The following is a 144,179-nucleotide window of genomic DNA, read 5'->3' on the forward strand; positions in this document are numbered from 1 at the left end:
CATTTGTCGTGCAAAGGCACAGAAAGGTGGGCCCGTCAATCGGCTTTCCTCTCTGCAAGAGCTGACACGAAGGATTAAGACAAAACAGAAGCCAGAGTTTGCCTAAATCACTCCTTTATGTACAATGTCTTCCCTCAGTGCCCAGAAATGTGTGCTTGGTTTACTCACCTGTGTGGACCTTCGAGTGCGCCTCAACAGGTGCTTCTCTGGTCCAGGGTTGTGGTTGTGTATACAGCTGTTTACTTTAATAACAGTGTGTGTTAATCGGGTGTAGCTCCTTGGCACCTCAGCTCTCAGAGATGACATCACTGGTGCGTAGCTGAGATTAGAAGAGACGATACCTTCTTCAAATTCTGACTGAGCAAATGGGAATTAACTGTGCATTAAAAATTACATGTTGTTGACTTTGTGAGTGGAAAAACTCACTGAATGAAAATTACTGACAGTTTTATTGACACAATGTCCAATCACAGCTGCCTCAAGAAGCTTTATATTGTAAGGTAGACCCTACAGTAAAACAGCAAAAACACCAACAATCAAACAGGCACCTACACGCAATCGCTTGGTGACAGTGGGAAGGAAAAACTCCTCTTAACAGGAAGAAACCTCCAGCAGAACCAGGCTCACATCTGCTAAGGAGGTGATTGGAGGAAGACAGGATAGAGACATGCTGTGGAAGAGAGCCAGAGATTATTAACAAATACGATTGAGTGCAGAGAGGTCTGTTAACACATAGTGAGTGAAGAAGAAACACCCAGTGCATCATGGGAATCCCCCGGCAGCCTACGTCTATTGCAGCATAACTAAGGGAGGATTCAGGGTCACCTGGTCCAGCCCTAACTATATGCTTTAGCAAAAAGGAAAGTTTGAAGCCTAATCATGAAAGTAGAGATAGTGTCTGTCTCCTGAATCCAAACTGGAAGCTGGTTCCACAGAAGAGGGGCCTGAAAACTGAAGGCTCTGCTTCCCATTCTACTTTTAAATACTCTAGGAACAACAAGTAGGCCTGCAGGGCGAGAGCGAAGTGCTCTAATAGGGTGATATGGTACTACAAGGTCATTAAGATAAGATGGGGCCTGATTATTTAAGACCAATGAAGGGAAGCCAAAACAGGAGAAATCTGCTCTCTCTTTCTAGTCCCTGTCAGGACTCTTGCTGCAGCATTTTGGATCAGCTGAAGGCTTTTCAGTGAGTTTTTTGGACATCCTGATAATAATGAATTACAGTCGTCCAGCCTGGAAGTAATAAATGCATGAACTAGTTTTTCAGCGTCACTCTGAGACAGGATATTTCTAACTTTAGAGATGTTGCGCAAATGGAAGAACGCAGTCTTACATATGTGTTTAATATGTGCATTGAAGGACATGTCCTGGTGTTACAGAAGGCCTCTTTTAATGCTGAACTCTTTTAAGAACATTTCATTTAAAAAGGCTTCTGTTGAGAGTTTTATTGAATTATTATTATTGTTTTTATTTATTTATATTGCCTATTATTTTTTTGTGTACACCACTTGTTTGTCTATGAAAAACTCCTATTAAATAAACTTTACTGACTTTCCTTCAGTTTCAAGGACAACAGTTTTAAATGCAACACATCACCATGTATAAGGTCACACATTCAAACCAAATTTAAGACCATTTCAGAAGTTTTAAGGCCTTTGACTTGTAAATGTTGATTAATTATCAATATATTAGGCTAATTGTTGGAGAACAGAAAGATCATCATTGTTAGTGTTAGCACAGCCCATGGCGGCCTCCAGGGTCCTAAAGAACCATGGAAAAGGGAACTAGACCAGAAACAGCTGAAAATCATTTTCTTTGGATGGAAAAGAAAGTGTGGACAGTAAAACACCACGTTTACAATAAACCACATTATCCACAAACACACATAAACATTAGGGGTGTATAGATGAATCTTCTTGTCATTCAGTGTCTCATTGGTGTACAGTTCACTGGCACTGGGAGTCTTCTTATAAGGAACCGTTCAGCTGTACAGCACAACCATTTTATTATAACCTGCCTGTTTCTAATCCAAGGCTACTCCTGACGTCAGCGCTTTTGGAGAGGAACCTGCACACATTCCTGAGATGAGTGGAGATCCACACCTCGGCCCTCACCCCCCATCCACCCACGCCCCTCCTCTGTAATCAGCTGTGACAGCGAGCTGAGTCCTCTGCAGGCAGGCTGATTGATCGATCAGTTTAACCAAACTTATATGTGAAAATTATGTAAAACCTTTGCGCTGAGTATGCCTGTAAGACAGCTGTCCTGGCAAGAAAAGTCCTTTTTTTCATGTATCATCCATCTTTACTTGCTGTTTTTAGCCTTGATGTATTTGTGGAGCGCTTTTCTTCCACCTTTCCTCCACAAATCACTGGAAGGCTTCTGCATTGACACAAAGGGAAAAAAGTCACTGTGTTGTTCGCTTAAAAACACCAATGCTCGCAATGCTAGGTGCACAGAACATGTCCTGTCCTTTATGAAGGACATAAACATTTTCTTTTGACAGTGAACACTGACACCAAAGGACGCACAGCAGGGACCCAGGTCAGACTCAGCCCCAGGCTACTGCACTCCAACCTGAGCCGAGGCCTTACCCATAAAGGACATAAACATGCACTAAACAAACAGACAAAAACATCCCAACAGCTAGCTGTCGCATTTGTAGCTCAAACACGTTGCCAACAGTGCCCTCTGGTGGTAAAACTACATAACATCAACACTGATAACATGGCTGAGCGTGGGTCTCTCGTCTTTTTAAAAAACTTTATTTGTATTCATTGGCCATTAAAAACAATGACTCTGACAGATGGTCAAATAACCACATTTTTGGGAGCATTTGCTCAGCTGCCAAGAAATATGACGACTAATGAAGCGTTTTCTTTTCTGTTTTCTTTTGTTTTCCATTTCCAGCTTTTTCTTTTTATTGATTCATGCATATATTATCAGTGAATGCGTCCTTTACAGGTATAGCGCCAAGAATAATGTGTCTCATGTCAGATTTGATTTTGTGTGGGTGTTAATTCCACCATCACCAAGGTGCATGTAAAAGTTGCATCCATGTGCTGATTCAGGTGTAGATCAAGTGAGGAGCTGGGAACCAGATTAGGGCAGCTTTCTGCTTTGGTGAACAATAAGCGTCTTCATGAACAGCATGTTGTGCCAACCTGGTTAACCAGGCTAGTGGGCTGTTTGCTGTGACACTGATACACTATCTGTACATGTGATAGTCTTCCCCTGTTACTCCAAATTTCAGCACTCTCTATAATTCCATTTACAAGTTTCCATGACGAAGTTTGATCCCAGCAAAGCTTTATGCTTGTGGATCAGCAAAGAAGGGATGGAACATAGATATGCTTACACTGCAGTGTGTGCCATGGGATAAAATGAAAGAGCACAACATGCACAGTGTGCTTTGCAAAATATTCCACAAGGTAAGGGTAGTGTGGCGGGGCGTGGTCTGGCGTGGGTGTGGTGCCGCTGCAGGGGAGATGGATGCACCTGCACGGTATCTGCAATCACGCCTCGCCACCATACCAGGCTGTCTGTGTGTGTGTGTTGTTGGTAGTGTGTGTGGCTGAGCTGGAAAGCTGCAGCCGTGAGGTGTGTGTTCAGTGCAAAATAATGACTATGCTGAAAAACATGCAAACATCGTTGGGTCTATTGTTACAGGTTTCACATTTTGATTACTGAAACATGATTCTATGTATTCAGACTCACGTGACTCTGGGAAAGGAGGTCGGGGTCACAGGCTTTGGCAGTAGAGGAGTTTGTTGCCCCTCTGCCCATCCAGTGTTGGGGACACTTATGTCCACTACATTGTTGCCTGGGGAATCTTTGTGTGCAGATCTGTCTGATATTTGCTTCTGAGATATGATACGGTAGGTTTCTGTGAGAATGCTCTTGAATGCTTCTTCTTCGTTAGTGGAGTCCGAGGCTGAAGTTTCAATAAATGAAAGACTGTTCTTTTCTGCAGATGCTCGGGCCTCGTCAGTGGGCACGGCCCTGAGATGTCGAAGGTCGCTCTTGTTTCCAACCAGCATGATGACGATGTTGTTGTCAGCGTGGTCCCTCAGGTCCTTCAACCAGCGGTCCACATCCTCGTATGTCAGGTGCTTTGCAATATCGTAAACTAGGAGAGCCCCGACTGCACCCCGATAATACGCTGAGGTGATGGCTCTGCAGCACTCCTGCCCAGCTGTGTCCCAGATTTGAACTTTTATCGTCTTGCCATCCACCTGAATGCTGTGGGTTGCGAACTCCACCCCGATGGTGCTCTTGCTCTCCGAGTTGAACTCATTTCTTGTGAAACGCGACAGCAGATCACTCTTCCCCACTCCAGAGTCTCCAATGAGTACAACTTTGAACAAGTAGTAGTATTCATCATCTGGAGCTCCCATTTTAGAAAACTTTAACACAAACAACAACAATAAGAACAACAAGCTTCTCCACCAGCAGTAACAAGCAGCAGGCACCGCCTTCCAAGTGCTGAATTACCAGAAGATGGAGCATCTTTATTTGTGGGATTTTTGTTCTTATCAATATGAATATGATGCCCTGAGAGAAGCAGCAGACATAGTTCGTGGGTGTTTTCACTGACAGTTGTGATTCCTGTGGCAGTTACCTTTTGATGATATGCTTTAGTTTTGATTTAATTAGGTGTGCTGTCAGAATAGATCATTGTAATGGTGTTCTTTTAATTTGAGGCATATTTAGCATTTTCCTTGATAAGTAAAAGAAAGATTCCTCATTGACCTGCTGGGTTGTGTTGTGTGCAACCTGATTCAGGTTTGTAGGTCTGAATTGCAAACTCTATTTACTGTGCTGGAATCTAAAAATCAGAAGAGTCTAGCTCAAGATCTTCGAGACTCCTACATCTGGTATGGCCACACTCCTGAAAGCAGCTCTGAATAATCAGGATCGTTGCTTTTCCTCAGTCGTGGTTTCTTAGCAGCTATTTGACCATAAAGTATCAGACACACAGACTGATACTGGAGCTCTGTGCGGCATCTATCTGGGCTCTGATCTGAGCTGCTGTTAACGATTTCTGAGGCTGGTGACTCGGATGAATGTATCCTCAGCAGCAGAGGGACTCTTGGTCTTCCTTTCCTGGGGCGTCCTCATGTGAGCCAGTTTCATCGTAGGGCTTGATGGTTTTTCTGACTGCCATAATATGAACCAATGATATAATTCCAGCAGTTGTCAAACAGGGCTGTCAGCTGTGAACCAACCTGACTTCTACACAACACAACTGACGGTCCCAACCTCATTTAGAAGGCAAGAAACTCCACCAATGAACCCTGGCAGGCACACCTGTGAGGTGAAACCATCTCAGGTGACTACATCACTGAAAGAAAGTCGAGGGTTTGCAGCGCTGTCAACAAAGAAAAGGTGCCATACTTTGAGGAATCTAAAATACAAAACATATTTAGAGTTATTTATCATTTTTTTCTTTGCTACATAAGTCCATTGTAAACATCACGCGGCAGACCCGACTACATGTTTATACTGTTCAGCGTCTTTATTAAGTCCTTTCCTCACGGTTGCTGTTCACACTGTCATGGCTGCACCAGTACACACCAACAACATCATCATAGTCCGGACTTAGTTCGCTCTTATAGGCAGGCGGGGCTCAGGTGTGTCAGCCTCCCTGCAGATACAAATGAAATTTGACTTTACTTCTGATTTGAGGCTCTATTTTTCACAGGAGCTTCAGTATCCAGAGTGTGTTCTTGCAAGACTTCTGACCTCGTCAGCCATCATTGAGAGTGTGCACTGTTTGTACTCAGTCCTGGAGCTGTTAGTAAGAAACAGACATGGTGACTCAGTCTGAGCATGTTGCTTCAGGTGCACCTTTCACCAGTTGTGTATCTCACCTTATGCAAGAATAACAGTTTATCCTATAAAGTTACACCATGCAACAGTTTGCAGCTAACTGAGCTTATCAGAATCAGAATCAGAATACTTTATTGATCCCTGGGGGAAATTATTTTTTGTTACAGTGCTCCATTTTAAACCAACATTAAGACAAGACAGACAATACGCTAACTAAGAATAGTACAATATATACATATATATACATACATACATACATAAGTCACTTATAAATAAATAGTTGGAAAAGAAACATGTGTAGCTGTAGCAGCAAACAGTGTGTTAAGTGGATGCGTTGTACAGGGAGATGGCCACAGGCAGGAATGATTTCCTGTGTCGTTCAGTGGTGCTTTTCGGTAATCTCAGTCTCTCACTGAACGAGCTCCTGTGACTGACCAGCATGTCATGGAGTGGGTGGGAGGTGTTATCCAACATTGTCTTTATCTTGGACAGCATCCGCCTCTCCGACACCACCTTGAGGGAGTCCAGCTCCATCCCCACAACATTGCTGGCCTTACGGATCAGTTTATTAAGTCTGTTGGCATCTGTGACCCTCAGCCTGCTCCCCCAGCATGCAACAGCATAGAGGATCGCACTGGCCACAACAGACTCATAGAAAATCCTCAGCATTTTCTGGCAGATGTTGAAGGACCTCAGTCGCCTCAAAAAATAGAGACGACTCTGGCCCTTCCTGTAAAGTGCTGTGGTGTTTTTAGCCCAGTCCAGTTTATTGTCAATGTGAACTCCAAGGTATTTATAGTCCTCCACAATGTCAACACTGACCCCCTGGATTGAAACAGGGGTCAAGTGTTTCCTGGTCTTCCTGAAGTCCACGATCAGTTCCTTGGTCTTTGCCACGTTGAGCTGCAGATGATTCTGCTCACACCATGTGACAAAGGAGTCGACATATTGGTATTGGTATTATATTGTGATGTGAGTACAAGTGTGTGTGTGTCCGTCCTCTGCTACTCATCCAGCGTATGTGTGTTATATTCTGCCCTAAAAATGTAGAAAAAAAGCTGTGTACTCCAGCGGTCCCCAAGCCCCGGGCCACAGACCGGTACCGGTCCGTGAGTAGTTTGGTACCAGGCCACGAGAGTCGAGGCTCGGGTGTGAAACCGATGATTTTCAGGGTTTTTAATCGTTAACACCTTAAAGGCCAGTCTGTGAAAATATTGTAAGACGTTAGCTGGTCCGTGGTGCAAAAAAGGTTGAGGACCTCTGCTGTAAAAGCTCTATACTTCTGCAATCAAGTTCATAACCCCAGAAAGAACAGCCCAGCTCCGGCGTGTACATATGTGCCTTACTGTGATACACAAATAATGAAAATGAATTATGTTTAACCACCTATTTCTAAAACTCTCCCACTGCCTGTTTTAAACAAGCCAAATAAACTGAATTGACATTTTATACCCAAATGTGAGCCGGCACACTGGACTTGTTTAAGAAAGCAGTTTAGCATGTAAATAACTGTAATTTGACTTCTTAATGACAGCTTTATTATTTTGTCAGCTTTTTTTTTTGTAAAAGTGTATAATTACCATAATTGCTTTTTAGCACTGAAGCAACACAAAGACCATCTTGATCCACGCTGGCAGATTAACCATTACAGGAATATAAGACATGACAGTGGTTATTACCAACACTGTTAATTTAGGGCGGCTAATCATTGGCTAATAAATTAGTTTATTATGGTTGGAATAAGATGAGATAACCTTTGTTAGTCCCACGCGTGGGAAATTAGTTTTGTTACAGCAGTGGAGAGTGCAAAGTTGCAGAGAAAAACACTGGAATAAGATATCAATAAGATACTGTACACAATAGAATAAAATAAAATACTGTATACAATCAAATAAAATGGAATACAAATGCTATATACAATATGAGTATAATACAATGGTGCCAGGAAAGAGTATTGCACTTAGTCTTATTGCACATGTGTGGATGTGTTTGATCAGTTGGAGTCTTTGTTGTGGAGTCTGACAGCAGTGGGGAGGAAAGACCTGTGAAATCTCTCCGTCCCACACCGTGGGTGCTGCAGCCACTGGAGGAGCTGCTCAGTGCTGTCACAGTCTGCTGCATGGGCTGGGAGATGTTGTCCAACAGGGATGACAGCTTAGCCACCGTTCTCCTGTCACTCACCACCTCCACTGGGTCCAGAGGGCATCCTAGAACAGAGCTGGGCCTGCAGATCAGCCTGTTCAGTCTCTTCCTGTCCCCAGCAGAGATGCTGCCGCCCCAGCAGCACCAGCATAGGACTCACATATCACCCATGCATGAAGCCTACGCTCTCAAGCGTGCAGCAGGGTTACGGTTTGAGTGTTTGAGTCTGAACTAACGATATGAGTGACTCCTTGTTCTGAGGTTACTCTATTTAAACTTATCAGAGTGATGAATGATGCTAATCTACAAAATAAAAATGCCTTCAGTATGCGTGGCCACATGTCGCACATTCTTACTAACATATTATGATTAAAACTAATTTCCTCCATGTTCATATGCAGGTTCTGCCATCCTAAACTTGGCCAGATGTGCTGGCTGACAACAGGACTGCTGGAAAATGTCAGAGGTGTCGTAGGCGCTTTACTGTCACCGCTGTCAGGTCGGCTTTTCCACGATTTCCCTGAAATGCGATGGAAAGACTCTGTCATGACCGAATGGAAAAAAGTGCTGAGACCCGTTTCTGATGGTTGGTTGGTGGGTTGGACATCGCTGCATCGCTTCAGAAATCCCTCATGTGCTCCAAAAACTGGTCCTAATTGTCTGATATAAATTTCACCCTTCATCTCAAAATGAAACAGAGTTGTCGCAGACAATGGCTAATGAGGAAAAAGTGAAAGTGTGCGTTTAAAGCCTGCAGCACGTGCCCCGTGTCGCAAATCTGTCATCTTAAGAGCCTCTTTGCAACACGTACGTGAGGAGGTGGAAACACAGCTCGGGTCGCAGAACGTGGCTGAAATGATGAGAGTGTAAAAAAATCCCAGGCCCTGGCTTTCTCATACGAGCTCGCGCTGAACACACTGTCCAGGCAGCACCTTCTAGATCTCTGGGAAGATTATTTAAGAAGATGAGAGCGCTGTTTGACGTCAGGCTTCCTGTGAAGTAGAGATAGTGTCCTTAGTAACGCCTGAAAACAATGCATCACAAATGTAACTCTGACAGCAGCCGGGAGTCTCATCCCAGCATTGTTACAGGAATAACACATACTTGGAAATGACTTTGAATAGCTCGGCTGTGAATCATCAACACACACACACACCAAGTGTAACCTCTGCTGCTGATCTTTCTAATACACTCCAGCCTACTGACATAATCTCCTCTGGATTTGGTGGAAGAATCATGTGATGCAACTTAATAAAAGTCTGATTTCATGATTAACTCATTTGATCAACAAAACAACAGAATGTCACAAATACCAAACGCAGTACATCTGTCTCATTGACCCTTTTCCCAAAACTTGAACACATTTTTCTTCAGAAACAACCGTGGCAGCATTTTCTCATACAGCGCCCTGTTTACCAGCTGTCAGTTGTATCTGGGCACATTATGTGAATACTGAGCTGCAGGTAAACGGAGTCCATTTTTAAGTGCCTACCACTTTAGTTTGCTAGCTAGCTTAAACTGCATCATAAGTGTTGCTCAGACTATCAGAGTGTGAAACTCGAGAGGGCAACATGATGCAAAATGAGCAGATGTGTGAGTGAAAGGTTTTAAATGTGAACACATTCATGGTCGATATGTTTGTGCTCCTGGTTTAGTCTGACACCCTGTGCCTATAATGTTAAAGGCAAACATGCTGTTACAAATAACAACAGCCTCAGTCATACACACTTATCGAAATCAGCCGCACAGCGGTGTGCTGATTGTAGCTGTTCCCGTACAGCAAGCAGGCCTTGGGTTTAAATCCACCCTCTGAGTCTGCATGTTTCTCTGGACACTGGGGCTTCTGTGGGCTTACGGTTATAATAGTTATGATAATGGGTGTGAACGGACTTCTATCCTATTTGTCTATCCCCAACCAATCACAGCAGATGGCCCCGCCCCTCCCTCAGCCTGGTTTTGCCGGAGGTTTCTTCCTGTTAAAAGGGAGTTTTTCCTTCCCACTGTCACCAAAGAGCTGCTCATAGGGGGTCATATGATTGTTGGCTTTTTCTCTGTATGTGTTATTGTAGGATCTACTTACAGTGAAAAGTGCCTTGAGGTGACTGTTGTTGTGATTTTGCGCTGAACTGAATTGGTCATGTGTCTCTTGAGGTAAACTTTCTTTACCTCACAGCAAAGCACGGTATGTGTCCAATAGTTCAATGAAATTCCTCCAAAAGCCACCAAAACTACAAACACAGCAGCTCAAACTCTGAGGCAGACACAGCTTCTATTTGCAGGTCTAGTAACGTGTTAATGCTTTGTTAAAGTGGCCAGAGTTGCCACTTAGTTAGAACTCGATTAACACAATACAATAAAGTCAGATATAAAATCTCCCTGTAGCCATCCAGGCGCTCGGTATGCTGAATTGAAAAAAATGATCATTTTCTGTCGTGCCAGCTCTCAGCATAACAATTCAATATATGTCGGGGAAAGCTCACCGAAGCCTCAGCTGGTCCATCGAGCCTTCGGTCCCTGCTACAAGGTTTTACGTCTCTTGCGTGGTGTATTCTCGTGACCGACTGAGCCACTAAAGGATCTGAGATAACAGCCGTGACAGACAGCTTGTCCCTCGGCCACATCTCATCTGACCTACCGCAGAATGATGCAAAGTAGAAAATAACTTTACAGCTTGTAGTGGCTGCAAACCTTCAGGATGAGGTAATAGCATTACTTATAATGACTGCAAATTTGTACTTTATATTTATCAGTGCAGCGTAATGGGGATATTTTCTCCTGAAACAGAAAGTTTTGAGAGCTGCAAATCTTAACACCTAGCCAAGCCAGCACCGAGTCCCTGGTGTCCAGATCAGAAACCCTCAGCAGAAATGCTACACAGCAGGAATGTGGGACTTATTGCCACTTAGAGACCATCCCAGCTGGTGAAACGGCAATGCAAATTGAGTGGTGCACTGTTGCACTGTTTGTGCTGAAAACAGCCTCTCTGTTCACAACAAGAGGCTGGAATTTGACATGTTCATATGTTTCCACATGAGCAGACAGCTTGAAAGGGCACCAAGCTGAACACTGAAACTTTTATACCCCTCCATTGCCTACAGCCTTTCCTCTGCAGCTTATGTAATTTTATGTTATTTGCTACCTACTCACTCCCTTTGGAAAATTGTCTCCCCTCACTGGGTCTAACAAGATCCAAAACTGGATGAACACTTTCATTTCCTTAAGATTTGATTTTTATTTTAAGCCCTTAATTTAATTTTGTATCTGGAGCCACGACTCATGACAGACCAACAAAAACAAAGGGTCAGCGCTTTCTCCCAGTTACAGAATTAGCCCTTCAAATGCTGAGCATCTCCAAATCAATTATGTTGTAGGAGAGCACGCCGAAATAATGCATTTCATTGCTTCTTCTTCTACATAGCAAGCATGTGACTGAGAACATGAGATTTATGCTCACATGTGTAGACACATGCCAGCTATCCCCCGTAGTGAAAACATCTGATTCATTTTCTCCAAAATTCACTGTTACGGTTGAGTGTTTGTAGTAGCCAAAGTCAAATAAAAGTTGCACATGTGTATGCCTGTCTCCTTTCACGTGGGTTTTCTTCATCCAGCCTATCTATTTATCAAACACATCTGATGTACGCTCAGCCTTGATAACTGCACTGCTGTTTATTGCATTCACGCATTTTTTCCATGACAAAGAGTTTTAATCTCTCCTATGGCTTAAACTTACTCGACTCCTCGGTGCATTCAGGAACATCAGTAAGCGAGAATGAGAGATCAAATTAGATTGAAAATGTGACCTCAATCTTTCCACATTTTTCCACTTGAGACAAATCTGTGGAGTAACCAGATGATTAAATGGGTAACAAACAAACTAATTCATCATTTGTCAGACACAAATATGTCCACGCCAGGGCTGACACCACCATATGACCTAAGCTGACTGCGGGTGTTTTCTGAATGCATGAACTGCAGGCTAATAGCTAGCTGTTTGGCTAGCTATTAGCCTGCAGTTGCAAATTTGAAAAGAGCTCAAAATGCATAAAGAAATTTAACAAGAACTCATGTGGCTCATGATCCACCACTATTCACAACTTAGTGAATGAAAAACAAACAAAGTTTTCTGATCAGTAGCTTTATTACACAAACTAATGGAATTAAAATTAAAGTACAGCGGTCCCTTGTTTATCGCAGGAGTTACTTTCTAAAAATGACCCGCAACAGGTGAAATCCGCCAACTTTATTTTTTACAATTATTTTAGATGTTTTAAGGCCGTAAACCCTTCACCACACACTTTATACACTTTTCTCAGACTTTTTTCTCTTGTTTAAACACTCTAAAGTTCAAACCTTCGTAGAAAAATAAGTCCAGTATTATAGAATGAAACCAAAGGCAACTGCAGGAGCCTTTGACAGTGCAAAATGTTTCATCGGCATTGTCGTGTTTGTTGGGGAGAAAACTTACAAACATACAGTCCAGCACTTCAGAGTCACGCTGACATTACGCCCACATTACACCGGTTTTAGAATCGCTGCACTGGCTCCCCGTGTGTTTCAGGATCGATTTTAAATCCATTATTATTATACCTAGACTACCCAACCATACAAAATCTATGTCTGACATACATGTAGATGCAGTTCTACATAAATATGTAAACAAAGGAGGATTTTAAAGTTCTTTTATTGGTTTTTAAATGTCTTAATGGTCTTGGGCCTTCTTATCTCTCAGATCTGCTTTTACCATACGAACCCTCGCGGACCCTGAGGTCCTCTGGTACTGGCCTTTTGATTGTCCCTAAAGTCAGGACACATACTCACGGAGAGGCAGCTTTTCAGTGGTATGGTCCTCGTCTGTGGAACAGCCTGCCGGAGGAGCTCAGGGCCGCAGAGAACGTACATGTTTTTAAGAACAGGCTCAAGACCCACCTTTTTAATTTAGCTTTTACTTAGTGTTTATGTGGCGTGGGTGTGGTCCTTGGCCAGCTGCAGAGGAGGAGTGACGCAGTGAGCTCCCGGGGCGGCGCAGGGGCGGGGTGAACAGGTGTGCTGGGATCTGACAGTGATTGTGTCTCTTTATATGTTGGCAGTGACAGACGGAGACGGTGGTGACAGCAGAGAAAGAGAGCGCGGGAGCATATGTGTCCACGTACAACCCCGAGTTTAATAAAAAGTTCTGCATTGTCAAAGTCGCTCCGGCTGGTATTTCGTGGGTCCACCGTTACACTGGTGCCGAAACCCTGGCGTGATGTCCGGTCCCCTGCCGGCTCCCCCTGCTCCCCCGGCGGCGCCGCCGCCCGCCCCGCCGCCCGCCCAGCCGCTGCAGATCTTGGGCCAGATGATGGTGGACATGGCGGCGATGGCGGCTCGTCAGGCGGCCACGCAGGACCAACAGTTGGCGTTGCTTCGCCTGCAATCGGAGCAGCAGACCGCGGCTCTGGGGCAGCTGCTGGGGAATGCGGCCGCGCCGGCTCCCGCCCCTCCGCTGTCGGTGACGTTGCACCGGATGCGGGATGGGGAGGACCCGCTGGTTTTCATCGAGGCTTTCCAGGCCACGGCGGTGGCCTGTCGGTGGCCGGAGGAGGAGTGGGCCGCCCGGCTGCTGCCGCTTCTGTCGGGTGAGGCCCAGACGGCGGCGCTGAGCCTGCCCCCCGGCTCGCGGGGGGTGTTCGAGGACGTGTGCCGGGCGGTGCTGGATCGTTTGGGGCTCTCCCCAGAGGATTACCGCCGTCAGTTCCGGGCCAGCAGGATGTCGGGGGGGGAGCGGCCGTTTGCCTGGGCTCGGCAGCTGGAGGATGCGGCAGCGAGGTGGCTGCGACCAGGCCCCTCGGCTGGGGAGACGCGGATGCTGAACATGGTCGTCCTCGAGCAGTTCGTGGGAGGCCTGCCCGAGGCGACGGCTCGTTGGGTTCGCTGCCACCGCCCGGCGGATTTGACGGCGGCGGTGACGCTGGCAGAGGACCATCTGGCGGCCGACCCGGTACCGGGCCGTGAGGAGCCGCGGCGGGGCGCCCGTGTTCCGCCGCCCAGGCCACCGGCGGCGGCGTCGCAGAGGAGAGGCGGCGGCCCTGCGGGAACGGAGCAGGCAGCAGGGTGGAGCCCCAGGAACCCGTTCCGGCCGCTGCTTCCCGCCGGAACCCCGGCGGCTGCCGAGGTTGCCCCGGAGCCACGGGGAGCCGCACAGACGCCGGGGCCGGACTGTTGGAAGTGTGGGCGGCCGGGGCACCTGCGCCGAGACTGTCCGCTCATGGAGGTGGGGCAGGTGTTCCGCGTTGCCGGCGCTCCAGCGCCCGCCCCCAGTCCAGGAGTGACGTACCGCGTGCCGGTAAGGTGTCAAGGGGGTATTCGCCATGCTTTGGTGGACACGGGCTGCACGCAGACTCTGGTCCACCAAAGTTTGGTTCGCCCCGGGGCATTGTTGGAGGCTGACTGGGTGGAGGTTAAATGTGTGCACGGGGATATTCACAAGTACCCAGTAGTGTCACTGTTGCTGAAATTCGGGGGCAAAACGCATAGAGTGAAGGCGGCGGTTAGCCCGCGCCTGTCGCATCCCCTTATTTTGGGTACGAATTGGCCGGGGTTCCACAGCTTACTGGGGCAGTACGCGGGGATGCGATCGCGGTCTGTAAATCCGTGTGACGTTTGCGCGGCGCTCGGCGGTGACGCGGGGTCGACCGACGCTGACTCTGGGGGGGAGGAGGAGGCGGGGACTTCCACGGAAGCCCCGCCGCCTCCCGTTGTGTACCCCACGGAAGATTTTCCACTAGAGCAGTCTCGGGACGACACCCTACGCTCAGCCTATGACCAAGTGATGGATATTGATGGTCGCTCGGTGCGCCCCGACGCTGCGCGAACGTACCCTCATTTCCAATTGCGGAACGATCGGCTTTATAGAGTGAGCCGTGACACTCACACTAATGAAATCCGCACACAGTTATTGGTGCCGCAAAGCCGCCGGGAAATGATTTTCCAGGCGGCTCATTCGAACCCCATGGCAGGGCACTTGGGTGGCGAGAAAACTCTGGAGTGCATAATGGCCCGATTCTATTGGCCGGGCATTTGGGCCGACGTGCGCCGCTGGTGTGCGTCGTGCCCCGAATGCCAGCTGGTTAACCAGCCGGCCGTGCCAAAGGCGCCGTTGCGCCCATTACCGCTGATGGAGATCCCGTTTGAGCGTATTGGCATGGATCTCATCGGGCCATTGCACCGGAGTGCACGCGGCTATCGCTTTGTGCTGGTCCTGGTGGACTACGCAACGCGGTACCCGGAAGCAGTGCCGCTACGCACCATTTCAGCGAAGAGCGTGGCGCAGGCACTGTTCCAGGTCATCTCCCGAGTCGGTATTCCGAAAGAAATACTGACTGACCAGGGCACGTCGTTCATGTCGCGCACATTGCGGGAACTGTACGAATTACTGGGTATTAAATCTATTCGGACCAGCGTCTACCACCCTCAGACTGATGGGTTGGTGGAGAGGCTGAATAAGACTTTAAAATCCATGATTCGTAAGTTCATTCGCGAGGATGAACGCAATTGGGATCGCTGGTTAGACCCTCTGTTGTTTGCAGTGCGGGAGGTGCCCCAGGCCTCCACGGGATTTTCTCCCTTCGAGCTGTTATACGGCAGGAAGCCGCGGGGGGTGCTCGACCTGATTAAGGAAAACTGGGAGGAAGGTCCGAGCCCTGCGAAAAGTGAAATTCAGTACGTGCTGGACCTGCGAGCAAAGCTGCACACACTGGGGAGGCTCTCACGGGAGAATTTGCTCCAGGCCCAGCAGCGGCAGCGACGCCTGTATGACAGAGGGGCTAGACTCAGGCAATTTTCACCGGGAGATAAGGTGCTTGTGTTACTTCCTTCTTCCAGCTCTAAATTACTCGCCAAGTGGCAAGGACCCTTCGTGGTCACACAGCGAGTGGGGGACGTTGATTATGAAGTGGTACGGTCGGACAGGGGCGGGGCCACGCAGATTTACCACCTCAACCTCCTCAAAGCCTGGAGGGAGGCGGAGACCGCTTCTCTAGTGAGCTTGGTAAGAGGGAGAGATGAGTTGGGGCCGGAGGCGCCAAAGTCTAGCATCCCCGCCTCCCTCCATTGCAGTGACCATCTCACACAGGCCCAGAGGGCGGATGTTGCTGCATTGCAACAGCGCTTTGCCGACGTGTTCTCCCCCTTGCCCGGCCGTACTTCTCTCATAGAGCACCATTTTGAGACGCGGCCTGGCGTGACGGTGCGTTCACGGCCCTACAGGCTGCCGGAACATAGAAGGCAAATTGTTTTCCGGGAATTGAAGGAAATGCTGAGGCTGGGAGTAATAGAAGAATCACACAGTGCTTGGTGTAGCCCCATCGTCCTTGTAGTAAAGAAGGATGGGTCTATACGGTTCTGTGTCGATTATCGCAGAGTGAATGAGGTGTCACGTTTTGATGCTTATCCCATGCCCCGGGTCGACGAGCTCCTGGACCGGTTGGGCACCGCTCGCTTTTTTACGACTCTGGATTTAACCAAGGGCTACTGGCAGATTCCCTTGTCTACAGAGTCCTGGGAAAAGACGGCCTTCTCCACTCCGTATGGGTTGTACCAATTCGTGACGCTTCCGTTCGGCTTGTTCGGCGCCCCTGCCACTTTTCAGCGCCTCATGGACCGGGTGCTGTGGCCCCACGCTGCCTATGCTGCCGCCTACCTAGACGACGTCATCATTTACAGTGACACGTGGGCGGGGCATGTGCGGTGTGTGGCCGCGGTGCTGGAGTCCCTGAGGCAGGCGGGGCTCACGGCCAACCCGAAGAAGTGTGCGGTTGGACGGAGGGAGGTACAGTATTTGGGGTACCACTTGGGGAGCGGGCAGGTGCGACCTCAAGTGGAGAAGACGGCGGCGATTGCATCCTGCCCGCGTCCCAAGACGAAAAAAGAGGTGAGACGGTTTCTGGGGCTGGCCGGCTATTACCGGCGGTTCGTCCCAGGGTTCGCGGACCTGACCAGCCCCCTGACTGATCTCACCCGCAAGGGTGCCCCAGATCTGGTCCAGTGGACGGAGCGGTGCCAGGCGGCGTTTGTGCAGGTGAAACGGGCTCTCTGTGGAGAGCCGCTGCTGTTCACACCTAACTTCTCCCTCCCTTTTTGTCTGCAGACTGACGCCTCGAGCAGAGGGCTGGGGGCCGTTTTGTCCCAGCAGGTGGGGGGAGTTGACCGGCCGGTCGCGTACATCAGCCGGAAGCTCACGGACCGCGAGTCACGGTACAGCACCGTGGAGAAGGAGTGCCTGGCGATCCGGTGGGCGGTCGACTCCCTTCGCTACTACCTCCTGGGCCGCCCGTTCACCCTCTGCTCGGACCACGCCCCGCTGCAGTGGCTCCACCGCATGAAGGATGCCAACGCCCGGATCACTCGGTGGTATCTGGCCATGCAGCCCTTTAAGTTCAAGGTGATCCATAGGCCGGGCGCGCAGATGGTCGTGGCCGATTTCCTCTCTCGCTCGCGGGGGGGGGGGGGGGGGGGGGGGGGAGTAGGTTCGGCCGGATGGGCCCCGGCCTCAGTCGGGCGGTGGGGATGTGTGGCGTGGGTGTGGTCCTTGGCCAGCTGCAGAGGAGGAGTGACGCAGTGAGCTCCCGGGGCGGCGCAGGGGCGGGGTGAACAGGTGTGCTGGGATCTGACAGTGATTGTGTCTCTTTATATGTTGGCAGTGACAGACGGAGACGGTGGTGACAGCAGAGAAAGAGAGCGCGGGAGCATATGTGTCCACGTACAACCCCGAGTTTAATAAAAAGTTCTGCATTGTCAAAGTCGCTCCGGCTGGTATTTCGTGGGTCCACCGTTACAGTTTATTTATTTTATGCTTATTTATTCTATCCTGTTATTCTATTATTAATTTAGGATTTACCTAATATTTTTTGATTTTATTCTTATTCATTTTTTAATCTTCTTACTCTATTTATATTTATATTTATATTGTATCCTGTTCTTATTTATTTTATCATTTTACCCTGTATATATCGTATTGCGTCATATCTCCAGTGTTTCCTTGGAGGGCGCTCTCTGCACCGGGGCTGTTATTGACCGTGGCTGCTGGGTCTCTGGGGTCCTCTCAGCCTGGTTGGGGGGCTCCTTGGCCTCCCTCCCGCTGTGTGCCCAGCCTGGAGGCTGCGGTCTGTGACCGGCTCCCGGTGCAGACGGCTCTCTGTTATAATGTTTCCTCACTTGGCTCATGCGAGCCCAGCCCAATTTTTACTCTTTAAGTGTGCGCGTGTGTGTATGTGTGTGTGGGTGGGGGTGGGGGGATATATGTGTATTGAGAGTGTGGGGAGTGAGTTGGAGGGTGGGGTGGGCTGCTTTTAACTATGTAAAGCACTTTGTGCTACATTTTTTCTGTATGAAAAGTGCTTTATAAATAAAGATTGATTGATTGATAGGGATCGAAGATTTATGTAAATTTGACAAGCTGAACGCATTCTGTACTGTACAGGAGACACAGCACGAGATTGGTTGACAATGGTCTACAGCCAGTCAGAACACAATACGCTGTAAAAACAAACGAACAAAAAAAGCCATGGAAAACTGCACACAAAACAATCTGCGAAACAGCGAGGCCGCGAAAGGTGAACCGCGTCATAGCGAGGGAGCGCTGTACAACAATCTTTATTTATTTATTTATTTATGTAGCCTGAAGGATGATCTGATATCGTCGTGTTGATCCTGGAACAACATAGTAAAAGTTGTTCCAGGATCAACATTGCAAGTGACCAATCACATTGTTGTCACGTTATTCTTTTGCGCACCAAGCCATTCGTGCATTTATGAAATTCCAATGTTGCAAGGACAATATCAGTTCTGCTTAGCGTTTATTAAACGGTCAGGGTCAGGGTCCGTTGATCGGCGGACAGAGGCGGTTTCTCGCAGCTTAAGTACAGTTTTTTGTTTTACGGCGGTTTTTCCCGAAGTCGCAAAAGTATGACGTCACCACATTCTGATTGGTCACTTGCAATGTTGATCCTGGAACAACATTTAGTATGTTGATCTGGGAACAACACCAACACGAGGATATCAGATCGTGCGTACTCTGAAACACATTCATGTTTCCCAACAACCAAACAAACAGGAATGTTGTGAAGGAATTCTCTAAGAATGAATGTCTGTACCTGTGTTGGTAAAGACTATGGGAATGCCACAGGTGGTGCACATAGGCCAAGTACACACAGAACAGACTGGCTCCCTTCAGCCTTACTTTCAGACACCTCTTTTATAAAGAGTTTTAGCACTAATGGAGTTCACTGCTGTGATACTGAGCAGTAGGTCATAAAATGACTCTTCATAAATGTCTAAACTCTGCACTTTAATCTAAGTGATACTGCAGAGTAGCCTGGGGGAGATTTACTGGGAAAGGCTCCTCTTACATGGTGGATATCAACACCATGCTGGGAGTATGCACACATGACAGCACACCTGTAAAACCAAACCATTTATTAGAAATGTATCTTCTCCTACACGTCACAATTATGATTGTTAAAAAAGTGCAGTTTGTATTGCACAATAAACAGTAACAACCATGTTCACAGGCCACAATCCATCATCCAACACTTACCTTCGTCCAGGTCACAAAATAAATTGGTCCAAGCAGAGAAGACCAAACTGGTTCCCAAGCAAACTGAGAGACAGTTGTCCAGAATGTCCTATGTTTGTCTCAGTTGGACATGCCTAAAGAAAATTTCCAACAGGGGTCCCAGTCTGATGCCTGAACCCATTCAGCTGTCTCCTTTTGATGCAAAGGGATTAAGCTACATACAAAGTGCTTCGAGTGCTATGTTATAGCAGAGAAGTGCTACATAAGATCCAGTGTATCTATGCTAGGACGTTCTGCATGATTGAGCTCTTCACCCAGTCTCTTCACACAAAGGTCATGTCTGTGATCTTGTTCCACTGGCCAGTATCCACAGCTTATAGCCACAGGTCAGCTTTCCTTTACCACACCTGAGCCCGTACTTTTATAACGAGCCATCGGCACAGCAGTCGCTGCCCCAACCTGCCCACGAGTCTCATTTAACAGGACGACATGCATGAACCCTTTCTATCCATATGATAAACGGCCTGGTTCTTATACAGCGTTTTTCTACTCTAGCTGAGCATTTAGAGTGCTTTACAGCAGCGGTCCCCAACCCCCGGGCCTCGGACCGGTACCGGTCCGTGAGTCGTTTGGTACCGGGCTGCGAGAGTTGAGGCTCAGGTGTGAAATGTGTAGTTTTCAAGTTCAAGTTCAAGTTCAAGTTCAACTTTATTGTCACTTCAACCATATACAGTTTAAAAATACACAGTGAGGCGAAACAACGTTCCTCCAGGAACCAAGGTGCTACAAGACAAGTTAGTGCAAAAAAAAAAAAATAAAAAAAAAAATAATAATAATAATAATAATATATAATATATCTAGTAATAATATTGTGCAAAAGAGCATTTACAGGTTGGTGTGTGCGATGGTTTGGTGGTGTAGGTCAGTGTGTTTGCGCTTGTGTTGGTTAGTCAGTCCAGTCTCAATGTTTTGAGGTATTTGAGTTAAGCTGAGTGATAATGTTAGTGTATGTGTGTGTGTGCGTGTTTATCAGTCAGTCCCTTTTTGCTGAGGAGACGGATGGCTTGTGGAAAAAAAGCTGTTGCACAGTCTGGATGCTTCGGTACCTTTTTCCAGATGGCAGGAGTGTAAAGAGTGTGTGAGAGGGGTGTGTCCGATCAGCCACAATGCTGGTGGCTTTGCGAATGCAGCGTGTGGTGTAGATGTCCTCAATAGAGGGTAGAGAGACCCCGATGATCTTCTCTGCTGTTCCCACTATCCGCTGTAGGGTCTTGCGGTCTGATATGGCACAGCTCCCAAACCAGACAGTGATGCAGCCGCTCAGGATGCTCTCAATAGTTCCTCTATAGAAGGTGGTCAGGATCGGTGGTGGAAGCCGGGCCTTTCTCAGTCTTCTCAGAAAGAAGAGACGCTGTTGGGCTTTCTTGTGCAGGGAGCTGGTGTTGAGGGACCAGGGTTTTTATTGGTTTTCAGCGTGATTTTGTTATCGTTTTTATCGTTAACTCGGTTTTCCTGGGTCTTTTCAGTGTGTTATGAATAAATCTTCTTTTTTTCGGTACCGGTACTAGTTTTATTTTGTTGTATTTATCCTCGACACCTTAAAGGCCGGTCCGTGAAAATATTGTCGGGCATAAACCGGTCCGTGGCACAAAAAAGGTTGGAGACCGCTGCCTTACAGAACCTGCCTCAGTCACAGAAGCACCTTTTTATATGCTTTTTGACATAACTGCTTTCTATATAACATCCACACACAGTCACAGTGCGATTGATGCATCCAAGAGATATTTGGCATGTGTGTGTGTTAGCAGGGTTTTAACACAATTTGACCTGTCGTTAGTCATCTGAACTTCAGTCAAACACTCTGTTTCTATGGAGGCTCTCGCTGAGATGATTAATACAATGAGGCCCTGATGTGCTCTGGATAAGCTCCCCGTGAGATTCCTAAAAGAAGCTGCACATTCTGTCTGTAATGAATTCGTCACTCCTGACTGTCCCGGTTTATTTCAAATAAAAACAAGTGTACGATTCTCTTCTGAAAACATATTCTCTGGATATTAAGTCCTTGGATAATTTTAGAACCTTTTCCAGACTTCCATTTCTCGCCAGGGTTTTAGAAAAGATTGTTGCCAGACAATCGATTGCTGTTTGAAATAGAAATGAACCACAGCACAGAGACAGAACTGTATTTCATTGCTTTCATCTTATCCCAAACCCCAACATGTCATCTGAAATCCAGAACAGGAGTCCACTTTGTTTTTATTCAGTTCAATTTTATTTATATAGCGCCAAATCACAACAAAAGTCGCCTCAAGGCGCTTCATGACACAGAGAAAAACCCAACAATCATATGAGCCCTATTATGGTGGCTTCGGCTCGGGGGCCAGAGGGGCCGTGCACCAGCACAAAGGTTAGTGACTGGATCGTCGCCGCGTTTGTCGATGTGGGAGATTCTGTGACGTGAAAAGTTCAGTGTGCTTTCTATAGCGCTGTATGTCACGGTGTGAGGATGCGGCTTTGAAGGGTAAAGCTTTCAAGCAAAGTTACTGACCACGACCTGCTATTCAGAGACTCACCCTCGGCACAGCCCCTCTTTTTGCTCACACCCTTTATAGCAGGTGCACATGTGAACACTAGTAAAGTTTGCCCAGGTTAACTCATACCCGCAGAATCATTGTTGCACATCCTCGTGAGGAGACGCTCTGACAAATGCCTGGTGACACTTTTGCAAATGAACAGCCTGAGTCATCAAAACAGAGCGTCGTCTCCAGTTCAGCGTTTCCGAGCTGACTGTGTGCAGACTTCTGGAAATAACTGATAGATAGTGCTGCAGCATGCAGTCGCTCCCAGTTTTGCTGTGATGCTGATGGTTTTGAGCACAAAGTGAATAATCAGACAGGAAGCCTTACCCCAGGATTCACACTTACACACTTTTCCGATAACGCTGCTGGCACTACTCGGATAAAAGAGGTTTGATTTCAAGCGTACTCCTGCTAACCAAATCATACAGCGTGACAGCAGACTGCTACATGGGCAAACGGAGTGCGAGGCCAAATACCTCATTGATAAATTAAGCTTATGTAAGTACGTATGAATGCCATTAGACAACCTCATAAAGCATGTCTGACTCCAAGATGCAAGAACATCACTGCAATGTTCCAAAGACGTCTGATACTTGAGAAGCTTCAGGTGCCCAGCAGCTGCAGAGCAAAGACGTGATGCAGCACCACTGACGTACAGCGCTTCAGCAGAAGATGAAATCCACTCCACCACCACCGCAGCGCTGCTGTCACTGTCATTTAGGAGTCACACAGCCTGAGAGGCCATTAACTCTGTGAAGAGAAAACAGAAGTCCGTGTTTACGTCCCTGACACATTTGTAACTAAGGTCATGGAAACTCGAGGTGCCCCTGACACATTTGCTAAACCTTCTATCAGGAACCTTGGGGCGACTTTTGCAGCTTTCACTCTGGATGCTCACATTAAATCTCTGGTTTGTCCTCTTTTAACACATCAAGAAATACTGCCAGATGATGTCACGCTCTGAACTGGAAATTGTTATTCATTTTTTTCACCACATCTGACTTTTGTAATTTATTGTTCACTTGCAAGCACTCAGTTTACATTATGATATCCAACAGGAGTCACTGTATGTTTAAACTGTATGCTACACATACAGGGGGAAAGGTCTCTTTTTCCTTTTATGTTCAATTCAGTTTTATTTACACAGCACCAAATCACAACCGCAGTCGCCTCCAGGCGCTTTATATTGTACAGTAGATGGTACAGAGAAAAACCCAACAATTATATGACCCCCTATGAGCAGCACTTTGGCGACAGAGGGAAGGAAAAACTCCCTTTTAACAGGAAGAAACCTCCAGCAGAACCAGGCTGAGGGAGGGGCGGGGCCATCTGCTGTGATTGGTGGGGGAGAGAGAAGGAAGACAGGATAAGGACATGCTGTGGAAGAGAGACAGGGGTGTGAAGCCTAATCTTGAAAGTAGAGATAGTGTCTGTCTCCTGAATCCAAACTGGAAGCTGGTTCCACAGAAGAGGGGCCTGAAAACTGAAGGCTCTGCCTCCCATTCTACTTGTAAATACTCGAGGAACAACAAGTAGGCCTGCAGAGCGAGAGCGAAGTGCTCTAATAGGGCGATCAAAGGAGCTTGTAAAGAAAAGCGTCTGGACTTCTTTAAGTTGCTTGAAGACGTTTCACCTCTCATCCGAGAAGCTTCTTCAGTTCTAAGGTCAAATGGTGGAGAGTCCCAGATATAAACCTAGTGGGAGTTTCCCCCCAACGAGGGACAAAAGGACCCCCTGATGATCCTCTAATCGCCTGAGCCAAGGTGTGAAACTGGGTGTGGGTCCCAATCAGCCAGAGTTTCGGGTGTGTTCATTGTGAAACCTGGCCCCACCTTATCATGTGATTTCCTGAGGTCAGATGGCCCAGGATGTGAGTGGGCGTTAAGGCGTCTGGGAAGGATCTCAAAACTGGATTATAGATGGCAGAGAGTTGGTGTCGTAAACCCCCGCCTCTGTTCAAAGATGGTCGCTCACAGTGGACATAGATGGCTTCTTTCACTCCTCTTTCAAACCATCTGTCCTCTCTGTCCAAAATGTGAACATTGGCATCCTCGAATGAGTGACCTTTGACCTTTAGATGCAGATGGACTGCTGAGTCTTGTCCTGTGGAGGTGGCTCCAGAGCCTCGTTTCATCTTCAAAGTTCTCACTGATGGAAGGAGGTTTTGGCTCAAAATCTCACGATACATGGCCCCATTCATTCTGTCCTTAACACGGATCAGTCGTCCTGTCCCCTTGGCAGAAAAACAGCCCCATAGCATGATGTTTCCACCCCCATGCTTCACAGTAGGTATGGTGTTCTTGGGATGCAACTCAGTATTCTTCTTCCTCCAAACACGACGAGTTGAGTTTATACCAAAAAGTTCTACTTTGGTTTCATCTGACCACATGACATTCTCCCAATCCTCTGCTGTATCATCCATGTGCTCTCTGGCAAACTTCAGACGGGCCTGGACATGCACTGGCTTCAGCAGCGGAACACGTCTGGCACTGCGGGATTTGATTCCCTGCCGTTGTAGTGTGTTACTGATGGTGACCTTTGTTACTTTGGTCCCAGCTCTCTGCAGGTCATTCACCAGGTCCCCCCGTGTGGTTCTGGGATCTTTGCTCACCGTTCTCATGATCATTTTGACCCCACGGGATGAGATCTTGCGTGGAGCCCCAGATCGAGGGAGATTATCAGTGGTCTTGTATGTCTTCCATTTTCTGATGATTGCTCCCACAGTTGATTTTTTCACACCAAGCTGCTTGCCTATTGTAGATTCACTCTTCCCAGTCTGGTGCAGGTCTACAATACTTTTCCTGGTGTCCTTCGAAAGCTCTTTGGTCTTGGCCATGGCGGAGTTTGGAGTCTGACTGTTTGAGGCTGTGGACAGGTGTCTTTTATACAGATGATGAGTTCAAACAGGTGCCATTCATACAGGTAACGAGTGGGGGACAGAAAAGCTTCTTACAGAAGACGTTACAGGTCTGTGAGAGCCAGAGATTTTCCTTGTTTGAGGTGACCAAATACTTATTTTCCACCCTGATTTACGAATAAATTCTTTACAAATCCTACCATGTGGATTCATGGATTTTTTTTTCACATTCTGTCTCTCACAGTTGAAGTGTACCTCTGGTGCAAATTACTGACCTCTGTCATCATTTTAAGTGGGGGAACTTGCACAATCGGTGGCTGACTAAATACTTTTTTGCCCCACTGTAAAGGTTGCTACAATAGGTGACACGGGGGAGCCCATGGCACAGCCATGTGTTTGTCTGTAGAAGCCTTCGTTGTATTTGAAGTATGTAGTGGTGAGGCAGAGGTCTAACAGTGTGCAGATCTGATCAGGTGTGAAGTTGGTCCTGTCCTCCAAGGAGCCGTCTTCTTGTAGTCGTTTTCTGACCGTCTCCACGGCCTCCGTGGTGGGTATGCAGGTGAAGAGAGAGACTACATCAAAGGACACCATGGTTTCATCTGGATCCAGGGGAAGTTTCTGGACCTTGTCGGTGAAGTCGGTGGAGTTCTTGATGTGGTGTGGGGTGTTCCCCACGAGAGGAGCAAGGATGGTAGCAAGGTGTTTAGCAATGTTATAAGTGGCTGAGTTTATGCTACTGACTATGGGACTATGGGTCTGAGTGGGACAGCTTCTTTGTGGATCTTAGGAAGTCCATAGATGCAGGGTATGGCATCCCCTGGGTAAAGGCGGTGATATGTAAGGCGGTCAATAATTTTGTCCTTTTCAAAGTCTTGAAGGCAAGCTATAACTTTCTTTTTGTAGCTGCTTGTGGTCTCGCTTTAAGGCTCCGTAGGTATTGTTGTCACTGAGGAGAGTAGTGATCTTTGTATGGTAATCTGTAGTGTTTAGGACCACGGTGCATCTTCCCTTATCAGCTGGTAAAACAGTGATGTTGTGGTCTTTGCTCAGGGAAGCGACGGCCTTCTTTTCCTGTATTGTGAGGTTGGACGGAGGGACTTTGGCACTGGAGAGCGTGGCTGAGACTTTCATCCTGATTTGCTCTGCTTCTGTCTGTGATAATTTATTAATCCGTATGGCGGTTTCTGTGGCTGTGATGAGGTCCACTATGGGCAGCTGTTGTGGAGAAATGGCAAAATTGAGTCCTTTGGCTAATACTCTCTTTTCAGGTTCAGTGAGATTCCTGTCTGAAAAGTTCTTCACCCATTTCTCCTGACTGTCTTCAGGTGTGTTTTCTTCTCTGGGTTGTGTAGGTTCAGGATGAGGAGTGTGTGTTTTTGAAAGCAAGGTGTGAAATTTCCTGCGTTGTCTTTCTTTTCCTTTAGAGTGTTGGGCCCGCTGAGCCTTGTCCACAAACTTGTAAACCTCTTCTAAGATTGGAGAGGGTAGAAGGATTTCCAGTTCCTGCAGGGTCTGGCTGATCTTGATCTGGAGGGCATCTATAGTGAAATGGACCTGTCTTATCCTTTCACTTAAAAGGTGATTTTGTGCTCTCTGTAGAATCAAGTCTGCTCTGTATCCCCTGACAGTGGATCCAAGGCGCAGGCTCTTAGGAACAACTCTGCTTTGTCTGCATCTTAGGTTGAAACGGAGATGGTTCCTATAATCCGCTAGTTTCCTTGATTCCCTTTCATACTCCCGCACCAGTTGAAGGGTGTTCCTCCCAAAATGTACGGCAATAGGGTGATATCATAGCTGGATTGGCCATCGGGCATACCGGGCGGCGGTGGGCCGCTGGCGATTTTTTGTTTTTATGGGCCGATGGATTTTTTTAGTTTTTTTTTTAGGAAGGGTATATACAATGAAAGGTGTTGGATTGGCCAATTGGTCATGATCAACTCTGGGCTGGACCAATTACAGCCGAGGAGGCCAAATGCACCCGCCCCCTTCTTTAGCAATCATGTGACTTTTGCGCATTGCATGCCGGGAACTCGTGGCAAAACAATCCAAGTACCGCATCAAATGCAAGCATTTGCAGCACCGCAAAACGTTCATTCTTCGGTTCCAATACCTTCTTGTTTTTTCTTTGCCGTAAAAAAAGGAATGTACAAAACAAAAGGAGAACAATGCCGGTCCGTACAAAGACAGACTCGACGAAAAGACAAAGAAAAGATACGAGGAAAAAATCAAAGACCATGGTACGAACAAAGGTAAGTTTACCAGTCTCACAAATCGTTGTCATAAATACACATTCGTTAACCGTTTATTAATATAACCTTTGAGCTCAACGGTAATTAATTAGTAGTGGAAATAATTTCTGGTACCCATCACAGAAATGTAGCAGTGACAATAATACTGTATGCTGTAATCGTACTGGACAATTAGTGATACAGAACAACTGTTTTCTCCTGTGAATAAAAGTATATGTTTTTGTCAATGTACCATAATAACAGAAGCGAAACGCAATATTGTGTCAGGACAATTCACTATTTATGCACAATAAACAAAGTAAACTTTAGTAAGTAAGTAAACTTTATTTATTAAGCGCTTTTCGCAGACAGGCAATCACAAAGCGCTGTACACAAATATTAAAATATTAAAATAAACAATAAAATCAATAGACATTATATACAATGTAAAAGATCAAATGTAAATAATGTAAAAAAAAATAAAATAAAATATGTAGATCAACAAAAGGCTTGTTTGAACAGAAGAGTTTTTAACTGTTTTTTAAAAGAATCCACAGAGTCAAGCAAACGTAATTGTAGTGGTAAACTGTTCCACAGCCTTGGTGCAACAGACTGAAAGGCTCTGTCCCCTTTTGTCTTCAGTCGTGTACGGGGAACAACTAAGAGACTCTGAGTCTGTGAGCGGAGATGACGAGCAGCAGTGTATTTTAAAAGAAGCTTGGATAAGTAATCTGGAGCCTGGCCATTTAGTGCTCTGTATGTTAAAACAAGAATTTTAAAGCGAATTCTAAACTCTATTGGGAGCCAATGTAAAGAAGATAAGATGGGAGTGATGTGAACACGCTTGGTAGAGCGAGTTAGTAATCTGGCTGCTGCGTTTTGTATTGTCTGGAGGCGAGAGAGAGATGATTTATCCAAGCTAGTAAACAGGGAATTACAGTAATCTAAGCGTGATGACACAAATGCATGAATGAGTTTTTCCAGTTCAGCTGAGGAAACCATATGTCGCAGTTTAGATATGTTTCTTAAATGATAGAAACAGGAACGAGACAAAGATTTTACATGAGAGTCAAGGCCCAGGGAAGAGTCAAATATTACTCCAAGATTTCGAATATTTGACTTGACAGATGGACAGAAAGAGGCAAGAACCTGATTTTAGAATGTAGCTCAGGAGGAGCTATGATCATGGTCTCGGTCTTGTTAGTATTTAGAACGAGGTAGTTGCTTGAAAGCCAATCAGAAACCTGGGTTAAGCACTGGACTAGGGTGGACAGCCTATCCAGCTGATGAGGCTTAAAGGACATATGGAGCTGAATGTCATCAGCATAAAAATGATAAGACAGGTTGCTAAAAGATTGAATGATACTAGCTAAAGGAAGCATATAAAAAGAAAATAGTAATGGACCTAAAACTGAGCCCTGTGGGACACCACAGGTCAGGGCAGCAGTGTTAGAGGAGAACCTATCAGTCCTAACAGAGAAGGTCCTGTCTGATAAGTAGGAAGAAAACCAGTCTAGGGCAGAGCCAGATACACCAGCCAAAACCTTCAGCCTGTTAAGTAGGATTTTGTGGTCGATGGTGTCAAAAGCTGCACTAAGATCAAGCAAAATGATCACAGAACAGTTCCCTGCGTCAGATGCCATTAACAGATCATTATAGACTCTTAAGAGAGCGGTCTCTGTAGAGTGCTGCTTTTGAAAGCCAGACTGAAAAGGGTCAAGAATCTGTAATTGACATAATAGAGACCTGAACTGATTTTCAACAATTTTTTCAAGTAATTTACTGACAAATGGCAATTTTGAAATAGGTCAGTAATTACTAGCAGAGCTAGGATCGAGATTGTTTTTTTTAACAGAGGAGTTACCTCAGCATGTTTAAAATAAGATGGAACATAGCCTTGCCTCAGTGAACTGTTGATGATGGATAGTAATGTGGGACCAATGCTGGTGATAGACCCAGACAGGACAGAGTGAGGTAATATATCGACAGAGCATGACGAGGGAGGAGCATAGCGCGACCATTTCTGTTCAGCGCCAGACTTGCTTGTAACCTATATCACCAATTATGTTAAGAAAAATGAAGCATTAACTACAACAGAAGACTGACCTTTGTGGGAATGCTTGGAGCAGACTAACCTGTGAGCTGGAGTGTTCTGGGACGTTATATTTGGTATATCCAGACCATCCGTCGCCTCTTACTTCGGAAACATGGCTTAAAAAATTTCTCTTCAACGACGTAATCCGATAAAAAAAAAAACCGATCTCTTTACCCGTCGGCTTCCCGTGGCTGTCATGCGACCGGCTATTGCAGTTAATAATACAACAGCTTCTTGACATTTTTGTGTTTCTTTTTATCGCTGTGTGACTGATTTCAATTGAAAGCCTGCGTGCGCTAGTACCTCTTGCCACAAGTTCCCAGAATCCTTTGCGGTTTTACCCCTGAATGACGTCACATTTTCAATCTTTATCCTGGTGGGCCGGTCTCTAGTCAAAATGCCCGGGCCGATTTTTTGTCCCAGTCCAGCCTTGGGTGATATGGTACTACAAGGTCATTAAGATAAGATGGACTATTTATTAAAAGACTAAAACCAGGTTATTGTTTCCTATTCCATAATTATGTGCTTTATAAACTTCTGGTAAAATAAGACTTAAACTATACATTTGGACAGCTACTGCTGTTCACAGCTCTACTAAGTGAAGCAGCCCAGATTCAGTGTCTCGCCTCCCACGTCTTCATCACCACTATGTCACCCATCACATATCCAGTGTAATTTAAAGACGACTGCTTCTGCTTTTCCGTATTTTGTCATGTATCTTCCATTCCAGTCGTGGATGTTCACACTAAACATGAACTCATTTTTAAGGAATGAAGTCGGCGTGTGTGTGCAAGTAAATGCTGTGAGCCAGTACTGTAGCTCAAGGTTCAGACTGCACTAAACATCTGGCACACGGGCCAGTGTCAGCACTTTGTCACATCACACAGATTTAATCTACCCACATGTCCTAATATCAGGGCACAGGAAGTAATGAAACCTGACTTCCAGATTCTCTACTTCAGGACACGCAGTAAGTATATTTTTACATGTACACGGCTGATAATGTGTGGTAGGTCATACACTCACCGGTCCTTTTTTAAGTTTGGACCCCTTTTGCTTTCAGAACCGTGGCGCAGCTTAAACAAGGACCTGGAAACATTTCCTCCAGATTTTGGTCCACAATGACGTGAAAGCCTCGCAGAGTCACTGCAGATTTGTTGGCTGCACATCCGCGGCGTTCTCCACCGCATCCCAAAGCTGCTCCACTGCACTGAGATCTGGTGACTGTTGAGGTCTTTTGAGTACGGTGAACTCGTTATTTTCCACACGCCACCATTATTGTGAACTACTGACACAAGGAAGGATGGCTTCATGCTTTCATGCTGTTTACACCAAATTACCGTCTACCACATCAACTACTCATCGAACCAGGCGATGCCGGCCACTCTCCTTACTGTCGTGAAACTGAGTTGTCACCTGAGTTTCCTGTTCTTTCTCGAAACGTGTTTGGTGTGGTTCTTCTTCAGTGTGTGGCCCTCCTGTTTCACGGTTTGACGTGTTGTGCGTTCAGAGATGCTTGTCTGCGTAGCTTGGTTGGTGTTGCGTTTCCGTCAGCTTGAAGCAGTCTGGTCTGTTCTGACACCAACAAAGCATTTCCCCCGGAGAACAGTTTTCCCTTCTTCAGACCGTTCTCTGGAAACCCTGGAGATGAAGGAAAATCTCAGACTAGCTTATGTGGCACCAACAACAACCACTGAACTCAGGAATCTTAAAGTTTATGTCATAAATACGTGCTTTTGAAATCCTTTAGTTTGGTGTGCATATTTTCTAATGTCGCTCACGCCATCTCCCTGCTCTTAGCATTCAGCTTTCAACATGTTGTTTCCTACTCTTGGGTCTACGGTGTTAAAGAGAGGAGCACAGCCTCGGCTGTAAAGCCCCTCCCACCAGCAGCAAAAAGCTTCTGTCTCTGAGGCACAGCCAATCAGAAGAAATTAGTCGTAAATCAAGCTGCTACCCAAGAATTTAAAAAATGGAGCTGAAATTAGCATATTTAATTTAACGCTCATTTCTTTAAACGTTTGTGTCAGCTGGTGATCAGCTGATCACGGGGCCGGGGTTAAAAGCCACCCACCTGTTCGCCGCTCAGACATCATTCTCTTCGTGTCAGGAGCTCCGAAACTCTGCCGACGTCAGTCTCCGCCTGATTCAGCAACCGTGAGTGTTTTTCCCTTCAATCCTTTTTCTCTTCCCGGCTCCGCTCGCTCTCTGTCTGTAACGACAGTTCCGAAGCCACGCTTCGTGCACTGATCGTTACTAGAATAACTGCGTGTCTGCTCCAAACCCACCGCTAGCCGTAGCCGCGCTTGGGTCTAGTCAGCACGCTACACCGGCACGCCGAGCTACTGTGCGTAGCTCGCCCCGCCGTGACAGTTTGTTTTACATTTGAGCCTCTGAGGATCTGTGTAGAAATGTTTTTATTTTTTATTGTCCAAATATACTGTTTTCATTACGTAAGTGTCTGCTGGATGTGCCAATCACTAAATCTGTTGTATGTCAGTGTTTCTTGTGCTCTCTCTAAATCAGTAAACCATTAGTAACAACAGGCAGACAGATTTAAAAGGCTCCTGTTACTCCTACAGATGGAAGTTATTTTCTGTCACCACATCCAACCGTAAGTGTCGGTGAAAGGACTCCTGTGCATCAGCTCTGCTGTTATCAGCTGGGACACACAGTTGGTGTGAATGACACTGCTCCGAGCGCAGGCAGGCATTACCCAGTGTCTTTAGCAGAGCTAAAGGTGAAGACTAACTGCTCCTGTCTACAAAGACTGATGTAAACACACCCAAACACATGGAACCATTTTCCTGAAAATCCGGAGAGCCACACAAAGACTCTCAGGCCATCGTATAACTCAATTACCCCAAAGTGTCCATGCAGAGCAGTTTCACACTGATTCTTCTAAAGCAATAAATCTATTTCACATAACCTCAAACAGAAGTATGTAGCATGGCTACAGGCAGCAGCAGCAGCTTGGACAGCTCGGCTTCTGAATGGGAGATGGTTCTTAGAAACCATACGAGTCCCAGGTGGGCAGGATGCCACCTTCCCAGAGCTTGGATAGGAAGTCAGGACTGCCACTAGGCTGACCAGCCGTACAGTAAATCTTGACTTTATTATGTAACCCACTGGATGGTTTGCTGCTGGAAAATGTGCTCCTAGCCTGAAGATAGACAGGTGGGTGGATAATGTTTGGAAACAGTCACCGTCTGGCACATGTTCATATGAATAAATGTGTTTTACTACTAACTATCGCTCAGCAGTCAGCAAAAGCTTTCAAAGTGACGGCTGCAAATCCAAGCCATCTTCTCTTACCCTGCTCCTGTGTGCTTTTGCTAGAACAAACAGAGAAGAACGTGAGCAGTTTGCATGAGCATGTGTTACAGTTCACAGCGCGAGAGCACTACCTGCAAAACACTTCATCCTGAAACGTTTACTAGCAGCACAGTAGGCAAGGGAGTGCTGCACAGAGCTGTGCTGCATTAATGGAGTATCCATGCACTATAATGCTAACTGGGCAGTGACACAGACAGGAGACAGGGAGAGGTAAGGATACTTCTTCCAGTTATATACCTCCATGAACACATGCTACGGCCTTATAAACGTATGGACTCGTGGATACAAAGAAACACAGCCCGTGTTTGAGATGCTTCCAGGCTCACAGAAACATATGATAGATAACGTGCAGCCCTGCTAGCAAGCTGATCACATCAACAATATGAACTGTGATTCATTACTGCACTGCTATTTAATTTCTTTAAGTTTGAAGCTCCCCGATCATCAACACTGCATCTACAAACCAAAGCAGCTAGTTTCATCACAAGACGTTAAATTATTTGTCAAAATATTAAAATCGTGTCATACTGGTGGAATAGACCAAGATCATTTGCAGAGGTGACTGAGGGGAGGCCAAGAGTGAAACAGGTGGATCAACAGGAAACATTTAATCACCTTTAAAGTAAGTGTTGAAGTAGCTGGCGCTACTCCATGTCCACCCCTCTTTAGAAATCCCTCGGCCACTTCAGTGCCGCTGAGGAAGGGTCACAAAATTCACCCACTCAAATACATTATCTGTCATATGACAGCAGGGTGAACACACAGTGCATTCACACACAGAGCAGCGATCAGAACACGAGTTCACATGACTTAAATACTTCCTGAAGGAGACTGGGAGATTACACACAGCTGGACCTGATGAGCCTGACGAGACGGGGGAAGCAAAACTGAACACACTGACATAAGACAAGGACCTTCAAAGTAAAACAGGAAACAAACAAGTCACAAAGACGCAGACTTGACACTGAACTAAACCTACACTAAACACGAGGGCACAAGAACAAAACCCTAAACCAGAATCAACTGAAACACAGAATTATAATAATAATCAACGAAGCATAACAAGAGAATCAGAATACCTCCCATAATACAGACAAATATATGAAACTGAAAATGCTGGGTCAAAATGACCCAGATCCACGACTTTATCAAAGAATCAAAGAGTTTGTTGCTATCCCCCCCCCCCCCCCCCTTTTGCTTTATAAAGCAAAACGCTCTCCTGCACAACACCACTGTGACCTTCTCCAGGTAAACCTAGCATGCCACAAATCTGCCACAAATCTGCCACAACTTCCCAGAGTCATAGGAGAGAGGCTTGGAGTGAAAAAGTAATCAAGTAGTTTCACGCTTCGAACGCCAAAAACTCCCAGTTGGTCCATTCACTCTCTGGGAACTCTTAATGTCTCATCTTATTGTATGGCAACCAGTGTTGGTCAAGTTACTTGAAAAAAGTAATCGGTAACTGATTACTTCTGTCACAGGCTGGGTCTCCGACCCAGCACTCTGAGTTTTCTTTGTATTTTTTGATATGTTATTAGTTTGTGTTATTTCCTATTTGCCTTTAGTTTAGGCAGTTATTGTTCCTGGGTTTTCTATGTTTTGGGGTTTTCTATTTATTTCATCACGTATTAGGTCTGTTAAGTTGTGTTGTCATTTCCTGTTTTATTCTGACAATGTCATGTGTTCTTTGTTCATTGTATTTAGCTTTCCTCTCCTGGTCCTGTCATTAGGTTTATGTCTGTCAGCTGTTTTCCCCCATGTGTCGCCACTTCCCCTGATCACCTCATGTCTGTATTTAAGCCTTTTGTTTTCTTCATGCCATTGTCAGTTCGTCTGTTTATCTCACCAGAGTTACAGTCATAGTCATAGTCATAGTCTTAGCCTGTTTATTTTCCACCTCAATCATAGTTATAGTTTTTGGTCTTAGTACCTTTAGTGTTTTGTTTCTTAGTGTTTTGCCAGCTTAGTGTTTTGTTTCTTAGTGTTTTGCCTGTTTGCTTTGGTCTCTTGGTTCATTTCCTGTCGTCATCGCAATAAAGGTTCACTTTTCTGTTAATCATTACTATTCCTCGTCATCATCTGCTTTTGGGTCCTGTTTCCGCACACATCGGCGCACCCCGCCGTGACAGAACAAACTGACCAGTCATGGACCCAGCGGATTCTGCTCTCACCGAGTGTCTGGAGGAGACTGCTCGGATCCAAGCGATCCTCGACCGCTTCTTTACAGCGCCCGATTTGAAGAGCAAGCTGGTAATGATTAACGTTGCTGAAGCTATTATGGAGAGGGATCCCCGCCTTCTCCAGCTCCCGGACTCACCTGCCATAGTTGATGCCTTTACGAGGATAAAGGAGATGCTGCAGGCCCAGGGACTGTCGAGTCAGGAAATGGCTTCCAGCACCCACCAGTCACAACAACCCCACAATCAGTCATCTCCATTGCTGCCTCCGGAACCTGAGTGTGTTCGTGTCGGTTCGCTGAGATTCGCCGCAGCGTCACCACCTCTCAGCTCACCAGTTTCCACGCCCTCATCACAGTCTCGCCATACTCCTGTCACAGTTCAGCGCGAGGAAGCGCCGCACACCATAGACTTGGACGACGACGACCGCCAGTCTATATTCTGCGCTCTCTTGGAGGAGGAGCTCCGGTGGAAGCCGTGGCTCATTCCGGAGCACGAGCACTCTTTCCGGGGAACTCGACTGGCTCTCGGGGGACCTCGGAGTTACCAGGGACTTCCACCCATCGCTCCGCCGTCTTCCACTCCTAAGAAAAAGCGGCGTGCGCGCCACCGACGCTCCGTATCACAAACGCAAGTGAGTGATTACATTTTGGCTCCTCATGTTTTCTCTCAGGAAGTTGTTGAAATTGACACTACTTTTCCGGTTAATGAGCCCGGCTATACAGAGACTGTTTGCCCTGGAAAAGCTAGCCATCAGGCTCAGCTAAGCTGCTGTGGGACTGCTATCCAGGCCGGTTTGGAGCCGGAGACGGAGGTACAGCTGGTGCAGCCAATTTCAGTGTCAGCCGGAGGGCCCGGGGAGCCCGTCCGGCCTCATGTTTCGTCTGCTGGAGGTTCAGGAGAACCCAGCCAGCTTCATGCTTCGTCTGCTGGAGGTTCAGGAGAACCCAGCCAGCTTCATGCTTCGTCTGCTGGAGGTTCAGGAGAACCCAGCCAGCTTCATGTTTCGTCTGCTGGAGGTTCAGGAGAACCCAGCCAGCCTCATGTTTCGTTTGCTGGAGGTTCAGGAGAACCCAGCCAGCTTCATGCTTCGTCTGCTGGAGGTTCAGAAGAATCCAGCCAGCTTCAGGCTTCATTTGCTGGAGGTTCAGGAGAATCCAGCCAGCTTCATGCTTCGTCTGCTGGAGGTTCAGGAGAATCCAGCCAGCTTCATGCTTCGTCTGCTGAAGGTTCAGGAGAACCACACCAGCCTCATGCCTCGTCAGCTGGAGGGCCCGGGGAGCCCATCCAGCCTCATGCCTCGTCAGCTGGAGGGCCCGAGGAGCCCATCCAGCCTCATGCCTCGTCAGCTGGAGGGCCCGAGGAGCCCATCCAGCCTCATGCCTCGTCAGCTGGAGGGCCCGAGGAGCCCATCCAGCCTCATGCCTCGTCAGCTGGAGGGCCCGGGGAGCCCATCCAGCCTCATGCCTCGTCAGCTGGAGGGCCCGAGGAGCCCACCCAGCCTCATGCCTCGTCAGCTGGAGGGCCCGAGGAGCCCATCCAGCCTCATGCCACGTCAGCTGGGGGTTCAGGAGAACCGCACCAGCCTCATGCCACGTCTGCTGGAGGGCCCGAGGAGCCCTTCCGGCCTCATGCCACGTCTGCTGGGGGGCCCGAGGAGCCCTTCCGGCCTCAAGCCACGTCAGCTGGGGGGCCCGAGGAGCCCGTCCAGCACCACGCCACGTCAGCTGGGGGGCCCGAGGAGCCCGTCCAGCCTCACGCCACGTCAGCTGGCGGGCCCGAGGAGCCCGTTCAGCCTCATGCTTCGTCAGCTGGAGGGCCTGAGGAGCCCGTCTGGCCACCTTCTGCTTCACCACCTGTGGCTGCAGCGCCACCTCCTGCGGCTCCCGTGCCGCCACCTGCAGGACCACCACCTGCTGCACTACTGCTTGCTGCTTCTACGCCTCAGCCTGAGGACGACGCCTCGCCTGGTTCTGCCACACCTCAGTCTGAGAACACATATAAACTCATTTCACCCAATATAGACTGTGTGTTGCTGCAACTTCCGCAGCCTCCTGCCATGTCGGCTGGGGGGCCTGAGGAGCCCGTCCGGCCACCACCTGTGGCTGCCTCACTGTCACCTGGTTCTGCCTCTGCTACGCCAGGACCAGCTCCGGTCTGTGCTTCGCCCGGTCCAGCTTCAGCCTCTGCTTCGTCTGCTGCAGCTCCAGCCTGTGCTTCGTCTGCTGCAGCTCCAGCCTGTGCTTCGTCTGCTGCAGCTCCATCCTGTGCTTCGTCTGCTGCAGCTCCAGCCTGTGCTTCGTCTGCTGCAGCTCCAGCCTGTGCCTCGTCAGCTGCAGCTCCAGCCTGTGCCTCGTCAGCTGCAGCTCCAGCCTGTGCTTCGTCTGCTGCAGCTCCAGCCTCCGAGTCTTCGTCTGCTGCAGCTCCAGCCTCCGAGTCTTCGTCTGCTGCAGCTCCAGCCTCAGAGTCTTCAGCCTCGTCGGGTCCGGCCTCTGCCTGTGCTTCTGCTACGCCTGGTCCGGCCTCTGCCTGTGCTTCTGCTACGCCTGGTCCGGCCTCTGCCTGTGCTTCTGCTACGCCTGGTCCGGCCTCAGCCTCTGCTTCAGCGTCGCCTGGGCCGGCCTCTGCTTCAGCGTCACCTGGTCCTGTGCCCTCCAAGCCTCGGCCGGTACGCCTGACACTTGGGCGCCGCCGCCGCCTTCCGCACGGCCGGCCCCCTGAACTGTTTCCACGCCGTCGCCTTCCGCACGGCCGGCCCCCTGAACCGTTTCCACGTCACCGCCGTCGAGGTCGGCCCCCTGAACCGTTTCCGTGTCGCCGCCGTTGCCGTCCGCACGGACGGCCCCCTGATCACATGAACTGTGGCTTTCTGGTCCGTCACCCCCCGGGCTGGCCCCCTGAGGAGTCATGAACTGTTCCCTGCGCTCCTGTGATTTTTGATGGACATTTTGGGTTTTTTTTTTTGGCCTTGTTTCTGGCCCTCCGTCCTGGACCCCCACCGCCCGCCCTTGGTGGGTTGTTTTTGGTTTTGTTTTTCGAGGTTTTAGGGCGTCTGGAATCCGCCCTTAAGGGGGGGGCTCTGTCACAGGCTGGGTCTCCGACCCAGCACTCTGAGTTTTCTTTGTATTTTTTGATATGTTATTAGTTTGTGTTATTTCCTATTTGCCTTTAGTTTAGGCAGTTATTGTTCCTGGGTTTTCTATGTTTTGGGGTTTTCTATTTATTTCATCACGTATTAGGTCTGTTAAGTTGTGTTGTCATTTCCTGTTTTATTCTGACAATGTCATGTGTTCTTTGTTCATTGTATTTAGTTTTCCTCTCCTGGTCCTGTCATTAGGTTTATGTCTGTCAGCTGTTTTCCCCCATGTGTCGCCACTTCCCCTGATCACCTCATGTCTGTATTTAAGCCTTTTGTTTTCTTCATGCCATTGTCAGTTCGTCTGTTTATCTCACCAGAATTACAGTCATAGTCATAGTCATAGTCTTAGCCTGTTTATTTTCCACCTCAATCATAGTTATAGTTTTTGGTCTTAGTACCTTTAGTGTTTTGTTTCTTAGTGTTTTGCCAGCTTAGTGTTTTGTTTCTTAGTGTTTTGCCTGTTTGCTTTGGTCTCTTGGTTCATTTCCTGTCGTCATCGCAATAAAGGTTCACTTTTCTGTTAATCATTACTATTCCTCGTCATCATCTGCTTTTGGGTCCTGTTTCCGCACACATCGGCGCACCCCGCCGTGACAACTTCCCCAAAAAAGTAATCCTGTTACTCTACTGATTACTTATTTTCAAAAGTAATTAATTACTTAGTTACTTAGTTACTTTTTAAAAACACGATTTACAACCTGAAGAGGTGATAAAGTGATAGATCTTTCAGCCCAATTCTACTTTTTCTACATAATCCATCATACAAAATGTAATCAAATGGAAAAGTCTCTTTTTAAAACTTGTTTTATCAGTTTTAATCTTTTAACTTTATACATCAAGCAAACATTTAATTATCTGCAACATTCTCTGACTGGAAGAAATTAGTTTAACATTTAAACCTATTTTCTGCACATTCCAGCACATAAAATAAAATATTTTTTGTGTTTACACTCAGTCTTTCAAATAGATGCAAGTAAAACACAGCAGAAAATAAATAAAATCAAAGACTCAGTGGTCCTGTTGCTCTATTTTCACCTGTAAAGCAGGAGTGGGGTAGGCGGAGGTTTACCCTGGTGCAGGTGTGCCGCGGTCAGTGGAAGAATCCGCGAGTTTCTCTGTGAGTTTCCCATTACGTCGTAGTTACTCGGTGCTTGCTCGGAAGTTTAGGGGTTTTTTCGCTGTAAAAAGAAGTTTTCTTCCCACGCACAACGGACACTAATGTTTTTGTCACTTTTTATGGAATCAAACTCAAAGTAAGGTCAGTACTTCCACGCTTTAAACGCTGCACGCTCATACTCTCTCCCACAATCGATATATGATCCACTGTTGATCTGCACACAGCTGTTGTCACTAACGTCGCACTCGCTTACGTCACTGTCGTGAGACATTCTCGCAGAAAAATCACGGTTTTAGTAACGCAGTAACGCAGCGTTCCTACGGGAAAGTAACGGTAATCTAATGACCGATTTTGCAATAGTAATCCCTTACTTTACTCGTTACTTGAAAAAAGTTATCAAGTAACGTGTTACTGCCCATCTCTGATGGCAACTGCATGAGCCATGGGAGAAGTCACACTAAAGACGTGCTGATGAACTTTGCTAACATCTATCAGTTAGGATCATTGGCAGAGAGGCATGTGGGGGCATCACACAAAGAGTCCGAGTCACTTTCTGTACACACAGCATGAAATTAGCTTTAATTTGGATCCTATGAGGTGTTGCTGGGACTGGAAGACAAGGCAACTTATTTTGATCAGTGTTATATTATTATATTAACACAAGTGAAGGACAAAGCGTGCACAGCCTCCTAAACCGTGATCACAGTGGCCTTTAGAGGTTATCTCTCCTATTACTACAGGATAGATCCATCGGTTCACTGCAACAGGCCCTTTAGGTGGCCATGTTTACCTCCCGTTCTTCGTCTAGCCACAGCACTGTGTGCGACATCACGTGAGCTGAAGGAATTTACACTGGAATGAGGTGCCGGGTGTTCCGTGTCTGGCTTTAATGAGGTTTTTCCAACACTAGAGAGCACAATAAATTCTGAGCTGTAGTGGAAAGAATCAGACACTGAGTGAGCCTCTGAGAAGCTCATTAGAAATGAATGGAAATTGACATAATACAGTGGGCAGATGAAGCGATTTTCTTATTGCTTCTATTAGCAGGTATTTAGTGCAGTAGAGCTACTGGTGGACAGACACGAGTGCAGCTGTGGAAAAGGGAGAAATCATTGCGGTCAATCCTTCTCAGACAGCTGTCATCATGGTCCCTGAATCTTTGAACGTAATGGAACAAACCTTTTGCATAACTGCAAGATGTCAACTGCAATGATCACCGGTAACATTACCCAGATCCTCGGGTCGCTTGAAAGACGGAGTTATTATTTTCTGTGGATACAAAGGGCTAATGAATCTGGCAAGGTCGGGATTTGTGGAATATTCCATTGAATCCAACTCCTCCATTGATTGGGAATGTATGACATGTGTATTAGTCATGCAGTGTGTTTTATTTTTCCTGGCATTGATGCGCGCCACAGCATTATCGCTCAGAAAACTGCAGTATCCCGTGTGTCTAAGAACTCGCCTTGGGACGTTCACGACCTGCAGATAAGCCCAGAATGTAAACAAGTCATAAATGCATCTGCAGTAAACCTTTACAGGTCTGAGCCCAGTATTATGCAATGGAGTTGTACTGGAAGCAATGCAGGGGTGGGAGTGAACAACTGCTCCGTCACTCATTCATTCATATTCATCCACCTGCGTAATCCAAACGAGCTGTAGTTTATTTGGCCTTTAATGGCAAAGAGAGAAGGATCATCTACTCTAACCTCCTGAGACCTGAACTCTTCCACTGCAGCATTTTTCATTTCTCTTTGATATTTGGGCTGATTGGGACACGATGAATGTGAAAACAAAGAATTTTTTTTTTATTCTAATTTTTGTTTCTAAGAAAAATCAGAGCCACATGAGGACATTCGTTTAACATTTTGATAGGACAGTAGCAGCATAACGTCCTCGTAAGTGGATATCAGGCCCATGTAGAGCAAGATTGAGTATTTTGGTCTAAATAACCGAAAATGTGACGTCCACACATGTGGACACCAGGTCCTAGGAGGTTAAATCATCCAATGTGCATCTTTAGAAAAACAAACAATTGTGTGTAAAACATTTTAAAGATTCATCCAACATGAGCCGTGCGAAGAGAAGGACTTCCTGCGATGGGTCTACGATCAGCCAGACGTTCCCAAATGACTCCAGCTTAGCCAAATTTTCATCCACTGGTCATTTCTGCTCCGCTAAATATTTCTGGGAATGACTATGAAAGGCAACTTGTTACCAGAACCAGGGGTTGATATTAATATATATTCATTTCCGTTAAAGAAAAGGTTCTTAGCTTTAAAAACAAAAAATTAATGACTCAGTTTTCCCACCCAGTACCAGTACAGCAGTCCTGATGCCATCATGAGTTCTACTATGACTGTCTACGATGCTGATGTTATGAAATATAAAACGTATGAAATAAGATTGAAACCCCGGACCTCTCCCACCTCTTCGTGGTTTGGCTGCTGTTTGTTGGTTCTTCAGTTTTAATTCGACTTCATGAAAGCAGCTTGTAAACGGAGCAGGTTTAAGTTTGCAGCCCGTCACAAATGAAACTTTCCACTGAAATTCTTTGTTCAAGGTTCAGGCAGCACGTTTGGTTAAAGGTGGACATTTTGACTGTTTCACATTCTCGTCTCCCACAGCAGTAAACATCCATTATGCTTCAGTATAGGTCCACATAAACAAGTGGTGCGTTCTTCTGCACAGGTGTGTAAACCCGGAGCACCGTGGGTTTGAAGCCAGTCGATCACTTCTACCCTAAAGGTTACTGCAGACGGCCTGCGACGCGTGCACACTGGCCAGATGGAGCTGACAAGGTGGAACAACAATCCACTGAAGTCTTTTCATTTTGCAGCATCTCGTCTGCCACACAGAGAACGCCGCCTCCCACAGTTGTTGGCTTTGACGGCAGCTGTGGCTTTTTGTTATAAATGAAACAAAAACACAGCACTTAGCTCTGGTGGCAGCCGTCCTCCAGGCAGACAGTGGAAGATCTCGCATTTCATCAACACAATCAAAAGAATGAAATAGCAGCTGAATGGCTCGCAGGCTGCTCACTGTGACAGCGCACGATGACTTCTGTGGGGTCCTCTGAAGTGGGAAGTTTGTTTGTTTATATATTTCGCAATAGCAGATTGTTTCATAGGCTGGTTTCATTTCAGTTTTGTAAGTATTCTTAGGTACTGGTTGATATTTGTATGGGCAGATTTGCAAATGCCCGACCAGAAGCACCACAAACAGGGTCTGAGCTTATCGAGGTAACTTCATACCACCGGCAGTGTTACCCTGAGCAGGAGGCAGAGCAGCACCTGCTATTTACAAGGTTAGTGGTTTGACCCCTATTAGAGCGAAGTGCTCTGCTGGGGGCTTCCCATGATGCACTGATGCACACACTGTTTCTTCTTCACTTCTCCACCTCTTTTCACTCAATAAGTGTTTATACACCACTCTGCATTTAATCATTAGTTATCATTAACCTCTGGCTCTCTTCCTCCCCTCCGCCCATCGAGTAGCAGCAGGTGTGCTCCTCCCTGAGCCTGGGTCTGCTGGAGGTTTCTTCCTTCCCGCTTCTTCATCTGACTGTTGGGATTTTCTCTGTATTATTGCAGCGGCTTATAATGTAAAGAACATTGAAGTGACTGCTGTTGTGATTTGGCGCAAAATAAAACTGAGTTGAACCGAATTGTCAAATCTGTAGTTAGACTAAGCCTCTGTCTCAGTTCAGGCTTTATCGGTTCTTCACTATGAGACTGTTAAGCACAGCCGCAGCTAAGAGAACAAATGCTAAAACTGTCACATAAAAAAGATGAAATGAATGGAAGAAACATTGTAATCAGTCAGATTGTCTTGATTTACAAGCACCGTGTTTTTGCTGGTGTGTTTTCTTTGGGAGCTTTTAAGTGGCTTCAACTTTAAAAACATGAAGTGGTTTCGTTGTCTGTAGAAGCTGTCGCTATATTTTCCTAATACTGTCTTATCTGTACTTGTCTGTATCTGTGACTGCTTGATAACACAAAAATGTCCGTCTTGACGGGGTCCAGGTTAAGTGGACAGAGCCTGACAACGGCAGGGCCAACAACCCTGGCGTGTTACTCCACACACTCCGAAATAAATCCTCAAAGTTCAGTGACAATCTTTCTGACTTTGATTTTTTTATTTACATTTTAAACTTTTACAAAACAACTATTTTTAAGAACAACAGGACTGCAAAGCCAGAACACTAGCAAAGATTGAGAACAACCATAAACTCTTAAATACAGAGTGGTCTCGTCAGTTTTTAACAGCCAACTGTGGAATATGATCCAGTTAAAACACTCAACACCACCACAAACGTCAGTTCCCCGGATACAGTGTGTGCAGGTTGCATTACTATCTGGGATGTTTTTGTACAGGTTCTCCAAACTACAGTTTAAATACAATATCAAAGACACAAAGTACAACAATCTGTCTCAAAGCAGGTTGTAATCAGGCTGCCTACAGTATAAAGAATATGCAACATAGTATGAGTGTATATACTGGATATTTATATATATACACACACATTGCAGACAGTCACAAAGTGAAGACTACCAAGGCCCCGCCCACTCCCAGGCTAAGCTGTTCTATTCACATTTAACAAGAATATCCAAAGATGCCATGAAACAGCAACCAGAATAGAAAAATCACCAAAAATATATATATATGCCATTATGAAGAGCTACCAGTTCGGGGGGTACTTTTTGTTTTTTATTATTTTCATACTTTTAAATAAATGGTATGGACTGGAAAACATATACAACATCAAGTGTACTCGTATAATCAAGATATCTTTTGAAACATTGCACATAAAAAAGGGATAACGTACAGAAAAGAAGAAGAGGGCATGCTGAACAACAGATCGGATGAAGAGTCGGCTACAAAATAAGGCCTTGACAGAACATACCACCAACTCAGCACATGCTCTCTTTCACGTCACGGAACGACACGAACATGCAGCCTTCCCAAACAAACACAGAGGAGCTGGACACAGCCAGTCGTTTCATGTCAAAGCTTACAGATGTTCACAGATCAAACGGGCTCGCTTTCATTCAGTCACATTAGATTGAAACAAAATGATACATTCTTATTTTCTTTTTCATATATTTATATTTTATATATATATATATATATATATATATATATGTATATTTTTAAAAACGAAAACCTTTAAAACGACACCGGTCCATTTATTGCACACCATTGGTTCACAAAAATATTTTGGGCACTTTGCGTTTCGACAAACAGCAGCATTTCATTATAAAAAAGGTGATCTGAATACACACACCAACACAACAGATGAAAAGCGTGACACACACGTGGAGAATAGAAAACTCTGTCTTTTTTTTTCAATTCTGAAATTGTGCAACTAGAGTTAATAGGTCCACTTACTAAGGCTAGCCTCTTCAACGCACAACATCATACAGTGTTGTAAAGGGCAGAACAGCAGGACCCCTCAGCTAAATAACATGGACCGCTTGAATGATTATCTCTTTCTTTTAATATGTGCAAGTACTGATTGCCACGGCAAATCCCCAATAAGAGAGAGAACATTTGGTCCTAGAGGAAAAAGCTCGGTTTGCACCCAGAGAAAAAGGGCAAATGGCACGACATTTAAAAAAGGGCTGAACGGATGGCACGAGGCGACACCGCTGCTTCTTAAGACGGCTCTGATTGGATTCTCAGCAGTATTCATCCTCACGTTTACAATCGAGCTCGTGCACCCTGCTGGAGTGAGCTGTTTGTACGACTTTTGGGGGCGCGTGTGAACGTAAGCACAGAACCCAGCTGCCGTCAGTAGCATTCGACTCAAAGTTCAGGCGCAACAGAATCACAAGCCCGTTGGCACAATGCGGGTAACAGAAAGTCTGACCCGAAAATCCACATTTAAAATAATCAGTAACACGAAGAACGGCCTGCGTGGGTAACATTTCCAAAGGTTCAACTCACGGTTAGCAGACGGGTTACTTCAAAACAACATTATCACATTAACACTCGACAGCCTCGTGATCACACTGGGTCACTCCTGCTTCCTGGGCTACAGTAACTGTACACTCACTGAGCAGTTTAACAGTTAATGTAAAAATACTCCTCGTTACTGTGACGTCACATATTAGTTTTAGAGTTCAGAGTCTCGACGTTAGCCAGCACAACGTTACTGATGAAAGGGTGGAGAGCTAATCATCAACAGGAGCAAAGTTTGATGTTTCTGATAAAACTCTGAAACACGAGCTTCTTTGTGGCTCTGGCACACAGCCTGTCATGTTGGTCACATACAAATGAATTGAATGCACCAAGGTCAACACCCATATATGTGAGTTGCTGCGTATTAACAAGCTTCCACAGTCGGCCCCCAGTGGCCATTAGAGGAACTGCAGTTTTTAGCATTGCCACCTGCAGGTCACCGCTCGGTGTAATTCACTGCCACGTGTATCCATAAGCTGTTGTTACAAAGCTTATACAGTGGTCGTTGTTACAGGGGATGTAGCGGATGTGTGCCACTGTTTACGTGTTCCCAGTAAACTGCTCAGTGAGTGTTAATGGTAGTCAGGGAATCGTCCCCTTTGTAACAACTAGAAAGAAAAAAACTAAATCCTGGTTGAGCTCAGAGTCCCACAGAGCTGCAAAGAAAATCACGCTGTCAGTGTAACATCGCTCCAATAGTCAGGATGCAGTGTCCAACGCACCTGCTGAGCCACGTGAACATCTATCCAATGAACTGCCTTTGGAAAGAAGGCTGGGATGCTACATTGCCATATCACATTTGGGAATATATAATACTGCAGTCGTTGACGACAAAGTAACAATGTGATTTTTTCAGTCTCGATTTGTATCCATTTCGTTGGATTACAAAATAAAAGTCGCTCTAGTGCCGATCCAATCTTGAGATATTTGACGTCACGAAGTCTAAACAGGAAAATCGTATACTGCACAGATGTGTTCGGGAATACTTTGTCAAGTAATTTCAAAAAATGAAATGTGTTCATACTGATCAAAGAAATGCACATACACACACCTGACATATCATTTCACAACAACCAACATTCACAGCATTCAAATAGTAAAACTACAGTACAAGCTATTGCAATATAGATAATATTGACATTTAACAGTTTGCCTATAGCAACGGCACTAAAGGAATAACACAGTCTCTGCCAATACAAACTAGCATCAGCACTACAAATGAATACAAACATTTTTTCCAAAGACTTGATTTGTCACTGTTGGCAAAGCAAAGAGCTTTTCTTTCTCTACACGGTACTTTGTTAAAATGGGAACTCTCAGGCACTTTCCAAAAGTACAGCAAGGCTTCGATTTAACAGACCTCGAATTGGCTAAGACAGAAATGACTTTAGCTTGTGCTGCATTCACGTCATATGGGAAAAACAACCTTCCTCCTTTAAGTGACTCATAAAAAAAACTTGGATTTCGAGCGAGATCTTCTGACCCACTGAAATCTCACATCAACAGTGAAGGTTTATGAAATATTATATTTGAAACAAAAACAACCCCACAACAACAACAACAGCTGACACTGAGTTGCTGGGTTTGGTGAGGTGTTCAGCATCTGCGTAGAGAAACGCCAGTCAGTCGAAGTATCAGAAAACTTCAATCGCAGCGTCCTGACAGTTTCACACGATGAGGCGGCAACATCCAGTCGTCCCAACCGATATTCCCATATGACATGACTGCAAAATAAGACATAATGGGCAAGTAGAAGACTCGAATCACTTTATGGTAATGGAAGCCACCTCCTTGGCCCGAGCATGTTGCTGCTGCTGCTGCTCTTCTTCAAACACCTCTGGGGAACTGCCACCAACGCTGTTGTCCATCTTGGTCTCCTCTGTCATGGGCGCCGTGTCATCGGCGTCCATCTTCGGGGAGGCTGGGGCTTCCAGGGGATCCAGGGGCTCAGGTGACAGGAAGCCAGAGGAACTCTCACAATTCTGGGTGGAGGAGGAGACCTGGGAGATGACGGGCATCTGCACTGAGGAGGAGGACGAGGCGGGGGTGGTGGTGGAAGCGGAGGTGCTGCCCGGGTAGACCGGATGATGCTGGGTCTCCTCCAGCTCGTACTGGACTCCCAGCGCCTCCTCCTCCTCCTGTACCTGGCTCAGGTAGTCGGGCACGAGGAAATCACTGCGTGGACCAAGAGAACACGTTAAGTTCCCCGTCACCCGACAATAACTGCACATGTGATTTTCACAAAAACACACTGTAAAATACTTGTATATACATATACTGTAATACACAGAACATATGTCCACGTGTCTCCCCATGGAGATGAGCTCTCTGTCACTGTGACCACCAGTAGACCAAAAATGTACCGATGACACTGCGGCTACTTTCGGGATGAGGTCTGGGTATTTATAGACTTTATCCCGATGGTAACACCGAGCCAACGGAGGAGACTATCGAGGGGCAGTGGGTCTGCAGCCAACAGAGCTGAAAAACCTGAAACTAATCTCCAACAAGTTCTATTAATATTTAAGTTAAAGATTTATCCCACTGTGCTGCCGTTAGTCCTCTATGTGGAACAAGACCACTCTCCCTCTTCTGATTGGTGGCTGCTCGGAAACAGACGATTTGAAGAGAGAGCCGTGTGCCTGAGACGACCACGTTAGGGTTAGGGATTGTCTGTGCAACAGCACAAACAGCTCGGTTTAAAACCTGTCCGTGATGGTCCGAAGCCTGAGCTTTGGAGTACTGTGCAGAAGTCTTGAGCCACCCTCAGGCTGACTTTTTTCTGTGCCGCTTCTTTTGGTTATTATTGAGCTGAATCATTCCAGCGTTAAAAGGCCCAAACTCAACAGATGAATCAGTGCTAACACCCAGGGACCAGTTTAGGCACTTATAGATAGGCTGCTAGAGCCTATCAGTGAAACATGTTTGAGTCAGTGGTGTTGAGGAGTTTGCCATAATTGATGGAACCATAAATGCAGAAAAGCACCATCAGATTTTATCCACCATGTGGAAAGCCTCTGCTCGGCAGCAGCGTCGTTCTTCAGCGTGACAAAGATCCTGCCAATGCAGTAAAAGCTTAGACAAACCACACCGAGGACCAGTGGGAGCCCAGAGCTCCGTGAAGCAGTGTGGGATCATCTTCAGAGAGCAGGGAACGAAATGCAGTCAAAATAAGAGCTTTGGGATGTCCTTCCAGAAGAATGGAGAAATGTTCCTGAAGCTCAGCAAGTCACTGTAACAATCTCCTATTTTCCTAGCAGAAAAGATATATAAAGAAATCTGCTCAAGACTTTTGCACAGTACATCAAACTCCTTTGAAACTTTGTCCACCTTCAGCATCCAGATAACCAGGAAACTCATAATCGGGCCGCTAAAAGCTAAAAGCTACTCCACATGTTCCATCATCAGGGTCACACGTGTAAGGTCTGTTGCTTGTATTTCTTTCACATGGTAGCAGATTGAAAACGTCTTCAGGGGTAACTTTCAGTATTTTACAACTGAAAGAAAAACATCGTAAACTGTTGCAGCTCCTGAGCGTTTGGAAACAGACGGCGTCATCGCCCTCTCTTTAGGTAAACGTTGGCGTGATTGGCTCTCCCTCATAAACACTGGGTTTAAACAGCGACGGCGTGCCTGAGACGACCATATTTACTGACATCATACTGAGCCAAAAGTGGAAAAACTGTCAGAAACTAAATGTTTAGAGCAACCCAAAGCCTGAGGCTTCAGCTTAATTGCACAATCACTGTACAGTAAATATAACGCAGACAGTAAAACAGGGATAACAGGCCTTCTATGACAGCACGCTCTATCGTAAATAAGGAAACATGTTTAGAGTGTTTTTCTGTAGTTACAGCATAGTTTAAATTTGTTAATAAATTCATCATCTTTGTGATGCACCTTCATCTGACTCAGTCATTGGTGTAATAACAGCACTGATTCAGTGTGTGGGATTGGTGGACTCATCCTTTACATGAACGTTTGGTACAGGCAAACATACGAGATACAGAAACTGGTGCTGCCTGAGCCAAAGTGACACCGAGCTTTCATCACATGGTTTCCATGGATGTTCTTTCAAACGTGTCAGTGCCGTCGATCTTGCAGCTGCACATGTGCAGACTGTCAAACTACGGCTGCCGCAAATTATTATTTTGATAGTCGACTAATCAGATCGTGCATCCATTGGATGTTAAAATTACAGCTGACTGCACCAGCAGCATCTGCTCTATCATTAGCTTACAGCTGGAAGTGTTTAAGGTGCTCACTAAAAATAAAAACAGATGATAGTTTATTAACTTTTAATGAAGTTTGCAGATTGTTTCGGTGAAGTTGGATAAACTCCTTGCTATCTAAAATATATCAGGACACTGGAGTAAAGTCTCGACCGTCTCACACTGTTGTCAGTTTGATGTTTATTCAGCTGTGTGAAAACTTTAATCTCAGCCAAACCGATTTACTCAGGAACAAATAAAACACTGAAAAAGCCAAACAGTAACATTTTTAAGTTATCTTAAATTTGCCGTTCTCGCCGGCTCGAGTGACCCTCGACCTCTCGGCTAGCTTTCGAGCTGGTGGGTAACAGACGTCTCCGAAAACGTTGGAGCACTTTTGCAAATATGCGATGTCTCGATAAATCGAGCAGATATTTGAGGTTTACACAGCTACATTCTGAAAATATGTTAAACGTTTATTTTGTGACCCAGAAAGAATAATAAGAGTAATATTAAAACTAACTAGCTGCCGCCATTGTTGGAAACTGAGCTGGGCCGCGCTATGAATTCTGGGACAGAGCTTCTTCTTCTGTGGTGTTTAACGGCAGCTGGCATCCTTGTACATGCAGTGCTGCCATCTTCTGTTTCAGTCCGTTATTACACTCTCAAATCCTGCTATTATTCCTGCGTCTTTTGGGATCTTACAAAGCTTCAAACGACGCGTCGACTATTAAATCAGTCGTGATGATTTTGATAGTCGACATAATCGTCATAAGTCGTGGCAGCCCTAGAAAATACTAACACCTCCAACCTTGTATTAGAAAGGAAAGGCTGTGTTTCTTGAGACATAGTGTGACTGAGCTTTTGTAGATACATTTAGGTGTCATCTGCATAATCGTGAAAGTCTTAAATAGGAGCAGGAACTTGCAGAAACCAGCTTCACCCTAACAGGTTCCTCTTTGGTTCATTGTCACATCTAATCAGACTTTACAAATGTCCGATCCAAAACGAATGCACCGTGGGGTTAGGTTCATTGGTGATGAGTGCCAATGTGGTCGTCTGTTTGTGTGTGTGAGCCGTGTGACAGATGTCGTGCGTACACTGGGATATCTGCAGACGTGTCCTTTATTTGGTCCTTTATTTGTCCTGGCTGGCAGGAGGCACCCGTCACTGGAAGAGAGCAGGGGCTTCTGGGAAAGGCCTGGACTCTCTGGAGGTGGAGATGACCTCCTACGTGCTGCTGGCTCTGCTGTCCGGTCCCTCCATGCCAGGCTTTGACTTGGAGTACTCTTCTGCCATTGTGCGCTGGCTCACTCAGCAGCAGAACCCCTTTGGCGGTTTCTCTTCCACACAGGTCAGTTAGACCACGTTTAACCTTAAAGGAGGGTGAACTCTGAACCTGTGCTAACAACATTTCTAATCCGTCTGTGGCCCCCAGGACACAGTAGTGGCCCTTCAAGCGTTGGCGAAGTATGGTGCTGCCACCTACAGTTCAGAGGTGGGCACTACAGGAAACTCAGTAAGTTCTTGTTTGTACTCTCGATACTTCACTTCATCCTCTTACTTCTGGAAATCTTTCAGTCAGAGCTGAAACAAATTTGAGGTATTTGTAATAGGGCTGAACGATATATCGCATTTGCGATAATATCGCGACATGATCAAGTGCAATTTTCTAACCGCAAAGGCTGCGATTATACTCTGGACATGTCCAAATTCATGGGCTGCATCCTCCTGAGGCCGCATTTGTAGACCGATTACGTCACAGCGACGCGCCGAAGGCTGTCCAAATTACTACCATATCCCAGAATTCATAGCGCGGCCCAGCCAAACTCCAGTTTCCAGCAATGGCGGCCGCTACTGAGTTTTAAAATTACTCATACTAATCTTTCAGGGTCACAAAATAAACTTTTAACATATTTTCAGGCGAGAAAGTAGTTGTGTAAACATCAAATATCTGCTCGGTTTATCAAGATATCGCATATTTGCAAAAGTGCTTCGACGTTTTCAGAGGCGTCTGCTACCCACCAGCTCGACAGCTAGCCGGGAGCTCGAGGGTTACTGATGCGGCCGAGAACGGCACAACTCCCGGCACATCATTTTCAGATCACCGCGGAGTTTCGCTGCTCGGGTTAAACGTAATATATAAGTCACTTAGACAACCTAAAAATGTTATTGTTGGGCTTTTTTCAGTGTTTTGTTTGTTCGTGAGTAAATCGGTTTGGCTGAGATTAAAGTTATTAGATTAGATAAAATAAAACTTTATTAATCCCCCGGGTGGGTTCCTCCTTGGTTTTCACACAGCTGACTAAACGTCAAACAGAAAACTTATTAAACAGAAGTATGAGACAGTCGAGAATTTACGCCAGTGTCTGGTTATATTTTAGATAGCAAGAAGCAGACGGCCGAGTTTATTAAACTCCACCGAGACAGCGGTGACGCTAATCAGAACTAGACCGTCCAATTTCACGCCTTTAAACTTTAAAGGCGTGTTTGTGTGTGTGTTTATACAATTGCTATTATGTTTGCACTTTATGTGTAATGTTACTGACTGCAGAGATCAGTAAGATGTGTGTATTTTTTATTTATTAGTTTTATTTATTTAATATTATTTTTTAATTGAATGACTGTCTAGTAGTTCACAGATGTCGAAAAACTGAGTGTGGTAAAGCCACTGATTTTGTTTATGTATATTTCTGCAATCTGCACATTGTACTGACTTTCATTTTAATGTTTACACCAGGGTTCCTTGTCAGCACTTTATGCTCAGATGTTTGTAAGCTAAAAATAAACTATTGTGTATGTTCAAATATACTGTTGTGATTGAAGAAGTTAAATAAAAATGTCAGTCATCAATTCATGCATCACCTCATGTCATCATAACAGAGGTCTGTCTTCCAGGAAAGAACAGTTTAAAATTAATGTAATATAGTATTGGCCATACTATATGATGTATTGCTTGTCTTTGTTTAATAATACAGAAGACAAAGACCTTAAAAAATAATCGCATATCGCATCGCAATCGCAATATTGGGGCAAAAAATCGCAATTAGATTATTTTCCATAATCGTTCAGCCCTAATTTGTAATTTCCTCTCAGTGGTGAATGTTAAAGAAACAGTTTGACATTTTGGGAAATGTCTCCACTCACTTTCTTTACTGACACTTAAATGAAAAGCTTGAGACCATTCGTGTGCAGTAAATGCAACGCTACAGCCAGGAACTGTTTGCTTAGTGTGGCATAAGCTGGGCCAGTCGAACGGTAACTAAACTACCAGCAGCGTTTTCCAAAGTGAGCTGGTGATGAACTCCAACCGGAGCCTGCAGCAGCTGGGGGACTGGTTCCTCTGCTGCTACACCCAGCTCACAAGGCTACTATTATTAGCATCCCACCTAGGGCTGCCACGATTAGTCGACTAGTCACAATTATGTCGACTATCAAAATCGTTGATTTAAGAGTGTAATAACGGACTGAAACAGAAGATGGCAGCACTGCATCTACAAGGACGCCAGCTGCCGTTAAACACCAAAGAAGAAGAAGAAGCTGTGTCTGGTATCGTAGCTGTGTCCAAATTCAGAGGACACATCCTCCTGCGGCTGCATTTGTAAGCCAATGATGCCACAGCGACGCGACAAAGGATGTCCAAATTCAAAGACTCCTCCAAATGCGGCCGACAAATGGCAGAATTCACAGCGCAGCTCAGCCAGTTCCAGTTTCCAACAATGGCGGCAGCTACTTAGTTTTAATATTACTCTTATTATGAATGTTGTTGTTTGGCTTTTTCAGTGTTTTATTTGTTCCTGGGTAAATCGGTTTGGCTGAGATTAAAGTTTTTACACAGCTGAATAAACATCAGCAGACAGCTGATCATCAGAAGTGTGAGACGGTCGAGACTTTACTCCAGTGTCCTGTTATATTTTAGATAGCAAGGAGTTTATTAAACTTCACTGAAACAATCTGCAAATTTCATTAAAAGTTAATAAACTATCATCTGTTTTCATTTTTAGTGAGCACCTTAAACACTTCCAGCTGTAAGCTAATGATAGAGCAGATGCTGCTGGTGCAGTCAGCTGGACGTTTTACGTCCAATGGATCTGATTAGTTGAGTATCAGAATAATAATTTGTGGCAGCCCCATCTACAAGCATATGCATGTAATTGAATGACTGTTGTTTATTCAAAGAGAAACTTGAAATGATATTCTCTGTTTTATTTCATGGGACCAGTTACGGGGCACGACTCCCAGTTTTCCCATGTTTTGAATCATGTGGAAAAGGGTTTCCACACCTGCCACAGCACACAGTGCTCACAGCAGTGACCGAAACAAACAGAGGCCAAAGTGCTGTGGACAAGGCCTCATTATCAGTATTCACATTTACACCACAGTTATCAGAGCGGTCATGACGTTTTCATTCAACTCATCAGATAATCCTTATTCCCAAAATATAAAACAATTGTGTCAAAGCAGTTAAAGTTCCCCAGTAAATACAGACACCCTTGATCTAAGCATTCAAATCATCTGAAAAACAGTTGTACAAAGCCAAAGTCACGACAACGAGCCTTCTGTTAGAATCTAAACTCAACTTTTTTCTCATCCAGGTGAGATCTGAGTAAAGATGGGGGCGGCGCCCCCGGACTCCTCACCTGCTCTGGAAGTAGTTTGCTAGTTCGGATGCCTCATGGTTCAGACTCCTCAGGTGTACAATTAAATTGCCAGAGTTGGTGAACATGGCGCCGCACGTTTTGCACTCATAAATCCGCGGCTTGCGGATTATGTGTCGGGAGACCCTCATGTGGTGCTTATATTCACCGAAGGACGTGAATGTGGCGCTACAAATCTGGCACCGGAAACAGCGTTTACCTTCGTGCTTCAGCCGATGCATCTTTAGGGAGTAGGCCCGTGTGAACTTTTTCCCACAGCGGTCACACTGGAAAGGTTTAATGCCTGGAAAAAGAGACAAAACCACGCTTGCTGATCTGTACATTAGCATTACACAAGTGTTTGTGTCCACGCGTGTGAGATCACAAAAAGCCTTTGCTAAGGTTTTTTAGATCAGAGTCTCCTTGAAAGTCTCCTTTGTTTCCTGAGGCATTTACAAGAGCAGCAACTTGTATCGTTTAACCTTTTTATTAAAATCTTCATTAGCAACTTCACAACCGAGAAATGTATTAACCCAGTTGTTCTTCTTGTCTCCAAGTAAAAAGACAACGTCTCAAAAAATGTCTCAGAAAACAAAGGCTGCAACATTTTTGTTTACTTCAGAGGGGCGTGGTGCTGCGCAGTCATATATGAAGAATCTTGTGATGCACCTGCTTTCATATCTCACCTACCGGAGTGTATGAGCATGTGCTGTTTCAGGTTTTGAATGCGTGTGAACCGGACTCCGCAGGTCGGACACTGAAAGGGCCGGTCAGGGCCGTTGGTGCCAGGCCGTGTTGAAGGACTGATGTAGAGATGGTACGGATACTGAATACCTTCCAACCTGAAACACAAACAGAGGACTAGTCATTGATGCAGTCCAGTCCCAGTCTACAGTATAGAGCTCTAATCTGTCATCAAAATGCCCTTCTTCTATTTTAACAGTGTTGACAGCGGATCAGGGTAACAACTCGACATGCACGACGTAGCATAAGTGTGAGCATGAACAAGCATGTGCGTGCACCTACAAGTACCGTTGTTGCATCTGCTGGTTATAATATAAGGAGTTAACAGAAAGCACGACCCTAACCAAGTATATATGTGTTTATATGTGTCGTGTGATTAGTGACGACAGCGATGTGCGCCACACTGAGGAGCGTGCTAACACGCATCACACAACGACCATTCTTTAGATTACCGTGCAAACACGACGTCTTTATTATCTAACCAGGTGTGGCCCAGACGTTCAGTCGCGAGAGCCGCGTCTATATGTTCTTTCCTACTTTATGATTGGTTCACAGCGAGTTTCAACAAATCACGATACCTCTCATCATCTTCCGCATGTCCTCCAGCGTTAGAGGTGCTCTGCATTGACGGTAAGCCCTCTGACACGCCCTCATCCATCGAGCCTGGGAAGACGGAGGGAAGAAAATGACTCACGGTAGCTGTCGACTGAAAATAAAGCCTAAAGCATGACATCTTGGACACGGTTAGACTAATACACTCTTTGAAGGCTAATCCCCTGCTTCGGGATTGATGCTGCTGGATAACAAAGCACTGTGCCACTAAACAGTTTAGGAAAAAATGACGAATGTTTCCATTTCCTCTTTTTATTTATGGAAAGGCAGAAAAGCCTTTCAAGCTGAATTTGGACCAGTGGACAATAAAACTTTCCACTGAGACAATACAAATAAAAATCCAGTGGGTGGGGAGGCAGCTCTGGGAGCAGGGCGAGGCAGGTTTGACTGCACACTTTGCAAAGCAGCGCCGTCTTAAGTGGGTCAGGACACAGCCCTGTTACACCAGTGAGAAACACAATATGCACATCGAAGTTTTATCTAAGCCGAACGTTTTAACCAAATATAATCGGCGCACATATGATACAACAATGCACCGTGAAGGTAGGACGAAGACGGTCACCTATGGAGGAGGACTGTGGACTGATGAGGAGCTCCTCTTGGACCTGTTCGCTCCCCGGCACCGTCTGCTGGTCACTCAGCGAGCTCTGAGAGGCACTGACTGGCTGTGACGATGCTTCCTGGACCTCTTCGTCACTGAGACGCTCCACCTTCACCCTTACATCTTCCTCCTCCGCTGCGACAGGTGAAGACACCGTCTTTGAGCTCTCGCACGTTAGGAAGTCGCTGAGCCGACGGCCAACCACTACCTCCGAGGTCCCCGGGGTTCCCTGCTCCAAACAGCGAGGGCTCTCCGGCAGCTTCGATTTGTCCGAGTGAAACCTCCGGTCGATACCGAAAGGGAAAGTCCAGGGGAAGGCCAGGGAGGACTCCACGGGCTGGGCTGCGCTGTCTGAGAACGAGGGCGATGGGTTGGGGATCTGAGGGGAGGTGGTGACCATCTGTGTAGTGCATTTGAGCGGACTCTCGGGGGAAGCCATCGACACAAAGCTTTTGCGTTTCCTTCGCGATTCGCGGCAGATGGGAACATTTCTTTCCATCACGCTGCAATCGGAAGACACCGGCGACACGCTGCCATCCAGCGGTGTCAGGGCACAGTTTGACGAGGCGCTCTCCGGTGCCGATTCGTGAGGTTTATCCGCTCCCATGTTGTTGTTGTTATTGTTGTTACCCGGAGTCCACAGAATACTTGACTTCATGAACTCCGAACACGTACTAGCCACAGCAAACATCTGCATGTAACTGGCAGCTGCCAGGACGTCGATGATATTCTCCGTGCTGATGGAAAGAGTCGACGTGTAGGCGTACTCCAGCAGGGGAGCGAAACCGCTAACCGTCACGTGGTGAAGGTCCAACACAAACTTGTCCTCCTCCTCTGGCCGGCCCACCAGTTTGGAGCGGAAGAATTCACTGCAGCAGGCCAGAACCACTTTGTGGGCCAGGAAGAGCTTGTCTTGGACTCGGATGGTGACATCGCATAAATGACCCTCGTTGCGCAAAGCGTTGAGCTTCTCGAGCATCTCCTGGCTGTGCGAGGTCGAGCTGTGGGTGAAGGTTTTCACCCCCATGTTGGAATTCCTCTTTATCCCAAGGATGCGTGTCCTGCAGAGACAAAAAGCCATAAATAAATGCCTCCGTTTGGAAAAGAGTAGTGTTACCGCGCCAGTCCTTTCTACCGGTAAAAGAAACAGATCGCTGTGAATGAACATATACTTTGGATATTCTCCAAGATCCTTTTTAAACCTTAACCAAACAATGTAAAAATGATATACCGTATAGCTGCTGGTCAGGTGCACGACTAATTACACATGTCTGTGGATTTTAGACTTTTGACAGATAAAACAAGGAATCTGGTTAAAGGGCTGCTACTTCAGGAGCTCTGAGTCTACAGGTACCAGTTTCTCACATATTCACACACTCCAGGCAACGCATGAGGAGAAACTCTGGTTCTGTATCAGCACGAGGACACTGACAAGCAGACTGGGAGGGTCAGGGATCAAACCACCGGCCTCCTGAGCCACAGAGAAAATAGAAAAACACTCATGAAAAGATTTTCCTTTCTTGTATTCACTTTATGACACAAAGCTGTTGTTTATTATAAATCAGTTATAACTCAATCACACCACATTCCCTCACAGCAGCTCAAATTAAATCACTGTTCAGTTCAGCTCAGGCCAAGACGGCTAAAACTGATTTTCTTTCTACAAGCTGTTGCATTTGGTCCGGGTCGGAGACCAGTTAGGCTCTTCTGTTGGCTGTTAGCTTCAGCAGGTGTAGCCGTGAGCTCGCTGCCGCCCGGGAGTGTCTTCGCCTGCTCTGTATTCACAGACATCCTTTGGTGGAGGTTCAGTTCTGTAGGTGTGCAAGGATTAGCTTTCCTTCCAACACAGATCAGAAACAGCGAGAGTCAGGGCTTATCTCGCCTTCGTGTTCACTGCCCTCCTCCCCAACTTTCTGACACGTATCTGGTTTTCACTTCACTTAAATCAGCAATCAACAGAAAAACACTGTAAACAGACACATTTTAGGAGCTGAGGAAGTGCATGACCTCAATGAAATGAATGAGGTTAGATTACAGCACCAACCAAAATATCACCATCCTCATGTAGTTGCTGTTATACTATAAACTATACTTTTGATTGTTGCAGCAGTATGTCATTACTCATGGCTATGATGACTACTGAATAGTTGTTTTATATGTAGTCATCAGGCTGTCTCTGCTGCTGTTACACTTCCAAAGGACTAGGCTGGGTTTTAATAATCGACAGTAACAGTAAATGAGAGCAGGAGCACAGACTCTGCACAGAGACGTAAACACAAAGCTCGGACCCGCCGACGCATCAGAATCAGTGAGATGTGACTTTCTCACCGACGGCACGGGCACGGTCGGGGCTGAAAGCCGACAGCTCGCTGACTCTGATGTGTCGGCGGGTCGAGCTTTGTGTTCACGCCCTTTTTTCACTGATTCTAAAGCTGTTAGTTTGATGTCTCTCCAAACAATATTGACCGAACCAGCAGCCAAAGAAGATCCAAACTACGCTTCACATAAACATCGTCATGGATTCACTCTGACTTTTACTGTTTTGCTTCCACCAGGATAAAATCTCACTTCATGCACATCTCTCTCTCTCTCTCTCTCTCTCTCTCGAACAGTTTCCCGTCTAAAAATCTGTTTTCTTCATTATTCGCTTGCTTGTTACGCACAAGTCTGCCGTTGTTTACAGGCTGTCAGCCGCTGTTTTTTTTCTTTTACTTACTTCCGAAAAGAAAACCTCATTTCTGCCGTTCAATACTGAACAAATTTATACTTTTTAAAATGATGCAAAATGCAAAACGCTGTGTCTGTAATAAAACTGCTGTAACTTCAGAGGTGATGTTCATATGTTGATTAATGGTTTTCTTTCGTTTTTGATCTACTGCAGAATATTTTTATAAAATCCCAGAACAGGAAAATCTCCTTCATGTGTTTCTGTGTTTATCCTCAGCTACTTTGACACAAAGGCCTCGCTGTGATGCTCACACCTTTGGTAAAGTCTGGAAAGTGTCAGCTTCCTTCTTATAGATACAAAAATATGTAAATGTACTGATCTGAATTATAATATTTCTGACTGTGTGAGGCAAAATTTCCCAGATTCAAATCGAATCGAATCGATTCTAGAAATCAGTGGCGGTACCCAGCCCTACAGAGGACCAGTAGAAGATGACACATTAGTGTGTCACACCACATCACTATGTCTTAAAATGACAGTGTGTGTGACGACCAAAGAAGAACGATGCAGAATGAATAATGTGACAACTTCAAAAAGTAATCGCACTTCAATTTGAACACCAAGAAGCAACAGGACATTGAAGACATTTTAAGAGCCTGTTTTGTCTTTATTTTAGTTTGAGACTTTTCTACTGACCCAAACTTTACATGATTATTCTTTAAATCATTGTCAATGTGTCAAATCCAGGCCGAGCTGTCAAAGACTCGGGTGTGGAATCACTGACTTACTCAACAATCAGAAGTACAGAAACAAAACGAGGGGTCAAATATTACCCTGCAAGACATGACGTCGAGAGCAGAGACAGAGGGGGACAGGCAAGTGCTCGATGTTCAGAGGACAGTGGATAAAGGTAGAGAGGAATACAACGAGGTGCTTTCTGAGGGGAAGGTGAAGGGGGGCTGAAAGCAGGCAGGGGTAGGAACGCAGAGGACCAAATGCCAAGTTATGTAACAACAATCAAAGCAGATGCGCGGCGATGCGAGCCAGACCCATGTGGAGGCCAGCGCACTGCAGGACGCTCGAGCAGCTGTCTGCGAGACGTGGATTCTCTGAGGCATGAGATTTTCCATCAAACAAAAGCTCGAGTGAAGGGGCTCTCACAGGGAGAGCGCACTCTCCTTCACACGGCCTCACCAAAGGAAAATACTCTTGGGCCATGTTGGCCCAGTAAAGGCAAAGTGAATTATAGATTTGGGCTGCGGTGGTGCAACAGGAGTCTGAACCAGCAAACAGAGCATATTAGAAAACGAGCTTTAATTCCACCACGAGGTTAGACTCCTGTCCGAAGAAGAGATTTCTGTTAACCTGTTCAAATCAATGTTCTTTAACATGAAGCTGAGATGGCAAACAGACATTTCACAAGAAAAAAGGCTGATTCGAGGGAATCATGGAGCTCCGGAGTGCAAGGACCTCTACTACTTCTTTATATATTTATATTTGCATTGCTGTGCATTTACCTATGAAGTCAGACGACACAAATCCTTTTCAAGAGTGAATTCAAAATACCAGACAATATTTTTTTCATTCAGACGCAGAAACATAAAACGTTTGTTACGCACTCTTATTTATTTACAGTCTGCGTGACTCTGCTTGAATCCGCTGGTTGTTCTCTTTGCAGCATTCACAGTACGTGTTTTCAACAGCGACGCTGCACAATCCTCTTTGGTGGGCAAACTAGGCAATTTGGACACCCACAACATGGTTGAAGGGTGTCTCTACATTTTAAATTCTTCATTCAACTGTTGTTGTAAATGCAAATAATTGGCAAATAATGTCAGCAATAAATTGGTCAGGTTTCACAACAGGCATGTCTTAAATCTGTGCAATGTTGCTAAAATGAGAAATATCCTGTTTCAGATTTTCAGGTTCTTCTAAAAACTCCCTGAAAGTCTTGACTTGATCCAAAATGCTGCAGCCAGGTTGGTTCAATCCAGAATTCAGGGTAAAATCCTTCTTCTCTCAAATTTATGAACAATCAGGCCCCGTCCTGTCTTAAAAGCCTCTCTGGTTTCTCAATAGAGCACTACGCTCTCAGTTGTTTCTAAAAGTAGAACGTGAGGCAGAGCCCGTGGATTCACAGGACAGGCCTGTGACTGTAAGTCATTAGCCAATGATCAAGTGGAAAACACCACAGCTGACCAACGTTTATAAAACAGGCTTCATTTTTTATTTAGTGTGATGTCACTCATAATGGGTGACGAACATAAGAAAGCCTTTTCACCCCGACACACTTCTGTAAGACTGGGAGTCTCTTAACAATCACACCTGTTGCCACCTGGTGGCCTTCAGATTGCAGGATGGTGGAAGCTATGTCCATCTTTCTTACCGTCTAGATAAAAAACAAGAGAGAAGATGTATTTGAAGAAAAGAAATAATTGCATCGACTATTCAACTTTCCACGCCCAAGTTATTCCAAAACGTGTGCAGAAAAATCAATAACAAATGTTATTCCTCCACATATGCAGCATCTGCCCGGTGTGCTAACTCATGATATTACCCGCCTCGTCAAACTTTCCTCTGACAGAGACACTGAAAGAATTTTGAAGTGAAATTCATGGGAGAATCCTGTAACGTCCAGAGGAACAAAGCCTTTTAAAGTGCACGGGCACTTGGTAAACTTCTGGCTGCTCGCTTATTCACAAGAGATTTTTTTTCTTAACACCAGGAGCTCTTCCTCACTTTGTGTCCTCCTGTGATCAGACCAAGGCCCTTTCACTCATTAGAGGACTATTTAAATCACTATGGAGTAGGGCTGCACGATTTTGCATAAAATGAGAATCACGATTTTTTGGCTTAGAATTGAGATCACGATTCTCTCACGATTCTCTTTTCCAGTATAAATATTTATTGCACTTAGTAACTCCACATCAACTTCGTAACAGTTGAGACTGAACATAAAAACAATAAATAAACATAAAAACAACAAATGTCTCACATTTTGTCGTTGCCGTAAAATGTTGTACTGCTTGAAATTCCGTCTCCACCGTTGCTCGACGCTGCGTGTACAGAGCAGGTAGTGCAACAATAGAAAAATAGTTGCGGGACGGCACTGTGCAGCATTTGTCTAGGGTGTTGATCATTTTCCTAAATCCCTCGTTTTGCACAGTGTTGATGGAGCCATATCTTTGGTCAGGTGATAAGTGATAGCCTCCGTAAGTTCTTTGTGCCTGCGGGAGTTCGACGTGTATAGGGAAGCGCTTGACCGGGACGGATTTTCTCCTGTCACTTTCTCGTCATCCCTGACGTGCTCTCCGTTGTTTTTTCCTGCTAATTTTAGCATCACACGGCACAGCTTCTGTATCACGTGGTATAAGGCTCCGCCCTCGTCATTTGTTGAGCAGGAAGCCTGAGCGCTTGTTTTCATGCAGAGTACGTCCCGGATCAAAATGCGGTACAGTCGTCGTCGTCTTTTTTTCTTTTTTTTTTAATCGTTGTCATTTGGAAATGAGATCGCACATAAGTATGAATCGAGATCGCGATTTTCTAACGATTAATCGTGCAGCCCTACTATGGAGGCACTCTAAAGTTAATTTAGAGAACATTTCAAAATGACTTGTTGAACACTCCACAATAACGTTGATCCTCATGTTAAGTTCAAACATTAGGTTTGACACTCTGAAAGAGATTTTTATTTTTAACACAAATTCTGGAGGAAAAATGCATAAATATACTTCTTTGTAACAGCTACTTAAAAGTGAGCATGATTGTTTCCCACATTAGACTCTGGATTTGTTTTGATGCTGTTTATTAGTTTATTAGCAGGTGAATAATAAGACAAATAAGCTTGCATGCAACTGATTAAATAATGACTATATGACAGACGACAGGGTCGAGGGGGCGTGGCCTTCATCCTGTACTTATACATTGCATGAAGCCAAAGTGAGCAAAGTGCAGGACTATAACAGCAGAAAGCTGAGAATGTGAATAAAACAAACAAACAAAGAACGACTGTGTGTGTGTGTTTCGAGTGTGTGTGCATCTCAGTTTCAAGTGGACAAGATGCTCCGTGAACATGATTGCAACAACAATCACAGTTTAGCAAACACTAGCTAACGGTGTCAAACAGACGCCGAGTTTGCCAGGAGGCGATTTGAATTTTCAAAATAAAAGCCAAACGAACCTGACAAATCATTTGAAGCAAATGGGGCACGTTAATGTGTGACAGTTACTGGTGTCGTTCAACGGGTTTAAAACACAGTTGTTACCTACAACTTGCACGACGTAAAGTGATTATTTCTATTATATGACTATAATAGCCATTTATACTAGTCATCATTTATATTCATGTGTTATTCACAACTATTGCTGGTAGACCTGTGGTGTTTTTTTAAGTTAGCTTTCTGAACTGCACTGCAGTCTGAGATTTTACCAATCTGCATAAATACTAAGACAGAAATATACAAAATAAGAGAACATTTTTAATTGACTTCATTTATTTTGAAGCCGACGTATTCCCATTTCCGTTTTGACCGCAGACTAGCCGCTGCACTTTGACGCAGCTGCTCCACGGGAGCTAACTGGCATTAGCTGCCAAGCTAGCGATAGCTGAGACAACACGGCGCTCTTAGTTGGTTTGTCTGTCGTTTTCAGTGTCGAGAAAGCAACACAACCAGACAGGAATATACACACCACGGTTAGCGTTATCAGGCACAGCGGACGAAGGTAGTTTACCTTCTCGGGTGAGGCCTGTGATAACGGATGGGCCTCGGGTCGCAAACAGCTCAGCTGACAAAGCAGTTGGAGACAGCGGTGTGCCCTGCCGCTCTTCTCCGCTCCCTTCACATTCCTCGCTCTTCCAGCAGTTGTCAGCCTGCCAGCCGCCAAAAGTCGCGCTTTAATTAAGGCTCACATGAATTCACATTACAGCAGGCTGGTGTTAAAAGTTGCCGAGGTGCAGTTTTTACCCCTTTGTGCTCCCCGCTGTCCTTTCTGCGCTGTATTTGTACCCCCACAATGCAACGCGCATCTCCCACTGTACTGTACAGTACTGTCAGAAACAGGAAGTCTCACATTAAGCTGTGTACGCACACCTCGGGGCAGCTTGGGGGTCCCCACTGTTTGTATGCATTTGTGTGAAGTTTATATTTTCTCTATAGAGATGTTCATAGAATCACAGCATGTGCAAATCTGCTGTATTTGTACATTTTCTCGTCTTTATATTATCACATCTATTATTTAAAGTAATTTGATAATCTTTTACTTACAATCTGTGATTTTAACTCTTCTAAATCCTTTTATATTACAACATCCTGTGTTTCTTGATGCCTCTATTTATTGTAACTTTTAAATAAAATGATGGTGTGCAGTTCAGGAGCTCCTGTTAACCATGTAAACCTCTGACTTTCAGTATAACTCGGGGTCATGCCACCTGCAGAAATACTCTTAATGAATCTGCAGTGGTTGGACATTAGTGATGGGCAGGAGTATTACAGTGGGTGATTTTATGGAGTCGGAGAAAAGTCTTCTGTATCTGAATAAGACTAGAGATGAAGTAAGAGGACAGCTGCACAACTGGTGAATATCTTGGGACAGGATGTTGATGTGGTGGAAGAGTACATAGACCGACAACAGGCTAAACTCCGAGGAAGCTGAGGTGCTTCGGTCTGTGCAGCACAGTACAGGAGATTTTCTATCAGTCACTTGTGGCTAGTTCAGTATACTTTGCTGGGGGGAAGCTGGTGAAGAGCACTGGATCATCTGAGCTCTGGTGAAGAGGATAATCCTGACCACCTTCTGCAATGCAATATAGCATTTTGGCTGAGGTCCATTTTCCCAGTAATGCCAGAAAAAAAGCAGAAATAATAATAATAATAAATCATTTGAACTGGTGTAAGAAGATAATTAAATGATTAACTAAACAAGATGACGACAACCATCATTATGGATGGACTGTAACATATGAACAGCCCCCAACACTCCTACACAGGAGAAAGATTGAACAGTTATTTTTTGGTCATCATTTGACTGACATTCAAAAGAGTTTCTCGTTATTTCTTTTAAATAGCTTTCATTTCAGACTTTGAATTTCTTCAGCGTGATAAAGCTCTACGGTCTGCTGAAACATTGCATACCAACTGAAAGTCAAACTGAACTGTGGATAACGTGATTATGGTCATGCTGGTATTTTTGAACTATTATGATTTTAACATCAACCAAGCTCAGAATATAGAATAACAGGCGTTAAAACAGGATGTTGTTAAGTGGCTGGGTTCCTCCCTAACCACAGCTACTGAATATATTCTTATATGGCTGTCTTTGAAATATTTGAGCGGAGAAGTTATTCCAGCGTGGGAGGATTTTTACAGAACTTTGGAAAAGGTTTCGGTTTGTAAAACTTGCCTCACCCAACTTTTAAAAGCTACCAGGCACCTAAAAGAATTCCACACATCTGTGGCGAGTTTTAGTGTCGTTCAGCCTAAAAATGAACCCTGGAGTATGGAAGCCCACAAAAAAAAAAAGGATCCATAACTCGAAATTTCAAGTTATTTTCTCGAAATTTAGACCTATTAACTCGACATTTTGAGAAAATAACTCAAATACTTTTCTCAAAATTTTGAGTTAATAACTTGAAATTTCGAGTTATGGATACTTGTTTTTTTGTTTGTTCTTTTAGTGGCGGAAACGGGCTTCCATACTGGAGATCTTACGTGAAATATTTTGTGAAATTTATGAGTCCTTATCGCTAATGTTCACTCGAGATTTCTATGCGTAGTTAATAATGCCACTTTCATATGTTTTTAGTGATGTTTTGTGGAGGGTCACTCACAGTACAAGAGAACAACACATCGACATAAATGTGTTTATTTGACCATTTTATAGACAATTATCTCAAAGACAGCAGCGTCTGCCATGTTACTTACATGTCCAAGGTAAAAACTTTACAAAAATAAATAGCTTAAAAAGGAAGCTGTAATAATAGCATATTCCTTCACTGAAGGGATACAGGCCTAATCCTCCATCTCTTTTATAACATACTGTAAATTAACAACAGGAATGAAGAAATCAAATATACACACATGAGTCTGAAACATCTGCAAACATTTGCATATGATGCATGAACTAAAGGGAAAATGAATAAAATTACTGTTATTTTTTCATATACATGATAGATAATATGCTTATCACTTAACTTAGTAATAACACCTCCAAAATAAAATATTGCAGACTGGTTGTACTGCTGTTGCTCAACTACACTGTAATGCACGTGGACATGGAACAAGGCTACAGTTACGTTACGGGGTCGAGTGGTCTGTCGTTGGGTTGTCCGATCAGAAAGACCAGACATGATCGAGGCTAATACATGTACAAAGTGTGGGAAATGCCTAGCTTTTGATGTTGGCTCCAGCAGCCAGTAAATATAGTGAGAGCTATGGGTTTGGCTCAACAATACTAACTCTCCAGATAAAACCATGACGTCCTCGTCACACGAATTTAACACAAATTACATTAATGTGTGTTTGAAAAGACGAAGCAATCACACACAAGTGCCTCGATCGTACGTCCGTACCTTATTTAAGGGCAAGTGGCTCGATCAAAGCTCTATAGGGGCTTGATTCTGTGGATTACAGCTGGACGAGGTATATTTACACTGTGCTGGTGTCTGACAGCAGGTTTCATTGTTCTAGCCCCACCGAACTGCTGTTAATAGCAGACGGCCTCCAAAAACAATCTTTTAAGCTGGACTAAATCTCTCATTCTGGAGGAAACACACACACTGCACCTTCTCTTAGCAACTATGCATAGCATCACATGTACATCCTGAGGTAGATTTCCATTGTTTCAATAGTGGTTGTCAAATGATGTCAACAGAATGACATAGCAATATTCAGCTAAAAGCCTTTGATGTGATTTGATGCAACCAGTCGATAAGATGGATGGATTATGAGGCAATGGGCCCTGGGATGTAGACGTTTAACCCCCACCCACCACCACTGCCACTACTGCCACTCCTGCGTAACAACAGGACCCTCCAGATTGAAAGGCATAAAACATCTTGCAGGTGAAAAAGAATGGTCATAATTATCATTTCTTTGGTTTTGTGGATCGCTCTGTGTGTGTTTGTAGTCATACTGTCCCTGATCTAATGGACCCCAGCATTATTCTTGGTGCGTCCACCTGTTCAGTAATCCATCCATTGTTCATAAGTGCACTATGACCATGAGTCCGCTGTACTCGTGTTCTTCACAAGCAGTCCTGGTTGAAACATTCCCCAGACACCGGCTCTGGGATCTTTCTTGGATCGCACTGTTCTGCTTCAACAGTCTTGCCAGTGTAGTCTATGCAGAAAATGCTGCGGTGGCGCTCCCCCTGACCACAAGTTCGTGAGCAGGCAGACCAAGGTCCCATCTGCCATATGGGACAGGGCAGATCTGCACAGGGCCTGATGTCCATGGGCTTTAGGTCTTTGTCACACTGACTGGAGAGGAAGCCTTCGTCGTCCATGCATTCAACGTTTCTCCTGGACCACCCGGATCCACAGGTCTTGGAGCACAGAGACCACTCGCCCAGCACCCATTCAGGCACGCCAAACGGACGAATCATATGCAAAGACAGGGACGAGCCCTTCTTCTCCTTGGGTTTGTTCAAAGTCACATCTTTAGGGATGAAAAAAGTATATTTGACCTTGGGAGGGCTACCATCTCCTGCAGTGGCGAGGAGCTGGATGGTGATGGCCTCCTTGAGCTGCCTGAAGCTCTGGATCCTCTCTAGCGTCGTGGAAGAGCCGCTGTACTTCAGTACTGCGCCCAGCACCGGAATGTCCTGCTCAACCGTGGACACGGAGAAGTTACCATTAAGGATGTAACCGCCACTCTCTCTCTTTACAGCCAGGTAGTAGCCATCGTGCTTGATTCCTCGGTGGCTCCGCTGCTTGATGTCAATGTTAGTAGCGCCAGTGGGAACTGTGACAATGTCACTGTATCCATAGCTGATGGAGAAGAAAAAGAACAGATAACAGTTTACTATAGAATATCTTATCTGTGCATTAATTTGAACTTCCAGGTGAAAGGAGATGAACTTGGTTTGAAACAGAAGAAGCGTGAAACTATAATCAACCTACCAACATGTATGAAACTACTAATCTTATCTAAACTATGTTGAGTAGATCAGAAAAAGCATAAATAAAATGAGACAGATAATCAGAATACCACAAATGGCTGGGCCAAACGTTATGAAGGACCTAAATTGATATTTGGGGTGAATAAATTCTTGTGAATGGGCCTCAAGTACAACATAAGCAAGTAGAATTTAAAAAAAGATTTGTATTATAGTGGGCGAAATATGATCTAACAACACAATCAATTAATCTACTAATTAACTACAGTAGAAGGAAAGACATCAATATATTTGTCTAAGCCTTTTAGTGCTTTATCATTTTTATTATCACGTTCAAGTTCAAAGTTTATTCGCCACATGTAGTGGCAGGTCGCCCTGCAGTGGAATGAACCCGCCCCCCGACCTTACACATACAACACAGACATCACATGGGGATACAAGTCGGAGAACGGTTGCATTATCGTTGATCTGATCGGCTTACGTTGCTTTGTTGCTCGAGCCTGTGATCTTTCTACAGGTCAGCCCACTTCCTCCACACACTCCACACTTGTCCACTCTCTTGTTGGATCCTATCACCTGGTCGCAGCCTGCCTTCACACACTGTCCTTGGACACACACAGATGTGGTGTCAGGGCCACAGGGGGTCCCGTCAATCACCTGCAGGGATGGAGCAAGCATCGGTGGGTCACTACACATGTCCCATTCAACTATATTTTGAATACAGTTCAACATCATGTCAGGGTGTTCATCGGTGGATGGAGGTCACGGTCATGATGTTGGAGCTGGTTATGACACTGGCTATGAAGCAGAGCTGGGACTTCAGGAATGAGTGACGCTTTTCTAAAACCACTATTCTGATTTAAAAAACTGAACCAGTGCTTCAGACTACTGGCTTTCCTTTCATTGAGATTTGCTGTCGAGTGACGTTATTGTACCTTGGATTCAAACACCTTGAATTCACTGCTGCCCCGGGCCCTGCAGAACAGCTTGCACCTGTCTCTGGGAGAAACACCAGCGTACTTTGGTATCCACTGTTTCATGTTCCCGTTGTGGTCCAGGTAGTTGGGGCTGCTGTACTTCTCACACTGCTCCTCCCTGAAACTTTTACCTAACATGAAGAAACAATAAATTAAGATACTCTACCAAAACAATATTATTTGTATAATCCGAACACCTGATCAACTGTATGTTTATATTCATTAGAGCAACGCAGAAAAATAGATGAACACCAGCAGAGTCTGGATCAGGCTGGTGGACAACAATTAATTATGTAGCATCATAACATAAAACCTGATTAGAAAACACTATATGGACAAACGTACTGGGCCAGCTGCACATCGCACCTACAGGAGCTCAGCCATGCTTGAAGCATGCAGTTTTTGTGGCGATGGAGGATGCTTCACGGCCGAGTTGGGGAGATTTCTACAAGCTTCCCCTTTGCAATATTCACGCTCACAGTGAATCTCATGATATCTAGAAGGGAGGACATTTCATGAACTGACTTGTTGCAGTGGTGCCATCCTGTTACAGCACCACACTGGAATTCAGTGAGCTCTTTACAACGACCCATTCTTCTGCTAATGTTTCTAAAGGCAGGCCACACAGTTCAGTGCGTGACTGTAAAACACTCTGACTCAAAGATTAGGAGGCGTGGCCTGATACATTGGTCCATATGGTGTGTTTTTGCAGTTCTTTTATTGGTTACAGTGATACATTAGTGACTCCTCTGGTCTGCCCTCAGTGAAGATGTTTCATTGGAGTCTTTAGTTTCATGTCTACAACATGAGTCTTAATTTGTAAATTAGTGTCCACACTAGTGTCGCTGACATGTCCCTGCTGCATGGGTGGTCATTTCCGCACTCCCATCCCCCCATCCCTGCTTACAAGATGGCTCAAATCACAGCACCTACATCTGTCTTTTATATGCAGGCTGTGGGTCAGTCTAGAAAATGCTGTTTTTCGATTGAGCGTCCCCCTGTTGCCTCCAGTGCCGTCTCCCTGTCGGCCTGTGATCATCTGAGTGCAAACAGCTGTTCTAGAGTCCGAGCAGATCTGTGCCAGCTGTGCCTCATCACAACAATCAAGCTCTCTACAAATATCCAACTCTGCCACCACCAGCCTGCTGCGTGCTTATGCAACTTCTTATTTTGTTGTTACTCGTTACAGAATCCCGACCCTCGTCTCCTCTCGCCTGCAGCTCCATCTGTAATGTCTGCAGCGTCAGACTTTTAGCTTCCAGCTCGTCACTTGTTTCCATCCCTGTGTTACCCCTGCCCCAACCGAGCTCTGCTGCTCAAGTCGGAATATCACAAGTTTTAATCCAAGCCTGCTCTGCTGTCCCCGCTCATTATCTACAATGAATTGTCTTTTATCTACAACTCTGTAGAGAAAAGACAGTTGAATGTCGCAAAAAGCTGGAACAAGTCAAAACTGCAAAACTACAAAGTTGGATCTGCTGACATCAGTGGTCGGTAGATGTCTATAAGCACCTGTTTTGTTCTCCTGCTCATGATTTGCAGTGTGGTCAACAACACTGGCAGCACTTTGGCAGAAAAGAGGTTCTAGATAGAACCAAGCTTAATGTGTTTAAATTACACAGTTTCTTCCAGAGTTTGTGGAGTGGTTTGAACACGAGCTGGTACATAGTTTTTTGTTTTGTTTTTTTCTTCATAAAAATGTCCATCTGTTGCAAAGCTTAATTTTCATTTCTAAAGACACGGTGGAGCCTGGGGAAGAACACAGCACATTTCAGAGCAGGTTTAGAGAGTTTTTCTTAAGGTTGCGATGTAGATCTTGGGCTTTGGCAGAGGCACTCGGGGATCACATCCTGTGGCCTAATGTTCCTGTGGCTTATGGTGAGGGTTGGGTTTGGAAACTGTGGCCAAAACATCATAAGGTGGGGTCAACGTGCGGTGGGGCCAACCCTCGCCCAAATATGCCAACACACCTAACATCTGGCCTGCATAAAGCGGATCTACAGTAGGTCTGTGGCAGCCAGACTCACCCCGGGTCAATGCTGCCAGTCAAGGCCAAATGTAGGACAATGGAAAGTGCAGATGTGGGACAAACATTTGTTGGGAACAAGCGATATAAGAAGCTGTTTCTTTGTTCATTTGAAAGCTGAGAGCTGTATTACGTTGACCCTTACCTTCATTGTTGTCACATGGCTGTATGTTGCAGGACTGGTACTGGACCCTCTGCCCTTCACAGTACTTCCCTCCATTCTGAGGCACTGGGTTAGTGCACTCCCTGTAGGAGAACTCCACCCCACCTCCACACGTCCTAGAGCACTGCTGCCACGGTCCCCACGAGCTCCAGCCGCCGTCCACAACCATCTGCGGTAAAACACACAGGAAAAAAAGAGCAGAGTAGTTGGTTAGTGCTCTGAGCCAAAGGCAATGTCAGCTGTGCAGCCTAAACCACAGTCTGGGCTTCTGGGTTTGAGGCCGCACAGCGTGTTGGCATGCCGCGACTCGAGGCTAAATCTGTGTTGAAGTTCGGCACGCGCCTGCTGTCTGACTCTACCCACATTCCTGCCACATGTGTCACTCACTGCTAGTAGAACCTGCCATGCTCCAAGTTTGTACGTTGAGTGAGTATGTGCGCGTGTGCATGTGTGTTTGCTAGCAAGGTTGTTCTTTCCAGAAGTTTTATAAGCTTGAACCACATCCCAACGGCCAGCATGTCTGGATTCATAAACAGATGTGTATTCAGAACACAAGGAGAAGGTATCAAGGCGACCGACCTTAAATAAGATGCTGAGATGTTCTTTGAGGAAATCTAAAAAGGTATCGTGAAGGATCTGCATTTCAACTCGCCAAAGTCAGACACAGCTCAGTTTATAATGCGTTCTCTGAGCCCTTTAATGTCTGTACTTCAACTTGAAATGGCAGCATTTATGAAAACGAGTCAGGTCTCAGCTAATGCAACACTTTGTACAAACATGCAGAGTTTTGTATTATGGAAGCAGTGAGATTCTCCACCACAGGGAATATTTTGGCCTTGCTGACTCTCATCACTTGTCTGTTGTTAGCGTATTAGCTTTGCTATCTGCTGTCATCTCTCTGCTATCATTGTGGGTTTGAATCCACAGTTTGGGGCGGAGCTTGATGGTTCTTACCATATTTGCGTGGGCTCTCTGTGGGTATTCCAGCTTCCGCCCACACGCCAAAGACATGCAGTTAGTGCATTTATGTTCATTGGAACATCAGATTAAGAATAAACTGTGAGACAACTCGTGCATTATCCACAGCTTATCTAACGCAGCATGAGCTGTTAGCTGTTAGTTTGATCTCTCTCCAAACAATATTGACCGAACCAGCAGCCAAAGAAGATCCAAACTACGCTTCACATAAACATCGTCATGGATTCACTCTGACTTTTACTGTTTTGCTTCCACCAGGATAAAATCTCACTTCATGCACAGCTCTCTCTCTCTCTCTCTCTCTCTCTCGAACAGTTTCCCGTCTAAAAATCGGTTTTCTTCATTATTCGCTTGCTTGTTACGCACAAGTCTGCCGTTGTTTACAGGCTGTCAGCCGCTGTTTTTTTTCTTTTACTTACTTCCGAAAAGAAAACCTCATTTCTGCTGTTCAACAGGCTTCTAAACAAATGTAAACTTTTTAAAATTATGCAAAATGCAAAACGCCGTGTCTCTAATAAAACTGCTGTAACATCAGAGGTGATGTTCATATGCTGGTTAATGATTTTCATTTGTTTTTGATCTACTGCAGAATATTTTTATAAAATCCCAGAACAGGAAAATCACCTTCATGTGTTTCTGTTTTATCTTCAGCTACGTTGACACAAAGGCCTCGCTGTGATGCTCACACCTTTGGTAAAGTCTGGAAAGTGTCAGCTTCCTTCTTATAGATACAAAAATATGTAAATGTACAGATCTGAATTATAATATTTCTGACTGTGTGAGGCAAAATTTCCCAGATTCAAATCGAATCGAATCGATTCTAGAAATCAGTGGCGATACCCAGCCCTAATTCTGACCCTCGTGTGAAAATCTTTGGTCTCAAAGCTGCACTGATATTTCTTTTCTTCCAAAAGCAATCGTGACCTTATGTTGTCGCCATGGCCACTACAAGCCTAATCACCTCATGGCCTTACAAGGATGGTGTGGCTCATGTGTTGGGAAACAGCTGAATGAACAAACGTCAGCCTCACTTTTTGTTTTTTACCGACTGACGAGGAAAAAACAAAAATCAGGCTCACTAGCACGGCGGCACAAAGGCAGCAGGTGCACTGATGTGAAACAGGCATGCAGGAGGTGCATTTCTGCACATCTACCTACAAACTGTGTCCCTTTCTTAGTTGTGTGTCACGGTGAACTTATTTCTAAGGCTTCTCCACAGTACTCTGCAAGCATATCTTTCAATGTACACACTGATCATGTGTGAGCACTCAATAAGAGCTGCTAAGTCGGCAAGTTTGGATGCAGTATTTGTGTTGTGAGATAAAATTCCTGCTAGCAATACTTAAAATATTTGACCAATAATACAATAAAAAGGTCAAACTTTAAAATAAAAGAGGTCGTGTGGGAGGGGCACTGACTCAGTAGTGAGAATTACACAGCTGATACCGCGAGCTAATGCTGGTGTTCATAGCTGGTAGCTGAGATACTTCCGGTCCCTGTTCATGAAAGCAAAGGATTTTACTGCCATCAAATGTAACTTAGTAAGGTGTCTTTTAAAAAACAGGGAAAAAGACTCGGGCTTACCAGTGGCTTCATCGCCTCATAGACTGGCACGCAGACGCCATGAAGGCAGCTTCCATTGGCACTGCAGGGGGTGCCATCAGCCCAGGGCAGGCTCTTCTTGGTAGAGCATTCCAGCGTCCCCTCCTCCTGACACCACAGCTGGCTGCAGATATCGCTGTCGGAGGTGTTGGGGCAGTGGACGAACTCCTCTCCAAAAATCTGCTGGCACTGCTGGTCCACGCTGTACTTGGAGCCTGGCAGCTCCTTTGGTAGAGGCATGGCGCTCTCTGGGACATCGAGCAGGCAGTCCCCTGTGGTTACAGCACAAAACAAGTCCGTATGAGGCCGATTATATCGGGGTTTGTGGAGACTGTGGTTCTCGCGGCACAGTGACAATCGTAAATATGCTGCGTGTGGCATGACAACAGTGGGAAAGTATTCAGTGCAAGCTGTGTCCTGACTATAAAACGGAATAATTTCACTTTAACTGATGTAGTGCATGTTTATAGGCAGCCTAATGCTCTGAATCTGGACGTCTGACAGGTAATCCAAATCTGATTGTTTTCCATTATTCCTCTAATGATCTTTATTGCATTCAATAAGCTTTTGTCTGGAGCTGTCAATGACATCTGCGGTTCGGAATGAACATTCTCAGCCACATGAGTTTTTGTTGGAAACATTTTCCAACTGATAAAGAACATATTTTGCTGACACCAGCTGTTGCTTTTGGCCGAGGAGGTGGGGAACAGGAAGAAGTCCATATTATGACTCAGTGGAAAAGAAGGTTCATTGACAGATCTAGCAAGGATACAAACAATACAAGATGCACAACAAGGCAGGGGGAGAGGGAGCAACAGAGGTAAGGCAAAAGAAAGAGAGCAGGATGTGGAAACCTCGGGCGAAATAAATTGAGCGTCCAACCCGTAATTTAAGGGGAGCGGCACGTTTAAGCAGGAAAGCCTCGGTTCACGAGAGGATGAGAGGAAGCGTATGTTTTATACATCTCTGAGTCAGCCCTAATAACAGAGTCACAGCGTGGCAGGCAGCCACACTGGCACAAGACATTAATGTCTGCTGTAGAGCAACAAGCTGCAGTGTGCCTCACCGTGCCCGTTGTCAAAGAATTCGGTAACGTAGAGCGCGCTGCAGGGCGACCAAGGCATGGTTTTGTTGAGGCTGACGAACACAGGCGCCATCAGGTGATGACCTCCCAAATCCCCAAAGAGTCTCTCACACGTCTTGGAGTCATCATGAGGCATGCTCAACACATGACCTGCAGGAGGTGACAGTTTTTGAAGGTGCTTGAGTGTTTAGGAATGACTGAAAACTCGATCTAAGAAGCTTTTCCATAAAGCCGAGGATCGCGTCAGCCCCCCCAATGCGACCTCACCGAGCTCGTGTGCAGCTGTGAAGGCAGCTTGCAGGCCGTTGTCCTCGATAACCGAGCAGCTTCTCTTGGGATCGCACATCGTCCCGACATCGGCCACGCCCAGCGTGTCGCAGCTCTTCTGACCGCAGATGTTCTGGAACACAAACACAGAACAAAAATGTCAGATTTGAATAAACTGAAAAAAAGAGCTACTTTGTTTCTCCACGATTACATGTTCGTAGTTTCACTTTGGTGGCTTCTCCTTCTGGGCTTTTCAAATACAGGAGGGGAACGGGTTCTCCAGATAAAGCTGGAATTCAGTGAAGCTCCATAAACTTCAAACTCCAGCAGGAAGAAAGAATAAAAAGGACGCTCGGTGCCACTCCGGTTTCTGCTGCAACGTTCAGAATTTGATGTAAACAACATGGAAGAATGGATCCGTCCTGCCTTGTGTTAGCAGTTTGTCCTATTACATCACCGGACCGGTGAGCATTAATGACCTGGGTATTTTTCTGACCACGTGCAGCCCTTTATGTGCACGTCTTCTGATGATGGCACACCACAAAGCTTCAGTTATATCAAACTGCTTTGTTGAACACAACAATGAGTTCACTGTACCTTTGGCATGTTCTCGAATCGCAGACTCACATCACGGAAGTGTAGCAGACAAACCTGCAGCACTTGTGTGATGTTATTGTGTCAGTAACAACAAAATCGCCGAGGAATGTTTCCAGGAACGTTTCGTGTTTGTGCCACGAAGAATTAAAACAGACAAAAAGGGTCCAAATTCAAACAAAGTGTCCCGTGAGCACAGTTGCCTTTCGTTTCTAGGTCAGCTGTTTGGTCACTTTAAACTTTCCGTTCTACTTTGAACCAACTTTTTCGTTTTTGCTAAATTGCTTATTTATTCTAGTCTGTTTATAATTAATCACTGGTTCAACTTTTCATCAGTGGCTGCTTGTTACAATATTCGGTTTTTAGAATGAGCCTCTGGAGAGTGAAGCTAGCACAATCAGTCCTCTTACAGTAAAGGTATGTACAGAGATCTCTATATAATGTGCATTATGCCAAAGTAAACGAAGCAGCAATTTTAAGATTGTTACAAAGCGTGAGTGTGACGTGGAGCTGGGAACCGAGTTTCGTCCTCTGTGCAGTAAAAAGCCTGATTGTGTTGACCTGCTTGGACTCTGACTAGTTTTCATGCACACTCAGTAGCAGCCTGAGGTGTTACAACCACCTCCTGTGTGGATATAGTTTGGTGGCTAGCTGCATATTAACTCAGCGAGTGCAGCTTTGCATAAAGTTGGAGCGCTATGTACAGTATGTGACAAGAACCAGTATACACTGGAGGGAAGTGGCAGTGGCCAGCAAAGGTAATGGGACAGCTGCACTGCTGCTAAAACTGCGTTTCACTCAAACTAAATTGAAAGATTCAAACTGAAACAGGCAACGTCCGAATATTTTATACATCCCAAATATTTGCGTGATAGCTTGTGGATATATGGCACTGCAGGCTGGACTGTTAAAGACTTAAAGCCATTATTCTGTCAAATACAGTAAATATATTAGCAACCCTTGATGACTGTTATATAACCTTCACCATCTATTAAAACAAGCAAAAGCATGTTACTCAGTGTTTCCATCATTAAGCAAAAGCAAATAAATATCCGCAGCTGTGGGAGAAGTGACCGTGTGTTATATCAGACATCTTTCCTTATTTCTGTGTAGCATGGACAGATGCATCCACGGCCTCGCCTTCTCTAAAAAACACGAGGCAGGACCTTCTGTGATTGGAAAGACATCTGGACTTGGAAACAGGGACTGAGTGCAGCTCAGTCTGTGTTTGCTCACCTTATTCCACAACAGCAAACCATGCCTTTCATGCAGATGCAAGACTCGACGTATGGGTCAGAGCTCAAACCGCAATGTTGTACAAACACACACGCGGTGAGACCGCAAAGATGCACGAGTGACATGTTTCCAATGCATGCAACCCGCCGCGAGCTTTGCGTTTTACGCAGCGTCAGTCTTCTCTTTTGACTGCGGCTTGCACAGCACGCATTTGCAACCCCGAGCAGGCCACATACTAAAGCTCGACCGTTTGTAGGGGCACTAAAGTTAGCTCATCCACGAGGAGCCTTCTGTCCTCTGCATTTCAAAGCGTATTTCTGCGGAAATGGAAAAACAAACAGAAACCCGGGTTGGCGTGAATGATGGTTTCCCCCAGAGAAAAGCCGCTTCAACAATCCAGCACAAGACAGCACAAAGCCATATGTTCTCTCCATTATTTCTCAGAGCCGGGGTCAGATTTACACACTAACGTCATTCTGTAGGCGGATAAATGCCAAGCCTGTCATCAAATCGAGCCGCAAACCAGGGCACTTAGCTATAAAAATGTAATAATAGAGAAGTTCCTCGCCTAATGTATTGTCTGCTAACACCTTGTCAACACGCACATACCAGATGGAAGAAGGCAGCCAAATGCAGCAGAACAAGCCAATCGCAACTCAAACCCCGAGGACTTGTGAACTTATTTCCTGTCGAAGCATCCATAAAGAACAGTTTGTTTGCTTTGCTTTGACATTTCCCCAGCTTGGAAAAGATTATTCCATCTCTGCAGTCTGGTTTCAGCATCTTTAATTGACAGCTCGAAAGTTTTTCTTTTCTATGGGTTGTTAAAAAAATAACGCATGACAACGGTTGGTTTAAAGCGAGGCGCTGTTTCAGCTGGGAGACCTCCAAGTGTCACTACAGCTGCTCTAAAGCGCACCTGTGCCACTGTGTGGCACTTTGGCTTAGATAATTGCTGGGCGGTTGGCTTTGCTGCCTGTGAAACCGCGTTATGCTCCCACAGCTGGCGGGGCACTGAATTCCACCAGAGATTATTTTCGGACTCATTCTTGCTGGTTGTCTTCTGAACGGGAAACTAAATCTGCCAGAACGTGATGGTGAGAGGACCGTCCATCCTCCGTGAAGCACGGCAAAACCGCACTTTGAAGAAAAAGCTTGACTGCTGTAACCTATCGTGGTGACTGACTCTGTGTCAAGGTGTTTTTTACTAGCACGCACACACACACACACTGCATGAACTGCTAAACACGTCCAGCTGAGGGCACACAACCTACTTTGTATCACACACGTGTTACTTCAGAGGATCCTAACATTAAACATGATGAACGTTTCAAATAGTAACAAATAATCCGTGTGAGGTCAAATCTGACTTTCTTACTTCAAACTATTTTTTTTCTACTTTTGGATCTGTATGATGTCACTGTGAGCAGAGATCCCTAATACACTCATCTCTGTTACCATCTGTTGCTGTGAGTGTACAAGCCCCACCCACTTGGTGGGTTTTATTTATGAAGAGCAGCCAATCAGAAGAAACTTGGCTTAAAAGGAGGGAGAGGGTCGCTGGGATGGCTGCCATAAACTTGTAGTTCATTTAGTCGGTGAAAAAGCGTCGCACAGAGTCCCATTACGACGTAAAGAACTGCTTTAATAATATAACGTAGCTGTAATAAATCCCCTTTAAAAGCATTAGCCTTAGCTCTGTTTTAGAGAATCATACATTAATTCTCCTTCTTTAACTTCCTTTATTGCTTTGGTTGCTAGCAGGTGGCACACATTGAGTTTATGTGAACATGAGAATCCACCTTCAGCAGTGAGAGAAATACATGTACCTTTTACAGGACACACAGGGATTTGTTCAATAAAACATTAAAAAAATAGAATTTATTTGTTAGCATTTACATTTTGGGCAGCACGGTGGTTAGCACTGTTGCCGCACAGCAAGAAGGTCCTGAGTTCAATTCCACCATCAGGCCGGGGTCTTTCTGTGTGGAGTTTGCATGTTCTCCCCGTGTTTGCATGGGTTCTCTCCGGGTACTCCGGCTTCCTCCCACCGTCCAAAGACATGCAGCTTGTGGGGATAGGTTAATTGGATAATCCAAATTGCCACTAGGTGTGAATGTGCGAGTGAATGTGAGTGTGAATGGTTGTCTGTCCCTGTGTGTTGGCCCTGCGACAGACTGGCGACCTGTCCAGGGTGTACCCCGCCTCTCGCCCTATGACAGCTGGGATAGGCTCCCGCGACCCTGAAAAGGATCAGCGGAAGCGAATGGATGGATGGCATTTACATTTTTGCTTCATGACTAAATCACTTCCCATTGTTAAACCTTTCAATGAAACCTGAAATACTCCGGTGTTCCTCAAGGATCAGTTCTCAGGCCACTGCCGTTTGCAAATTATGACTTAATGAACACTTCACAGTAACTCTTAATTTTGCCTGTAGGTTTTAATTGTGTCTCAGTTACTAAATGGCTGAGTACTCGTTTGCACAGTCCAGATGTCGTCGCGCGATCTTAGAATTTCAATTGCACGATATTAAACAATGCCTTTATTCAGGGATAATGATGGCATTTCTCTGAACTTGTGCAGTTAAAAGCTATAAATAGTGTAGTTAATGACTTCTTGTTAAGATGTTCATCTTGTTTAAAAGATAAATGTTTAAAGCCTTATTTGCAGATGATGCTGTGTTTTATTTCAAAGACCTAAACAGCTTCAAATAAAACAAAAAATGAGAAAAATAACAAAATCAGATGTATGCTCGTCTGCTGGTTCCTCACCTCTCTAGTGAACAGCATGGCAGTGTCGTAGTGCTCGGGATGCCTCTGGCTTGGTGGATTGAAGCGCTGCTGCCAGGAGCAGAAGTTCCTCAGAGCCACACCTCCATTGCTGGAGACCTCCGGTCCAATTTCCTCATCTTCCACCATCAGCATCTCCACCACCACCATGTTCACAGAGTTCTTTATGCTGGGGTGCTTATAAAGCTGGGCGGCCATGGACATGAGGGTGAGGATGTAGTGCTGTGGAGGAGAGGATATTTATGATTCAGCCTACAGATGTGTTTGGAGCCAGGCTGGCTGTCCCTCACAAGTGTGGGATTATAATAAACATACACGTGATGGTAATGAGAATTTTTTAATGAAATCTTGACAAGAAAGCGTGTGCGTGTGTGCGGTATATTACTCCAGGAGACTTTAATGATGTTTTGTGTCTGCGGGACAAGCTTCATTATAAAATTTTGAACAGATTGCAAACACATTTTTGCCTTTTCTTACTTACTAGATGTGCATGTGTAATCGTGTAGAGGGGCCAGTGTGTTGGTTAGCTCGGCTCTAACGTGCCGAGCCTCGTTTGATGCCTTCAAATGGAAAAGAGACTTTTTCCAAATGCAGTAATTGCACAAAAATAAAAGCATAAACACTATGAAGTACTACTCACTGAGCACATGTGTGTTCTACAATGGAAATTAAACTGGCTGATATGTGGAGCTGTCCTGGACTGTATGTTACTGCTGCAGCAAACAAAGAAAAGGAACGGATGCCAACATCATACAAGATGGCCAGAGCTGTAGGCAGACAAACCGACATGTATTTGCACCTGTGGCCTGAAATCATTTTCCCCAAAGTTACTTGTCCCATGACACAATCATGGGGCGACTGTGGCTCAGGGGATCGGGAAGCTCATCTGTAACCGGTTCGATCCCCCTGCTCTCTCTGTCCTGGTCGTTGTGCCCTTTGGGCAAGACACTTTACCCTACCGGTGTTGGCCAGAGGGGCCGATGGCGCAATATGGCTACAACTGTAGCTGCCTCCACCAGTGTGTGAATGAATAGTGGAATTGTAAAGTGCTTTGCCTGGAATTATTATTATCATTAAAGGAGACGCGTCAGGGATTTCCACTGAGCTGCTGTGTCACCGTGTTTCAGAGCTGCCAAATCACAGACAGTGTGAGCGGCTTTGCCGTGATGTGTATTCTCAGTGAAATCATTTTTTCTAGGGTGGGTTGATAGTCCCACATTGAAAGTTTTTCCACATGTGCTGTGAGCACACCCACGGAACCACATGTTGATTTTTGCCTGCGGAAACCAAATCACTGAAACGGCCCCTATTTGTAGAAAACTGCATAGAAATAAAGGAATGTGTGATTTGGGATGGAAAATCCACTGTGAGCCAAGTTTATCAGTGCAACCTTTCTCCTCACCTTGTGTCTGGTTGCCTGGGGAATACTATGGAGACTTTGGCAGCTGAGGAGTGACTTAAACACAAACAGATTAGAATTTGGCTGGTGCGGACTTTGGCACAGTCCTACTTATTACTGGTTCAGCTTTGTTTGGAACCAGGACTGATTTTAGATTGGAAGGAGGACGTAATAAACATTTAGTGCACTTTAAACACTGAAGGTTTTATGCGGGAGAGAAGGGCTGATTTAAAGAATCACGGAGTAAAGACAGAATGGAAAAGCGCTGTGAGTCTTCCTGGTGATGCTGAGGCTTTGCTGCCAAATGGTGACCTAGTCCCTAGGAATGTGCTCTAGCATTTCTTGCATTTCTTTGGCCTGACATCTTTCTGTGAAAAACAGGGAGCTCATCGATTTCCGCCCAAGGTCCCTCACTGACAAAACATGTTTTATGCAGCCGGAGAGAAAAACATATGCCTGCCTTTATATTTTCGAGTGTGTGAATCCTGACTTTGCAGACAGGATGGGAAAATAAAAAAAGGGGGGGGGGGGGGGGGGGGGGGGGTAATGGAATGACGTCTACAACAGCGGCCTGTTTATGGAAGAGTCTAAGCCAAGAAATTAAAGAAAGCTTTGTTTGGGCGCCGAGTAAGTGTGTGCGTGCAGGAAAGAATGAGTTCATGGCGTCTGACCTTTATTTCATCTCCATAGAAGTGGGTCATGGTTGAGTCTGCTACCACCAGGGTCTCTATGAACCGTGGCGCGGAGACAAAGCGTCTCCGGCGTGGTTCCCTCCTTGCGTCACCGTCGCCGTGCGTAAAACTTTCCCCATTGTGCTGCTCCACGGCCGCGTGATCAGACGGGAGGGAAACACCGTTGCTGTCGTTGAATGTTCTCCTCCTGATGACGTGCGGCTCCTCGGCAGAGGCTGGCCCCGGGCCGCCGTGGAGTTTGGGCTCAATCAAATACTCTTTGCCCTCCGTTACAAAGGAGCCAAAGATGCCCGAGCACAGACTGACAGCCACGAGTGAGTTCTGATCTTGATCCACGTTCCCGGAGTAAAAGCAGCTCCTCAGGTGGCCCTCGCTCTCCTCTGACCTGTTCATAAGCTTCTGGGGGACGGCTCGGGCACCTGGAGCGCTGCGTAAAGTTTCAACGTCTCTGGCTTTGACGCGCTGGATGGTGAAGGAAGGCGCGATGAAGCTGGTGTCCGGGACGAGGTTTAGAGTAAAGTCTTTGCCAAACGCACTGAGGACAAACCTCGGCTGCTCCTCGCTTCTCTTCCAGAAGCGCCCGCTGGTTCTTGCGTTTATCCGAACAGGTACAACATCCTCTGATTCAAACGAAGAGGCAAGTGTCGCGTTGACTACGCACAGGAGCGAAAAGAGCAAACACGCAGTGGCACACATCGTCTGCAGACAGAAACGCGCTGAAGAGTGGATCAAAAATAAAGACTCTAACAAAGATGATGTCCTTTCTCTTCTGCAGTCGCAATAACGTCTCTACTGAAATGAAAGTGAGCTCCCAGTCCCACTCAGCTTCGACCAGCTATCATTCCCTGTTCTGCCGCTCACCAGCACCGCTGCAGTCTGGACATATCGGGGGTATTTATACTTTCCCTTCTTCTCTGGACACGAGGGGGCTTATTTTTGATATCCTCCGTTGCTGGAAATTCTCCTCCCACTCACACTTCATGAGAAACTCGAGGATAAAACGGGTCCAATAAGAATGGGCCGACACTCCCCCCTTCTGAAACAGCTTGACAACCGCGCTCCTATTATTAACCCAGCGTGCTGTATGGCAGCGACAGGACATCTATACTACGCATAGCTGGGAGTCCGCTACGCGAGTTATTTCGGAGGTGTGTGAGTGGCAGGCCCCCACAGGGCCCGGAGCCCCCCACCCCGCCCCTCTCCAAATCCGGCCTGCTTCATCCTCCGCACAAAAGAGCAAGACGAAGAAAGGCGCCGAGTTTTCTTGGAACTGACCCCGAACACTGGGAAACGTCTAATCGCGTTAGTGATGATTTTGGATGAACGTTATTCTTCTCATATCTCCAATATGTGACGTTTGAAGAAGCTTCTTTTTAAATACTAAAATAAAGCAAGATTTTACACACAGTGAATAAAAAACTGCATTTGAAGTGAATGTTAAACTCATCAAATAATCAAAAACAAATGCCAAAAAATTCCTGCACCCCAAACAGATGTACAGATCACGACATGTACCAGCAGATGGCGCCAAAGCACAAGGACCGAGCGTTTGTGCTCACTCTTCGTTAGACACTAGGTGTCGCTGTTTGCCCAAAAATCAAGTTTCTGTTTTCACTTGTTCCCCGTTTTCTTTAGTAGAAGCTGGAGACGTGTGGTACTCTGTAATGTTGACCATTCAATAATATTAGAGTCGTTACTGTCATGATGGCCTCCTCAGTGGCAACACTTGATTCTAGGAGGGTTTTGGTCTTGTTCCCAAATCAATCGATCTCTGTTAGATACGTTTTTCATCCTTTTTTGCTGGAGCCCATCCTCCCTACCCCCAACTTTGTACATTCACTGCTGTACTTTATTAAATTACAGATTTAATGCCCTTGTACTGATCCAGCAGTGCTGAAGTCACTCAAATCACCTCCAGCTGCAACATTAAAGTGACATACACGTTATTACCTAATCCAATGATATCATGTAAATGATTCTGCTTGATGTTTTGATGAGATTGAAATTCATGACCAACGTTTATCAGTGTATCTATTTCTGATCAAGTGATGCTCTGTGTGCTCTTCTGAAACATGTCTGATTCAGAGTTGTCTGAGCAGACTGCGTGGTGATGATGCTCATGTCGCTCATGCTGTACGGCAACAATAATATTTGGAGAGCTACAAGTGGCTGCGCTCTGCAGCACAAAGCGCGCAGCCTGGCCAATGAGCTCCGTCCTGCACACGCACTCAGATTTCTGTTTGACAGCGATGCTCGAGTTTAGCGCGACTTTAAGACTGAGCAGCTCAGAGAAGTTCGCGTGCAGACAGGAAACGGTGCAAGATGGGAAAGCAGCAGGGAGGACGCGCGAGTGCATAGGCTTTTAAAAGACGCATGGGCTGAGCTTGGTGCCATTGCGCACAACTTCTTGAACGGCGGACTGTCCCGAGTGGGAGCAGAGATGGCGATGCCGAGCAGTTCTTTCGTTCTTTTTACGCAGTTCTTGCTTTATTTGAAGGTGACACATTGCATGGAGGTCGATTTCTGCAGACCTGTTCGCCTGAGTCAGAAAAAGCCCGGAGTGTATTTGCACCGGCGCGCCGAGCAGATGAATGAAGATGAGATCGTGTTTAGACTTCGTGCATTCAGAGAGGATTTTTACCTCCATCTGTCTCCAGATTCCAGTTTCATTGCAGCTGGGAGTGTTTCAGCACCCGACACCTTTGCAGGCTCTGAATTCAGGGAATGCTTCTACTCCGGCTATGTCAACGCAGACCCCGACTCCTTTGCCGCGCTGAGCCTGTGCAAAGGCCTGCAGGGGGGATTCTTCTATAACGGCGTGGAATATTTTATTAGCCAGACCGAGACTGAAGACGCAGGGGCCGCTTCTGTGCGTGGAAACTCCTTCGACAGGACGCATATCATTCGCCGCCGCAGACGCCCAGCGCACTCAGCTGGAAACTTCACCAGCAGGTGTGAAGTTCCACCTGACACCAACTTCACCGTCTCCCTGGAGAGATACAAGTACATGAGAGAACTGGAGACGGACGGCTTGACCGAGACTGTGCTCAATTCCTTGGGGAGGTCTAAGAGGTTCGCCGCCGTCCCCAGGTTTGTGGAGGTGCTGGTTGTGGCAGATGAATCTATGGCTAAATTTCACGGGGATGGCCTAAAGCATTACGTTCTGACCCTCATGTCAGTAGCAGCCAGGCTTTACAAGCACCCCAGCATCCTCAACTCCATAAACATAGTGGTGGTGGGCTTCATGGTGATAAACGACGATGACAAGGGACCGAAGGTTTCCAGTAATGCTGCTCTGACTCTGCGCAACTTCTGCTCCTGGCAGAAGAAGTTAAATAAACACAGTGACAAGCACCCCGAGTACTGGGACACAGCCATTCTGTTCACCAAACAGGTAGGTCAAAGAGCCAGAGCTGCATTAGAGATGTGGCTGCTGCAGAGAACAGAACTACTGCACTCATGGATGGATGGTCAGATCCTGGAGTCTGGGGCACAAACACATACAGGGCCCCCTGTTCACTTAGACACCAAGACTAAAACACAGCTGTAGCTGAAGTAGATGCATTGTGTCATCCAGGGGTCTCAAACCTGTGGCCCGGGGGCCACTTGTGGACCACGTCAGCCCTACTTGCTGACATGAAGAAATAACGCAGTTTGTCCCTTGTTGTCGAGTGCAATGTTAAAATAAGTTCTTTAAGAAGCCCAAAATGATTTAACATGAAGGCGACATGAGCAGAGAGCACAAACACGCTGAGGCTGCGTTACTCAGTGACAGACTCACACTCATGTCTGCAGTTTGATTTGTTAAACACGAACACAACGACAGCAGCAGTGCTGCCACGTGTGCACAGACAGCACCAGTGTGTGTGTTCAATGAAAGGATCCAGTTAGTTAAAATCTGTGTTCACGTTTGCAGTTTGCTCTTTTTATACAGTATTTGAAATTTTAAAAACAAACAAACAAAACATTTTAGGAAATATTTGTGGGTGTTTTCTTGTTTATTTGTTTGTTTTTGTACTACTTGAACATAAAGTGTCCGTCCAATGAGACGACAGTGCCAGCAGTGGCCCACAGCTCATGTAAGTTTGAGACCATTGATGTAATCATTGTGTGTCTGTCTCAGGTTGTTTGATGTTTTGATTGTCTCTTTGTATGTTTGCGTCTGTTTACGTCACACAGTGAGTTTTTGTTGGGGTCGTTTGTATCTCTGTAGTCATTTACACGTCTTTGTTGGGCCTCATCGCTGTTCTTTTGGGCATCATGTGGGTTTGTGTTTCGTAGTATCTTTCGTAGTACTTTGCTCCCCTTTGCAGTTGTTGCTGATTGCTTGAGGTCGTTTCGTGTCTCTGTTTGTTTTGCTTTTACTTCACGTCTCTTCATCTCGACACTACGTCTCTGTGTCTTTTTTCTTTGCATTGCTGTTTGAAACTGTCTCTTTGCAGGGATTTAGTGTTTCTCCACCTCCTTGTAATTGTTTCACAGCTTTTTTGAGCTGTTTTGCATTTCTGTGGTTGTTTCGTGTTTTTATAACTATTTGATTAGTATGTCTTTAGTGGGTGGTATAAATAGACTAGGGGCCCTGAGTTTGTAACCAGTAGTTTGATACTGACTTTCCAGCATTGCAGGGTTTCAAACACCCATTTCACACGACCACAGCTAATTAAGGTTGTCGTGTTTATCACCCCAGTTTTAAAAGGTGGCTTACTTGTTGCTTCTAGGTTTGATTGTTAGAGTGTAGAGCAAGCCTGACGACGATGCAAACTCCCAGAGACCTTAAGAGTAATCCTCAGCAGCAGCAGTAGTGGCGGCAACAGTGCTTGTCTGTGACTCTGTGTCACAGGCTATCGTTATCAAGATGTGATGATAACACAAATGGCCAGTGTCACTGTGGAGACTTGTTATGATTCCTGCACAGCTGCCACATTTACCCATCACTAGTGATCAGTAGGCTCAGTATAGGTGCAGCTACATCCCAGGACTTGCACAGCTCTGCGAGTCCCCTTTTCTGTTGGCTGCTGCAGTGCGTCAGTGGAAAAGACCAGCTGAGCCAGTTCTTTCCATGAAAGACCTCACCTCTATCTGCCTCAGCCGAATAAGAACTGGATTACTATCTGCCTGTAGTGGCCATCTTCATACTATCAAAAACTCTGTAAGAATCCAGCTAGAATTCCAACGACTCCCTCATTTATTCAAGCTGATGTAAGTTGGCACCGTCTGAAGAGTTCAGCCTGTTCACAGCTGTCAGATAATCCCATGTGGTCACCAGAGCTGTAAACACTGGCTGATTCTTACTTCTCCGTCTCTCCCTCTTCAATGCCTGCTCATTATCGGGGGTCATTTTTCCATTAGGTCCACTTTGGCTGACGGTCTGATACACGTCGGCCTCCTTTGCTTAACACGTAGCAACATACAGAAACATTTACGTCAAAAAGAATGAAAAATTGTTCCAGTGTTGGGAACCATCCCTTAATCACACTGTTATATATAGGAAAGTCCAGGTCCAGTGCTGTTGTCCTTGTAGGGCACAGTGACTCCAGCTGCTGCATTGGAAAAAATAATGCAATAGGTTATGAAGTCTAAGATGTGTGGAGTACACATGGTTGGCAGTGTGTGTTACAGCCTTACTGGGCCAACACTGGGTTAACAAGTTCATTTTCAGCTGTCTTCATATTTACTTGGAACACACAGGTACATGAAAGCCACTTGGCCACAAAATCATTCCTGACTTGACATAATGAAGCAGAGACACAAAGAAACCTTTTCAGTGAGCCTCGTGACAGAACTTTGCTACAAAATTACTGATAATCGTTGAATTGTGGCCATTATTCCAAGAAGTTGTTCAGTGGGAAAATACAGTTTGCTGTAATGTTGAACACCAAGCAGGTGCAGCGTGTGCAGCGATGCTCTAAGCTAAAGTCACAGACTAATGTGGACGTAAGCAGTGGAAACGTCGTACTCATTCACCAGTCTATTTGTATTTGTTAGTGTCACTTAGTGTTCATAGTGAGTTGTTACATTACAATCTGTGACTTGTCATGTTACTAAGTTATCAAAAATAAACAGTGTTAGCGTGGACACGTTGGTTAGACTGCACAGAGAGTGTTAGCCTATTGGCTAATGTAGCTCTGGCTGTGCTAGCTCTATCGCCATCAGGTTTGTATTAGGTAAGTGTGGTTAACCACGACACCATAGCCACAACAAATAACCAGCAACAAGCTTGGTAATGTCTCTCAGAGTGACAGTTTGAGTTGAAACCTCGCTAGTGTGGTTTCTGAGCTGTGGTGGTGGTGGCCCAGCCAAGGGGCCAGAACTGTGGTACACTACTGACTCTGAGGCTCGCTTTGCTGGCAGCAAGACCAGCTAACGGATGAGGTCAGCTAGGAATCTCTGTGGATTATGATGTTTGCGGACGACGCTGGAATCTGTAGTGAGAAAAGGAAGCAGATGGAAGATAGCATGGGGAAATGCTATGGAGAGAAGATGAAAGCAGAAGTAAGGCAGGGTGGAGTCGGTGGGGCGAGTGTCAGGGTTGATTTGTAAAGGGAAGGTTTACATTATGCTCGTGAGACTTTGTGATGTGTGACAGAAGTGTTTGTAGGCAAAGAGAGGCAAAGCTGAGATGGACAAGTGCAGAGGACGGATCGCAGGTATGTTCAACAAAGCGTGTTGATTGTAGAGCTGCAAGGAAGCTCCACATTTTGAGTAAAAGAAAAAGAAGAGTTTTATAGAAATAGTGAAGGAGGACATGCAAAGGGTTGGTGTGAGAGAGGAGGATGCTGGGATATGATCTACCATGGTGACCCCTACAGAGAGCAGCCAGAAGAACAAGCAGCACTGCCATCAAAAGGTGTCATTATCACAAAATCGGAAGCACATGCCAGACCGCAATTATCAGCCCGCGAAGATTCACGCAAATCACTCCGAAATGCACAGTCCAACCTGTCGGCTGTCTCGCTAGCTAACTTCAACATGCTCGCTGACACAGCTGTAAGTTTGGATGCATCCTGCTCAGCAGCTGCATCCCACTGAGGCAGAGGGAGAAAGATGCTTTCCAAATCCTTAAGGGCCTTTCCTTTTCCTTCAGCCGATCGCTTGAAAAACCACACTATATAACTCATCACTTTGTAACGCTGACATTTGTTAACAACAAGCGCAGTATACACCTGAGGCTGATGGGAACGCCAGTTTTATATAAACACAGCCATAAATTAAAGCAACGACCATTTTCAAAATTTGATCCACTGGTGGTTACAGCAAGGCCAGCACCTCATGAAGCAACACATCAGTGTTCTTCTGGAAGGAACATAAACACCTCTGATACTCGATGTTGAATCTTTGCACATTGGTGCTGATTTAGGAGACGACTGAAATCCAAAGGAGAGCTCCTCTGGGGACCCTCAGTGTCACACATGGAAACCAACCCAACACTTGTTGAAATGTTTCAGTTTGGACAAAACCACCAGTGATCTGTCCTCCTTGTTCTCAAACCACATTAACAGCATAGCTAGAAGATAACACCACAGCTGTAAATGTGGGCACAGGTGTGGGGATCATCCTGGTTTTGGAAGTTTTGTCTTGAAGTTTTTGTCTTGAAGTTTTGTTTTGAGTACAGACGACTCCTCTGTACAACTTACTTCAATCATGACACTTTTGCAATTCAATCAAATTACTTTTCTAGAACCAGCAGCCACCATAAAGGCACACGACTGTGTTCAGTTCTGGTGCAGCAGACTGTGGAGTTTTACTATGAATACCACTTTGAAGGAGTGCTGTGAAGTTTACATCAAGTGTAGGTTAAAGTACTGTCTGCATTTCGGGGGGAAACCTGCATTTGGTGGCATCTGGGTGCTCCGAAACTACAGGTTTTCTCTAAAATGTTGTACAGAGGGTACAACAGGACATATCAGGACAAATATATATTTAATAAAGGTGCTCAGACAACAAATAAAACAACAGACTGATTCTTATCGATATAAAAACATCAGATGTTCACATAAAACCAACAATTTACTTTGAACTGTTCTGTAAATTAAGAATGGGTGAATGTAAGCAGAGAGTAGATGGGAACAGACTTTGCGATGAACACAGTCAGATAGATTCCTGTGGATTTATTCCACTCTGCGCTGCGCTGGAGGTATATTCTTACCTCTGTACAGAAACACAAAGAGGAAATCTGTGGCAGCCCATCTCCCCCGACCCTCTGCTTCAATATATTTTAAGAACAGGGAATAAGCAAACCACACTCCCACATGCTTTGAATTAGTTCCTTTCATGGTCTGTTCAATGTGTTGCTCAGGGCCCAGCCACACATAGCATGTTTGGAACATGGCCCGAGTCCAATCTGATTTTTCAGGCTTCCAATGAGAATAAAGAAGCACACATTTGTCTCTGTGTCACCAGGATCTTTGTGGAGCCACGACCTGCGATACGCTGGGGATGGCTGATGTTGGGACCATGTGCGACCCGAAGAGGAGCTGCTCCGTCATCGAGGATGACGGCTTACCCTCGGCTTTCACGACTGCTCATGAACTTGGTCAGAAGTTTTCTCACATTATGCACCTCATGCTAAACCAACACGACCACAGAATGACTTTTTATTTGGGGCTTGACAAACTTGTATGTGCATAATCAGTGCGCAGACTAGCCCGGCCTGTGGGACTTATTTTCATGGTGAATTGTATGGTTGCGGTTCTTGGTCTTGATCCTGGGGGACTGGTGGGTTTCAATCTGTCAAATGATTTAATTGCCTTCATCTGATGCTGTGTTTGAAAATCAGTATCATTACAATCAAAAGCAGCGCTCAGTGTTTCACCGAGCAGCCACACCATGTAACTTTGTATTCTGGCAGCTGCAAATGGCTGCTGTGAAAAATCTCAACTATTTCATTTGATATCATAAAGCAACATCTTTAACAGTCCAGCCAGTCTGTGGAAAGGAAAGGGGCAACGAAAGCACAGGAAATATTACTGGTATGTCCAGCAGTGGCTGCTAATTGTAAACTACATACATAAACTATTGTTCATCTCCGAACATTTGGGGTGGAAGTGAGTGACACGAGCAGATTCATACTACTGTTGTGTCTGTGAGTTAGCTATTAGCTACAGCAAGCAATTTAGCATAAAGGTCTGAAGATACTGGGAATGGCTCGCCTGCTTCATCCAAGCTCTACTGAGTACTGTTACAAAGTACACTTTGGCACAAACAGCTAGCTCTTAGCCCTGCCCCCAGTGCTTTTCTTTGTTAGGCTGGCTGTAGCCAGGTTAGCCTCATTAGCTTAGCCTCTTACGCAACCCACAAACATCACTTCGTTTTTACTCTGTCGCGGCGGGGTGCGCCGGTGTATTTGGAAATAAGACCCAAAAGCAGATGCTGATTGGGTTTTAATGAAAAGCGAGCCTTTATTTGCCTGGTGGCAGGAGTTAGACATAAAAACTAAACGAACAGAAACACTGAGAAACACCGTGACTGTGACTATGGGGGGGATGACAGACGACCTGACAATAACTAAACAGAAAAGCACAGGCGAAATACACACAAGGGTGATTAGGGTAATGAAAACACACGAGGACACAGCTGATACACATGAACCTAATGACGCTACTGGGAAGTGAAAGTAAATACAATGACCAAAGACCACAACACTCTTTCAAAATAAGACAGGAAACATGGAGAAAAATACAGTAATCGATTAAATAAAACTAAAATACACACAACACTGGCTCACAGACCCAGAACCATGACATACTCTGGATAATGTTTTTATTCTGACATGACAGTTACCAGGTTATATGAAATCCTAGTTTCAATGTATTACGGTGATTGTGCACCATAATAAATTCATTTTGTAAAATTCTTCCAGAATTTGTGAAGAGCCTATTAGCTAGCTAAATTACCAGCATAAATCTGTGACTCCTAATGAAAACATAAATAGGTAATTCTTCTCTGCCTGCTGCCTTAATGTTTAGTAATAGATAGCATTAAACTGCACAAACTTGTAAAAACTCCTGAGACTGAGTGACCGCTGAGAAACCTGCTGAAAAACAGAGGGCTTTAGCCTGAAACCAGATGCACGAGTAACCCGAGAGGCCCAGGAGAGGCATTGGTTTACACTGTCCTCATATATGTTAAGTAATTACACAAGTTCCCCCTCGAAATAATCCGGTCTCATGAACGACCGCATTAAAACCACAGTTTATGTTTCTTTTTTATTTTGGAAGGCACTGCTTGTATTTAGGGAACGTAATGATTTCCTTTGGAAATAAAGTGCTCTGTTCCTGACATCAGCTTCAGATGACTGAGTAGAGCTGCTGTGTGTATGTAAACGATTTGTCTTTGCATTAATATGTTCGCATTTCTCTTTATCTCCGCACGAACTCATTGTGCTCGTGTTTTACTGAAAACAGAACCAAAATGAGTCCTCCTCTTCCCACTGTTTTCCCTCAGGCCACGTTTTCAACATGCCCCATGACAATGTGAAGGCATGTGAGGAGGTATTTGGGAAACTAAAGGACAACCACATGATGTCTCCCACACTGATTCAGATAGACAGGAGCCGACCCTGGTCTGTGTGCAGTGCAGCCATCGTTACCGAGTTCCTGGACAGAGGTCACGGTTAGTAAACACTTCCTGCTTATGTTTCTGGACTCTGATTAACATCTAATTATGTCCAGGCGTCGTCATCCAGCTCTCAGCTGGTAGCAATCTGACTGTACCCACAAAATGGTTTTTTTGCCTGTAATTTCTGCTTGATTTCATGCCAAATGATATTTCTGTTTAACATGTTTTCAATCATTTGGATTCAGTTATTGAACTGTGCCTCACAATCATATTGTTTTATTTTAAAAAGTCGGAGCAATTTATCTAAAGCAAGTTTATCACTGGAGTGTTTAGTTAGAACCAGGCCACTTTTAAAAGGTGCACACGTAGTAATTAGTCAAATGACTTTACAAACTATAAAGATGTTGGTTATAGAGAATTTTATATAAATACTGTTTGTCATTGCAGGGGCAACATTTTAGTGGTTGTTGACGGCTTAGCACGCCCCCCTAATGTGATCGAGGTGAAAATGAAACTCACCTGTCGTCAGGCAGAACGCGGATGCTGAGGCTTGATGTGGACCAACTGGTCACACAGTTGTTTTACATGACTGGTGAACAGCCGAGGCAAGGCCACAGCATTTCATTCATATATGACGTTAAGTTGTCATCAGTTCAGATTTGATAAAAAAGTTGTACTTAACTGGTGTACGTGAAATGAAAATTCTGGATCCTCGTCCAGAAATCTTGTTTTTCTGACGGATCACTCGGTTTCTTCATTTCTAGCCAAGAGCAAATTTCTAAAAGACAAGTTAACAGAGTGATTAGTGTTATCTGCCGGTCAGACATCAGTAAGAGACATGGTGGACGTCCCATCTGGATTCTGTTGATTTTCAGTCTGGGTTCTGTTTCCTGTGGTCTTCATGTTTCATTCTTTGGATGAGAGTTTGTTTTTTTACTACATGTTAGAGTTTTGAGCCAGAATCAGAGAAAACCACCGACTGTATGTAAACGATGTACATAGACCTCATGATATCACCTGTTTGTTGTTGGGGGCTGCAATCTTCACCCATCCTCTTCTCCTTATGTGGTGCTGAACGATACGCCAGCTATCAATCATGAGGTGAAAGGTGCAGCCTGTGCCACCACTAGGTGCACGTCTTTGGACAGTGGGGAGATGCCAGAGCACCTGGAGAGGACCCGCGCAGGTAGAGGAGAACATGCAGGTGTTGCATTTGAAGACCTTAAATTAGTGATTGAGACCATAAAGTCATCATGAAGATTTCTCCGGTGAGGCCATGGATCAAGAGAGCCGAGGACGTTTCTCATATGTTATGGAATATATGATGGTTCCAAGTTTACCTTAATGTAGCAATAACTGCCAAGGACATGAGAAGTATAATATCGATGCATTTATTATGGAATATTACTTGATATTAGAGAACACAGGTGGACATTCTTGCTTCAGCAGGCACAGCTATTCAATTCTGAAGTTGTAACCTCACACACGGTTTCATAAACTTCCTCCTACGCTCTCTGGATAAGGAAACACATTATGTCTATCTACAAGCTGCCGGCTGTCCTCCAGCCAAAACACCCAGTGCCATCAGTGGACTGAGGTCATTGTAGTCCTACAAGCTCCAATAAGACTAACCTTCTCTCAGGCCTTCCTGAACAGTGAAGCAGCATCTGACAGACTAGTGCTGTCACAATAACCTGGACCTAACGGGAATAAAGAAACAGTGGAGTTTGGAACTCAAAGTGCACTGAGCTGTCGGTCCTCTGCCTGCACAGAGAGGAGGTAGAGAGGGAATATGTGGTAGGTGTGAGTATCTTCACAACAGATCGTCACATTCAAATCCATCGTCTGCATCAGCACCTGCTGACTCAACTTCTCTCAGGCTGCGTCCACGCTGGCCAGGATAGATTTGAAAACGGCGTTTTTGTCTGAAAACACTCGGCGTCCACACTATCGTTTTCTGTCGTTTTCACAGAGTTGTGCGTCCACATTGAAACGGCCCAAAACGCTCACATTTTATTACTGCGCACGCGTGAAACGCAAGAAGATTCGACCTGCCTCGTTTCTGTCTTATTTACTTTCCGGCTCTTTGAAACGTCGGCAAGATGTCGAGGAAAAGCAGCGGTTTTTTTAAATGGACTAGCAACGAGGTGGAGTTGCTGCTGCGAGTAACACAAAAGTACAAAGGTGCAAAAGCGAGTGAGAATACTAGGGCTGACAAAACTGAGAGCAAACAAAACAACTGCTGTATAACGTCCTCCGCTATCTTAGGTTAATTGGCCACGTGACTGCATCACATGACTAAAGTGCATCATCGTTTTTGAAAGTCTCTGTTTTCGCTGTCCACACTGCGACGCAAAAGCACCGTCTCCAAATGAATTCGTTTTCGAGAGCGTTTTCTAAACACTGCGTTTTCCTTCGGGGAAAACGGCGTCTCAGTGTGGACGGGCGGCCAAAACGCAGAGAAGATGATGCGTTTTCAAACGAAAGCGCATTAGTGTGGACGTAGCCTCAGTCTTCAACACTCCTGACCTGCTGCCGTGTGCTGAGGTTGACCAGCTGCTCACAGCGAACAACAAGAATCCACAGCAGGTGGTGACGGCGTCACAGCTCCCCACTGACTCCAGCTGTTTTACAAAGGACCCCACTCACTGTGAACATCACCTGTTCTTTCCTCCTGCCTTCTTGGAGGACGTACAGCTCACACATTAAAAATACAGATTCTATATTATGTTATTGTTTTAGAATAAAATGTATTATTTTCCTTTTCCAGTATTATTTGTACCTGTGTTTACCTTTCTCTCAGTTTATTTTACACGCCCTGACGTACAGCAGAGAAGCAGGATGCTTTTTCACTGTAACACTGTTATAATGACAATACACATTTGTTCTATTCTGGATTATAAATACACCAACAGAGTGATTAACCATCCTGAGGGTGACTGTAAGTGAAGTCATTAAATGTACTAATTTATTATATCACCCCTAATCTCCAGCTACCAACGACTGCCGTTCCTAAAACAAGCAAATGAACCTGAACAAGCTAACAGTGCTGAGTCATTAGCTTAAACTAAACACGATCAGGCGTCTGCACCGTCTCATGCAGAGCACACTCTGCTTGTTCACACATTATTTATAAGTTCAAGCAGTGCCTGTCTTCCATAGGCTTTGATGCTGCAGGTTTAAGTCCGACATAATGTTAAACGTGCATCATTGTTTATCTCCCTGCCAGGACCTTACATTAACTTACCTAAATGTACCTCAGCGTCAGTGTCATATAAAACAGATCAAAATGAATGCGTGAGGTGAACGCACACTGGTTACATTTTCAATTAAATTTCCACTGACTGATGAAGCTCAGTGACCTCGAATGAGTTTTCACACGTTCAGGTGACAGGAAGCATCATCCAAGTCCCGATGTCCCGTCCACAGCTATGTTATGACGCCAAAAACTGAACTCGATGTTTCGGAGAATAAAGGTCGCGTCAGACCATCACTTGCAAGGGGAGAAATATAGACGAGGTTTTTGCAAAGACAAATACAGATAATAATGAACAGGAGCCCAAAGAACAGCGTGGCCGTGCAGGCAGACCGGCTTTGTCAGAGCCTGTTTCCTGTTTTTAAACACTTCCCATACAGTTCTGTACATTTAAACTGTGTTACTTTAGTGACATAGTGAACACGTCAGACTCTTATCCTCCGTGACATTCATTCAACTTTCATGTCGCAGCTGTTTTTCAACTATGACCAGACTCTGAGAAAAGAGGACCGGCAACATTCAGTGCTGAAATGTTTGAATTTATTGACAGCCATGCTTCTTTCCACCTGGTAAACACAAGTGCACAATTTACATTTCTTTCATCTGTTCTGTGTTTGCTCTCGTCACCGCCTCACATCCTCATCCCATTTTTAGCTGCAAAGTGTTCGTATGCTAGCTGCAGACTTTGTTTGGTACTGGGTAGGTGATGTAGTGTAGTGCACACATTTCCTGCTGCACAAAATGATGAGAGTAAAGAGACTGAACCAAAACATTCAAGGGTGTAAGAAACAGTGAGCTCAGTGAACAGCTACAAACATTTGTTAGTGCATAGATAAACTACATAACAGGTTTTTCTCAATCAGCATCACCTACATGCAAATAAGGCTTTTCTCCTTTTGTAATAATATTGATTAGCTATTTAAAGAAACTGATCACTCCACGAATAAAGCTTTGCTGTTACTCTCGGTGTGTTTCTAGGAGACTGTCTGCTGGACCAGCCTCAGAAGCAGCTGACACTGCCCGACAACCTGCCCGGCTCCAGCTACAGCCTGCACCGTCAGTGTGAGCTTGCATTTGGCCCCGGCTCCAAACCCTGCCCTTACATGCAGCCCTGCTCCAAGCTGTGGTGCACGGGAAAGGCCCGAGGACAGCTGGTCTGCCAAACTCGACATTTCCCCTGGGCCGATGGCACAAGCTGTGGCAACGGCAAGGTTTGCTACCAGGGGGCTTGCTCTGTGAAGAACAGCACTGAGTACATCAAGGTGAGACGGGGTGTGGAAAGAAAGCAGCATCCCATCCTGCTCCAGCATTTTTGTCACAGACTAGTGAACAGCTTTGATCGTTCTTTTGTCTCAGGTCGATGGTCGGTGGGGGAAGTGGGGTTCATTTGGTGACTGTTCCAGAAGTTGTGGAGGCGGAGTTCAGCTGGCAAGAAGACAGTGCAACAACCCTGTCCCTGAAAACGGAGGCAAATACTGCTACGGCCTTCGTGTCAAGTACCGTTCCTGTAACCTCAGCCCTTGTCCTGACACAGGTACGCTGATCCTCGGACCATTCACCATAAAAATAAACCTTAGCAACCATAACTATTTTTGTCCAGTGATGGCAAGTAATTCAAACAGAAGGTGGCAAAATCCTGCAATAAATCCCCCAAGGAGGGCTCCTTAAGCCTATATCCAAGTATTAGATTAGCATTAGATTAAAATGCAAACATGTGTTCAGTATTTTTAAAATTTTCTTCAGTTTTAGTCAGAAAATTTAAAAACAGTCAGGGAGGTGTATAAATACCTCATAGACTTTGCTTTGTCATTTTCCTGTTAGCTTACTTGCTAACAGTTTTCATAAGCACAGAAACAGCAGCATTAATGGGACTAGCTAGTGCTAACCTGGTACGACAGTTTCTGCTCTGTGTTCGAAGAAATTAAGTCAGCTCAGCATTAAGATTATTTAATTAATGAAAAGTTAGTTGGTTCTTAAGTAAAACGGCACTGCTGCAAGCTAACAGCTGGCTAGCTTAGAGCTCATTCACACAGGCCTAGAGGCTGGTCGAGGACCCTTTCACAACCTCATTTACTCTGGACCTGTTGCTGTCTGTCACCAGGTGGAATCAGTCACACAACCTCCAAACTTTAGTTTCTATAAAACATGCCACGATGTCAGATATTAACCACAGAGCAGCAATGAAACTTGAAAACGTGCTACAAATCGGAAATGGAGAATGTTTGCTTTCAAAGTAAAAGTGCCTTACCACTAAATCCAGCAAAACAGTCAACTTTTAATTTGAAGGCAGATTAAATGTCTGATTTGTATCCCACTCTTCACAGTTTCAGTGCTGCTTAGCCAACAGGTCAACCAATTTTACACAGCAACAGCAGCAAACACCAGCAATGCTAACTGTCCTTTTGTAGTGCGTGGCTGCGACTCCAGCAATCAGTTTTACAGAGGCTGCCAATGACTGCCTCCAACCAGTTGGGGAATAGTCAAAGGAGCTTGCAAAGAAAAGCGTCTGGACTTCTTTAAGTTACTTGAAGACGTTTCACCTCTCATCCGAGAAGCTTCTTCAGTTCTAAGGTCAAATGGTGGAGAGTTCCAGATATAAACCTAGTGGGAGTTTCCCCCCACAGAGGGACAAAAGGACCCCCTGATGATCCTCTAATCGCCTGAGCCAAGGTGGGAAACTGGGCGTGGGTCCCAATCAGCCAGGGTTTCGGGTGTGTTCATTGTGAAACCTGGCCCCACCTTATCATGCGAATTCCTGAGGTCAGATGGCCCAGGATGTGAGTGGGCGTTAAGGCGTCTGGGAAGGATCTCAAAACTGGATTATAGATGGCAGAGAGTTGGTGTCGTAAACCCCCGCCTCTGTTCAAAGATGGTCGCTCACAGTGGACATAGATGCTTCTTTCACTCCTCTTTCAAACCATCTGTCCTCTCTGTCCAAAATGTGAACATTGGCATCCTCGAAAGAGTGACCTTTGACCTTAAGATGCAGATGGACTGCTGAGTCTTGTCCTGTGGAGGTGGCTCTTCTGTGTTGTGCCATGCGCTTGTGAAGTGGCTGTTTGGTCTCTCCAATGTAGAGGTCTGGGCATTCCTCGCTGCACTGTACAGCATACACCACATTGTTAAGTCTGTGTTTTGGCGTTTTGTCTTTCGGGTGAACCAGTTTCTGTCTGAGCGTGTTGCTGGGTCTGAAATACACTGGGATGTCGTGCTTGGAGAAAACTCTCCTGAGTTTCTCTGATACACCGGCTACATAGGGGATGACAATGTTGTTGCGTCTGTCCTTCTTATCCTCCCTCGCTGGTGTCTGGTCTTCTTTTCTGTGCCTCTTTGCTGACTTTAAGAACGCCCATTTAGGATAGCCGCAGGTTTTGAGTGCTTCCTTTACATGTGTGTGTTCCTTCTTTTTCCTTCAGGCTTAGAGGGAACATGTTCTGCCCAGTGGTGTAGGGTCCTAATTACTCCAAGTTTGTGTTCCAGAGGGTGATGGGAGTCAAAGAGGAGGTACTGGTCCGTGTGTGTGGGCTTCCGGTAAACTTCGATGTTGAGGTTGCCGTTCTCTTCAATGTGCACAGCGCAGTCCAGGAACACCACCGGGCAGAACATGTTCCCTCTAAGCCTGATGGTTTGAAAGAGGAGTGAAAGAAGCCATCTATGTCCACTGTGAGCGACCATATTTGAACAGAGGCGGGGCTTACGACACCAACTGTCTGCCATCTATAATCCAGTTTTGAGATCCTTCCCAGACGCCTTAACGCCCACTCACATCATGGGCCATCTGACCTCAGGAAATCACATGATAAGGTGGGGCCAGGTTTCACAATGAACTCACCCGAAACTCTGGCTGATTGGGACCCACGCCCAGTTTCACACCTTGGCTCAGGCGATTAGAGGATCATCAGGGGGTCCTTTGTCCCTCTGTGGGGGGAAACTCCCACTAGGTTTATATCTGGGACTCTCCACCATTTGACCTTAGAACTGAAGAAGCTTCTCGGATGAGAGGTGAAACGTCTTCAAGTAACTTAAAGAAGTCCAGACGCTTTTCTTTGCAAGCTCCTTTGACTACAATGACCTGGATGACTGAGAACCTTCACAGACATCTAATTTGAGGCTGTTGCTTCATTTCCAGATAAAAGCTTCCGCGAGGAGCAATGCGAGGCCTTCAACGGCCTAAACCTGAACACCAATCGGCTGGGCTCGTCTGTGGTTTGGGTTCCCAAATATTCAGGCATCTCTCCCAAGGACAAATGCAAGCTCATCTGCCGTGCCAATGGGACCGGATACTTCTACGTCCTTGCTCCAAAGGTATGCATCTGATTTTCAGCCGTTCCACTCAGGAAACAATTCTGATTGTATCTGTTTCTATCAACTCTTTCTTAACACACTGAAAAACGTGTTCAAGAACGCAAATTATGTTCATTAAATGAAAGATAAGTGATGGCTGTACACAGTACAAAGATCAGCACTGCTAGCTTTCATTATGCTGCAGTTAATTTCAAAATGAAAGTCCTGCCACGCTTGTATCTGTGTAACGAGCTCAGACATGACACCGGCCTATCAACTATTATGCTTCATAATGAATCTGAACTCCTCAGTGTTTAACACTTCAGAAGTCAGGAGTCAAAACCTGATGGGACGCTGAAGCTTTGAGTTAGAAAGGTTGGTGTGTCACTGCTTGGCCTTATTCACAGTTTGGGAGATGATGGTTACATCCATCACTTTTAAAGTGACAGGTGATGTTTTGGTGGCAGCAGAGAATCAATAGAGTGGTGAGAAAGTCAAAGATGGAGAGACAGAATCACTGCACAGCTGTGGCTTCTCAGCAACCTTTTATGAAATCAGCAGAAATACAAGCCAACGTCTCACTGACATGTTGTGGCAATCAGTCTGGGGAAGCTTCTTGGTTTGTAGTGATTTATGGCTCTGCTTTATTTAAAGTAAAGGCTGGTAGCTCTCTCTGATGTGTGTATTCATGCATGATGTGAATGTGGCAGGTTGTGGATGGGACACCCTGTTCCCCGGACACTACGTCTGTGTGCGTTCAGGGAAAATGCATCAAGGCAGGCTGTGACGGCAAGCTGGACTCTAACAGGAAGTTTGATAAGTGTGGTGTATGTGGTGGGGACAACCAAGGCTGCAAGAAGGTCTCAGGATTGTTCACCAAGCCAGTGTAAGTAATCCCCACATACAAATTTTACCTAGTACATTGCTCCATGTGACAGAATGTTTCTAAATTCAGTACATCAGCAAAGTGGAATCAAATCGTAAAGATAAAGTATCGATTTTGATAAAAAGCTTCAAACAAAGATGCAAATGTTACATTTCAACAAGATTTAATCTGAAAGACTCGCTGTACACAAACACAATTCACCTCCTAAAAAAGAAGTTCTGCTATACTTGGCACCCGAAAACAGGAAATGAAAGCTTGTGTTTAGAGAGTAGTTGGCTGAAGATGTACTGGTAAGACTGGTTCTGGTAGAAATGGCACATGGTCTTATTCTGGATTCTGTCATTGTGCTAAGTTTAGTTGTTTGCATTGTGCACTAACACATGGGACCTAATTAGTTTGTATTAATGATATTTTGGCACTTGTAATTTAAAACCACTCGGTTGGACATCATCAGTGTTTGACACCTTTTCATTTGCAGCCATGGCTACAACTTTGTGGTGATGCTGCCCGTTGGGGCGTCCAACATTGACATCCGTCAACGGGGCTACCGAGGAATGGTCAGCGATGAAAACTACTTAGCCGTGAAGAACCGCCACGGGAAGTACCTCCTGAACGGCAACTACGTGGTGTCAGCTGTTGAGCGTGACCTGCTGGTGAAGGGCAGCCTGCTGCGCTACAGCGGTACCTCCACATCTGTGGAGATCCTTCAGGCCACCAGACCCCTGGTGGAGCCTCTGACTGTGGAGGTGCTCTCTGTGGGGAAGATGACTCCTCCCAGAGTACGCTACTCCTTCTACATCGCTAAGGAGAGCAAGGAGGAGAAGACTCTGTGGAAAGAAGAAAAAAGTCATAAATCAAAGAACAGCGTCTTGGCTGATAACAACAAAATTGAGTCTAAGAAGCAGGTGATGGGGAAGAGACCCGTGAGTCACTGGGTGACGGGTGGATGGGATTCGTGCACAGTGACTTGTGGGAGTGGTCTGCAGAAGAGGCTGGTACAGTGCCAGAGTGTGGATGGACGTCCTGCTGTGGACTGTGATGGTGCTGACCGGCCCGTGTCAGTAAGAGCATGCGGGGATCCGTGTCCCGTGTGGGATGTTGGGACTTGGTCTCACTGCTCCAAGTCATGTGGGAGGGGCTTTAAAAGGCGGCTGGTGCGCTGTATTACCGAGAACGGCCTGAATCTGCCCAGAGAGCACTGCTCTGGGAAAAGGAAGCCTCAGGAGCTGGACCTGTGCAATCTGAGGCAATGCTAGAGCTGAGCAGGCGCAGCCTGGGGGGTTACCTTCAGCAGTCAAGTGAACCTTTAGCCCTAATCAGCATGATAATGATTCATTTGCTGTGTCAGGTGACTGTTACTGTGACTGAAGGGGCTACACCAGAGAGGGCCGTCTTCCATGGTCTGAAGGACAGACATTTATTCCCTAAGAGAAAGGAAGGAGACCGCCCCCTCCCAAACTGTCAAACCTGCAGCGGGAGGTTTGACTCGTGGTTTGTCTACCTCTTCCAGGACCGATGACCTGATGCCTGCATATACAAAAGACCTTCTAAGACTTAGAGTTTGCAGCAGAGCTGCTGCATCCTCAAAGACTCCGTTATGCACATAAAGACTTTTAATCGCTGTCGGAAACGTTCAAAAGACTTGTAAACACAGCGCTCACAAACTTCTTGGTATACCTACACAGGGTGAGATCTCAAAGCAAGGAAATGAAAGTTTGTGAGATTCGATCTCAAAAGCATTACTGTGCTGTGATGATGTCTTGCCTGTGTACTGGACTTCTCTCAATACTGAGGAACTGATGAAAATGTGAAACATGGTACTGTATATGTCACATTTAAGGCCTCCTTGATCCATGCAGTTTCTACATGTTCGTTTTCCTTTTAGTTACTGGTGTGTGCGATGGGCTGTTGTCTGATATGGACAAATGAAACACAGAACCCAGCTTTATATGTCTCCAAAAAGAAACAGATCCAGGTCATTAGTGACTCTTTAGGGTTAGCGACGGGTTTAAATAGCACAGAAACTCAGAAAGTGTTAGGGTGACATGGTGGTGTGGTGGATCCTGATTGGTTCAAATCCAGTCTGGTCCTATCTGTGTGGATTTCGGGTGTGTCTCCCGTGTCTGTGCGGTGGACACACAGATTAACTGGCGATTCTAAATTGACCGTGCGCGTGTGTTTGTCTGTCTTTGTACGAGCCCTGTCACAGAGTGAAATTTTGCGTTAAGTTTTCCTTTCACTCTGGATGGCTCACAGGTGACCTGGTGGATGATGAGAGGTTAGCTAAACATCAAAGAATTCCTGAATTAATGACCAAAGTATTAGTAAGTTTCGAGCTGAGCTGAAATTATATTCTATACAGTGAATGTAGTCGGTCAGTATGATGCTGTTTCTAATGTGTGTGTCTTTTGTGCAAAGAGCAACAACACATGTTCAGCTGCTTCTTCTATGTTGCCAAAGACCTGTAAGCTGGCACAAAGCCTTAGCACAGTGAAACAGCTCTCTGCAGAGTGGTTTTCATATCTGTCCTCAACCTGAAGCTGGCTTGGTACTGACAAACCCTGACCTCCAGGAGGCTTTAGATCAGGTAAAAACTTGAAATGGTGGATTGATAAATTCATGAACTACTGTTCACCCCACTCACCTTCAGAAATAGAGTCAAATTCCATTTGTGTTCCTTTAGGTAACCCCTGCATGAATATACAAACTAGGACTAAATACCTGGACCTCCAGGTAACTTTGTGTATCTTTTAAAGTACATATATGTTCTTATACATGAAAGCATACATGGCTGCACGGCTTCTTCACGTATGTAGACACATTCAGTAAAACCTTCAAATCTAAGATTAAAATGATTATTTTACAGGTTTCCTTATTTCTTTAAGATTTAACACATTCAGATTTCAGAAGGTGATGGTCGGCCAAAGTTGACTTTTCTGTAGATGCACTCATGTCCTCCCAATTAGTCAGTATTAGCATACACTAAATGTACACCTAATAAAAGGCTATAGTTCTCCTGGTTAAGCAGACAACCCATATGAAAATGTGCCTGTGTTTGTATCGGCCGCAGACCATTTTCTGCAGATTATTCCCGTCGCTTTGTGGCTGCATCCCTCCAGTTACATGGTTTAGGACTAGACACTCCATAAAGCACAAACCACAAGGGACCACAAAAGAAACGATCAGCTGTACCCACTGTACCTTTAAATGTACAATAATGTACTTCACTTTCTAAGTGAATTTAGCATTTTGACTGGTTTACCAGACAAAACTAGTGACGTGAAACCACTGCCTTATGTTTGCCTGCATTTTACAGACCAAACAATAGACGTTTGTAGTTTGCTTCCCTCCTCAGTAAAGCTTCTAAAGATTATGGAAATTAATCCGTTATTGCAAAAAGAAATCATAACTGTCTTGCTATGTTATCACTACGTCTAAACCAGTTATGACAGCAATGTAATTTTGACGTAAACTGGAGCCTAAGAAATGCTTCAGTGACAGACTTTGTGGGAAGAACCATTCAAGCTGCTGCTTCCAGTTGCTCTTCGAGGGATCAGTGAATTTGAACTCAACAGAAAGGTTCAGTGGTAAAAGCAGCAGAAATCCCTCCAAGTCAAAATAAGACCTGAATGCACTGTGAGAATCTCCCGAAAGCACTTTGTGTATGAAAAACAAAACACTTGTGCAACTGCTTAACAACATGGGGCCAAGAATGTGGAATATAACACAAGCATCTTTCGACATGGTGTCCAGTTTAGTTTGCTGTGCAGACAGTCCAAGGTTTCACATTTTAGGTCGCCTGCAGACACTGACAGATGGGCCATGCTGTACATTTATCTGTGGACATGATACATTTGTCTTTAGTCCCCTGGGAAAATTCCTGGGATGAAAATCTAGCAGGATAGATATATTTCTACTGACGAGCCACATCCTCGACTGGACACAGAATGAGTAAGCTCAGAGACGATGGCAGGACAATGGAGCACTAAAACTGCACGCAAAAAATAAGTCAATAATAATATTTGTAATAAATTTATATAGATAAAATATAAATAAGACTCCCAACCAGAGAATTTAAAAAGAACAGAGCATTAAAAGTAAAATGCCAGCAGCAGAAATAGTCAAAGAAAACCTCAGTAGATACAAACTGCAGTTTTTAATTGTTGTTTAAAAGTTATCCAAACTTAGCTGTGTGAGAAATCACTCTCTTTAAATCACGAATTAAAATGTGTTTTCCTGATGAAGCTTATGGAAACAAACGGATCACATGTATCACCAAGCAGCTCCTGTTGTTTTTCCTCCCTGGTGTAGCGTTAACATGTGTTGTTGAACAGAGAGTTGATCCACGGCGTGCTGGTATGTCTGTACTCGCCATTATCCTCGCAATATTCACCAGACCACTAGCAAACCATTTACGGGTGGTTATGGTTTCCCTTTCACATTAATTCCTTACATGCATTTTGGCAGTTCTTCTATTACAAATTGAAACGTCTGCATGTTAAACGTGTGAAAATTCCAATCAAATACGTAGATGCTAAGACGTTAACCCTCTGGCGTCTGATTGGTGGTTAGTAATGACCCCAGCTCCAACCCAAATCCCAACCTGAGACAATGAGGTTCATTTTATTACGCTGGTCTCACAGGTCTGTCCAATCAGATAAGGAGGAAAATAATAACCTTAACTGACTCACATCAAAGACTGTTCACGTCTTTCTTCCAAAACTGGCTGTTTTGTCTTCAAATTAAATATTTAAAGTATAAGATTAGTCTGAAGTCGGGTTCAGCTGTTGCTCTACTTTGAATCATAAATTCATGCATGATGATCAAATGTTGGGTTTATTGGAAGTTTGCATTGATCGACTCTGTCCTTTAACAGAAACCTTTTTTGTGTTTGTTTAGAGGGACCAGTTACACCATCTAAAAGGTGGTGATGCTATTTTTATTATTCATGCACATATAATATTGTTTTAACTGTTGTCCCTTGTATTGTATACTATGTATACATTCATCTAGCTGAATACAATAAAGTATTGAGATATTCAGATATTCCACATTCACATGTTGTTGGCTGGATGTTTGGTGAAGCGCTCCTGTTGGTATCTGTTACATCATATTTCTGCTGTGCCAAGCAGTCTTCCACCACACGAGACAGTCTTGATACTTAAGCCCTTCCTCAACTGAAGCATGACTACAGATAAAAACACATTCATTCATCTACTTTGGTATTCTGCTGATTTAAGCTCCTTTGTCTCGACTGTGCTGTAATAACACACCGGCCTGGCGAGCGAGCCTGACGCATTGTTGGGCAGACACCATCATTCCAATCATCTAAGGACTTATTAGCCATAATATTTAACATTTTTTAGAAGGTGTGGTTAGCTGAAGCAGGCTGTCACAGGGAATCACACACAGGTGTGTGCATTTCATTTCTACCTAGAATCAGGTCGATGTGTCTCCTTGTGGCAATATTTAAGAGAAATGGACACTTAACCAGGTACTGGACTCAGTGACAGCACAAGTTCATACAAAGAAAAACGATCGTCCTAACACACGTGTGCTAAACACTCAGCTGCTCTCCTGTGTAGGGTCCACAGCACATGTGCATTTGTGTGTCCCACCCACAACTTGCTGCTTACATAATAAACTTGGCATTGTGATTACCTAACACAAATAAAAGTCCTGTTTTAGGCACTGAGAAAAATGTACTAATGTGACGCTTTCATCCTTTTTAAACTGACCATGTTTCCAGCTGTGGGTAAAATATCCCACTGCAGTCCTTTTGGCCCACAGGGTATTTATCTCTTTTGTCAATTAGATTTTTGGTTGCAACCTCATAAGTGAACACTGGAAAGAGCGAGCAGCTAGCTGTGGTCCTTTGTTTAGGTCTCTCAACAGTAATGACGTGTTTACGGGGTCAGATTCACCCTAAAACATCGCGCTCTGATTATGATGCTAAGGTCAAAGTCAGGCTCACTTGTAGTGAGCCTCAGAGCCACACCTGGAGGAGGTCAGGTGTGTGCATATGTCAAGGAAACACTCGACTTTAGCACAAAGTTTCCCTCTTCTTAAAGAGACATTTGTTGTAAACCACTTCTAAATATAGCATCCAGTACCCAGGTAATCCTGTCTGGCTTTATCATCGTGTTTGGGTTTCATTTTTTTATCCATCCATTTTCCTAATGTGTAGGTTTGCCCTGGACTTGGTGGTGCTCCAGGACGTTGCCATTGCAGACCCTACACCAGGGGTGGGGACTCTCAGTCCACGAGGGCCGGTGTCCCTGCAGGTTTTAGATCTCACCTTGGGTCAACACACCTGAATCACATGATTAGTTCATTACCAGGAATCTGGAGAACTTCAGGACATGTTGAGGAGCTAATTTAGCCGTTTAAATCAGCTGTGTTGGTTCGAGGACACATCTAAAACCTGCAGGACACCGGCCCTCGTGGACTGAGATTGCCCACCCCTGCCCTACACCCTCCTGTGGCAGGTGTGGGAAATGGAGATGCTTACTGAGCCTTCTCGTTTCCTCTCTCCTTCTGAGGGTAGCATCTACCTCCCAGTCTGAAATGCATTAGCTTCATTTGGATGCCTGAAGTTCACGATCAGCATGTCAGTCTGTAAAGGACGAAAGCAGGCATTGTTCAGCCAAAAGTCCTTCCTCTGTAAATGTGCAGCTAAACCAAATATGTTACTGATATGCTTCAAACTCCTCTAGATCTCCATGGGTAAAACTGTGAGCCAGTAAACCAGATGTTCTTTCTCGTTTTGCTTTTATAGATAAGATGTGATGAAGAGTGTTCAGTCTGTGCCAGAGCATCGTCTGAGATCAGTTCCCTAAAGGTTGACTTGTAAAGTTGCACAAGGCCACATGACTATCTACTGTTGGCCTGAATCACACCCAAGTCAAATATGTGGATTTGCAAAGATCAAACTAGATGCACTTCACCCACAGCTCAGTTCTTGAGAAGAAAACAAACTGTAGTGAGATTATAATATATTACTAATGTGTTTTACTTTGGGCGCAGAGCGTTGCAGACAGGCTGGGTTGGTGAGCGTGGCCGTCCGTGTGCAGACTGAATGTTACGTCTTGGAACTTCTGCTTGGGCGATAAAAAGAATCTGCAGGATGGGGAGATTACGTTACCCGATGATGTGAGTGGATTGGTTGAACCAGCAATAAAGTTTGATGTAATTTAGGTTTAGTTTCTCTTGAAAAGCCTGCATACCTACCTGTTGGAACAGCACTGAATACCGTCGGACAACTGCAGAGCCCAGCAATGGTTGTCTCGGCATTCCTGTCTGACACCATTCATATTAACTGTAGTAATTAGATTAATATTAAAATATTGATGAGTGAAACACAATCGTCTGTGCGCTCAGGTTACACTGTTGCTGTGAGTCTGACTGTGAGGCCGTGCAGTCACAGAGGCAGCATGCCCATCACTCATTAGCTTGTAGAAGCATCTTTACAGGTAATAACTTGGAGTTGACTTGCATGACTGTGGCCCACTCTTCTTTGCAGTGTTGCTTCTTTGCAGTTTGTTGGCTTTCACTTCTGCAAAGCTCTCTTAAGATCCCACTAAAGCATTTCAGTCAGGTGAGACTGGACTGTCAGACTGTGTTGGCCAAGCTTTAGATGTTGCACATATGGCTTCAAATGTGACTCTAGATGCATGCAAAGATGCATGGGCAACTCAATGATTTTAAGATAATCGAGTCCTGTGGCTGCAAAATGGCCCAAATCATCATCCTCCCATCACTGTTCTGAGCAGCTGTGTGATGAAGGCCAAACATCTCTGCAAATATCTAAACACAAATACCTGCTGAGATTATTTAAAGCAGAACACCAAATTTGTTTCTTTTGGTTGTATTACTCACATAGTTTAACATTATCACATCATAAAATACACAAAAAGCTTCTCTGCACTTTACAGTTGTGCACAGTTGTTTTTTAACACAAAAAACACTGAATGCAGTTTATAATTATTACGGGTGAAAAAGACCAAGCTGCGTTGCAGCACCCTTAGCAGCAAAACTGCAATCAAGCATTTGCAATAACTGGCACTGAGTCTTTTACAGCACGGTGGAGGAATTTTGGCTCATTCGTCTTTGCAGAATTGTTGTAATTCAGCCACATTGGAGGGTTTTCAAGCATGAACCTTTTAAGATAAGATAAGATAGAACTTTATTAATCCCTCGGGTGGGTTCCTCTGGGAAATTCGATTTCCAAAAAAGCACAGCACCGACAGAAGTTACAGAGTTATACACACACACATATATATAAATACAGAGACAATATAAATAAAATATACGAAGGGGATAAATAGAATAAATAGGAATAAAAATAAAAATACAAGTGAATTGCACATTTCAAGTATTGAGTCTAAGGTCAAGCTACAGCATTTTAATCAGATTCAGGTCAGGACTACGCCACTCCACAGTCTTCAGTCGGTTTTTCTGTCCGAGGTGGACTGGCTGGTGTGTTTGGGACCATTATCCTGCTGCAGGGACCAAGTGTGCTTGAACCAAGAATATTTTTCTTTGGGATCATCAAGATGTTTTGAGACAAGCCTTTGTGTTCTTTTCAGTCAACAGTGGTTTTCTCCCATGGATGCCGATCTCTTTCTTTTTGTTGAATCCTGGACTCTGGATTGATTGACTGATGGCTCTCACTGTGGTTCACTGGTCACCAAGCCTTAGAAGTGGCTTTGTAAGCCTTTCTAGACTGATAGATGTCACTGGCCTTGTTTCTCGGGTGTTTCTTTAGATCGCCACGTGATGTGCTGCTCTTTCAGATCTTTAGTCGGTTTTTAAGTCATTTCTTGATTGGACTGCTCTGCTAGTAGTCAGGCCCGAGTGTATTTAGTGAATTCAGCTTTCAAACGTGTGGTTAACCACAGTTAGTTCATGATTTAATAAGAGGGGCTTTTTCACACAGGGCCAGTTAGGTTTGGATAACCTTTGTCTCTTAATCAATGAAATCATCTTTTAAAAACGTTTTCTATTTTCTACTTACTCAGTCTTTCTTTTCCTAATATTACAATTAGTTGGATGCTCTGAAACATGTAAGTGTGACAAATCAGGAACGGTCAGACATTTTTTCACAACACTGCACACACAGAGCTGCAAAATAAACCGCATCTCAGAATCCAAAAGAAAAGATCGTGAGCTCCCTGAACTCTAACTTCTGGGCCAATGACCCAGGACTGTGACAGCTGGCCACTCTTGGAAAGACTGGCATTGTGTTAATGCACACACAAATGTTCAAGACTGGCAAACCGTCAGAACATCTGCTTACATAGAGGTGTTCAGACCTGCTCAAGTGCACTTGGATGCTATTTACCCTCACAATTCCTACGGCAGCAGTAATGGTGCGTGTAGTTTTTCCCAGACTGCACAGAGTCCTGTGAACTTGCTTTTTCAGAACAATAAACTTGCATTCTGTGTCGTGGCCTGCAGACATTATATTCAGGTCAAATGCAGAAGTTGGACAGTGTAGATGTCGGGGGGCGGATTTTATTCTGCCGGTGAGTTCAAGTTCTTAATTGCTAGTTTGAAGTTTTCTTTGACACAGTGACGTATGTTTATGTTCATACATCATCGTTACATTAATCAGAGTAAAGCAGACAACAGACTGAGACATGCCTGTATAAACTGGGCCTTTTTTACTCACCACCAATCAAGCACACAACATATTTTAAAAGATTTCCCCCCCCCTAGTTTCACCGTTACACTGGGGGAAGTGCAAAAATAATGAATTTTAATAAACATTTTAATTCATTTTTAGGCTATTTATTTATTTATTTGCCATTTTCTGAATGTTAAATACAGGTTCATGGAGCTGAACAGCATTTAGAACATAATGATGGGATGCGACAGGGTCCAGCATAATACAAAGAGCCGTGATTCATGCAAGTGGTTTGAATTAGCATTAATAATAAAAACAACTGCTGTACAAGCTGGCCGAGTTTACCACGAGGGACTGGGAATACATTCCTGTGTGACACTGCAATAACATAATTTCTAATTTGAGTGTGTATGTGGAAATTAGATCAGCCATTACTCTTCCGCTCCACTGGCTGACACAGCTCCTCCGCCCTTTTCATCACCTCGTATCACCCTGTGCTTAAAAATAAAGGAGTGCTGTGTGAGTTCTTAGCCACTTTAATGGACCCGGCTGTAGCATCCTGAATGGCTCAGGATCCTATTGAATGTCAGCTTAAGTCCAGTGTATTTAGAAAATCTCCCTCTTGGAGCTCATCTTAAGGAGTTTTACCTCACAGTGGGCCGCTGCTGCAGAGAAGTGTGAAGAGAACTCTTGTCCGGAAATCACATTATCTGCTTTACACAACAACACAGCAGTTGACGCGGGCCTCAGCCAAGAATCAGGCGGGTTTTGATTGAACTTCCCCCTCCTCTTCTCAAAATGAAGGCCTGTCCATCTATTCAGGCCCCACTCACGTGGCTAATGAGCATGAGGGGCTGATGTTTCCCAGTTCATGGGAACCTGTGAGGCTTTAAGTTGCCCTTTCTTTACATTGACTGAACCACAACATCAGAATGACCAGCGTTACAGAATGAAATGCATGTGGAGTGCTGTAAACAGCTGGCTGTGAAGTTCCTTTGCTGAGCCAAGGCATCAAAGAAGTGCATGCAGAGCACCTTTGATTTCACAGAGTCTTTGTACACTCACTCAATCACTGACATGTAATAACCCAGGCTCAGTTCTTCAGTCATAAGAAAGTCATAAAACCCATATGAGACAATCTGTAGTGGTTCCAGATAAATTTTCCAACAACACAACGACCATCTTTATGCTACATTGCAATGTTAGAAATAAATGTCCTAATCTTAAGAGTCTGGAATCCAAGCTGGTTCCATAATAGAAGAACCAGCTGAAGGAACCAGAGTGCCAAACATTGTCCCTGTTTCTAGTCCCAGTTAGTTCTCTTGCTTCAGCTGAAAGGGAACTATAGAGCAACGTGATATTAATGAATTTCAGTAGACCAGCCTATAAGTAATTAATGCACAAACACGCTTGAACTTAAAAACTATGCTTTTGGGAAAAAAAGGTTGAACACCGTCACTGTCACAGCTCTGTTGTCTGGCCTAAGTTCCTCCCTGTTCAACTATGTGTCTCAATAACTGCAAATTTACTATGGATAATAACAAGTGGCTTGCATAAGCACCCATTACAGTTTTAATGTTGCCACAAAAGACGCACTTTGGGCACTGTGGCAAAAACTGCAGAGACTAATGGTTGTTTGGTTTTTAACACCAGGGTGGATCAGATCTGATTAATAATAACGATAAAACCAAGGAGCTGCTGGTAGACCTCCACAGGCACAAACTGTCACGGTCTGGCTGGGGCAGACCGTATGTGTTGCAGAGGAGGACTCAAACGCAGACCAAAACGTAGTGTGGATAAACAAAACAAGCCGTTTATTGAGGCTAGCAACGAGGGTAAAAATAATCGGGCATCGGTGAAAACTAAACAATAACCTAAACTGGGTGAACCAATAACAAAACATGAAAAACCTTAACCATAGTGAACTGACATGGGTACCTGGAGATGAGACATGGATGAGCAGACGACCTGACAACAAATGACTGAAAGCACACGGACTAAATACACACAGGATGATGAGGGAAGTGGGAACACATGGGGAAACAGCTGGCACACATGAACATAATGACGTCACAGTGGGAGAGTAAAACTGAACATGATGAACACAGAACACCAGACCTCTTCACAATAAAACAGGAAACATAATGAGACATAGACATGACAACCCGAACTTGACAACGTAAGACACAGACATGAAACGCATGAAGAGCAGGGGAGACTTAACATGGGTTGGAAACACGAGGGGAAACTAATAAGCAAATGAACATAGGAGGCCTAATGAGCTTAACATACTACAAACATCAAGATGAACTAAAACTCAAAACACTGGGTCCTAAGACCCAGGATCGTGACACAAACATCCTCCACTGCAACCACTGAACATCCAAGATATGGACATCGAGGCTGTGGACAGCTACAGGTACCTTTCTGTTCATCTGAACAACAAACTGGACTGGACTCATAATCCAGACGCCCTCTACAGGAAGGGGCAGAGCAGGCTGTACCTGCTGCAGATACTCAGGTCTTCAGGAGTGGAGGGCCCACTCCTGAAGACCTTCTATGACTCTGTGGTGGCCTCAGCCATCTTTTACGGTGTGGTCTGCTGGGGCGGCAGCATCTCTGCTGGGGACAAGAACAGACTGAACAGGCTGATCTGCAGGCCCAGCTCTGTTCTGCCCTCTGGACCCAGTGGAGGTGGTGAGTGACAGGAGAACGGTGGCTAAGCTGTCATCCCTGTTGGACAACATCTCCCACCCCATGCAGGAGACTGTGACAGCACTGAGCAGCTCCTTCAGTGGCTGCGGCACCCACGGTGTGGGACGGAGATTTTTCACAGGTCTTTCCTCCCCACGGCTGTCAGACTCCACAACAAAGCCTCCAACTGATCAAACACATCCACACATGTGCAATAAGACTAAGTGCAAAACCCTCTGACAAAGTTGTATTTTTACTCAGTTGTATACAGCATTTGTATTCTATTTTTATCCTATTGTATATTTTATTCTCTACTGTACATAGTTGTTGTTACGTTTCGGTGTTGTCGGTGTGTTGCTTTTGGCGTGACTGTTATGTGTTTCCTGTTTTACTTTGAAAGTCTGTGTTATCTTAGTGTTTTCAGTTTACGTTTTGCCCTGTCTCGTCAGTTCTAATTTGCCCCAGCTGTGTTTCCCTCCTGTGGTCCATTCCCTAATTGCTCCTTCTATGTATTTAAGCCTTGTGTTTCAGTATGTCATGGTCGCGATCTTCCCCCCCGTTGTAAATAGTTTGACGTCTTGTGTGTGGTGATGAAAATAAATGTCTTATTTTTGCTTTGATGTAAATAGGTGTCGATGCTTTCGTTTTGGGATTTTTGTGGAGAACCGTAGTAGTTTTTTTTTGTTTTTTTTTTTTTCCCTTATTTTTATTTTTTCTACGTTGCACCCCGGTTGCCTAGGCCGGGGTGTAACATATGGGGGCTCGTCCGGGATTGCCTTCGCTGGGGGGTCCGGGGACCGCCCCAGCCTTTGTCGTCTGCTGGAGGGTCCGTGGGACCGCTCCAGCCTTCATTCGCCTTCGCTGGAGGGTCCGTGGGACCGCTCCAGCCTTCATCCGCCTTCGCTGGAGGGTCCGAGGGACGGCTCCAGCCTTCGTCGTCTGCTGGAGGGTCAGTGGGACCGCTCCGGCTTCATCAGCTTCGTCTGCCTTCGCTTCCGCCGTCCGTCTCCGCTGGAGGGTCCGTGGGACCGCTCCAGCCTTCTGCAGCTGGTGGGCTGCGTGTCCGTGTGTGCAGCTGGTGGGCTGCGTGTCCGTGTGTGCAGCTGGTGGGCTGCGTGTCCGTGTGTGCAGCTGGTGGGGCTGCGTGTCCGTGTGTGCAGCTGGTGGGCTGCGTGTCCGTGTGTGCAGCTGGTGGGCTGCGTGTCCGTGTGTGCAGCTGGTGGGCTGCGTGTCCGTGTGTGCAGCTGGTGAGCTGCTCGTCTGCCTTCGCTGGAGGGTCCGTGGGACCGCTCCAGCCTTCATCCGCCTTCGCTGGAGGGTCCGTGGGACTGCTCCAGCCTTCGTCGTCTGCTGGAGGGTCAGTGGGACCGCTCCAGCCTTCATCGGCTTCATCTGTCTGGATCAAACATTTCACTTGGGGTTACATGTTTGATTTTTGGGTGGGGGGAAATGTTACGTTTCGGTGTTGTCGGTGTGTTGCTTTTGGCGTGACTGTTATGTGTTTCCTGTTTTACTTTGAAAGTCTGTGTTATCTTAGTGTTTTCAGTTTACGTTTTGCCCTGTCTCGTCAGTTCTAATTTGCCCCAGCTGTGTTTCCCTCCTGTGGTCCATTCCCTAATTGCTCCTTCTATGTATTTAAGCCTTGTGTTTCAGTATGTCATGGTCGCGATCTTCCCCCCCGTTGTAAATAGTTTGACGTCTTGTGTGTGGTGATGAAAATAAATGTCTTATTTTTGCTTTGATGTAAATAGGTGTCGATGCTTTCGTTTTGGGATTTTTGTGGAGAACCGTAGTGGTTTTTTTTTGTTTTTGTTTTTTTCCCTTATTTTTATTTTTTCTACGTTGCACCCCGGTTGCCTAGGCCGGGGTGTAACATTGTGTACAGTATTTATTCTTATTGTATTCTAATTTTTGCTTCATAACTTTTGCACTGTCCACTTCCTGCTGTGACAAAACAAATTTCCCACGTGTGGGACTAATAAAGGTTATCTTATCTTATCTTATTATCAAAACATGCTAAAGAAGTATAATTTAGTAGAGTCAGAAACTTAAAGATTTTAAATTTCAGATATACACTACCAGTTGGGATGGCTGTAGCTCAGGCAGTAGAGCAGGTCGTCTACTGATCGGAAGGTTGGTTGTTTGATTCCTGGCTTCCCCAAGTCTGCATGCCGAATATCCTTGGGTAAGATATTAACCCCAAATTAATATCTAATTAATTTGTAACAAGTACATGTACTTGTAACAAGTACATGTACTTGTTACAAGTACAGTACTTAGTGCGTGTTACTGCCCATCTCTGGTGATAGGCGGCTCAGTGGTCGTAGTGAGCAAGTCTCAGTTTCAGCTGTGAGGAGAAGACTTCAAGCTGCAGGTTTGACAGGACGAGCTGCAGCAAGAAAGAAGACGTCAGAATAAGATAAAAAGAGGCTCGTCTGGGCCATGAAACATTGGACTACTGAAGACTGGAAGAAGGTTTTATGGACTGATGAATAGTTACTTCAGTTTCACGATTTACAACCTGAAGAGGTGATAAAGCGATAGATCTTTCAGCCCAATTCTACTTTTTCTGCATAATCCATCATACAAAATGTAATCAAATGGAAAAGTCTCTTTTTAAAACTTGTTTTATTAGTTTTAATCTTTTAACTTTATGCATCAAGCAAAAATTAAATTATCTGCAACATTCTCTGACTGGAAGAAATTAGTTTAACATTTAAACCTATTTTCTGCACATTCCAGCACATAAAATAAAATATTTTTTGTGTTTACACTCAGTCTTTCAAATAGATGCAAGTAAAACACAGCAGAAAATAAAGAAAGTCAAAGACTCAGCGGTCCTGTTGCTCTATTTTCACCTGTAAAGCAGGAGTGGGGCAGGCGGAGGTTTACCCTGGTGCAGGTGTGCCGCGGTCAGTGGAAGAATCCGTGAGTTTCTCTGTGAGTTTCCCATTACGTCGTAGCTACTCGGTGCTTGTTGGAAGTTTAGGGTTTTTTTCGCTGTAAAAAGAAGTTTTCTTCCCACGCACAGCGGACACTAATGTTTTTGTCACTTTTTATGGAATCAAACTCAAAGTAAGGTCAGTACTTCCACGCTTTAAACGCTGCACACTCATACTTTCTCTGCACTCGATATGTGATCCATTGTTGATCTGCACACAGCTGTTGTCACTAACGTCGCACTCGCTTACGTCACTGTCATGAGACATTCTCGCAAAAAAATCACGGTTTTAGTAACGCAGTAACGCAGCGTTCCTACGGGAAAGTAACGGTAATCTAATGACCGATTTTGCAATAGTAATCCCTTACTTTACTCGTTACTTGAAAAAGTAATCGGATTACAACGCGTTACTGCCCATCTCTGTCCACGACATGTGAAGACTCCTTGTTTATGTGAACTTGAATCTGTCACCACTGCAGTTTATTTCTGTGATATGATGTTGCTGTAGTAAAAGCTGTGCTCACCAACTGATGTGCTGAGAGGCACAAACACAGAGACAGTCAGCTGTCAGAGGCTTAAGGAGGCCGGCAGCATCCAAAGGTGAGGAATGTTTCACTCATGGTTTAATTTGCAGATCTTTGAAGCCTGTGATATACCGCCTATTGAAAAAATGAACTGGTCACATTTAAAACTGAAATATTAATTAACGACATCTTCAGCATCATTCCTGCCACGCTGTCAAGACCTGAACCTAAATCAGGTTGCTGGTCACATGGTGGATATTACAGGGTTAATAATTTGTGATGGTTATGATTAACGTCTTGTGAGAGGTCAGTTGTGTCCGAGTAAATGATGTTTGGGCTTTCCTGATTTCGGGGACTTCTGCCTGGTTGTTGTTGTCATGAACACGTCTCAGGTTAACTGCAGTTTATTTACAGTGTGCGATGATCAGACCTTACACGGCGGTGACGATCCCAGGCTCCCACACAGACACGCGTGGCTCTCCGACAGTTTCCGAAAACTAGAAGGCAAGAATCTAGGTGAGGTCCCGGCATTGCACAAAACCCAGCGCACCGTACACACACACACAGACAGAGAGAAATGGCAGGTCCACACAGTGACCACTGTTTTTCCCCACCGAAGGTTTCAAGCATGCATTTCCATGCTGTGGGAATGATTTGATGCTTGGTGCTTTCAGGAGCTTTCAAGATAATGTGTTATTCTGACGAATGGAAGTCTGCAAAGTGCAGCACATGTGAGGTTAGTCCTATAGTGCACTTACCAAGCTAATGACCAGTCACTAACATATGTTCTTTTCCAATACAGTGTCTACACTTCTTACACACACACACACACACACACACACACACACACACACACACACACACACACACACAGAGTGTGTGTGTCTCAGCTGTCCAGAGAACAAATGATCCTTCTTCTTTTTTCCCAGAACACAGAATCAGGTCCGATACAGAGGCCGGTGCTTAAAAACAAGACAGCACACCTATATATACAAGCTATATGATATATTTGTAGACACAGACGACCTTTTGAACTGACAAAAAAATTAGTGTACCATATCATTCATCTTACTTTATCATCTCTTTAGATCATGTCTTCAGAGTTCCAGAGGACAGCTACCAAATGAAAGATCAACACTTGGAATCAACTCCAGATCTTCAATCTGCTTGATTTGTCTTAAAATAATGTGGAAGTGCAGATGGCTGCCACTCCCTGAGCCTGGCTCTGCTGGAGGTTGTTTGCTGTTAAAAGGGTTTTTGAAGAACAGGACCAGGTCTGGCACCACTCACAGCTGAGTCTTCAACTTTTGGGACATGAAAACAGCAACAAATTGTCAATAAAAACGAGTCTTTGCCATCTTATTACAGCAGCTATTGGTTTGCAGCTGAATTGGATTAAGTTTGTCAAAATGTGACAATAAACTGTGATAAACAACTTCAGTTGCTGTTGCAGACATGTTGTTGTCTACATACACAGAAATTCCCATTGGCTTCTTATATTGAGCCAGAACCTCATATTCTTAAAACAGACTTTCTTCCATAAATAGTAACATAGTTGCACAGCTGCAGGATGACGCAGAGATCTTCAAACCTTTGCCCACCTGTCTGAGAATACCTGTCTAGTGTTGGACACTGTTTGTCTCTGTAGATATATGAAGCATGGACGATGCGGAAGTGCTTTAAACCTGCATTGCATCTGGCAATAGCTGTGGTTGACCTCTGGTTCTGTAGATGGGAAAGCTGCTTTCTGTCCTGACCTCTGTCAATAATTTCCTGCTTAGTTTCTGGGCTTGGTCCCTCGTTTTGAACGCAAACTAAAGTCTGTGTGTAAATATCGGTCCTTCCCTTTATCTGTGGGATTATCTGTGGTATGAAGCAACATGCTCACTGGCTCATTAGTAATTAGTTAATAAGCGTGTAGTTTCACAGTCAGACCCAACCCAACTTATCACATCTGTTTTTTAACCTAGATTGTGAGAAAAGCAGCTCTCAAGAACCCATCTGTTATACTGTTTGTCATTTCGAATTTCCCAGAGGAACCCACCCGAGGGATTAATAAAGTTCTATCTAATCTAATCTAATTTCATCTTGAAGAAGAACAGCTCACCAACGAGCTATGAGGAACTTACTGAGGAACACCCATTTGTGGGTTTCATTTGTAAAGCTGTAGTTCTTTCTTACTGTACGTAGTCCTGCACGTGTCTTTTTACCTTAAAGGTGTAACCTATGGGCTCACAGAAGCTCACAGTTAATGATTGCTCTCTCACACACCTGAAGCTGTTCTTTGAATGACTCGGACGTTCTGCCTGTAACGATGTTTGAAAGTTTGCTGTGATCGATCCCTGCTTATTAGCACTGTTTGGATACAGGACAGCTCACATCTGACTCAGCACAAACAGCTTCAGCTGAATTCACTGGCGCCTGCTTCGTACCGCTTCGGGTTACACAGAAGCCCTTCCTCTAAAGGAAGCGAGAGCGTGGCTTGAATCCATCAATCTGAAGGATGCGAGCTGTGACTGTGGGGTTCACGGTGAAGACTTCAGCCACAAGAATGTTTTGGTCTCGTTTGTTCGCTTGTTTCAGAGTGAAGCACTGAAGGGCTGAAGTAGAGCCGAGAGCACAGCCACATGTGTGAGTTCAGCATTGTGTGTTTTTAATGAAACCTTTACAGGATGCATTCAGCAGCACTTATTTACAATGAATGTATTTATATTCGTGTTTTTCAACATAGTTAAAACAAACTCTTGATCCTGTTTAACCAGTTTGCACAAATAAAGATGATGATCCAGAAATGCTCATCTTTTCAGATCCTTCACTCAAACTATTTTCAGATGTAATGTTTTTCTGTGGAAAAGCATGTACAGTGTCGGCCCTGAAATCTGTCCAGCAGTCTTTGAAATCAGACGTGCTGAAACTTTTGACCAACTTCAATCGCTTATCAAACACAACACCAGTTTTCGAGTTGTGTTAAATGTTCAACAAAAGGCTTTTCATGATCTTCAAAGGCTATTTAATAGGATGGACAATTAGTTAACTGTCTATTAATCACTTGTCATCTCCAAAGCAGGTTCTGCGTATTGGTGCCTCATTCTTATTTTAGTTCTAATAAATGCAGGAGTGCATATACTTTATTGATCTGTCAGATAATTGCAGTGAGACGCTCCATCCCAGCAAAAACGGATGAAACACTGTTATTTTCCTGTTATCTCAAACCACACAAACAAAATAACATTAGAACATTTTTGTCCACAACATCGGTGGTGATTCAGCACAGCTCTGATTATGAACCTATCATCAAACACAGCCGTCCAATGTCTACATTTATATATAACTTTATTATTTTGGTTTGTTTCCTTTGCTTTGAATTGATAAAAAAGGTATCGTGAAAGAATTCCAGAGCGACACGTAGCATGTCATCATGTCACCGCAAAAAGTTCCATTTGGAAATATCTATGAAATACCAAGTATATGTCTGTAATAGGCCAACAGTCAGTAGTTAGTTAACATCACAATGTTTTAGACAGTGATGCAAATAAAGAGTCCATCAAAAAGCCCGAGGGGCTGGCCAGGGCACTCTGGCACACCTGCAACTGGTGCAAAATGCTGCGGCACGCTTTTTAACTGGTAAAAGAAAATTTGAGCATGTTACTCCTGTTCTGCCCTCCTTGCACTGGTTTCCAATTGAATTTAGGATCTATTTTGAAATCCTTTTACTGGTTTTTAAATCCTTAAATGGTCTGGCAACTGTAAATTTGCCCTACGCCCCCTCGTTCTCTCCGGTCAGCTGAGCTTGCTCTCAGTCCCTAAATCACAGCTGAACTTCACACTAAGCCGTCTACATCAGTGGTGCTCTTTAAATCCAGGTAAAAAGCTCAGTTTTTATTCACTGGCCTTTCACTCAGTGGGTATTTTATTGTTATTTATTTATTGTATTTATTATTCCCATTGCTGATATTTCTGCTGTGCGGCACTTTGGCCACGTGTTGTTTGTAAAGAGTTACATAAATAAATTTAATGAGTAAATTCAAACAAAAAGCTTTTCAGCCCCGGAGATTTCTGCTTGATGTAACGATGAAGATGATGTCCTTATTGTTTTGACATGTCCAGATCCAATGTCCAGACAAATCATTCAAATAGCGCTAATTATTAATCTAATAAAATAATAGAATTTTTCTCTACTTTACTGCTTGGATGTGCTGCGTCACACAGCATGTGGTAACATCTGGCTCACATTCTGTGGTTAGTGTTGAGGCCCAGTAGACAGCTCGTTATCCTGGGACAACTGTCAGCCGGGATCTCCACACCCCAGAGTTATGAAAAACAAAAGATGCAGTTTTCCTACCGTACTATAAATATGCTGATCGCTGCTCTTAAAATGGGCATTTTAATTGGGTTAAAACTGTTGCATTTAATCGAACTGCTTTTTGGCTTTTTTTTTCTTATTCTCACTGGGTCAGGTTTAGGCTTTGTTTCAAACTTGTTGTCATTGCTTATAACAGCACACAATAGTGCATATTGTTTTGTGTACTGTATATATTGTATATTAGTATGTAGCACAAGTACAGTTGTCCTGTGTTGGGTGAGACTTGGTACTTTAATCTTTTATTTAATACCAGACTTAATATGTGAAGGCTGAAGAAGAAAACACATGTAACTGTTCAAACACTGTCGCTTTCATATGTTTTACACTCAGCTGCTTTCCTAATCGCAAGTGACAGCTGGCAACTGCTGCCAGCGTCTCACACTGACACACACAATTAAGACTGTGTAACTCAGTGTTAGCAGAAACAACATGCACACTATCTAACACCACATCTGAGTGACATAAGGAGGCATTAGTCTCTCACTTCTTCCCCTTTGTTGTTCCCCTCAAAGAAAAAAAATGGTAAGGTCTAAATTGGGGTTTTTCCAGTGCCTACATAGATTTACGTTGCCATGGAGATGTTACAAAATAAGGGCTGGGTTAGTTACCCTCTCCTCCAATGTTTCAACAATCATCTGGGCTGTAACGAAAAGCAGAGAGCAAAGAGAGAAACGAGTGTCACCGGCTCTTTGTAGTGTCTGTCATCCTAGCCGGAGCATTTTCATGACTGTAACAACAGTTTAGCAAACGTGTTTGCACCCTGACATGTGCACAGATCACGTGACTTGATGAATTTAACAAGGTTTTCCAAAGCAGACAGCACAGATTGTGCTAAAGCTGTATACTCAGAAGTGACAAACTGAATGCTCCACCAGCCAGAAAAGGTCAAGTTAATGAAAAACAGAGCAGCACCTTTGAGATCCAGCCTGCTGTCCCACTCAAGACACCAACAACGACTAATTCACTTCCACTCTGAGACCTTGCACATTTTAAATGCTTGCTTGCCTCCCAAAACAAAACTGTCTTTTGTGATGTGAAGGAGACGGGACCGATGGATGGCTAGAATCTGCCGAAGCTGCCAGCGGGCATTGATCCTGCGGAGCGGCCTCTGCTCCACGCTGGCTGACGGCCAGACAGAAACAAACTGTGCAGAGGGAAAAGTTGCAATGAAGAAAAAAGGAGAAATTAGGAAAAACAACAACAAGAGGAGACGACAGTGGAGACATTCCCCAGCTGCTATGCTCTAAGTCGCATATCGCGCTTCACTGAGACAGCATGAGTTTAATCATAACACGCTGTGTTTGCTTAACAAGTTTACACTAGAGCAGTTCACCTCAGCCCACGCTGATGAGTCTTTCTGAGGGGAGGCAACGTTCCACAGTGACTCAGTCAGCCAGAGAACAAGCAATCTGCAGGACATGCAACACACGTGCAAATACACACAGACACACACAGAATAACAGTAAATTCATGCTTTTGTTCACTCCTGGAACTCAAGGCACGGGAAACTGCAGTTCCTGTAATGGCCTCTTGGCGACTCAGTCCTCAGAGACTCCCATTAATCAGGATATTTGTAGCAAGGTACAAAAAACAAAATCAGCTAAACAAGTCCCAAGAAACACCAGCCGGGAACATCTGGCTGTGATCTTTGCGGGAACCCTTACAACACGAGTTTTGAATTTTTAGCAAACAGCCCATTCTAGCTCAAATAACATTAGCAGATTTTATCAGCTGTCACTGGCAGTGTTGGGAAGGTTACTTTTCAAATGTATTCCACTACAGATTACAGATTACATGCCCCAAAATGTATTTTGTAACATTTTCCGTTACGTTACACAACGACAGTAACGTATTCTGAATACTTTGGATTACTTAATATATTATCATGCTTTTTACAACTACATGAATGTACTATTGCTGTGTGATTTATTACTGTTACTGCAGGTTACTCTCCACACCAACACCAGCTAGATTTTTAAATCTTGATATAAATGAGTAACAGTAGGTGGACATTAGGTAAGGCTACACTTTTTGCAGCGATCTCGTATAGAAAACTATTCCACACGTATATAAAACAGGTCAGCGGCTCTCGACTGTAGTAAAGGGACCTCTGGCTAATACGTCGGGTTTGTGTCGGGCTCGTAGGTGGAACCACGGGACGATCGTGGCTCAAGAGTTGGGAGTTCGCCTTGTAATCGGAAGGTTGCCGGTTCGAGCCCCGGCTCCGACAGTCTCGGTCGTTGTGTCCTTGGGCAAGACACTTCACCCGTTGCCTACTGGTGGTGGTCAGAGGGCCCGGTGGCGCCAGTGTCCGGCAGCCTCGCCTCTGTCAGTGCGCCCCAGGGTGGCTGTGGCTACAATGTAGCTGCCATCACCAGTGTGTGTGAATGGGTGAATGACTGAATGTAGTGTGAAGCGCTTTGGGGTCCTTAGGGACTAGTAAAGTGCTAAACAAATACAGGCCATTTACCATTTTGTTGTCTGGGTCGACTTTGCTAGCAGAGACAGAGAGAGGCGTTGAAAGGCTGCTCCTGCAGAACTTATTGTTTCAGAGGAAACACGAACACAGAGTACAGTCGAGTCTTAACAGCTTACTTACAACTGGGCTGTAACACTCTGCCTGTTGCCTTCATATTAAAAAAATCTTTGAACAGTAATTTTTAAAAATATTTCTTCACGTCATTATGCGGCCGCAAGTAGACTTGACATTGGGCCGTTAGATTGAGACACAGACATTAGAGCCTCCCGTGTTTTGTTTGGGTTTTACCAAAAATAGAGAGGGGGCAGCCTAACGTATGGAACAGGAAAAGACCGCCGTGTAATCCATTTATTTCAACAAAGTAACTGTATTCTGAATACCACCTTTTTAAACGGTAACTGTAACAGAATACAGTTACTCATATTTGTATTTTAAATACGTAACGCCGGTACATGTATTCCGTTACTCCCCAACACTGGTCACTGGTGCACTAATACAGCTAACACTGTTTAAGGTAAGTTGACTGTTTGTAAGTTTTCAATGAACGCTTTTATTTAGAGCGGGGCTCCAGGCCTCGAGGTGTTCTGCAGGTTTTAGATGTGTCCTTGATCCAACACAGCTCGTTTAAATGGATAAATTAAAATGTTCTCCAGAGGCCTGGTAATGAACTAATTGTTCAGGATTCAGGTGTGTTGCCCCAGGTGATCTCTAAAACCTGCAGGACATCGACCCTCGAGGCCTGGAGTTCCCCACACCTGGTTTAGAGAACCTGCTTTCCTAATCCATGCCTAACTAACATAGTTAGATACAAACTGGCTATGAATGCGTTGCTACTAGTCTCAGTAATTATGGTATATAGTTTAATTAAACAGTTTTCATACATGCTACCTGTGCTGAACTTATACAGCGGCCTGGTCCATCAACCCAAACACCAGATGTGTTTTGTTTTATCCGGGTCTAAATCTCTACTTCAAAAAGCGTCACATGTGAGCTAACAGCTAGCTGTAGTTTCAGGTCATCTTTACAGTGACTGCCCCTGCCATGCTGTGCCAAAATGACATTTTCATATGAGTCACTGGTTTGATCTCGGCCGTGCACCTCTATCTAAATCACAGGGTTGACTTATATTACATAAAGCTTCCATTTTTTTCACCTGCAGGAACTGTGCATGTATAGTACACTCATACCATGAAACTGTGTGTGTGTGTGTGTGTGTCACAGCATTTTAACAACACAGTGCTGTAAGGAAAACATGCAGTCGAGCGCACATACACATAGGCAGTAAAAAGGCTCCTTTCACTACCGCTGCTATTCATGCGTCTGTTTTCAATGCGACAGCACAGGATCAAAGACCGTCGCATTATAACAAATGAAACATCACACGATGATGCCAGTGACACGATCCTCATAGTCTGGAAGGTATCAGGTGTCACGCTGAAGAGAGCAAGAGAGACGCAGGGAGTGACATAACAGCACAGCAGAACACTTTCACACAGACATTAATCACTGATGTCTTCAAAGCAGTCTAACACCACACACTGGACCACTTTAGTTCCACTGATGGGAACTGAAGGTGGTCCAAAGTAAAACCATATACAGCACTGTTGGCTTATTCGTGTTGTTTGAATGTCATGCACAGTCTTATTGTGCAGTTTCTGATGCATGAGCTGAAATAAACCTGTGAGAGGAAACCCTGCATTCAGCACAGCCACGCCCACCTGGGGGTACCACCGGGCCGGTCAGCCCCTGTGCACCCTCAGTGGAGACCTTTCTGTCTTTGACCTGTGATGCTGTGTGGAGGTTTAATGCTTTACAAATGTTCCACCAAAGAGTCTTTGTCCATTTGCTAATCACAATAATTTAAAGAACAGTTGGATCAATAAAATCTATTTCTGCTGCTAAGAGTTTAGAAAAAATAAAATGTGAAATTTCTGGAATGTTGCATATAGACTCGTTCTTATACAACACTTTTCTACTCTACTCAAAGCACTTTATACTACATGTCTCATCCCCATATCTAAGTGCTCTCTGTCCAAATCAGGAAACCTTTCAGAGAGCAACCCCTGGTTCAACCATATGATTGGTGGATGACTTGCTGTACTTCCCAGCCACTCAAACATATGTGTTCTTTTCTTTGTCGCTTCCCATCACACATTGCTCTTATGTCAAAAACCTGCCCTGAGGAGAGAGTCTGACATTGTGGTCTGGTCAAAGCGTCTCGTACAAAGAAAGAAACAGCAATCATGTAACTGCATTAACAAAATCCAGAGTGTGCGTCAACTCATTTTATTGTGAAGTAAATGCGATAAGACAGTCGCGCAATGTCCTCTCCAAGTAATCCAGCGTCTTTTATCAAACACCCCATTTTTAAATATAAACAATGTTTTAAATTCTCTGTTATCAATAGTATGTGTTAGATTTTCCATTAAAGTTTACAGATCACACACAAAATGCAAAAGTCTTCCACTTCATAATAAAAACCAGGAATAGCAAAGCATCTGTCCAAAGTTATGAGACCCACAATAATCACAATATGTCAAAGTAGTTATTTTCTAAACTTCTCCCTCTTTAACAACAACACAACTGTGTTTTTATTTCTACACATGAATACAGATGATGTGATGTTTGTGGCACATATGTCGATGAAAGCTGATTCTTTGATTTGCATTGCTAATATTGGTGGGAACATTTCAGTGGACTATGTTGTTCAACCATTTAAGGTCGTATTTTATGAATAAAACGTCTTTCTTTCTTTTTTTTACCATATTTTGTGGTAAAATGTGCAAACACTTTAGGAACACGAAGACCTTGTGAGCTGCAACCTGTTTTTGGGCCCACAGGTACTGGAACCAATAAGTAGGGTCTTTCTTTTATGTGGGCTTGTCTGTTTAAAGGTTCTTGGCTCTTGGGACTCTACCCAGTATTTCAGCCTACACTGCACATGTGAACTGCCAGACTGTATCAGGAGAGTGAGCGCTGAGTGTTCATGTGTGAAAAAACAGGAAGGTTGAAAAGCATCTGGATCCACTCCCCTATGATCAACAAATAACTGATCAAAGCCAAATAATCAGAGGCGCTTATGTCATATAAGAACATTTGAATTCTCAGAATAATTGCAAAATGAAGCTTTAGAGGAAAGCTCGTGTGATCTTGGGCACAGCTCAATATGGACACGTTTTGTGGATTTTTAGCATACTGACAACAAATTTCAGCAGTGGTTTGATTGATGTAGTCATGGATTTGTGGTTAGGGATTGTGGCAAGCCACTAAGGCAACTTCTGAGGCAAATAACCCTGAAACAAGTGGTTCTGGCAGTGAAGGAGGAACGAACAGTCCAAATCATAGAAACCAATCCTGTGCCCACTGCAGGGATCAGATTTCATATGAAGGATTCTTACAGCAATAATCTTTGAGTTAGTAGGTTTTGAAGTTTGGGGAAATCCACTTTCAGGCCCTTTGAGAGTTCAGGTTCTCAATTTTAAAAATGGAAAGACAGTGTTTGTTGTATTTTTGTCTTTCCTTCGACTGCATTACTCAAAAATCCAAAGTATTTATCAATCTGTGCTTTTTGAGCTTCTAATAATCAGCACCAGACTTTGTGACTTCAGCATAGTTTTATTAAACAATGTTTTTATTGCTTTTTGCAACAGCATACAAAGCTTTGTTTTCACAGTAATATGCCACAGTAATAAGAACACTCCCGCCTCACCTCCCATCTCTGCTCTCTCCCAAACCTACATCAAATAGAAACACATGAAATATGCATACAGTAGTACAATATGTGGCATTTATAGATATTGAATGAAACAAAAAGGGAAAAGAAATAGAAATAGCTAGCACAGACTAAACAATTTTCCCCTCATCCAGACTCCTGCAGCAGTTGTCCGATGTTTACTTCTTTTACAAAGTTTTTAAATGGCTTCCAGATCTCATCAAAATATGTTAACTTGTCTTTGAGAATTGCCATACACTGTGCCAAAGGATTTATCCAAGCACCAATAGCAGGAGGATCTGATTTTTTCCAGTTTAATGCAACTGTACATTTTGCCTGTAATGTACAATAATCCATAAACTTAATTTGATGGGCTCTTAGTTTAAGATTTTTAGGATACACATGTAGTAGCAACATTTCTGCTTCTAAAGCAATCTTTGTATTCAAAATTGGTTTATTTTATCTCCGAAAACGTCAGAGCACTTATGCAAATATGTGATGTCCTGATGAATCGAGCAGATATTTGAAGTTTACACAGAAACATTCTCGCATGAAAATATCTTAAAAGTTTATTTTGGAACCCAGACAGAGTAATATTTCAAACTCCGCCCCTCTGCGTTCCTCCGCCACTGCCTCGTTTGAATTTTGGATGAAATGCATTCTGGGATATTGCATTTCATCATTTCGAGCTGATTGGAGACCAAAACAGCCAATCAGATATTTTTGCATCCAAGTCTGTGATTGGCTGGCTTTGTGGCACAAATATAACGGTGTAGAGAAAGAGTTGAGCGCGCACGGGCAGAAATGTTGAGAGCGCGAGCAACACATTGCGAGCGAGCGCAAATGCAAAAACTGAGCGAGAGGGGCTGTTGTGTGTGTGTGTGTGTGTGTGTGTGCCAGGTGTGTGTGTGTGTGTGTGTGTGTGTGTGTGTGTGTGTGTGTGTGTGTGCGTGGATGATAGCAAACACTGAAATACATTTTTTGCACGCAGGAATGAATTTTGTTCACTCAAATTCAGCTTTTCTTCGCTCAAAATAAATTTCTTCTCAAAATACAACACTTGCACCTGCAAACTTTTTTTTACGTGCACTCAAATTTTTTTTACGTGAGCTCAGAATAGCGGCACAAAAATAACGCCATAAGAAAGTGACTGCCATCCGCGGGTGCGCGCACAGCTGCTTAGAGCTGTAGCATCCAGATTACTTACAGCTACTTCCGTGCAGCTGATATAAGATGCGGTAAACTGAACACAGCTTCAACCGTCTGTTGAAAAATAGTAACGGACCACATTTTCCTGTTAGTACCTGTAACGGCATTGTAACAATATTAGATTACTTTTTTTTTTTTGATACTTTATTGATCCCCATGGGGAAATTACTTGTTTTTTCTCTGCATTTGACCCATTCACTCAGTGAAGCAGTGGGCAGCCCACTAAGCAGGCGCCCGGGGAGCAGTGTGTAGGGACGGTACCTTGCTCAGGGGTACCTCAGGGTAGCCGTTAAGTGGATTCGAACCGCCGACCTTCCGATCATGGGGCGACCACTTTACCTACTGAGCTATCCCTGCAAAATGCTTCCCCAATGCTGCCGAAACCCGGGATCGAACCAGGGACCTTTAGATCTTCAGTCTAACGCTCTCCCAACTGAGCTATTTCGGCTCGCTACTTGTTCCTGAAAAAAGTAACGGTGTTATTCCCATCACTGGTAATGAGTCACATAACACTCATCACTGTAGATAATTCATATATTACCATCCCAGTGACATTGGGCAACAGTCTGTGTACTGGGAAAGGATGAGATTATGATAAGAGCCCCTCCCCCCCACTTCAGCACAGTTCATCACTACATGTCTGTCCCAGCCCCGGTTCCTGCCCAGCAGTATTAACAGAACAGAACAAGCCTGCCTGGCATACAAAATAACCCAAACTTCCTGGCATTAAACATGGAGGTAGTCCAGGAGTTTATATGGGTGTATGTGAAAATACTGTGCACAGGAACGCACAGCCCGTCTCAGGTTTCCCTCCTCATCATTCCATCGCATTCTGTAATGCATCACTGTCATGTTGCCCCATTCCAAATAGTTTAGTCTGACAAGACCCACTTGGAGGTGATAGCATGAACCTGTGTGTAACACACTTAAGCTTTCCACACTGAGAGCTCCACTGTTGAAATGCATATGTAGAAAATGTGGGTTTTTTCTGTTTCAAAGCTAGATGTTTGTTGTTTCTTAAAGTTTTAATTCCTCTGCATGTTTTAGACTTTTGTATCAGCAATAAATCACATCACTCTAATATCAATATATATGATTTATTTTTGTGGATAACATTAACAGACACATACACTAATGCAACATGTAACTGTGGCCAGTACTGACTAATGCATTTCCAATGAACAGCTGCTGCTGCACATTTTCATAACAAAACTGCGAGCAGTATGTCCTGCACTATTTCATCCAACCTAAACAATTATTACTGCAAAAACTGCAAAATGGGGTGTTGCGTACACTTTCATAGCAAGCTTGAATTCTCAAATTATCCCACAGGTCTGTATTTGGCTTGGCAACTTTTTTGGTCTTCATATTTTACTAACAGCGACCCCTGTTTGCGTTCCATCTTAGGCATTGTCTCATCATCGATGGGAGTCAGCTGACTGCTTGACCCCTGAGCTGTCCAACATTTACTTAAAATTCCAGGGAGGTAATTTTGGACAATAATCAACTCATATATAACTGCAGCCTGCTTCACACACCTCGGTATCGTCTTACTTGAGTTAACATTCTTGACTCTTGAGCTGTTCTACACAACCCTGAATCATCATTGCATGCTGAGCTGATCCGTACATGTGTATTCATACTTTTTGTACTACAAAGGTGCTTCACTTACAAAGCCATGGTAAATCACGCTGTGAACCTAACTTGGTTTGGATGAGGTTATGTGCCAGAGTAAAGATCAACAAGTTCGTAGACAATAAAGGCTCTGCAGTGGAGATTACTTACAGTCGGGCATTTTGGACAACACTTTTATTTTTGATGCAAAAAAGAGAAGAGTGTGATGTGCAAACTGCTTCCAGGACAGAAAGGACTGTGCAATACTGCTAACACAACGTTGACTCTTTGCAGGCAGCATGCTAACACCAAGCTAGCAAAGCAGAGTGATGGTAAAACTGAGTGTGCATGTGTTAGCCTCAGGTTTATGTTGTTAAATGGTAATTATGAGACAATACATAATGTAACAAATTACTTTCTCTGCTGAGTAATTAAGTAACATACTCCATTGCTTTAAGGCATTACTTTTTTCAAGAACACTGGATATGACAGAGCAGCTATTTTTACTCCCTGACCTTGGATCATATTTGTTTTTAACTTTACTTGTTCTCAGACTGTTAAACACCACAGGGGCTGCAGCCGCTAAAGTATCTCAGTGATAGAGATATGATACTGATAAATCTGTCAACTTATATTTTTGAAAGCTTTCTTTCTTTCAGAGATGCTTCAACCGGGTGTTGTGGCAGGACTTGTGGATGTTTCTAGGTTTGCTTCAGATGGACAGTGACGGAATTAACGAGTGCCTTAATTTCAAGCAGACCAATGAAATTAGGGGTTAGTTTCATGGGCTCACTTCTCAAGGAAATATTTTTGGAAAACAGTTAACTTTCTAACTTAATGAGCAGTTGGGAGTCAGTGGTGGTGAGGCTTTTTATTCTGTTCCTGGGTTCTTAGTAGGGCAGCCCTAGTGATCCTACAGAGGTGACGACAGCATTGGAGGTGATGCTGGACAGGTCAGCTCGCTCTCTTGGGCTGGGAGGAGCAGATAGCAAGGTGAGAGGCCAGTGGCAGAGCTGTGAACTCCCGGTGGACTGGAGTGCACCACATATTGCACTGATTTGTTGTCTGTCCATTTGCCTGTGGGTAAAAAAGAGCAGACACTTAGCTGTGTCCAGAATCGGGAACTGAACTGTGAAGCCAAAAGAGACGATCTGTGTGGAGCTCAGCCGTCTCTAGAGGGAGCTTGGAGAGATGTGCTTTGCTTTGGAGACCCAGCACTGGTCAAACTGGTTGCATTACCTGCCTTTGAATTTCTGTTCACAGTTCTGTGGCAGTCTAAACAGTAGCTGTTAAACAGAATGGTCTGTCCTGCTGGTGGTGGTAGAGGAACACTGGTGGGATCATTAAAGTCACAAATGCGCAACCACTTGATACCAAGAATGCCTGTAAATTTTGGACAATTTATAATAAAGTTTGGTATTCACACACACTGCACTGCTAAAGTATTCATTCACCTGTTCAAATCATCAAATTCACTGATTACTTTCACAATAGATAGACCTTCCTGTCCCAGCATGACTGCACACCAGTGCACAAAGCCCATAAAGACATGGATGAGCGAGTTTGGTGTGGAAGAACTTGACTGGCCTGCACAGAGTGCATGACCTGAGGAAGGTGAAGTTTCATTCCCAGATCGGACCTCATCTCCCATGATGTTGCTGACCCTTCCTGGTCTGCTTGGAGGATGAAGGCTTCTCGCCCTCCCTGATGAACTGGATGGATAGCATTGGTCTTGCCCAAACTTGATGTTTCCTCCATTGCTGCTGCTCCAAAATGTCGGCCAACACTTTGGGACCTTGTCATGACACCATTCGTATCTTCCCTGTCTAAGAGCAGTCTTCCATCCTGCTCCAAAATGTGCACCATGGTTCCTCTCCCCACATAACCTGCGCTGTGAGACCTCCCTCAATCCCCACCTATGCAGGTTTGTAGGAGTGTTTCCAGTTTCAGACTGACAGTTTCTCAGCAATCAATGCAATAATGACTAGTTTGAATATATGCAATTTAAAGTGGCCTAGTTTAACCATTTAAAGTCACATGAAATCCATTATGCCAGCTAGCCTTTAGTTCAATATAACAGCCTTTCCCCATATTTCCCCATTTTTTTCTCCTGTCAGCTTTCTCTTGGCTGTCACACGTCACAGATGGATTTGGACATTAACACTTTTCTCATCTGCCTCTCAGTTATGAGAAGCCTAATGTCTTTGGAACAAACCATGAGAATCAAACTTCCTCCAGTCAGCAAAAAAGGGAGAGGACACGGTCTGAAAATATCTTTCACACCCAGATCCTGACACTTCGTCCATCATTGTATACTGTTCACCAATCTGTGCCATAAATGTCAGTTTTATTAAAGACGGTGTTGAAATGCTTAATATAAACATGTTAGACTTTGTGCTCAACTACCCAAGTAAGAAAACAAAAAAGAAGAAAAAAGGGTTAGAGCATGAAGTGTTTCTCAGGGCTTTCATCCAAAATACCTCACAGATCTGTGAGTGAATTTCTTTACAAAATGGGGTCTGCCAACAGAAATGAAACACCCTCTGTCATGCTAAAATCGATGATCGAGCCGCTGAATTATCTGAGAAATAAAAAGGAGAGGATATTAGAGGATATTAGAACAAGTCTCTGGAGTACTGCCATACAGGTAAATGGCAAAAGTGACCTACGCTTTGATGCCTGTGAAAAGGCAGAGATGGGATGGGGATTTTAAAAAGCCACCTCTCACCCGCCTCAGCACTCAGGACAAAAGCCAGACCTGGTCCATTATTTGTTCTGTGTGAAGTAAGCCACAGAAATGCCTGTCCAAATGCCATGTGAAACATCTGCTGCAGCCTGCTTTATGATATCATCCACCAGTCATCCACATAAGAAAAAACCCACACAGCCCTGTTAAAAAGGCAGGCAACAACAAAATGTAGCACAGCTCATTAACAAAGGCATGAGTCACTGGGCCTCTCTTCGACAGGATACGTGCACCAAAACATCATCTACAGTGGCTGCTTTTTCCAACAGTGGTTCATTTTGTTTACAGGTTTGCAGCATCATTTCCAACGTGTGACAGAGTGCCAGAAAATGACCCTTTTCTATCCTGTACCTAATGAAAGAACAGATCAAAATAAAGCCACACGACACAGCCACAGGTCGTTAGCTAACTAAGACCATTACATTCAATGTGAGGCACAAAAAGGATGAAATGGTAACGATCCTACATAACGGAGCCTGCTGGTGGCATCCAGTAACTCGAATATGCAGAATTCACAGCAGATGCTGGAAGCTGGAGCTGCTCAGCAGATCGCCCTGCCAACTTTACAGGAGATAGGGACTGCCGCTGTTTCAGCTCCGAATTATCTGAGGGACCAGAGCGAACGAGGACCTCCAGCTCAGTCTTTGGGCAGAGTTACAGTCAGAGTAGGTTAGCTTGGGAACATACAGTTCAGTCCTTGGGGAGTCAAATCAGCAGCACAACAGTCTCTGAATAGGAACGACAATAAGCTCGGCTCAGAAAGGCCGGCACAGATACAGGACACATAAACTTCACAGTCCACCCACAAACACCAAGTGCAGTTTTCAGCAGGAAACTAAAAATCCGAGCGTGGCTCAGAAATAGAAACACCAGGTAATATTTGACTGCTGTCCGTCTCTGACACGACAAGGTTTCACCAACAGTTCTTTAAACAACAAACTCTGTTTTTTATGTCAAAGACAATAACACAGTTTATAAACTTTCAGTGGTAAAAACACGACAAACGTTTTCGCTCTGTATTTCTGAATCAGATTTAACCTTGGATGATCTTGTGATAACTCTGCACTCAAACCTTCCCTACCAGTGTTTTGTGAAAATAATGCTGTTTGATGAAGTGTGACATGGTATGACCGCACCACCATATTATTTATCAGATATTTCAATGAAATATGTTAGAAAACACACCGACACCCCAAATACAATGGAGAGATTGACATGGGCGGTGACTCATGTTTGTGGAGTTTAATGAAGCCTCATTTTCTGCTCAGCCAGCGTCGGCACACCTGTCAAATATCCATCAAATTCAAATTCAAATTTTCTTTGTCACGTACACAGTCATACACAGTACGATATGCAGTGAAATGCTTGGACAACTGCTCGTGACCTAAAGAAAACAAAAAAGGAAAAGGCTATGAATAAGATAGGAAATAAATATGAAAAATTAAAAAGGGTAAATTTAACTAGGAAGGAATAAAATATAAATTAAGGTTAAAAATGAAATAACTGTACAACAAAATACACAATATAGAACTATGTAAGAATGTATGAAGAAATATAAATAAATATATACACAATAACAGCAGCTGTACAAGTATTAACTGGAAATGAAGAATGTAGTGACCAGTGTTGTGCAATCCACATTATGTCTTGTGCAGTGCAAATATGCTTAAAGTGATTTAAGTGATGAAGTGAAAACAAAGTCCAGAATGTCCAGTGTGTGTGTAAGAACTACAGGGAGTGCAGAATTATTAGGCAAATGAGTATTTTGTCCACATCATCCTCTTCATGCATGTTGTCTTACTCCAAGCTGTATAGGCTCGAAAGCCTACTACCAATTAAGCATATTAGGTGATGTGCATCTCTGTAATGAGAAGGGGTGTGGTCTAATGACATCAACACCCTATATCAGGTGTGCATAATTATTAGGCAACGTCCTTTCCTTTGGCAAAATGGGTCAAAAGAAGGACTTGACAGGCTCAGAAAAGTCAAAAATAGTGAGATATCTTGCAGAGGGATGCAGCAGTCTCAAAATTGCAAAGCTTCTGAAGCGTGATCATCGAACAATCAAGCGTTTCATTCAAAATAGTCAACAGGGTCGCAAGAAGCGTGTGGAAAAACCAAGGCGCAAAATAACTGCCCATGAACTGAGAAAAGTCAAGCGTGCAGCTACCAAGATGCCACTTGCCACCAGTTTGGCCATATTTCAGAGCTGCAACATCACTGGAGTGCCCAAAAGCACAAGGTGTGCAATACTCAGAGACATGGCCAAGGTAAGAAAGGCTGAAAGACGACCACCACTGAACAAGACACACAAGCTGAAACGTCAAGACTGGGCCAAGAAATATCTCAAGACTGGTTTTTCTAAGGTTTTATGGACTGATGAAATGAGAGTGAGTCTTGATGGGCCAGATGGATGGGCCCGTGGCTGGATTGGTAAAGGGCAGAGAGCTCCAGTCCGACTCAGACGCCAGCAAGGTGGAGGTGGAGTACTGGTTTGGGCTGGTATCATCAAAGATGAGCTTGTGGGGCCTTTTCGGGTTGAGGATGGAGTCAAGCTCAACTCCCAGTCCTACTGCCAGTTTCTGGAAGACACCTTCTTCAAGCAGTGGTACAGGAAGAAGTCTGCATCCTTCAAGAAAAACATGATTTTCATGCAGGACAATGCTCCATCACACGCGTCCAAGTACTCCACAGCGTGGCTGGCAAGAAAGGGTATAAAAGAAGAAAAACTAATGACATGGCCTCCTTGTTCACCTGATCTGAACCCCATTGAGAACCTGTGGTCCATCATCAAATGTGAGATTTACAAGGAGGGAAAACAGTACACCTCTCTGAACAGTGTCGGGGAGGCTGTGGTTGCTGCTGCACGCAATGTTGATGGTGAACAGATCAAAACACTGACAGAATCCATGGATGGCAGGCTTTTGAGTGTCCTTGGAAAGAAAGGTGGCTATATTGGTCGCTGATTTGTTTTGTTTTGTTTTTGAATGTCAGAAATGTATATTTGTGAATGTGGAGATGTTATATTGGTGTCACTGGTAAAAATAAATAATTGAAATGGGTATATATTTGTTTTTTGTTAAGTTGCCTAATAATTATGCACAGTAATAGTCACCTGCACACACAGATATCCCCCTAAAATAGCTCAAACTAAAAACAAACTAAAAACTACTTCCAAAAACATTCAGCTTTGATATTAATGAGTTTTTTGGGTTCATTGAGAACATGGTTGTTGTTCAATAATAACATTATTCCTCAAAAATACAACTTGCCTAATAATTCTGCACTCCCTGTATATGTGTGGGTCAGTACTGTGTGGTGGTGTGATTGAGAGACCGTATCGCCTGCGGGAAGAAGCTCCTCCTCAGTCTCTCTGTGTTGGTCTTCAGGGAGCGGAATCGCTTTCCTGACCTCAACAGAGAGAACAGTCTGTTGTTGGGATGGCTGAGGTCCTTCACGATCTTCCTGGCCTTGGTCCAGCACCGCCTGCTGTAGATTGAGTGCAGGTCAGGGAGCTCGGAGCGGATGGTGCGCTCAGCTGATCGCACAACCCTCTGTAGAGCTCGTCTGTCCTGCATGGTGCTGTTCCCGAACCAGGTTAAGATGTTTCCCGCCAGGATGCTCTCTATGGTGCACGAGTAAAAGTTCCTGAGCACCTTGGAGGGCAGTTGGAAGTCTCTCAAGCGTCTGAGGTGGTAGAGACGCTGACGGGCCTTTTTCACCACGGTGTTGATGTGACAGGACCATGACAGGTCCTGCGTGATGTGAACTCCGAGGTATTTGAAGCTGTCCACTCTCTCCACTGGGCACTCGTTGATGACGGGGGTCTGGTAGTTCCTCTCCTGCTTAGTGCTGAAGTCCACTATCAGCTCCTTTGTCTTACTGACGTTTAGAAGGAGGTTGTTCCTCTGGCACCAGTTCTCCAGATTCCTAATCTCCTTCAGGTAGGCCGTCTCGTTGTTATCAGAGATCAGGCCCACCACGACGGTGTCGTCAGCAAACTTGATGATGGTGGTGGAGCTGGTAGTGGCCACACAGTCATATGTGTACAAAGAGTACAGCAGGGGGCTCAGAACACACCCCTGGGGGGCTCCAGTGCTGAGAGTGGTGGAGGCTGAGACATGTCCGCCCATCCTTACTGCCTGTGGTCTGCCAGTTAGGAAGTTGGAGATCCACTGACACATAGATGAGCTGAGTCCCAGATGCTCCAGCTTGGTGGTGAGTGTGGAGGGAATTATGGTGTTAAATGCAGAGCTGTAGTCTATGAAGAGCATTTTAACATAATTCCCCCTTCTAGTGTCCAAGTGAGTGAGTGATGTGTGGAGGAGATGAGAGATGGCATCGTCTGTGGAACGATTTGGACGGTAAGCGAACTGTAGTGGGTCCAGTGTGTCTGGTAGTGAAGAAATGATGAAGTCTCTGACCAGGCGTTCAAAGCACTTCATCACTACTGAGGTGAGGGCTACAGGGCGATAGTCATTGAGAGAAGCAGGGTGGGGTTTCTTCGGGACAGGAACAATGATGGACTCTTTGAAGCATGTGGGGATCACCGACTGAGATAAAGAGATGTTGAATATCTCAGTGAACACAGGAGCTAGCTGGTATGCGCAGTCTCTTAGGATACGACCTGGGATGCCGTCTGGTCCTGCTGCTTTCCTGGTGTTCTCTCTCTTGAAGGCTCTCCTTACTTCATGCTCGGAGATGACGAGCACGTTTCCGGTGCTGGCAGTATCTTCCTGTCTGCAGCCGTTAGCGCCGCTAACACTAGCATTGTTGGAGACCTTAGCTGCAGCCTCGAAGCGAGCATAGAAAGTGTTCAGCTCGTCTGCCAGAGTCACGGCCGCGTTCGTCATACCGGTTGTTGGTGCTTTATAGTCCGTTATTGTCCTTAGTCCCCGCCACAGGCTCCTAGAGTCACTCTGTTGGAGTTGTGACTCTAGTTTCCTCCCGTAGCGCTGCTTCGCCTCTTTCACCGCCCTCCGCACGTTATATGACGCGGCTTTGTACGGGTCCATGTCCCCCGTCGTGAGTCCCGTGTTGTAGGCAGCGGTGCGGGATCTCAGAGCGTCGCGGATGGTTTTATCCACCCACGGCTTCTGGTTGGGAAACGTTGTGATAGTCTTTGTCTCCACGGTATCATCCGCTAGTTTCCCGATGAATCCCACAACCGCTTCCGTAAACACGTTGACATCATCGTCGGAGCTGTTTCTGAACATGCCCCAGTCTGCGTCATCGAGTGCGTCCTGTAACGCGGCCACCGATTGATCCGTCCAGCGCGCGACCTTCCTCTGAACCGGAAGTTCTTGTTTCAGCCTTTGTTTGTATTTTGGCATGAGGAAGATGGCAGCGTGATCAGATTTGCCAAAAGGAGGGCGGGATTGTGCCTTGTAGCCGTCCTTGACCGTAGTGTAGCAGTGGTCCAGTGTCCTTTCACCTCTGGTGGGGCAGGTGATGTGTTGATAAAAGTTCGGCGCTGCGCGTTTGAGGTTGGCGCTATTAAAGTCCCCCGTCACAATAAGCGCAGCGTCCCGGTGTTGTGTCTGGTGCTGTGTGAGTGCCTCATGCAGCTCGCATAAGGCGGTGACCGTGTCCGCTTGTGGTGGAATATAAACGGCACTTACAATGACCGATGTAAATTCCCGAGGTAGATAAAAAGGACGACACATGATGGACAGTAGTTCCAGATTTGGTGTGCAGGAGCGTGTGAGAGGAACAACGTTCTCACTGTTGCACCAGTTGTTGTTCACCATTAAACACACGCCGCCTCCCCTTGACTTCCCCGAGTCCCGTGTCCTGTCCATGCGGTGAACCGAGAAGAACTCGGCCGGATCGGCTGGATGGCGTGGTCCGGCACCACTGGGTTCAGCCATGTCTCGGTGAAGCAGAGGAAATTGCAGTCCCGAATGTCTCTCTGGAACTTTACCCTGGCCCTGAGGTCGTCAAGCTTGTTCTCCAGTGACTGGACGTTGGCGAGCAGGATGCTAGGCAGAGGTGTGCGGTGTGCACGAGCTCTCAGCCTGTTCCTGACGCCGGCTCGCTTCCCTCTAGGACGCCGCCGCTTCCCTTTGTTCTCCCTCAAGATCTCACTCGGCCAGCTTGGATCTGGAGTTAAAAACTTCGAATTGTGAGTACATTGTATACCAATAGAAACAAGAGTGTCACTGTCATACCTAATGTACCCAATGGTGATGATTTTGTCGATTTAGAAACGCTGAAAACTAACTTAAAAAAACAAAGACAAAGAAAAAGTGGTAGGAGCAGTCGTGACGGCAGCCGACCTCACCGGCGCCATCTTCTTTCTAACTTTAAAGAAGAATCCGAATGCATGAAAGAAATCATCATCTGCACAGCTGGGATAACAATTCATGTCAATTTTATTTACACAGCGCCAAATCACAACAACAGTCGCCTCAAGGCGCTTTATATTGTAAGGTAGATCCTACAATAATACATACAGAGAAAACACAACAATCACATGACCCCCTATGAGCAAGCACTTTGGCGACAGTGGGAAGGAAAAACAGGAAGAAACCTCCGGCGGAACCAGGCTCAGGGAGGGGCGGGGCCATCTGCTGTGATTGGTTGAGGTGAGAGAAGGAAGACAGAAACACTCAATGCATCATGGGAATCCCCCAGCAGCTTACACCTATTGCAGCATAACTAAGGATTCAGGGTCACTTTATCAAAAAGGAAAGTTTTAACAGGGGATAATATTATAAAAACCATCTGTTCTCTTCTGCTTAGCCTTGCTAGTTAACCCAACCCCTCTATGGGAGGAAGCCAGAGTACCCAGAGAGAACACGAATGACCCTGATGCTGGAATTGAACTCAGGACCTTATTGGTGTGAGGCAACAGTGCTGACCACTGTGCTACTTTTACGCTAGTCCATCAATTTAAAAGCAAAATATTATTTTTTTGTACCATCACAGCAAATTCAAAAGTGTTAAATGTTTTGGTGTTAATAGTCTTCGTGCAAAAGTAGAGTTAATTTTACTCTAAGCAGAGTCACATTCTTTTAATGTAACTCTGAGGTGTAAAATGATAGTAGTTAAAATCGAGTGTTAAAAATGAGTGTTTCTCTGTCAAATCTGGAGGTGTTACAATGGAAACATTAACTCTTGACCTCTTAACTCTGAACTCCTAGAGGGGCTATGACACCAATAGAGTAAATTCACAGACTCCGCCCCCAGCACGGCTCCAATCGAAGCTGAAGTGAAGCCGTTTCAGAACATTTTGCTCTACATATTTGAGTTGTTTGCCCTGCTTGGTAAGTCATTTTTTCAAAGATTGTTTCAATTATTATTATGAGCTTTTACTTCTGTGGCTCTTTGGAGTTGAGACAAAGCTGTGTGAAAGGCATTAGCCATGTTGCTCGCTGATAGCACAATATTCTGTTTTAGCTAGCTGAAAGGTATTGTTTGCCTTGAAAAAAAGCTTGCATGTGAATTTTCAGTCAAACCTTTGGTCAAACACACCTAAAACAATGTCTAGAATGTGAAATGTTGGTATAATGGTGCTACTTGAAGCCTGAAAACGATCGCCCATAAAAAAAAAAACAAAAAAAACGAGCAAACAGCAGTAGCTGACGTCCTGACTGGGTTCTACGTTAGCATTTAGATCCCTCCAGAGTTTTGTGCACACGGTTTAGGTAAAAATGAAAAAGGTTGAGGTTTTACATTTAGTTCAGTATTACCTGTTGCCTGTGTCCTTGTCTTTTGGGAAAATACTTTACACAAGTAATGGCTCAAAAAGGATTCCTTTTTTCCCCACTGTGCTGCAATTGTTTTGTGCCATTAATTAGTGTCAACTAATTTTTATTCAATCTCCGCACAGGATATGCTTGTTGATAGAGTTGTATTGTTGATTGTCATTTATGCTTAGAAATATTTAACCATAGATGCTTAGAAGTGTATAATTAATTGTGTAGTGATAAGTTGTGTGATCTTTAACAGGCTACAGAGGCCTGGTGTGCATTCCACACTGGGAGCATGGGAAAGTTTGTACCTTGTTTAATTGTTATGGTAGGATTAACGTAGTTACATCTGTTCTAGTCTAAGTGCTTTTCTGTTTAGATGAACTGCTGGACTTCCTCACCGGGGGGGGGGGGTCTAGTCTACCCTCTTCCTAACCAAGGATGTTTGCTTGTGTGCTTTTATGACCCTTTGATCAGCAGTAACACACACACACACACACACACACACACACACACACAGTATGTCATATGTTAATGAACCTATGCATATTCATGTAACCTCAATAAAAGGACAGTGTACGGGAGGACGGACGGACGAGAGCAACTGGGGGTCAAGTGGAGGAACGGCACTCTGTCCGGTCTCTCCCGTGCACGAGTAACATGAAGAACTTTGCCTATTTGTGTCTTGCTTAGCAGTGTAATTATATTGTCTTCAACGTTCCAGCGGATGGGTTCAAGCTACAAACCTATCACTTGTGAAGATGGAATATGGGGGAGAGCAGAAGTGCGTTGAAGTTCCACAAAGGGATGAATGAAGGACATGCATATTGTATTGAAGAAATAAGTGATGAGATGCTGTTATTTGCATTTACCATGTCAGACCTTTTGATAAACAAAATTCTAATGAAAGTGAGAACATGTACACTGTTACATCTTTCAGAAAATGTTTTGAAATTGTGGTGCGCAGTTCAGAATAAATGTTTTTCAAAAACATTGCATCTTTTTAGTAAATGTTTATTTCCAAAAGAAATGTCTAGAAGTTCAGAACAGGAAAATTTCCGCTTTTTAGAATTAATTAGGAGATAACTCTTACGTAGTTAAACTAAAATACTCTTTGAGAGTTAATATATAAACTCTTAACACCAAGTGTTAAATTATCAACTCCAGACAGATTTGGTGTTTAACACTAAATCAGGCAAGTTATAATATTAATAGCAATGGGAATTCTTTTTTTTTTTTTTTGCTTTAATGACTGAAAACTGAATTTTAGTGCAGAAAGAAAAAGCTGCTCTTATTTAGGGCGGCTTAAATTCAAGAGGAGGATCTATGGTCTCACATGTGTCCGCTCCCAGGTGCTTCCAGCTAAATCTAAACTTTATACGCCGTCAAGTTCTTTGTGACATCACTGGTCTAGTCCAATCACCTTCACCCGGCCTTCTCCAGGCCAATCAGCGTTCATGCCACGTACTTTAAATATCAGTGTGCATCTGTCTTTGTCCTCGCAGATGCCATTGTGCAACCCACCTCCTCCCCATCTCCACCTCTCATCACTCAAGCTCCATTCAAGCCTCCTTTATCTCCACCACCAGCGTCGAGGCTCCAGGGGCTCTAATCCCTTTCACAGCCAGGATGGGCTAACCGCCAAACATCAATCTGTATCTGTTCATCAATAACTCAGGTTCAGTCTTTCTAATGATCTGTCCTTACTCAAGTATATTTAGTGGTTTTTTTTACAAACAATGTGGCTATAATGTCTTTATCAGCTGACGCTCAACCTTCTCTCCTTCTCAGACCATTAAATACTGTGATTTAACAAAGCCTATGGCATCTTAGTCATACATGTTAGAGAAATGCAATGAACTGAAATAAAATAATCATAATAGAAAAAAGAAAAAAAAACGAATGAAATGATGTTGCGTACAAACTAAAATAAAATAAAAAATACACAGAAAACATCTTTGTCAGTGTGGTCAACGCAAACATAAATGAACTCTGACGCAGATCGTTATGAACACAGGGACGGCTCTTTGATATTTAATGTTGTGCTTGAGAAACATCAGCCACATAAACCAGCCTGAAATGAATAAAATGAAATTAAAAGTAAACATTTACAAAACGCAAGAAATAAATAAAACTGAATTTAAAGAAATCAAAATGAAATAATAACTGTTGAACTGTTTGTTTTGTTTGGAGTTATTTGATAGTTGCACACAGTAAGATGTAAGGAGTGTTAATGGCTCTCCCTTTCAGGTGTGTTTGTTTTTTCCATACATCGTTACATGGACACGTTTTATTTGGCGACGTCCTAAAAGCCATTGTTGCAGATGTTTAAAGTGCTGCATGAACCGCGGTGCTCAATGTGAACTGCTTAAAACGTCCTTTCCCTCTGATTCAAGTTTCTCAGGCTCCTACTTTGTTTAAAAAGCTGGTGAGAATCATCCACAGAAACTATGATGCAAACCTGCAGAGATCCACGAGGCTTTTTGTACAAACTGGTCTGTCAGAAACTGCCCCAGAGGTGAAATTTGTGGGATGTTGAGCACACTGAAACATACCATGACAAGACATTGAACTGCATATTCTTCCTGTGCCTGTTTGGTTCCCCCCAGCTAACATAGACACATATTAGACTGATTGGTCTAAATTGGTAACAGTGGTAGATAGGAGATTCAATTCAATTCAAATTTATTTATATAGCGCCAAATCACAACAAACGTCGCGTCAAGGCGCTTTATATTGTACAGTAGATTGCACAATAATACATACAGAGAAAACCCAACAATCATATGACCCCCTATGAGCAGCACTTTGGCGACAGTGGGAAGGAAAAACTCCCTTTTAACAGGAAGAAACCTCCGGCAGAACCAGGCTCAGGGAGGGGCGGGGCCATCTGCTGTGATTGGTTGGGGTGAGAGAAAGAAACAGGATAAAGACATGCTGTGGAAGAGAGACAGAGATTAAAAACAGATATGATTCAATGCAGAGAGGTCTGTTAATACATAGTGAGTGAGAAAGGTGACTGGAAAGGAAAAACTCAATGCATCATGGGAATCCCCCGGCAGCCTACGTCTATTGCAGCATAACTAAGGGAGGATTCAGGGTCACCTGGTCCAGCCCTAACTATATGCTTTAGCAAAAAGGAAAGTTTGAAGCCTAATCTTGAAAGTAGAGATAGTGTCTGTCTCCCGAATCCAAACTGGAAGCTGGTTCCACAGAAGAGGGGCCTGAAAACTGAAGGCTCTGCCTCCCATTCTACTTTTAAATACTCTAGGAACAACAAGTAGGCCTGCAGAGCGAGAGCGAAGTGCTCTAATAGGGTGATATGGTACTACAAGGTCATTAAGATAAGATGGGGCCTGATTATTTAAGACCTTGTATGTGAGGAGCAGGATTTTGAATTCTGGATTTAACAGGAAGCCAATGAAGGGAAGCCAAAACAGGAGAAATCTGCTCTCTCTTTCTAGTCCCTCTCAGGACTCTTGCTGCAGCATTTTGGATCAGCTGAAGGCTTTTCAGGGAGTTTTTAGGACTTCCTGATAATAATGAATTACAGTCGTCCAGCCTGGAAGTAATAAATGCATGAACTAGTTTTTCAGCGTCACTCTGAGACAGGATATTTCTAACTTTAGAGATGTTGCACAAATGGAAGAAAGCAGTCTTACATATTTGTTTAATATGTGCGTTGAAGGACATGTCCTGGTCAAAAATGACTCCAAGGTTCCTCACAGCGTTACTGGAGGCCAAGGTAATGCCATCCAGAGTAAGAATCTGGTTAGATACCATATTTCTAAGATTTTCAGGGCCGAGTACAATAACCTCAGTTTGATCTGAATTAAGAAGCAGAAAGTTAGCGGCCATCCAGGTCTTTATGTCTTTAAGACATTCCTGCAGTTTAACTAATTGGTGTGTGTTATCTGGCTTCATGGACAGATAGAGCTGGGTGTCATCTGCATAGCAGTGTAAATGTATGCTATGTCTTCTAATGATGCTGCCTAAGGGAAGCATGTATAATGTAAACAGAATTGGTCCTAGCACTGAACCCTGTGGAACTCCATAATTAACCTCAGTGTGTGAAGAGGACTCTCCATTTACATGAACAAACTGGAGTCTATTAGATAGATATGATACAAACCACTGCAGTGCAGTACCTGTAATACCTACAGCATGTTCTAA

The 144,179-nt window shown here is 44.7% G+C and overlaps 3 protein-coding genes, 1 non-coding gene and 1 pseudogene across 7 annotated transcripts; 1 reads left to right on the forward strand and 4 right to left on the reverse strand.

Moving 5' to 3' along the window:
• Positions 1 to 3,744: 3,744 nt before the first annotated feature.
• Positions 3,745 to 4,399, reverse strand: LOC146618183 (ras-related protein Rab-11B pseudogene; annotated as a pseudogene).
• A 27,881-nt stretch (positions 4,400 to 32,280) lies between these two features.
• Positions 32,281 to 63,520, reverse strand: zbtb44 (zinc finger and BTB domain containing 44). Of its 4 annotated transcripts, none has more exons than XR_014906785.1 (7): positions 63,227 to 63,495; positions 55,789 to 56,888; positions 55,193 to 55,277; positions 54,561 to 54,712; positions 53,874 to 54,174; positions 45,008 to 47,197; positions 32,281 to 32,624 (listed from the first exon to the last, which is right to left on the reverse strand). XR_014906785.1 is itself a non-coding variant. In XM_085370903.1 (7 exons), exons 3-7 carry the CDS (start codon positions 56,852 to 56,854, stop codon positions 46,786 to 46,788), a joined length of 2,016 nt encoding a protein of 671 aa, XP_085227029.1. In that variant the 5' UTR covers positions 56,855 to 56,888; positions 63,227 to 63,365; positions 63,460 to 63,520; the 3' UTR covers positions 44,243 to 46,785. The 4 variants fall into 4 exon arrangements, 3 of the variants coding, with proteins under 3 accessions (XP_085227029.1, XP_085227028.1, XP_085227030.1); XM_085370903.1 differs by lacking the exon at positions 32,281 to 32,624 and having other exon boundaries at positions 44,243 to 47,197; positions 63,227 to 63,365; positions 63,460 to 63,520; XM_085370902.1 differs by lacking the exon at positions 32,281 to 32,624 and having other exon boundaries at positions 44,243 to 47,197.
• Positions 63,521 to 65,646: 2,126 nt separating this feature from the next.
• Positions 65,647 to 82,309, reverse strand: LOC146618185 (A disintegrin and metalloproteinase with thrombospondin motifs 8-like). Its single transcript, XM_085371586.1, has 9 exons — positions 81,399 to 82,309; positions 79,311 to 79,550; positions 74,707 to 74,839; positions 74,422 to 74,589; positions 73,338 to 73,627; positions 70,758 to 70,944; positions 68,545 to 68,717; positions 68,091 to 68,266; positions 65,647 to 67,481 (listed from the first exon to the last, which is right to left on the reverse strand). Exons 1-9 carry the CDS (start codon positions 82,113 to 82,115, stop codon positions 66,737 to 66,739), a joined length of 2,829 nt encoding a protein of 942 aa, XP_085227712.1. The 5' UTR covers positions 82,116 to 82,309; the 3' UTR covers positions 65,647 to 66,736.
• A 1,424-nt stretch (positions 82,310 to 83,733) lies between these two features.
• On the forward strand, positions 83,734 to 102,763 carry LOC146618186 (A disintegrin and metalloproteinase with thrombospondin motifs 15-like). The gene is made up of 8 exons (XM_085371585.1): positions 83,734 to 84,813; positions 89,820 to 89,952; positions 91,863 to 92,030; positions 96,211 to 96,494; positions 96,589 to 96,766; positions 99,362 to 99,537; positions 100,227 to 100,402; positions 100,881 to 102,763. The coding sequence occupies exons 1-8, from the start codon at positions 83,860 to 83,862 to the stop codon at positions 101,656 to 101,658; spliced, it is 2,847 nt and encodes a 948-aa protein (XP_085227711.1). The 5' UTR covers positions 83,734 to 83,859; the 3' UTR covers positions 101,659 to 102,763.
• Positions 102,764 to 128,327: 25,564 nt separating this feature from the next.
• trnaf-gaa (transfer RNA phenylalanine (anticodon GAA)) lies at positions 128,328 to 128,400 on the reverse strand. The gene has a single exon. It is a non-coding gene; the product is annotated as a tRNA-Phe (tRNA).
• Between the last annotated feature and the right edge of the window lie 15,779 nt (positions 128,401 to 144,179).

This window comes from Diplotaxodon limnothrissa, linkage group LG14 (assembly GCF_057381915.1).
Source record: "Diplotaxodon limnothrissa isolate DT_005_m linkage group LG14, D_limnothrissa_male_GT1.1, whole genome shotgun sequence".
NCBI classification, from domain to species: Eukaryota; Metazoa; Chordata; class Actinopteri; order Cichliformes; family Cichlidae; genus Diplotaxodon; species Diplotaxodon limnothrissa.

Excerpts from the sequence above, each read along its gene's own strand:
- zbtb44 (XM_085370903.1), bottom strand. The coding sequence starts at position 56,854 with ATGGGGGTGAAAACCTTCACCCACAGCTCGACCTCGCACAGCCAGGAG. Across the intron at positions 55,278-55,788 it reads TCCACAGTCCTCCTCCATAG|GCTCGATGGATGAGGGCGTG; the intron begins GTGACCGTCTTC and ends CCGTCTTCCCAG. Across the intron at positions 54,175-54,560 it reads GCACATGCTCATACACTCCG|GCATTAAACCTTTCCAGTGT; the intron begins GTAGGTGAGATA and ends CTCTTTTTCCAG.
- LOC146618185 (XM_085371586.1), bottom strand. The coding sequence starts at position 82,115 with ATGTGTGCCACTGCGTGTTTGCTCTTTTCGCTCCTGTGCGTAGTCAAC. Across the intron at positions 73,628-74,421 it reads ATTCTTTGACAACGGGCACG|GGGACTGCCTGCTCGATGTC; the intron begins GTGAGGCACACT and ends CTGTAACCACAG. Across the intron at positions 68,267-68,544 it reads TCAAGGTGTTTGAATCCAAG|GTGATTGACGGGACCCCCTG; the intron begins GTACAATAACGT and ends CCATCCCTGCAG.
- LOC146618186 (XM_085371585.1), top strand. The coding sequence starts at position 83,860 with ATGGCGATGCCGAGCAGTTCTTTCGTTCTTTTTACGCAGTTCTTGCTT. Across the intron at positions 96,767-99,361 it reads CAGCCCTTGTCCTGACACAG|ATAAAAGCTTCCGCGAGGAG; the intron begins GTACGCTGATCC and ends CTTCATTTCCAG. Across the intron at positions 100,403-100,880 it reads GGATTGTTCACCAAGCCAGT|CCATGGCTACAACTTTGTGG; the intron begins GTAAGTAATCCC and ends TTTCATTTGCAG.